At 35.2% G+C, this 127997-nt stretch overlaps 4 protein-coding genes, 1 long non-coding RNA gene and 1 other non-coding gene across 6 annotated transcripts; 3 read left to right on the forward strand and 3 right to left on the reverse strand.

The window, feature by feature from the left end:
- The first annotated feature begins 18419 nt into the window (after positions 1-18419).
- Positions 18420-18492, forward strand: TRNAR-ACG (transfer RNA arginine (anticodon ACG)). The gene has a single exon. It is a non-coding gene; the product is annotated as a tRNA-Arg (tRNA).
- A 438-nt stretch (positions 18493-18930) lies between these two features.
- LOC114297244 (alpha/beta-Hydrolases superfamily protein) lies at positions 18931-23796 on the reverse strand. The gene is made up of 2 exons (XM_028241639.2): positions 23381-23796; positions 18931-20201 (listed from the first exon to the last, which is right to left on the reverse strand). Exons 1-2 carry the CDS (start codon positions 23530-23532, stop codon positions 19178-19180), a joined length of 1176 nt encoding a protein of 391 aa, XP_028097440.2. The 5' UTR covers positions 23533-23796; the 3' UTR covers positions 18931-19177.
- A 2035-nt stretch (positions 23797-25831) lies between these two features.
- Positions 25832-27548, forward strand: LOC114297237 (myosin-G heavy chain-like protein). The gene is made up of 3 exons (XM_028241632.2): positions 25832-26601; positions 27029-27103; positions 27198-27548. The coding sequence occupies exons 1-3, from the start codon at positions 26430-26432 to the stop codon at positions 27491-27493; spliced, it is 543 nt and encodes a 180-aa protein (XP_028097433.2). The 5' UTR covers positions 25832-26429; the 3' UTR covers positions 27494-27548.
- Positions 27549-32929: 5381 nt separating this feature from the next.
- CALS7 (glucan synthase-like 7) lies at positions 32930-95265 on the reverse strand. The gene is made up of 42 exons (XM_028241615.2): positions 94664-95265; positions 90676-90776; positions 88947-89059; positions 88758-88845; positions 88538-88648; positions 88288-88410; positions 87006-87095; positions 86815-86906; positions 86557-86680; positions 81971-82105; positions 81804-81880; positions 81642-81729; positions 75149-75271; positions 74959-75070; positions 73937-74268; positions 73802-73854; positions 73656-73716; positions 72024-72105; positions 71881-71930; positions 71706-71792; positions 71504-71608; positions 71263-71357; positions 71085-71166; positions 70833-70996; positions 70594-70717; positions 70359-70507; positions 70176-70248; positions 69936-70087; positions 41742-41851; positions 41533-41649; positions 41382-41450; positions 41061-41238; positions 40865-40970; positions 40586-40708; positions 40402-40520; positions 40181-40264; positions 36844-36956; positions 36542-36771; positions 35119-35916; positions 34969-35019; positions 34122-34307; positions 32930-33357 (listed from the first exon to the last, which is right to left on the reverse strand). Exons 1-42 carry the CDS (start codon positions 94872-94874, stop codon positions 33109-33111), a joined length of 5730 nt encoding a protein of 1909 aa, XP_028097416.2. The 5' UTR covers positions 94875-95265; the 3' UTR covers positions 32930-33108.
- A 20301-nt stretch (positions 95266-115566) lies between these two features.
- On the reverse strand, positions 115567-122751 carry LOC114297204 (two-pore potassium channel 3). Its single transcript, XM_028241598.2, has 2 exons — positions 121712-122751; positions 115567-116228 (listed from the first exon to the last, which is right to left on the reverse strand). Exons 1-2 carry the CDS (start codon positions 122749-122751, stop codon positions 116075-116077), a joined length of 1194 nt encoding a protein of 397 aa, XP_028097399.2. The 3' UTR covers positions 115567-116074.
- On the forward strand, positions 122233-123100 carry LOC145797120 (uncharacterized). The gene is made up of 3 exons (XR_014338210.1): positions 122233-122364; positions 122448-122779; positions 122865-123100. It is a non-coding gene; the product is annotated as an uncharacterized LOC145797120 (long non-coding RNA).
- Positions 123101-127997: the final 4897 nt, after the last annotated feature.

Below are 127997 nucleotides of genomic sequence, written 5' to 3' on the forward strand. Positions count from 1 at the left end.
ACATCGATTGAACTCGAAACCAAATTATTATCTTGCACCTTTTTTATTCACCAATTTTATTACTCCATTTTAATTACATGTCAATTCTTAATCAATTACGTCTACAAGTGAATTTAAGTCCTCTAATAGAAAGATGGCTCAAACCAAGTGTTGCTTTGGGCATGAAAGAGACATCATACCGTTGGTAATGAACCCCAAAAGGGATTAAACCATTAAGAATGACACCCCAATCTCATGCTTAAACAAACAAATAATTGAAACCACTTTCAAAGAAAAGAAAAAGGCAAGAAATGAGGGAGGTTGCAGAGGTGATTAAAGGTGAGAACAAGTAAGAAAAGCACTAAATAAATGTAATCAACTTAAATAAGGTGGTGTCTATGGCCTAAAACACCAAACTTATGAGGACAATTACACTACAAGCATGCAATATAAGGCTCAAATGCAATGAACACTTAAAAAAAGTTCTAAAATAGTGCTAAATAAGTCCTAAAAAATGTTGGAATTAAAACAAAAATAGTTAGAATAATAAGCTAAAACATAGAGCTATGTAAGCTAGTGAACAAGACACAAGGAGGAGAGGCTAACCCCTCTAATTTTAGACTTCAAAAACTGTTTTTAGTCACTGAAATAACTCCGAAATTTAGTATTTAAAAGCTCAAAAAAAGGTGATAACAAGTTGGGAAACACAAGGGTAAAGGCCTTAAAAGCTAGGTAGAAAGAATGGTGAGCCACCCCTCCACCTTTATTGGTCTTAAACCACAAGTTTCAACCCAAAATTTCAGAGTTTAGACAGTCCAAAAACAGCCCAAAAATAGTACAAAAATATGCCGGAATGAAGACAAAAGTAGCTAAAATAATAAACTAAAACTTAAAAAAATTTAAGCTAGTAAACAAGCCAAAGGAGGGGTGGCTACCCCCTCCATTTTTGGGACTTCAAAATCACTTTTTTAGCCTCTGAAAACCTTTGAAAACCAGTGGTAAAAAGCTCAAAAAAAGTTGATGAAGAGATGGGAAACACAAGTGTAAAATCTTAGAGAACAAGGTTCAAAGAAGGGTGATTAACCCTTTTACTTTTAATAGCCTTAAACAACAAGCTTCAGCCCATAAAAATAGTTAAAAAATAGTTTAACATCAACAAGAAAAGATAGAAAAGAAGTAGTGCAAAGGAGCTAGTAGTTATATCACTTGAAGATGAACAACAATTTTGTACACAAACCAACAAGTTCTCATTCTCAGGGGCTGAAATTTGGACTCAATAATCTCAGCAAGGAGAGCTCCAATATTGGTTTAGGAAGTGTTTGGGTGAGGTGTGTGTGTTGCAAGATAGAGATGGAGAGAGAATTACAAGAATTGAAACTTTTGGAATTTTTTTCAACCTTAAAACTTGAAGGAATGCCTGGTATATATAGAAAAACAGCTCCTCAGGTCGAAAATATCATACCTGGAACAACTGGAGAATTTGGGGGATAGTTGGCCAAAAATATCTGTGTTTTTCACTAGTGGCCAGCAGGCCAGAAGTGTGAATTGTTGGCCACAAATGGTGGCCTGCCGGCCACAGAAAATCTACTTCCAGGCTCGACTTCAAATGGGCATATCTCCGTCATTCGAACTCGGTTTTAGGTCATTGTTGAGTCTAAATTGAAGCCCCAAAAGTGTAATTTCCAATGCTGGAAGCCTCACATCTAAATTCTAAGTTTTCAAAGAGATATGCCTATTTTAGTGAAGGTTGCTCATTTCTATGTTAACCGGATTGATGCCCAACTTCAAACGGCCATATCTCCCTCATCCGGGCTCGTCTTTAGGAGATTCTTGAGTCTAAATTGAAGGCCCGGAAGTTTAATTTCCAATGGTGGTGGCCTCATAACTAAAGTCTAGGTGTAAAAATATATAGGCCTAATGTAGTGAAGGCTGCTCAGTTCTCTCTTGACGGTTTGATACCCAACTTCTTCCCCAACTAGTTTTCTTTCCCCTCTTCCAATTTTCTTCAACTCCAAAACTATAAATAAGAGGTTTTAAAGATTTTTCAAAGAGTTCACATCTCTTTCATTTATTTCCACTTTGTCCTTACTCAGTTTACTGAAAAGTGCAACATTTAATGAAATGCGAGCCTCGGAACATCGTAGAAACATTCAAAAAAATATTTTGAAAGAGACGGTTTTAAGGTCTAAAATAGTTTTGGTAAAAAATGAGATGTAAGGTTGGGGTTTAGATGCTCTTCTTGCTAAAGAAATCAAACGTTTGTACAACGTATCTTTCCTCATTGAGTGATCAACCTGAGGTGTCCAAGTCTTAAGGGGGGTTAAAAATTGGGTGTCTACACTTGCCTTAAGGGGCCACCCAATTATGTCCGGATTCTAAACTCGACCCAATTTCCAACATCTCTCACTCAAACATGCGCTGGCATGACACCGCGCCTTTTGTATCTCAATCTACCCAATAAACGCAATCATATTAGCCAATGGACCGTGCGACCATTGAGAACACCTGCATGTGGGAGTTCTACATTAGAAACTAAAAAAGAGCCAGTATAGAGACATCAACCTGAAAATAAAAATAGTGTCTCATATTCCCCAGACCTATCTCATTACACCGGTCCAAAAAACATCTCTAATCCCTCAAAAGAGCATGTTTGACCCTTTTAATTCTTTCAATATATTCACACTCAATTTGCTTCTCATATAGAGCGATGTGAGTTACCGACAGTGAATATACAACAATGGTGTAATACTAGATGATCTTCCCTTCGCCTTTATGCCATTTAGTTTAGGATTGAATGTTTTCCCAATGATGTCCCTCACGACCAAATCATTCATGACAGTAGGAAACATACCAAAGTAGTAGAGCATTAACCCCTTATCTTACCTTATGACATAATCAAAGGTCACCGAAGGGTACATAAGTGAAAGTCATTTCAATAATGACACGTAAGACTCTCACATTGAGGAAACATGGATTCATTTTCTCACCTCTTTACTCGGTCACCAAGCACATGTAGTATGAATATATGCTATGGTGGAGTAACTCTTCCAACGAGTGACGTCATACTCAATACATTGTACATATATTTGTCTAGTCGCTTTCTAATGCCTAACCCAAATTCTCTATTTGCTCGCTTCTAAACACCTAATGAGATCTCGCATCTGGCTAATCATAACAGGTATAACATGGAAGGTGGGTACTAGCATCCATGTTTGGTCTTTAACACGACCTCATCTTGGTTGCAACCAAGGCAACGTACATAGTGGATAATTTAAGTTTCTCTTCGCTCCGAATAAAATAAACCACTAGTCTCATCCTTGCTTGCTTCCAAGCACCGAGGGCAATCGCTCATGTGAGTGAGCTAATCTTGGCTGCTAATATCATCATCTGCTAATCATTATGACACAAACCATAATAGAATCAATATCCCATAATCTCACAAAAATAAGTGATCAATCGAAAAAACACAACCATAGTTTACGCAATTCTAGATTCCAAACATAAGCCCTATCAGTACCTTTTAACCATATATAACAGAATCCACCATGTGCACCTCACATGAAGTGGTTCATGATCATTACCTCTTGCACAATTACTTCTCTAAAGATATTTTGGTGACCAATTTGCGTTCATTCAAGATGCGCCCAACTAGAGCATTGAATCTTATAGGGGGCAAATTTATGCACTACTAGTAGAACATCTTATCCACTGTCTAATAAGCAAGGTCAATGTCTAAACTACTTAGTTGACCATTTGCAAAAAATAACACTCATCATGTCGAATACACCCATATAGCGTACTTCAGGCTTCCATAACAAAAGATCAAAGAATATAGATCATCTATTTCTTCCGGTGACAATTTGAGGATTCACTTAATAGTTGAGGCTTTATCTTTTACCGATAGGTAAGTCAATGGGTTTGTAATTTCGCATCTAGAATCATTCTAGAATATTCCTTATCTAATTCATCAATGAAAAACCGAGAATTCTCCTTGAACAATCCCTAAGGATCGTACATCCGAGCATATAAATTACATCACCTATATCCATCATGTCTAAAATAGAGGACTGCCAACCCGAGGTGGCGACAACCTTATAAATTCCTGGCTCATAATGACAAGGACAAAATTCTTTTGGACCATTGATCATGCCTCAGTGGCCTTTATTGATCATTGTTGGCCCATCATGGCTTGACGAAATCTAATAACCACTATTTGGATAACTTATTTAGGCCGTAAAAGATTTATTGGAACTAGTAATCTTTTTGCACTCCTAACTTTTCGCCATAAAAGCAGAAGGTAAAATCCCTACGGATCTACTTATCCAATTCTCCAACGAGAAGTTGGGTCACAATGTCCACAAAGTAAAGTTCCGAACTCATGTCAATCATAGCCTAAGTCAAAGTAACCTCACTCTTCTGCAAGAAGTCTTCTCATGGTCTACACCTTCCTCAATGGTGCGATTTTTTGGTATCTAGCGAGTCTTATGTCTGAAAAATGACTATCCAAATTGCATATAACTTTAGAATAGTTTCGTGTCACAACAGAAAGTCAACCAAATTCTAGAAATGGTTAATCCTCAAAGACTGTCTTAAAATGCGCAATATTGATCCACTTTCTAAAAACAACGGACTAGAGAGCCTTTATCCTAGACTCTTTATCATCTTGCGAAGTAATCATGAATGTTTCTTTCTCAATCACCCAGTGATGACGTGGAAAATTTTCACATTCGCTACCACACAACTAAGAATGTGGAATATTTTTCTCTAATAGAGTAATCCATTAGTAGGCACATCGCTCTCACTGTCCCTAGGATATTGGAAATTTTTTTTCAATTCTCAACTAGGTTACGTAAAGTGCCATACTTAGAATTCTCTATCTTATAGAGTTTCTAAACTCTATTCACGTCACCTTTACTAAAAAAAACTTTATGTGACTTAGTTATACTCCTACAAAGCTGCTCATCTATAAGCACATGACGCGTAGGGTTTACATGACAGCATATAATAATGCGCCACATGACCTTAAGCGTTTACAAGAAAACATACAATAATGCGCTATAGAACTCTAGGTCTTAACTTTGTAACCTTATGAGAAGTAAAATAAAGATAAGCTCTTTGATCGTTACAGATTGCCCACAAATGGCTTTCCGCTAACCCATTACTCAAATGGAGTGTAAAATCTGATATGGAGGGTACTTAGTGAGGGACATAGGCAACAAACTAAAGTGCAATTCCCAATTGGAAAACATATTGCTCCATCATCCACCTAACATAAACGATACTTAATTCCTTATCTCTACTACACCATTGTGTTGCTGAGGACTAGGAATAATCAATTTTCTAAGCATTCCATTCTCTTCACAGAGCTTTCTAAAAAATAACTCAAATAGATACTCGCCACCTTGGTCAAAACTAAAAGTACAGAAGCTCTTATTTAATTGATCTCGACCTCGTATGTGCAATGTCAAAAATCATCTCAAAACTTTTGACTTATGAGAGATCAAATAGTCTTGACTAAGATGTGTATCGTAATCTATAAATGTGTCAAGATTGGGGCTAGTTATCATACCCTTACATATATCTAGTCGCAAATATCATAGTGGACTAAATGCGTCAATACAGAATGTCACGACCGAAACCCGTCCCTATAGGTTTAGCAATGTAACCGGCCAGTAATCCTAGGATTACCGAAGGCCTCTGAGACAGATTAACGTAATATTAGGGGCTAGCGGAAGCAAATAATAAATATATAACAACCATTGGGCTGTGAAAACTTATATAAGACAGAAAAATTTTAAACTTCTTATGTACATATCTACACATTATCCTTATGTCACCATATATATACAGATTAGAAAAAAAAAAAGACTTAGCCATATTTATAAAATAACAAAGACTTGTTTAATCAAACAAGAAAACAAAACTTGAACTTAATCACATAGCCATAATCACTTGACATATCCAGAACCTCTACGGGAGGCACATAGGTTGGCTGACAAAAACAGATTCCAGGCAGACGCCTCTAAGCCTAGTCACGCGCCTGATCATCTACATATATAATTAATACAGTGAGCTGAAACCCAATGAATAATAATAAAGTAAAGGGTTTCAATGAATGATATCCATCACAGAGTCAGAAATCAAAGTTTATATCAAAAACAGATTCTCATCAGAAACAGAGTCTTATGCATATTTAGATTTCAATCAGAAACAGAAACAAAAACAGATTCATATTTATATTCTTATTCAAATCATATACAGAAATCAGAGTTCATGCTTAATCTTACATAGTACATCCAATAGCGCTATAAATCACATACAAAGCATCAAAGGTCATACTTGTCAGTTCCATAAAGGAACCTCCGATCGGGAACAGATAACTTGTCAGTTCCATAAAGGGACCTCCGAACTGGGAACAGATAACTTGTCAGTTTCATAAAGGAACCTCTAGCCGGGTACAGATAACTTGTTAGTTCCATAAAGGAACCTCCGGACTGGGAACAAATAACTTGTTAATTCCATAAAGGAACCTCCAGCCGGGTACAGATAACTTGTCAGTTCCATAAAGGAACCTCCAGACTGGGAACAGATAACATACTTGTACCACAGAATTGTTGCTACGAATACTTGTCAAAATTGGACAATCATTCATAGTACAAACATAACATTTCATAGAACAGATCTTATTCCATATGCAGAAAATAAGTAAAGTTGAACATAGCTTTACTACGTTATTACTCACAGATAGTTGCAAAACAAATCAGATAGATTGGACAGATCAAATAAATCAAGCAGACAATAGCACGTAACCTAGAGCTTTAATTTGTTGAAATCCTTGAGCTTTTCTCTCTCTTTCTTTACTTCCCTTCTTGTATTCTTCTTTCCTTGACCCTTGGATTGAGTTCCAGCACAAAGTCTCTCTTTCCCTCTCTCTCTCTCTCTCTCTCTCTGCGTCCAGAATGGTTCTCCCACAAATGAATGGTTGAACAAAAGATAGGCTTAAAGGTTCTAGAATTTATTTCAATATACATTTAATTTTAATTAATTTGAGTAGGAGTAGATTAGTCACTAATGATCCATTAGTTTAATTAACCACCGCTTAATTTTAATTAATCTTGATTAATCAAAATTTAATTAATCATAACTAATTATAAGTCCCACATAATTGAATTAGTCCAATTGACTTCAATTAATGGCCAATTAATTATAATTAAATTTATCAATCTGAATCAAATTTTTAATCAAACTCCCAAAAGGCTCCAAATATCAAATCAAACTTATTGCCATCATCAATTTTGGTTTTCCAAATCTTTAAGGCCTTCAATTTCAGATCAAACTCAAAATCTCCACCAATAAATTGCATATTCAATTAAACACCTCTCCAATAAATTTAATTCAGAATGACCACAAATCTCAATCCTCATAATCAAATTAGCTTAATTAATTTCAACTCGAACCCAATTAGTCAAATCTCAATTTTACAAATCTGAATCGAATAGTTAATTAAACTCCTATACGATCTGATATTCGAAATTAAAATAATTCAATTCATTAATTATACTCTCTTGAGCCATTTAGGCTTTCTATTTCTAATACCAAAATGAATCCTCAATAGAATCACATACGAATCAGTCTCCACAATTTTCATAAATCCCAAATTAAATTTGAATAATGTGCAATTAAACTTCAAATCTCTTTAATTAATTAAATGCTAATTATTATACGTGGTGGGGTCGTCACACAAATGCCCTTCTGCAACTTTTGTACGTACTTGTGCACAACCATTGCAAACAAAGTTACACATTCACATAATTGCAAGATACCACAAGCGAATGGGCCCAAGAGGGCCTACTTAAACCATTCATGTCCACCTCTCTTCAATGTGATTAAGTACAATAAGCCGATGTTCATGACCAATGTCATAAACTAATTCCAATCATCCTAATGTGTGAGTTCTCAAAGACAAGTGTAAAGGTTTAGGCCCAACTAGGTAATGACTCATAACTAATTAATGTTCACTAGATCATAAAAGGATGCCATGGAGATATTAAGTGTGCCTAAGTCGCAAATTTAACAAATAAGTGCTAATCCCCTGCATCTTTAAGTCAATTTTATTCTCCATACACTTTACTGCATCTAGTTGAAACATAGCGATACTCCTCTTATCATCTCTGTTTCTCGCTTTATAGTTAGTTGCAATTAATTATACTATCCACAAGAAGGAAAGAATAGGCTATCAATCTATAACAGTTCCTGAAGCAACTTAAGCGCGAATTAGGCTAAAGAATCTAATTCAACACAATGCTCTCACGAGTGATACGCCAAATTCTTAGAGTCGTAACAACCTTGTCGACCTTGACCTTTTCATTACTATGCTGTAACTTTTGCGCTTAGTGGTAAACGTCATTCAAAAGTGTTAGCCTAGCTAAGGAATCGTACAAAGAAACACCTCCTCATGTCTTACACTCAAGTGTGGAGACAGTAAGTGTCTATACTTAGACAAGTTGGCAGTGCTAATAGATTTTGCAGCCACTAGGCGCTAATCTTCTCTCTTAGTGTTAATAGATTTTGCAGCTTCTAAGCACTAATCTTTTAACTCCAAATGATATTTCAACGCACACTATCATAGTGCGTGAAATTTTTCTCTATCCACTCCCATCAGTTGGGTAGAGAGCAAAATACTGCTCATACTAGCTACTCGTCTTACACTTAATGACTAACTCATTTAAGCTTGCATTTCTTGGATGATGTGACTCTTGGATATTGCTTCATCTAATGATGCAACATTATTAAAAGTCAAATTACAAAGTCGATCCACGTAGCTCAATTTTCAGGATCATATCTAGATCTATTGAGGACTTACAAATCCCATAACTCCAAACTTGCCAAAGAAAACTGCTTAGTATGCCGCTAATCATATTGCACACATCAATTTTTATTGCGCCAAACAAGGCAGCAAAACCACGATGACGTTAAGTCATGTTTCATTACTTTGGCTTAATTAAGGTCCGACCTAAAGTCTCTAAGACTTTTTTTGCTCATCTAAAGAATAGGATTACCTTGTTCACATTTGAACATCTCTACCAAGTCTAGGTCAACTAAATTAACTTCCATAAGCTAAGTCAATTAGAGAAAAAAAAAAATGCACATTGGGATTAATTTGATTAGCATATCACAATATAACTTTGCTGCAAAAATCTAAATTAAATAGTGACAACATTACACAAGTCGCAAGATCGAAAATTTTCTATGCTCATAATCATTTCTTGCGTCACAAGTGATAATTATCCAAATTTTAATTTAATTCATGCGCAAACTATTAGTTTTCGGGAGTAAATCTACAAAGATTTCTGTCAATCGAACAACCTCTCACTAACTATGGCATGTCTAAAGTATGATAAAATATTTAACTCCACATGATAACATCTCAATATAATTCATAAAAGAAAACATGCTAGAATATTTAATCATGGAATTAAAATTCACTAATATAAGTAAATCATGATATTTAAAATAACAACATACTACAAGTTCTTATCATTTAAAAGAACTTAACATACTGTATATAATATTTAAATAATGCCATAACATATTTCTATAATTTCTGCAATTTTTTGAAAATTTCTAGAATTACAAGTAATTAATAATTACATAGAAAATCAGAAATAAATATTACATAATTTGAAAAAATACAAAAATTGTACCAATTAATAAGATTACATAGCAGTTGTCTACTGTAACAATTTGAAGTCCAGAATCCAAGTCAATGCTTGCACAACACTTAAGTCAGCACAGAGTCACTGATGACATTAGCACGTATCAGCCGCACGTGTCACGATGATGTCAGCAATTTTGTCTTCTTTTCCGTTTGCTTCAACTTGCCCTTAAAATTGGAGTTTGAGTTTTCTCCTTAACCATAAGTCAGAATCAAACCTATAATATACCGTCGGAATCAGACCCATAATATATCGTTTTGAAGGTCTTAAAATAAGGATTCAAAATATATAATTTTTACAACATGAAAACAAAGCATGTAAAACCAGCATGCAGTCAAAGTTACGAAAATAAATTTGAATCTCCATTTTTCTCTGTTAGAAATGGTTTTGAAAAAATCTGGAAAAAAAAACAGAATTTTTTCTAAACTTTGGTCTAATTTTTAGGTGGGACCCGTGCGTCGAATTTTGCGGGTCGAAGTAGTAACGCGTTCTATGCCGCATTGTGATTCACGTGGTATATTTGGTTGCTCAAAACCATTATCGGGTGAATGGAAAATTGAAGCCAAAGTGAGCTCCATGGAAATGGAGTTTTGGTGGAAATTTCTTAAAGGTATGGTTTAAGGCTTGTCCCACATTGGTTTGGTGGGAAACATTGAGTGGGTTTATAAGGCTTGGAATTATAACTGGGGGAGGTCCCCAAGAGACGCCCCAAGTTTGTAGAAGTGAGAGGTTATGGACAAATTGAGCTAAACCCATTGGACCCAAAAATAACCACACACGCGGCCGCCATCCGCCCGTTCGTCCGGACGGGCTAGGCCTGGGCACGGGTGCGTGGTGTGAGGTTGGATTGGGCTTGTCTGGCCCAATACTAATCTTTTTTGGCCAAAAACATTTGAATTCAATTTTATTTTTCAAAAATGTCTAAGACCCCTTTTCTCCTCACCCCCTTTGATCCCCTCTCTTTTTTGATTGGCTACTTTTTCTTTTGTTTTTTTTTTCCTTCTCTTCCAATCATCACCCGCCACGTGTGTGTGGGGGTTGTGGGGGTGCTGATTGGAGGGGGTCTCTATCAATGCTCTATATTTTTTGATAAAATAAAATCTGTCCAATTTAAATTTTAATTTTTTGAATTCAAAATTGTTGCACCTCTTTAGAATTTTGTGTACAAGTTCACTGGCCAAACAGATCCGAATCTGTCCAGATTCAGACCTAAAACAGTTTTTTTTTGTTTGAAATTCAAACCAGATCTGTTGATCTGTCCGAACAAGTATTGCACTTGTTGAGTTCAAAATGAAAAGCCGCAATTTCATTTATAAATAAGACAAGTCCCTCATTTGTTTTACTACTGAATTTTCGTCCTTAAAATCTGCTCTACTATCTCTACATTTTGCTACATTATTTTTTTGTGTGAAAGAGTGTAAACACAAAGTGTGTTCATTGTGCGAATAATTTGTAGTACTGTAATTTTTCGTTGTTGATCATTTATCCTAGGAGATAGACGTCTGCGAATCTGAAAGCATCGTGGAGAGGATGAATCTATCTTAAGGACAAAGTGTCAAACACTAGACTTGATCAGAATATTGTTCAAGAAATTAATCAAGTAAGTTGTTAATTTATTTTCTGTTTTATTTATTTATATCAGATTTTGATTTTGTTTTTGTAACAAAATAAAATCTATAATTTATTTATTTATTGGTTTGATTTTTGTATTCAAACAATCTCTCTCATTTCCTCTATTTCTTTGTATTCCGTTTGTTGTTTAGTATACAAACAGAATTTATTTCTTTAAATACAGTGAAGATTGTCCAACATTCTCAAAATCCAATTGTTCGATTTTTTCAAAGCTTCGTAGATATGCTCTCCATTATATGGACTACAATATATAGAAAATTTAGGACGATCAGAGATAGTTCGAAAAACATTAAGTTTTATGCACAAATCATATATCTACATATATTCATGCACAAATAATACGAAAACACCCAATAATGGCTCTAATACCAATGTGGAAAAAATAAGAAATATTACACAGCGGAAATAAACGGATTTGGGCATACCTTTTGTTTTCAGACCGAATCTATGGATCATGTGAGTGAATCACGTGCCTCCATTGATGTCTTCAAACAATTCTCAACAGTGGAGTAAAACTACTAGAGAATTACCCACACTATTCACAGTATGAAGGCATAATAATTTATGAGAAGAGGGAATGTATATTTTTTGTTGTTAAATACATAACTCAAGTTCTATTTATATAGGAGAGTTAAGAGACTCATATGATAAATGTATTACCCTAGATAATATCTATCCTATATCAACAACATCTAATCAATAATTATCATCCAATATATTGACAATTATCTATATCAAAATTATCTCATATCAAGATTATCTCATATCTTGAAATATAATCTATTATTTTATTTGGATCTCTTCTAATTGGGTCATGCGGCAATCCAATTAAGTTTGGATTGTAAACCTAACCAAATTCCCAACACCTTTTAAAAATACAGATAACTGTTTTGCTCTGGGGTGGGCCTGACCTGTTTAGTCCCGTTCGGGCTCGGGCTGAGCCCGAGACCTTGGGCCAAGGCCTGGGTCATAATTTTGAAGTCTGGCCCGGCCCATGGCACGACCCATTGACCTGCTTAAGGCCCACTCAAGGTCTGGCCTGAGGCCCAATGCCTTTTTTAGTGGAAATAATAAAATTTTGATAGAAAAAATAAAAAAATAAATAAAAAAATTTGTCCAGACCTGCCCAAGTCCGAGCCTAGGCCCAGGCCCGTCAGCCCTACCCGAGACTCGACCCGTTGACCCGCCCAAGACCCGAATATCCCTATGTCTAATTTTCTGGCCTGTGGGTTGACTCGAACCCACCCAAATTTTGGTAGGAGCCAGCAGGGCCCAACATGGACCAGCCTGGCCCAGGCCGGGCCAAATTTACACCCCTACATAGCCAATGTCAAAAGCCAGAGAAAAAATTCATTATAATAGCAAGTGTTATTATATTATTATTAACATGTCAAATATATAATTAATCATAACGTATCATGTGATAATATATAGTGTTTTAATATTAAAAAATTATATTACACGTCATTATATCACGGTTTTACTCCAAAAGCCAGCGTAATTTCCCACCACTCAACTTTAATTTAAGATAAGAACAAAGAAATTACACCAAATTAATGATGTCTATCTTGCGTTGAATTCATTACCATTCATGATCTTTTTGATCATATCATCGACTCCATACCTTATTGCACCAATCATTCCGTACCCCTTCATTCCAAGTCATTTTACATTTTTTTTTTGTTTTGTTTCTTCTATTCTTTAATTTCACACAATCAATATTATTTTTTATTTCTTGATAAGTGATTTTATAATAAAAAAAAAATGTAAATATACCAAAATATATCTAACTTGAAATGAAGTACAGCAAAACCTATTTTCACACTTAACAACATGAGATTATGAGAAGTTAAGAACAGAGCAACAGAAAGCAGGGTAGTTTAAAGAGCATACAAAATATATTTTTTTTGAGTTAATTCTGATGCTAATCTTAATTTTTATTTTATTAATTTATTTTTTTTGTTCAGTGAAGATATTAAAAGCAACTGAATTACTGTACCATTTTTCGCTATTTTTTATTTATTTATAATGAAAATGACCCAATTTTCATATCCGCAGGACAATTACTGTATGATCAAATCATCCGCAGGACAGCTAGAGACAAAAATTTAGATTCTAATAATAATAATAAAATGCCAGCCAGGTTGATGTAATGTCCATCTAAATCATATCCTTTTCATACTACATATTAATTGGTGATTAACGTATACTTTTCATACTAATAAACAAAATACGTAGTTAACCATAGTATTAATAAACTATTCGAAAGGCTATCACCACCATAAACTCTCTTTTCAAATTATACATATTAACTACATTGATTTTGGTGTACTAGATTCATTTGAGAGATTAGATAGATTTGTTAGCTAGGAATTATATTCTCAAAAATCCTTAAAAAAAATGAATTTGCATTTGATTTTGCCCCGTTTGTTTGGGCTTATAGGGAGGGATTGAGATTACTAATCCCTTGGTATTACTAATGAGGTGTTTGTTTTGAGAGATGGGGAAGAGACTATTAATCTCTTGGTATTGGTAGTTCCCTTAGAATGAGGATTGGTTAGGAGGAGGTAGAGATGATATTAGAAAAATAGTGAGGGGATTAGAATTTTTTATATTTTTTATATATTGGGATTTTTTTTAAATATAATTTTATTTTTTTATATTTTTTTATTTGTTTTATTATTTTATATAAAAATAATTTAACAATTCCTCACTATTAATCCCCTCACTATGAATCCCCTCCATTCTATCTCTAAAAACAAACGGGATATATGTAATTGTTAGAGACAGAGTTAACGAGAGTGTAGAATGAAGTAAATTAATAATGTTGTGTTTGAGAGATAGTATAGAATTAATCCGTGCTTTAAATTTGGTTTTTGAGGCATATTACGTATTGTGTCGGCTTATACATGATAAGATTTTGATATTTTAACACAATTAATTCATTGATATATTGCAATAGTGATAGCGATATGTATCTTAATATTATTATTTAAAAGCGTGAGTTGAGATGAGGTTATCTATATTTAATTATACTAGTGTGTTTGGTATACGTACACAAATTTTTCTAATTTTGAAGCGGAGATCTTCTCAATTCAAATTTTGAGAAGAAGAAAATTTGAATTGAAATGGCTTTTATTTCGATGGAAAATTGATATACGTACACAAATTTTTCTTATACCATTAAATAAGACACAGGTATGGATTTCCAAAGTGTTGATTCCATATCTAGAAAAAAAAAAAAATATGTTGAAAACACAACAAATTTATTTATTTAAAATAGCAATATATGACATGTACAAATAAAATGCTTATAGATACTAAAATATTATGTGAAAACATGCAAGTCCATATTGATCTATATCAAGTTAGACTTCAGTGTAAATGTATCAGGGAAGAAAAGCTAGAAACAACAATTTCCCTTTCTTTTTTTTTCCCCTTCTAATTTTAAATTTCAAAGCTCTCCCTGTCTCCTAATATATACCTGTTTCCTAATGAATTACACTGATCACTTTTGAGGTTTGGAGAAAACACAAGAAGTTCCATAATTTTGATATAATTACAATGACCTTCTTTTTAATAAGATTAAAGAGACATAACGATATACAATATAAAATGTTCATTTCAATGTAAAAGAGATGATAATATCATTATAATATCATTTATATGACTAATGAATTTCTAATGAAAATGAACCAAGTGTTATATGAATTAAAACCTTAAAAGATCTTAGTATGATTATGCTAAACTTGTAGGGTTTACTGCATGTTCTTTAAATCTCAGAAAATGTCAATACAATTTACAAAAATGATATGGAGCTCTAATGAGAGTAGACCCTACTGTGATGTGATGTTTTGGTCTTGTTTTATTTTTCATTTATTTCTTATTTTTTGCTACATTATTAGAACTCAATTAAAGCTCTAAAAGTAAGAGAATATATCATTGTTCTATAATTTATCTTATATTCTATTATATAAAACGTATATCTTATTTAATGTGAACGCTAGGAACCCTTCACATCTAAGAATTGCCACTTTCAATAATTACTGAACTATTTTCCTCAATCATCAAATGTTCAAAATTGTTAAATGATTTTCCTCATTCATCAAACTGTCTCTCAATTCAATTCCTCCAAAATTGTACATATAAAAGGAAAAATTGTACTGCTAGTCCTTGTATTTTGACATTTGTATCATTTTGACCCTATAATTTGAATTGGATCGGTTTTGATCCTAAATTTTTTTATTTTATTTCAAATTCATCTAATTGATTCTAATTGTTAGCATATTTTTATGACAAATAAGTACATAAACAATATATGTCATACCTTTGGAAATAAAATTGTAAACTTGATCAATTCGGTGATTTAATTTAAAGCAATTCAATAAAAAAATTCTTTCAAAAACCTTAGCAGTGTTATCAAATTGACTATTGAATTAAAGTTAAGAATCAAAATTAAACTAATTAAAATTATTAAAGCTAAAATAATATAAATTATAAAATATAAAAATTATCAATATAATTTATTTAATATAAAATTACAAACGTTTTCCCGTTTCATAATAGATTGATGTAACAGGTGGGCAGGAAGCAAAAAGAAGACAAACCAGTGAATAGTGAGCTGCGTGCCCCAACTGTTCTTCTATATCATATTATTATAGACATCATAGGAAATTACTTGTCCTTACTCAACCCCATTTTCATGAATTCACCATCATCTTCATCTTAAACTACCCAATATTAATTAATCGTCACCATCCCCATATGAGTACAAATCTTGGAATTTCTTTGATGACTCAAACAGTGACCATGAGAGAGAGAGAGAGAGAGAAAACATTGGAAGGTGAGTTGGGTAAATTAAGAAAGACTCTTATTGACATAACATACGTTAATATAAAAATATTATGATAAATTAAGCTGACATATTCCGTGGTTTAAAAATAATATAATATATTCTATAATTTTAATATAATTATATTAATTTTTATTTTAGTAAAATTAAATAGATCAAAATTAATATAGATTGTATGAAAATACAAAAATAAACAATGTAAAGTATAAATTTTTGTATAAAAGAATAATAATTAATATTATTTTTTCATCTATATAACTAATAAATTATTGATGAAAAGGGAGCTAAGTGTTATATGAATTAAAATTTTAAGAGAATTCAATGTAATTATATTAAAATTATAAAATTTATTCAAATCTCAAGGGAGATTAGCCTAATTTACCCCAAAAAAAAAAAAAAAAAAAAACATCATTATCAGCATCTTAAGGTTATGTGTCGTCTTGTGTTTTCATTCCACACCTATGGGCTCTCTGCATGCACCCATATCAGCTCATCTAAACCAAACCCTTCATTAAATTCATTCATATTAATAGGCTTAGTATCCTCCGTTGAGAATTAAACAAGATCAAACTTTGGGGTCAATTCCAAGGCAAGAACAGTGTTTGAAGTTTGATAAACATGGGGAAGAAATCATTACTAGTATCATCATCAAAGAAAATATCCTCCTCCAAGGATGACAAGAAACAGCTAAGCAGCCTGTTAAAGGTTTTGCGGCCCAAAGTTTATATCACAGATTCTTCTAGCTTCAAAAACCTTGTTCAACACCTCACTGGCAATGGCAATGGCAATGGCAATGACCCTATCCCACTCCCTACACCATCATCATCATCATCGATCCAGCCCCCGCTCCTCCCCCTTCATCATGATCAAGATCATCATCAGATTTTTCAAGGAAGTAGTAGTACTAGTTTGGATTTGTCATCAGTTGATGATTCGCCACAACTAAACATGCCATTTGAGAGTTCACCGGAGGCAAGCATGCAAGCACCTCTCGTGGACTTTTCTCAGTTTAGGGATGTTGAGTCTTGGCTTTTGGAGATCGATCAGTTTCCTAATTACAACTATTATGATCATGGTTACGCTGCTGATCTGCCATCGGTTAATCAGGAGGTCTGTGTGTACGACTACGAATACAACTATGACTTGTCAGAACTTATATGATATGTATGCATGGTTAGCTGTCAGGTTTTCTCATATATATGTATTTGTATGTTATACCAAGGTTTAGGAGACTAGATATATATATTGATAGAGAATTGATAGTGTGGACTTGTCCAAATCCCATGTATATATTATTGTACAAAGAGAGGTGTGAGACATAATTGTTACATTTGCTTGTAAGTTATAAAGTCTTATAGATTGATCATTAATTAGGTTATGCTTGCTTCCATCAATAATATATCTATATGCACTTGATGTTGGATTTTGAGTTTTGATAAGGGCTAAGAGTTCAAATCATTTTCATACCAGATATGATCAAATTGTTCTTCTTGTTTGTTGGGTTGACTTTAAAATAAAATAAAAAAATTATAATGTATATATATATTTTTATCATTGTTTTTTTAATGGTAAAGAATCAAATAATTATCAATGAAAATTAATGGACTGAAGGATTGCATATGCAATCTCTGTGACGTCATAAGTAATGAGAAATTGTATATGAATAAGGAAGGAAAAGTATCCGTATTCTCTGTTACGGTGGTGCAGCAACCGGTTACTATAATTGACAAATTCAAATTTGCAACAATATTAATGTCAAGTGCAAAGAAACTATATTCTTAATTAAGGTCAAAACATACTTTAATACTGTGTTTGGTTGGGGGATTTTGGAAGGGATTTGAAAAGGGAAAGGGAAAAGGTGTGTGAAACTATGTGAAATGTAGGTATATTTTTTTCACATTTCACCTACCTTTTCCATTTCCCTTTCCAAATCCCTCCTCAAATCCCTCAACCAAACACAGCATAAGTAAGAATTTCCATCGGAACATGTGTATTTCATAATTTTAAGTCAAATTTATATTAATATTTTTTTAATTTTTATAAGTGAAAGGTAACTTTTAAACAATAAAGATGACAACGAAACAGATTTGGAGCCAATTTGTAGTCCTCCGACCCACCCCGTATCATAAGGAAAAATCGCGTGGGGCAGAGCGGGGCGATGAAATTACCATTCTGAGGGAAGAGCAGAACAATTGAAGTTATATTATTTATATATTAAAAAACTGAATTAGGAGCAATAGGACTCTGTGGCCCAATGGATAAGGCGCTGGTCTACGGAACCAGAGATTCTGGGTTCGATCCCCAGCAGAGTCGGATATTTTTAATTTTTTATGTAACTTAAATTTGAGTAAAAACTTTTTGATATTTGGTGGATAAATTTGAGTGAAAACGGAGTTGCAAATAATTGAATTACTTCGGTATCGTTTTTAGTGATTGAAAACGTTTATCTTTTAGTATTTGGATATCGAAAGTCATGCAATTAGATCATATTTATTTAAAAAAAATAAATGATACATAAAGCATTCATTTTTGTAAAAACAAATGTGATCCAATTATGTAGTTACCATATGAGCGTTTGGTAAAACTTTTGTGGTCCCTAGCATTGCGCATCCATCCAATTAGTATACTCAAGGAAGCTAGCTAGTCTCTAATTAATAAAATGTGGAGATTAATCTTAGCTAGGAATGATACTTTGATCTCTTCAGATCCACTGGCAGCAAACTCACAGAAATTCTATGTAATCAAGTGACATGGCAAACTCTTGGCACTTTCAAATATACATATAGCATAGCTTAGTACAAGAAAAGAAAGTAAGTACATATTAGATCAAGCAATTCATACGAACAAACAACTTTTGGTGGGACTGAAGAAAACAGATTGAAACTGAGTTTTTGGGAAAAACAAAATTTCCCCTTTTTTTTTTTTGTTTTTGTTTTTGTTTTTGGACAATTAAGTAGGAAAGAATGAGAAGCCGAGCCAGCAACATAACCTATTAGTGTTATTGAGGCTGCTTGCCCTTGCCTTGGGGTGTTTGTTTTGGAGGTGGTGGGAGGCTGTATAAGGACTTCAGCTGCCTACTTATAAGTTTGCTGCTCTGTAGAGCCATTTGGAGCTCCAAATCATCAGACCACCATTGTTCCAATCCATGTGCCTCAAGAAACTTTTGCTTCCCCTTTGACAACACAAAAAGCTTAGCCGCCGCATGCCCATTTGTGGGTCCCACATTCTCCTTGTTAGCCCCGTTGTTGTTCTCTCTTGCTCCCGCTTCTGCTTCTGCTTCCGATCCTGCTGGATTGGTATAATAGCAACAAATGTAGTCACTATTGTTCACATACAAATGAGGTACCCATTTATTCAATCCAACAATATTATTAGTCTCATCCACTTCATTTCCACTGGCTTGAGTTTCACTATTTGAAGGGAGCATCGACTTAAACCTCTTCCAAACAAACCCTACCTGTTCTCCTATATTTTTCAGACTCGTTGCTAGTGAAACCGAGGGTGGATTAAACAGATGAGCCTCCACAAATATCCCTTGTTTGGCTAATGCTTTTCCCACTTGGAGAGCAAAACCAGCCCCTAACGAATGGCCTGCAACGCTTACATTGCTGCTTCCATATCTATCAGCAATTGATTTCAATGCCTCCAACGTTGCGTTGAATCTGACTGAACCCTTTAAGCTTTCCCAGGCTAGAAAGCGGAGATCATCCTCTATATCCCTTCTAATCGTTGGGCTTTTGAGTAGTGTTCCTCTGAGCACTAGTACCGCTCTTGGTGCACCACTTGGCCTAATGATTATGAAGTCAGCCATGGCTGCAGATCGATCCCATTCAAGTACTGCACCGAATATTGACCCATCTCTTTCATCAATCAGAGTTTGGGCGAGCTTGTATTTAAAGGGTATCCACCATTTTGGAGCAAGAGCGTTTTCCTCTGTCCTGTTCTCTTGTCTGTCGAGTTCAAGCAAGTAAACCGCTTGTATGAAGCACGCAATTACTGTTCTTTTGTAATTTCCGTCTTTCCTGTAAATGTAGTTTAAAGAAAGCAATATCATTGAATGAAACACCACAAGCATTCAAGTAAAACTAATATGATCCATTTGCTGTTCTTGGCAACCAAACAGATGAATAAGCTGAGCATATATTATTACATATAGGTGAAGACTAGCTTAGAAATCTTCAAGAAGTGCAACTAGGATCATTCTTGATTGAAAAATTGAGCAAATATAATCCAATAAAGAACTAAACTACAGTGAGAGCACAAGATTTTAGTAGCTACGTTGACCAAAAAAGATCCAAAAGTCACCAAATGGATGATCACAAAAGAGAATTAAATTTTTTCTCCTCTTTTTTTCTTCCTTCTTGCAAGGAAAAAGCTCGAAAGCACATCCCTAGCTTTGTGGTCACCTTGGCTACTAAAAACCAATTTGGACACAGCATCGAAGTTTTGTTATGGTCCAAAAGATCAATTTGATAAGCATTTGGAACATCAATAACTAGTTAGTCAGAAACAGAGCTCTTCACAAAATAAGTAGCCATGTATATTAAATTACAAAGTCAAGGTCACTAGGCTCTCCTAAATCCAACTCACCAAGACATTAAAACTAGTAGTGTGTTTGTTTGTACAGACTCGATAGGGAGATTGTAATCTACCGGACTATTAGTCCTAAGATATATTGCTTCCGGACTATTTGGTTAGACTGGATTTGTATCCTATGTTTGTTTAGTCATAGGATTAGATACCTAGATTGGACTATTCTATTGAATTTTATGTTTGTTTGGGATATTGTGGAAAAGGATAAATGCTCAAAAGACTATTTTGCCCTTTTGAATTATTTACTAAATAATAGGAATATTAAATCTAAATTACAAATTTTATTTTATTTTTTTACTAGAACTTTTAAAAAATTAAATAAATAGAATATTAATAAAAATTACATAAGTTTATTTTAATTTGTAGTTGAGATTTTTAAATTTTATTTACTTTACCAAGTACAATTAATACCATATTATTAAAATAAATAATTTAATAAACAAATTTTATTTTTAAAAAGATATTAAATAGTAGAGGTCAAAAATGTAATTTCAATACCTAATCTCATAGGATGAGTTATCCATGATTCGTGTCCCACCCTCATGGGATACAATAGTCCAATAGATTTGGGATTAATAGTCCGGATAAACTATTAATCCTATCCCATGGGCCAATCCTTCTAAACCAACACCACCTATGAGATTATAGCTTTTAATCCAATAACATTTAAAATTGAAGTGAAATCTATGTAATTGAGCCATTGCTTTCCGGATCCTCTCCTTGAGCTCCTACGTGCGCAACAACGGTTGAGATCCAACTAACCAAATTCAACGGTCTTTAAAAATAAAAAAAGAATTAAAACAAATTGAAATCAGTAAATTGAACTAACCAAATTCACAGGTTATATACATTTCACCTCACTCACACTCACCCCTTCTGTGCCCAACCCAGCCGAATCGGCAACCCACTCCCGACAGTGACCCACTTTCGACGGCGACCACTCCCAATCGAGGTGGATTGATTCTGTCTGCTTCGCAAACCAGAGCCCTCACGCTCTTCTCCTCCACCTTAGTTTATATTTTTGAAGTTAAAACAATAGAAAATTAAATAAAAATACACGGAGGGGATTTGAATTTTTGGCATCAAAGTCGACAAAATAACTATATATTACCTTCCCAGAACAGCAAAAAGCAGAAGTGTTTATTTATTTATTTATTTTTGTGTGTTTGTGCTTCCTGTAAGTTACTTTTCAAGAAATTCTCACCAATAAATTTTTCTTTTGAAACCAGGCAAAAAAGCACAATAACTTTTACTAATGAAATGATGTTTTTTTTTGGAACACTGTAATCCACCTCGATCGGTTGGGTTTCAGGAGTGGGTCGCCAATGAGGCTGGGTTCGATGGAGGAGAAGGGGCGAGTGTGAGTGAGGTGAAATGTGTATAACTTGTGTATGTATAGCTTTGGACGGAAAATTTACTGATTTCAATAATATGTTTTAAATTTTTTTTTTTTTTTTATGCCAGATCTGGACCGTTGGATTTGGTTACGTGGATCTCAGCCGTTGCGCATAGGAGCTCAAGGAGAGGATCCGGACTTGATCTCTATATACTTTAAAAACTTTTCCCAGTTATTTTCTTTTGAAAAATGCGTGGTAGCTCAAAAGTATAATGGCTCGAACGGCTCGACAGCCCAAAACGACGTCGTTTTGGGCTCTTTTTTTTTTTTTTTTTCTTCTTCTTCTTCGTCGTGCTGGTCTAAAACCAGAGGGAGAGGAGAGGGAGAGGGAGAGAGAGAAAGAGAGAGAGAGAGAGAGGAGGCAGGTTGTCCGTCGTAGCCCTCCGCCGTCGTCTCTGCCCGATCGTCACAGCCCCGCATCGGCCGATCGTCGTCGCAGCCTCCGCGCCTCCGCCCCTCCTCCGCCTTCGCCCCCGCCTCTACCTCCACCCCGATATGTTGGCCCCCTCCAGTCCCTCCTCCTCCTCCTCCTCCTCCGCCCTCCTCCAGCCTCTCCCTCTCCCTCCTCCTCCTTCTCTCTCACTTTTTCGAGCCAATTTCGAGCCGAAACTTTCGACCTACCAATCGCTACCGTTTTCTTTTGGGTAAGTAAATTTTGTTGTCTGTTAAGATTCCCAAATTTTCCACAGAGCATTCGAAAATTTGTTACTGTGTCTTAAAGCCCTCAATTACCTACCTAATAGCCTCCTAAACAAGTAACACAGTGTTCAACACATTAACAAAAAATTGGCAAATCAAAAAAAATAAATATCTAAATATCATCTAAAAATCCACATCTTACTCAAGATTCTCACTATCAGTTTCTAGAACAAGTTAGAAATATTGTGATTAATTATTTATTTTTTGGGTCTAGAAATTGTGCATTCATTTAAACAATATTTCCAATGACCAAAAATATTTGCAAACCCTCCACAAATACTGAACTTCGTAAAATTTCTTGAATCATAGCAGCAAAAGATCAAAGACCCAGAAAATGCTCTTGAATCAGAACACGTTTTCTTTCATTAATTCAAACAACTCTCAGCCAATGAGTCCTCAAACAAACAAATTAACAATGAATTGTTCAGTAAAGAGCAAAAATTGAACAAACCCAATTCACACACACACATATAGAGAGAGATGAATACAGAGAGAGAGAGAGAGAGAACTGACCAGCTAGAGTTGATGAGGTCTCTCCAGTTAGGGGAAGCAACATTGCGAGGTCCGGAGACATGGAAAGCATAGGGGTGATGAGCTTTTTCTCTCTCTGCTTCCACGATCACCACCTCCCCTGTTCTCATCTCCTCTGCACTCCGCTTCCCCATCAATCCAACTGCTGCTTCTTACCTGATGATGCTTTCTGGAGAACAAGAGAGAGAGAAAGAGAGAATTTTGAGGAGAGAGAGAGAGAAGGAGATTAGTGGTCTGTATCAGAAGAAGCTTTTTTCCACTTCCTCAGATGGGTATTGGATTCGATGCATTACTACTATGGATGAGACGAGGAATTCAACTTTGATTGGATTCGAATAACATAAAGTTTTGAATAACGCCTGAATTTTGTAAAGGGCCTCTCTCTAACGGTCATATTTCTTTCAGGTTGTCCGTTTGATCTATTTTTACAATATTGACCTTCAATTTTAAACATTGCTGAGCTGAAACGGTTAATTCTTTTGCTAATTTAATAATAATAAGAAGAAGAAGAAGGAAGCATATTATCCTCTCCTTAAATCTTCTCTACTTGGCTCCTTATTTGGTAGGTAATTGGGCTCATTTTTGGGCTAAATTTCGATAATCTGAACTGTTCACATTTTAAGATTTGCCGAGTATATTATATTTGTAACAAATCAGGTCAATCGAATATCGAAAACTATGTGTTCGGATCATCGAACTAAAAATCATTTTATTAAAAAAATAAAACTATTTATTAATTTTTTTTAATAAATAATTTTTAATTCGATGATCCGAACACGTGGTTTTTGATATTCAATCAATTTGATTTTTTACAAGCATAATATACACGACAAATTCTAAAATGAGAGCGGTTTGAATTATCGAAATTAGGCCTAACAGTAGGCCCAATGGCCCACCAAATAAGGAGCTAAGTAAAGAAGATCAAGGAGAGGATCTAGACTCATTACCTTCAGGCTATAATTTGGACCGGCAAATGATGTTTGGGCTGTGAAATTCATCATGAGTTTTGCTTTAATAATTCGAATTGTTAATTTTGTTAGTCACTTCATATATTTTATTTATACAAAAAATTAGATCGATCCGATAATCGTTAGACTATTCAACTTATTACGTCTGTCACAACAAAAATAAATAATTTATTTATAAAAACACAATTATCATTTATTTTTCTTTATAACAAATATTATAGATTAAATAGATTAAAATTATTAAATAAACTTAATTTTTTTTGTATAAATAAAATAGACAAAGTCAATCATTTAACTTGAAAGCCATAAGAGAAGACAATCAAGCCACCAGTTACTAGTACTTCCACCCCATTATTCCAGCCATTATAATATTTTATTTCCTTATTTCCTTTCTTAACAAAATCATACCAATCTATAAAAGATATAGTAGAAGTATACAGATGAGATACATAACTCATGTACACACATAATACCACTATGCATATACTACTCAAAGACTCATACCACCAAAAGTTTACTAAAATTGAACCCTTTCGACAACAGAATTATGTGAAATAAATAAAGAGCTTATGTCTCCTTCGTGACACTCATGGCCTTTTTCATTGCGTTTGTAGTTTTTAAAATCACCTTCTTGAACCATGATAAATAACAATAAAAAATGTTATGAATTTTTCATAGATACAAGAGTGAAGGAGAAAGAAGTGATTACGCACTTCTTTTTGGCCTTAAAGACCTTGATTATGGTAATACCCAATGTCATTTCTTCGCTCATTTCTTTGTATATTTCTCTTTTTGGGTCCGTTTGGGAAGATGATTTGTGGCTAAAATAGTCACAAAAGACAAAATAAGTTATTTTAACCACAAAAGACAAAACATTGTATCCAACTCATAATTATTACACTCTTCTCTCACAAAAAAAAAACCAAAAAAGTCAAAAAGTCTTTCCCAAACTAAGCTTTTTAGTCCAGGCTAAAAAAATCAAAAAGTCAACCCACTTCCCAAATCAACCCTTTATCTACTATTTTAAGTTTGTAAAAATCTCACATTTTATACAATTTCATATATTGAATGGGTTGTGATCAAAATCAACAAATCAAATAAAGGGTTTCTAGTACTTTTACCATTTCATTAACGATGTTAATTGGTTGGGGATGTGAGAGATATTTTCAATAAATAAGAGAATAATAATATGAATTCTAATATTTTTCGGTTTATCTTTTTAAAATGACAAATTGCAACCACTCATTTCACGTTGAGATTTTATGATTTGTTGAAATCGATCCTTAATTTCCCGTATGAAACGCAAAGTCAAGCGTGCTTTTTGTTTTTGTTTTGTTTTTTTTTTCAAATAGAATCCTATTTTCTACAATATTATTTTGGTCTTTGACCAATCAAGTGAATGACACGTGGTCAGTCTACAGGGTCTTTGATCTATCTATTGACAACTCTCGCCCACTTGAATATATGTGGAGTGGAGGAGGAGGAGCTGTTTTCCACCACTTAAATTTGAGGTAGCTTTATACATAGAAACAAACATTATTTTAAAAACAAACATTATTTTAAATCATTGAGTTGTACAAAATGATTTGCAAAAGAATTATATAATTTTTTTTATACGAACAATGTGACATTAATATTTAGCAAATATTAATAAGTGTTTTGTGAATATTGTGTTAAAAATATTTTTAAAATGATGAAAATTTTAAAATATGTTTTAAAATAAAGTGAAAAGTATTATAAAAATAATAACAAAATATCCCGAGTTTTGAATTTTTTTGTCCTTTTCTTATACTTTTGGGATATTTGTTACTAGAATCCGTAATATTTTATTCAGAATGATATAATAGTAATATTTTCAAAATAATAAATCGCTTTGATTAGTACTATTTTAATTTGAAATAAATAGACATAAACAATTGATCGCATTATCATGTACAATTTTTTCAGTATAATATTTTGTTTGTTTGTGTGAATTATTATAGCCTCAAAAAGATAATATGGAATCAAGACATAGGACCTCTCAACTAGAATCATAGCTTGGAAGAAAAGGAAATTTTGAATCCATGGCCTTGAATTTCACTGCTGTTACTCCATTTCTGATACAAAAACACAAATTGAAGCTCTACCAATCTCCGTCTCCGTCTCCGTCTCCATCTCCTCTTAGAACAGTTGCAGCATATGATGGAAAAGAAGGTGGAGGAAGAGTTACAGAGGAGGACCCTCCTTCCTACTCTGGTATGTATAGTATACCAACCATATTTTTTGGTTTGTGTTTGATTGATTGATTGGTATATACAAGCCTATACATGATTATATAATATCTATTCAAGAAAGTCAATCATTTTATGTTCAAATTGGCTTCAAGAAATTATTATTTTTTAAATATAAAAAGTTGTATGAAGTAATTTTTATGTCATTGCTAATCTTGAAAGTAACAGACTTGCAAATGGCAATCATATCACTCAAATTAATTGAACACCTTTTCTCCAAGATTAATTTGATACCTACAACTTCAAAGCATAGCAAAACTACTGAAAGGGAACCTTGTAAATCTGCAACAATGATTCTTTTTGATGAGTGCACAAAAAACCTTCTAATGTAAAAATAGAGATAAATTTCAATTTTGATTCCTAACTTGATTTTTTCCTATATTTTCAAAAAGGGTCGTCGTCTTCCACTCGCACGCAGCTGGATCTCTTAGAACAACTCACTTCCATTAGCTCATCGGTCGATGATGGTATGTGAAATTTCTCAACATTAAAAGAAAAGAACTAAGACCATTTTAACATATTAATCAGTTTTTTTTTTTTTTTTTTTTCTTTAATGGCCAGGTTATGCAAGTGATGGTAGCTCGAGGAATCTTACGATTCGCGATCAGCTAGCTCGGTTGGTTGGGGACCAAGATGATGATTTCAGCATTCCATTGGGTAAAAAACTGAAAAATTTCAGTCCAAAGTTGCTAACAATCTCACAGAAGAGAAACATAAGAAGACAAGCTTACTTGGATGAAGTCTCTCAGAGGAATGATACAGTTTTCTTTACCACTATTGGAGCATTTGTAATTCTCCCTCCTCTTATTATTTTAGGAATTGCTATACTGACTGGTTATGTGCAGCTCTTTCCATGACAAAATATATTCATTAAAATTATTATTATTATTATTATAGAGAAATTATTGAAAATCTTTATGGTTTAACTAGATAGTGTTTTCACAAAATGGTTGTCATATGCCATGAGAAATATTAAAATTTTGTTTTCATTGAATGTGTTGACACCAACACCCACCCACATGTTACAATGTGCACAATTGAGAGAGTTTTGTAAATCAGATTGTAAAATCGTAAAATTTTACTTTCAATATAAATAATAACACAAAAAAATTATTAATAATGATAATGTACGTTAAATAATTTTAAAATCATTAAAGAGGGATGATAAATTTAATATAATATGTCTTCTATGCTAGCATAATTTGTTATAGTATTTACAAATAATGTTTATTAATGATAATTGAATAAATGTTAACTAATATTGTTTTTGAAAGGAAATCAAGTTTTCCATTTCCCCTTCCAAATTACTTTATTAAAAAAAAAAATTGAATTCATTAACTTTAATTTTAGAATGAATTTTTTTTTTTCAAATCTTTCTCCAACATTTTAATTCAAATAATTTGAAGAAATATATGATATATTAATGAAGAGATTCTTTCATATTCTCTTCTCAAATAAAATTTTTCACAAGAGGAATTCTAATAAAAAATTTGATGCATACATAATGAAAAATAAATAAATAAATAAGAAGAAAAAAAATAATTTAGCAGAATTGAGATCATAGTGTTGCTATACACAATTTTGAGACTATGATTAGAGTGACTTAAGATTTTACAAAATTTTAAATCTTAAAACGATCCAAATCATTTGGTCAAATTAAAATTGTCGAATTGTAAAAAAATCCTACTATCCGGATTGAGGTTATGACAACATAATAGGTAATGCTACATTAGCTGAAAACATGAAATTAACTATAGGGCTCTTTTTTAGAGAAATTTAGTCAAAATCTTTTCATTGGACCATTGTTTGGTAAAAAAGATAGCCCATATTATTTTTTTTCATAAATCCCCTTAGTAAAAAACACATAATTGAATAAGGACAAAATAAAATATCTTTTTCTTTTTTTTCCCGTCTTGGACAATATTGCCAGAGTAATATGTTACTGTTAAACAGAGTAACATATTACTGTTACTGTTTACATTAATTTCAACTGTAATAATTTTAAAAAAAAATTCATAGTCAATATGGATTTTATTTGATAGATCTTAATGAGAGAATTCTAAAAATATTAATTTTATTAAAAACCGGCATCTACATTAAAAGTTATATTATTTTAAAACTTAATATTTTGATAATAGTGATCCTTGTTGGACTTTTGAAGAATTTTTTTTTTGTACTTATCCTTAATGTTTTAAAATTTTATTCAATAATGCTTGGTAGTCCGAAGATTCATAACTCGAATGACTCGAATGTGTCAAAACGATGTCATTTTGGGGACAAAACGACGTCATTTTGATATATTCGAGCCATTTGAGCTACACAAATTCAGACCACCAAACATTGTTCAATTTTGTTATGAGAGGGTTTTGACCAAATCCGTTTGGGATGTTCTAAATAAGAGCATTTTTTGACTTTTTATAAAATATGGGTTGGGTATGGGTTGAGTTTGAAGTGATGAGATAGAGAGGTGATGTGACAGAGAGGTGATGTGACTTAAATAAGATGATGTGACTTAAATAGAATAATGACTTTTTAACTTTGTAGCTTTTTTTAATATATGCCAAACAAGGCCGAAATGACAAATGACAAATTTGATGTTCATGTTTATGTCTATTGTGCATGTCTAAAAAGACAAATGAGAAAGGCAAGGGGACAAACTTATTACAAACTTAGGTCTCGTTTGGCATACAAGTGTTTTAATTTAAAAGTCAAAAAGTTATTAAAAAAAATCAAAAAGTCTATAACATATACTAAAAAGTTAAAGATTTTATTTTCTCTCTACTTTTTGCACATCTTTTCAGAAAAAAAACAAAGAGTCATTCTAAACATACTAGTTGTTTTTTTTATGGAAGATTTGGTGATAAACCCCTCACTATCTAATTTGTCTTTCAAAAAGATAAAAATTATATAAGTATTTTCAAAACCCCTTAATATTTTAAAACTTGTTTCTTTTACTAAATTACGCTCATATCTATCAGCTCTCTTATTAAGCCATCTTCACAGTATATTTCAAAGTAAAATTTTACTCTGAATCAGAGTAATGTTTACTATGATTCAAAGTAAAATTTTATGTTGTTAAGCAAATCAACATGTTTTTAACGAAAGTAAAATTTCAGAATAAAGTTTTACTTTGAATCATAGTAAACTTTACTCTGATTCAAAGTAAAATTTTCCTCTGAATCAGAGTAAAGTTTACTATGATTCAAAGTAAAATTTTATATTTTTAAGTAAATCAACATGTTTTTAACCAGAGTAAAATTTTTGTGTGAAATTCTTATTAGAGAGATTCTTATTAGAGAGAGAGAAAGAGAGAGAAATTGAATAAATCATCTATTGAACAGGCTGAGTATGAACAGATCAATTCAAAAACCAGTAAAAACACAAATTTATATTACAAGGATATATAACCACAAAACATACAAATCAAAAACTAAACAAAAACATCCAAATATCAACATAATCATAATCTGACTGAGGTGGCCATTTCAGAGAACACATCCAAATATCTCTCTATCTTTTGATTTCAAAGAATACATGTGTTCAACAACATTCATACACACAAATATATATATATATATATATATAAAACTCAAATCTGTGTTTAAAAAAAAACATGTATAACCAAACAACTCAACCAAACATGCCTTTGTTGCCTCTTAGAAGGGAGAGAGGGATGAAAGAGATATATATATATAGAGAGAGAGAGAGAGAGAGAATTGATTTGTAACTTTGCAAGAGGTGATTTTGAGCAATCATTCAATGACTTTTCGATCGACGAGGCTATCATCAACGGCAAGAACATGAACTTCATGAGAATTGGAAGGCGATACGTCGTTGTTGTCGAAGCTTTCTCCGATCATCTCCGACGATCTCTTCCGCCGCGAAACAGCACCGGTTCTAATCATCTCTCTAATCCGAATCTCTTAACCTTTACCAAAAAAAAAAATTTGATTGCAAATTGATCAAAAATCTGACACTCCTTGATTATATATGCAGAAGCTGTCTGTGGATTTAGAAAGGAAGAGAGTGGGAAAGAGAGTGGGAAGAATTAGTTGAGGGTATAATAGTCATATAAAATATTTAAATAATAAATTTTGTCATTTATACAAGACCTTATAATTATGAGGGGGTTTAGAAAGTATAATTTTTTCTTAGCCCTTTTAACAATGAAAGGAAGGTAAAGGGGATTTATAGCTAAATTTTTTTTTTTATCTCATATTTTAACCAAAAAGTTACTAAAATACCATGTATCCAAACGAGGTCTTAATTCTCCATCATCACCTCACATATATAAAAGATTAGCATTGCGTATGCAACTTGAAAAAAATAATAGTACCACATTCATCAATTAGTATACTAACATATATTATGATATTATTACTTTAAAATAATAGATTCCACTGATTATACAAACCACAAGACCCAAAGCAAAACCTCTAAAATTATGTCATATTATTCGTTAGTACACTAATTAATATATCAATTGGTACATATAATTTTATTCTAAAAAAATAACATTATAAAAATAATGACAAAGAAATATGTCGTAAGAGTCTTCATTATTAAGCTACCCATGGTCATTGGTTTGACTCTTGCCCTCCTCTCTGTATAATGTTTATAAAAACTCCAAATGTGGGGGTATTTTGAAAAAATAAAAAATAGAATTAATAACTTAAAAGTGCTATTTACAAATGTTATAATAACTTAGATTTTATCTAAATTTTTTTGAACCAATAAATCAAATTTAATAAAACTGAGAATATTATCAATTTTTTCTAATTTTTAAAACTAAGAACATTATCAATTTTGCTTAGTAATAGGGGTGAGCAGCGGATATACCGATCTGTCAAAACCGACGGAACCGAACCGATCCGCAGCATTTTTGACGGATGCATGATGACGAGCAGACGGTTGCGGATTGATTTTCTTCAATCCGCCAATTTGGCAGACGGATGACGGATTTAAAGTTCCTTTGGCCGCAACCGAACCGCCAAACCACAAGCACCCTTAGTAATTTATAAGACTATGTGTTTTCAATTTGTTTAAATATTTTGTTTGTGTTTTCAATTAAAAAAGAGTTCAAATATTTTGTTGAAAAAAAGTTTTCAACTTGAATATATTTTTTGAATTAAAAAAAATAAACGTATTATTTATCTATATTTTTTGGTTTTTAAATCTAATTCTAAAAGTAATAAATAGAAAATATGATATATGTTGGTTGATTTTTGTTTTCAAAAACATATATAAATGTAACAATATAGAGACATACAATCTTTATTGCTCTGTTCATGGTTTTGGTGGTTTGAATTGTTTTTATATTTTAAAAACCATAGATTGTAATATTTTATGTGAATGATGCATGTTGTGATTATAATATGTGGATGATGCATGTAGTAATTGTGATAATTTAAAGTTTCAAACTTTCTTTCTTTGGATGAGGTATGCAGTAATTGTAATACTTTTTTAAGTTGTTAACTGTAATATTAATATATATATATATTTTTTTTAGGAAGTACACAAGTTGAACAGTGTTGACAATTTATAAAATTTCAAACCATCAAACCGATTCGCATCCATCCACCAAACCGCCAATCCGCTCAATCCGCACCCACTAGATTGACGGACGGATGCAGATTGATTTTCTCGAATCCGCCAATCTAGCGGACGGATGACGGATTGGAGGTTCTGTAGCCGCAACCGACCCGCGCCCACCCCTACTTAGTAATATTTCAGATAATTATTTCACTAACTGATGAAAAAAAAAAAACAAAACATGAGATTCAATATTTTTGTCTTTCTCCTTATTGATTTGGTTCAATTATCCAATAAAACAGAAAACACTAACAGTTTTTTCCAATTTTAAAACTGAAACCATTATCAATCTTTTCTATTTTTATTTTTATTTTTTGTTTTGTAATTTTACACATCAATGTTCCATCATCTTGCTCCTTTATAGACACACAATTCTTAATTTTACACAAAAAAATAATTCAGTTTTTTTTCAAATTTTCAAAAAAAAAACCTAGTTTTTTTTTTTCCACAACTTTTTTTTTTTATAGTTTTTTCAATTTGAAAGTTGATTTTTTAAGTTTTGAAAATCAAAATAAATATCTAATCATTATATTTCTCTATAGATAAATCATAATGATGTATATCATTGTTTAAAAGGCAATTCAGACTATTAAAAATTTAATAGGATTTGAAAGTCTAAAAAATCTTAATTAAGATTTAATGGAATATAAGTTCATAAAGTAAGACTTGTGTGTAAATATTAAAAAATATGAGACAGAAAGTGTCAACACCACCATGGGCTTTCCCTTTATATAATAGAATAGGTAGATAACCATATCTGATGGATCCTTTAAGTAATAACGAATCTGATGCTAATTATGGTTACAAAAACAATATGATAAAGAATTTTCCTTTCTTTGAAGAAAAAAAGAAGAAAAAAGGTGGTGAAATGTTAGAAGTTTCAACTAGGAGCGCTGGTCTTGTCTTTCTTTCCTGCAAGAATCATTGAAATCTGGAGACCTCTACTGAAAGCTTGATTGAAGAGCAGGCGTGTTTGGAATTCAGATACAAATGGGAACCATGATAGTATGACTACCGGCATGAATATTACCAATCCCATTATGTAATCGAATGCTCTTCCCAGCTCCATTACTGAATCCCATACTCCGAATCCCATCCCTTTCAAACATGGCCTACATGCTTGACCAAGCTTCCCAAGGACAACACGGAAAAAGCAAAAAGAAAAATAAAGTCATGTTATCATATAAATACATCAATGTTGTGTTTGGTTGGGGGATTAGAGGAAGGATTTGGAAAGAGAAATGGAAAAGGTAGGTGAAATGTGAACAAAACATATCTATATTTCACCTAATTTCACACACCTTTTTCCTTTCCCTTTCTCTTTCCAAATCCCTCCCCTTTTCCTTTTCCCTTTCCCTTTCCCTTTCCAAATCCCTCAACCAAACACAACATAAGAGAACTAAAAACAAAACAACAAAAGAATATTTCAACTTTGCTAGTGGGCTTTGATAGATTGGGAGAATTATCAATTGTCAAAGATTATTCAAAGCTTGAGAAAATATTTTATATATCATGAGGAATCAGTAAAGAAACATGAAGGAAACATTCCAAAAAGAGTTGTGATTATAAACTCCAAGAGGGAATGAATTTCAACTAATTGCACCAAAGAAGATAGTTTTAATTGGATCTTTCTCTAAGTCAGTCCTAAGTCAAAATAAATGAAATATGAACCACAAATATCTCCACTAAAAACTTCGGTTCCTCCATTTGTGTATCTCTTGTTATTGTCAAACCCCATAAAAATAATGGCATCATATGATGTGTGCGTTTGTATGTTGTCAGTTCTTGAATTACACAAAATAAAATTGGGTCGTGAATTACACATAATAAAATTGGCTCATGTATGCTAATTAGAATGGAACTTTTAGAAAATGCAGAGAAATTTGAACTTACTAGAAGAAGGGCCCACCCTGTGGGCATGAAAGCAAGGAGGGCAGCAAACAAGTCCGTTACAGTGAGGCCACATACTACAAATAAAACTGTCATGACTGATATGAAGCCAAGAAATAGAAGTGCTTTGAGAATCCTGAACATGAGCTGAAAATCGGTACCAAACCTTCTTCTGCCCATCGATACCAACTGAAAGCAACACATTACCCACACAAGCAATATCAGACCAAACGATGTTGATCAAGGTAATATTGAAGCAAGGTATATTGACGAAAGGCTCATATGTTCCTGTTGGTGTATTGTTTCATTAGCACAGAAATGGAAAGATTTTGAAACACAAGGGAAGCAAGCAGCGAAAAGAGTTTGGAAATACATGGAAATGTTTTAAAACATAAATTAAATCTATCCGTACTAATAAAAAGTGAATAATTGATTCATTGATTGTATTTGAGATTTATACACAAAAGAATGTATGATTGCAACAAAAAAATAATGTCATCCAAAGTCAATTAAGGTAAAAAAAAAATCAAAGTTATCCAATGCAATAAAAGGGTCCACAGACTTATTAAGATAATGATAATAACGGCAATAATAATAATATGAATTTTAATTTTTTTTTTAAAGAAATATCATTTATGAGAAATTCTAGATTCATGCCAACAAAACCTTTCAACTGTTTCAATAAAAAACAAAACAAAATTTTGCTTCTTGTACTGAAGGTGTACAAGCTCCATAGAAAATGCTAGCCTAATAGAAAAGAAAAAGAAAAAAAAAAAAAAAATTTGAAAGCGTGTGATCAACAAAAAATCTACTTAGAAACACATTCGATTAAAGTATTCAACAAGCATACCTTTAAGACTACTAGAACAATTACCATGACAACCCAAGAAAGTCCATAAACCTGCAAGAAACGACATTCAGTGGACTGTAAGATGGGAACTGACACATAAAAATACTACAAGAGAATAAATCTTGCTTTCTAGAGAAAATAAAATTGTACCAGAAAATCTTTACTCTCATGAGCTATATCAAGGTGATAGACAATTCCGTATTGGTAAATGAAGAAGCGACATGCAAGGATTATCTCAAGCACTCTTCCCCTTATATTTGTGTTTTTCAAGTGTGCCTGTTCTCCATCCCACCATGATTCCCAACTTTTATCCGGCGCGATACCAATACCACCACGATTTCCCATCCACTTCCTCCAATCTGTCCAGTCATCCACTGTTTTCTGCCAGTCGAATCCAGATGGGTTGAACACAAAAGGAGCAAACAACCAGGAAGCAACCAAGAACCACATGGAGAAAGTGATGAACAAATACAAACTTGAACTACGATATGATTTCCCATAGACTTCATAAATAATCAACAAGATAGCCATCTCTAACCCTTTCACAAAATGACTTCGTGAGTACATCCTGTAGTTATCAGCATACTTTGCATGGAAAACAACAAATCCACGGCCAGTAGCTCGGTATTTGGAACCCCCATGCAATATTGTTCTACCATAATAGTGCGCTTTTGTTCCAAGCTGGAATGTAAAGAATACAGAGGCCAGCTGCAGCTGCATAATAACAAAATCACCGAGGGCAGTGCGAAACCCTCTTTCCAGACCAATTTCCATAACCATTGGCAGCACCAGAAGCAATCCCAGCTGAAAGACAGACTGAGTTGCCAAAGCCTCTTCAAGGGCTTTGCTTTGACGAATGGCAGCATCCTCCAAGATTCGCTTTTCCATCCCACTCAATACCAAATATAAACGTCCATACAAGAATACATACACAGTAAGCACAGTAACCTGGATAAACAGGATCATTGTTTCAAACTTTAGACATATATTCATGTACTTAATGTAACCAGAATTCCTGGGTATGCACAAATATACAATGAAAACTATAAGAACTACCACCTCCCATAAGGGAAGTAGCAGTACAACCAGCTTCAAGGTATGGGCAGTAGCATTGCTCATGAACAAGTACAAAATTTGAATACCCAAGTACTACTACTGTTAGTAATAAATTAAATGTATTTGTTAATTTTTCTCCATGAACTGGTTAAACAGAGACCATCTCGAAACAATTGACGTCTATGAGCAAAATTGTCCAGAGTTTACCCCCCACCCCACAAAATCCCGGCACTCACATGCATGCACATTTAGTTTGTTCCTTTTTCTTTTCTTTTTTTTTCCCATTTTTTGTTTTTGTTTTTACTAGTCAATTTAAGAATCACTTCCCAACTGAGGGTTCAAATTCCCACTTATCATCACCTAGTCCCTCAAGAAGGACCGTCCTTACCATAACTAAGGCAACCTAGTCACATAATTTGCAACGGCAACATGATCATACTTATCTGTGAATATTTGGAAATTTTCATCTGACTAGAAGACATAACTTAATTCAAGAAGATTAACTTGATTAACATACCATGCTACTAAAGTAAAAACCAACTGTCGTAAAATAGAATGACAACATTCTATAGAAATCAAACCGGCGTCCAAGCCGATAAACATCACGGCTAAGTGTCTGCTCTCCATTTCCATTTGCAACTTTAGCCTCAAAAAGAGATATCTGATTCAATCCAACATCACGCCCCTTGCCTACTTGTATGTATTCATGATGCGTTACGTATCCTCCACGTAAAGTCGAATTATAACCTGAAAAGATTTACACAATTAACCATCAATTATATTAAAAGTTTGCCATCTTTTGAAGAACTAAAAGTTTACCTGAAAATATGTCCTCGCTTAAGTTAATAATTTTGGAAGCCTTGCTTATGCCACCTCTTGTTATGTGAAAGATTCTATCAAATATATCAGGATGACCATAATGGAACCGTACCCTGTAAATAATTGATCAACCTTTAATTAGAACTCACATGATAATATTGTAGAAATAGACCAGCTTAATTAGTCTAAGCCATAATATTTGAGCTTGAGCAATTCTTGACTAAGTTGACAGTTTGGCTGAGAAAACTGGATAAAGGATTCTCAACGAAAATTTTTTTTTGCTTGATAACAACAACAATATGATTCCATAAAGTAATCTGCACATGATCATTCATTTCAGACAGAATTTAACAATATGGAAAAAATTTCATATTAAGAAATTGAGACATTAGTAAGTTTAGTTACTATTATTTTAGTTTGACTAGTATCTAGATGTGTTTGTGAGTTCATTAGTTAATTTGTGACATCAATAATTTTACTATTTTCCAAAACATAACTCCCAAAAATGTGGTAGGTCAAATAAACATTTGAAAGAAACAACAAAAAAGCATGCCTATTCAAACTAAGGGTGGGAATTTTCGGCATGACATGATAACCCGACTCAAATTGTACACATAGTTAGCAGGTTAGGGTTGACTATTTTCTGACACAAACATGTATATGACACGACCTGATAACATGAATTTTAAATAGGTCGGATTAGGGTTGAACTTGAATATAACCTAAAGTAGACACGGAAAACCCATTTAATGAAGAATTAGTTACACATTATAATATTATGTCCCCTAATGGGTGCCATGATATTTTTTAATCTCTTATGTAACTCCATCCAGCTTATTAAAAAGTATGTAAAATATGACTTTAAGCCTAATATAGGTTTTGCTTTTGTTTTTAATTGAAGATAATAATTTTTTTGTCTACTATTTGAGTTAATCTAGTAAAAAAATATAATAATAGGAAATAGTTTTGTAAATTAAGAAAATAAAATTGAGTTGAAACCAAATAATTTTATGAACAATTTCATTCAATAGAGATTAATTTCATTAAATTTAACTTGAGGAGAAATTTTATAATTTTTTTCGCACTTGATAATTTTAGCTAATGGTGAAATTTTGACATGATATGTTAACACGACACGATAACACGAAATAATAAATGGGTTGGGTTAATGTTGTGGTAATTTTGACACGAACCCGAAATGACATGACCCAACACGACACGACACCACACCCAGCCAACCCTAATTCAAACTATGGTGATGGTAAATTTTCAAACATCCCACGCCATGCCAATTAGAGTTTATTTCTAACCTCAATTAAATTGACAACCTCATTTCTATTTTATAGGGGTAATGTTGATCCTACATGTTGGACTGGGATTTCTATTTATTATTTTAAACTTGAAAAGGACAGATTAACTAAGGTTTACCGAATTTAATTGTCATGAGAGCTGCAAACACATTGCCTTTATCGCCTATAGAGTCATATCCCATACTAATACAGACAAATCTGGAAAGCACATGGACCTTTAATCCATCCAGTTGTTTTGTGACTATTGTACTGCAAAAAGCAGTATGATCTTTTAACAAGAAATAATAAATCAAAAGGATTAGCCCGACTAGCTAGGCTTGAGTTATCTTATGTCTTTCATTTCTATTCTCTTTCTCTTTTCTATACTCTTCTCTTTCTTTTTTTGAGAATACTGACATGGTAACGGAGCAATCTGTCTAAGAAACCAAACTGCTTCCAGCACTTTCCTCTTCTACTTTCTTTTTGCCCCTCTTCATTACTTTATTGCTCTTTATTTGATTCAACTCATTCAAGTTAGAAGCTTCGATGGGTTAAAGAAAGGAGTTCTAAGAGCAGAATTGAACTGCAGACTGCTGGTAGAGACCAATTATATATTGGTTTTGAACTTATCATTAAACAGGTGGATTGCACACTTAAAAATACCTAAATCTCACTTTGTACTTTGTCACAATTGCAAAAGGAGAGAAAGCACATGGGCATGAATGCACAGGAAAACGATAGTGGAAAATATATACTATGAACGAGTAATCTGATATATTGGTAATTAGCCGTCATTTCAGTACTTGTAAGCCCATTTTGTGATGGAAATATTATTATTAATTTTTTAAATACAAAATTTGAACAATGTTAAATGCACAGTCAGCTTACTTGCCAAAATCTCTTGGTTGTCATACCAAAGACAGGAAAAAACCCTACCCTCATAAAAAAAAATTAAGCTAAATGTATACAAAATTGAAATGATATATGATGGATGATCTCGATAGCATCTTCGCTGATATACCAAAACATTATTCAAGAGTAGTTTGTGCAGCATAATTTGGAAACTTTCAGCTTTAAGTATATTTAATAGTACATTTCTATCATACTTGTGGCTTAATTTGCACAGGCTCACACCTTAAGCTGCACCTAGGGTCTTTAAGATCTTGATGCCTTAGTGTGCCTCCTTTAATAACTGTAGTTGTCTAAGTAAAAATTTCATGAAAGAGGGTAATTCTATTTGCACACCACAAAAAAATCTTAGTACACACCATTTATGCCATTTGGATATAAACTTTTGAGCAAAAGTCATATGTTCGGACATAAATTTATGAACAAAAATAGTTGTTCGGACATAAATAATTGAATGGAATATATGTCTGAACAATTCATTTTTGTTCAGAAGTTTTTGTCTAAATATTTGACTTTTGATCGAATTTTATATCCGAGCAATAAAAATGGTGTGTATTGAGATTTTTTGTGCTGTGCAGACAGAATTTCCCATGAAAAAAAATAAAATCTATTTACCAAAATACCCTTTTGTTATGGATAGACTAAATAGGGTGTAAACTATTAATGTAATCAGTAGATGAAACCATGGCAAAAGTAATAGTACCTGCTACCAAAAGAGAAGAAAACATTGTGATAGTGTTGAAAACTAATATTAAAAGGATAACGTGTGAATGCAATTGTTGCATCTACTGAGAGAAAGTCCTTTCAAAGATAAAAGTCATTTTGGGATAGAGGAAGCATTCAACTTAGGCATATATAACGGTTATAAAATATATGTCTTTAAGCTCCAAAAAAACATATTTTCTGCAAGATCCAAGTCCAGATTTTATAAGTTAAATACTAGCTTTCCGCATGAAATCTCCATAGCCTCTCTCAGAAGAACAACAACTAATATAAGAACAATAACGTATAGAAATAGCAACCGACCTGAAATTTAAAATTGAATTACTAATCGTCACATTAAACTAATTAGAGCATCATTTATAAATACACAGTGAAATTTTTTAGGTATGCAGGCAGGGAGGAGGAAGGGAACTTACCTTAGAGGGTTCGCCAAAATTCGTTGGCCAATGGTCACAAAACTTGTCTCCTGATTGGACATGAACCAGGCGAGTGATGAAACACTGTAAATCAGAACAACCAAATAAGAGTAGTATATACATTACCATTATTCTACACACTTTCTCTGCTTGCTGATTTGTTTAACCCTAGCAATCAATCATCAAGACAAGTTTTATATACATAAACATGATAGCCCAACCTTCCAGTAAAAATATGCTCCCTTAGACCCAATATTGTTGGTTTTCGCCGCCCATGATGAGTTTTCAGAAGTTCCTCCAATACATTTCTCATTTTGAAAGCTTCTTCAAGGTAGTTATCCTGAAGATAAACAGTAAGTCAGTTGGAAATGTATTTTCAAATTATGGGGACAAAATTAAACTTACCTGATTCATGTCTATGGTCTGCAGAGCCTCTCCACGAGTGAAAATAATAGCATGATTTTGATTTTCAGGTTTCCCTTCACCAATCTCTGTTGGCGGGCCTGGAAGCTTGATACGGTATATTTCCTACAAATGCAAGATGGAAAGACACTTACGCTATCACATATATTAAAATGATAAAAGAAAAAAGTTACTCTGGAACTACTGTAATTATTACAAAAATTGTAAGAAATACAAACATTTAGAAAACAAATTCACTTTATAAGTAGATATACTTCACACCTCATCTAACCTCTCCCCGCCCTTGACAAGAACAGAGTAATAATTTTTCCCAGGTTTTCCAGGTTCCTCCCTCTCATCGATATAAGCAACACGTAAAGATGGATACCTGGATAATTCACAAGGGGGTTCAAACTAAATAAATAATTTGTTCAATATCATCAACTACTATAAGTTAATTTTAGAAATAGTAACCTACGCTAACATGAGATTCAGAATGTTAGAGTAACAACTTCTGTCTCTGGCATCACTGGATTTTTTCTGAGCACCATAGCGCTGACAAGAAACAATATAGGTGAACTTCAAATCTGCCAAAGCTTGTGAACCTTCCCTGAGATCCTTATGGCTGTCACTGGTCCGGTAGCCGCTCAAAATATCTGCATAGGAAACAGAAGTTCATTATTAATTGGCTTCCATTCCACCAATGACAAGTCACATTAGTATGGGATAAATTGGGATTAACAAGTGAAGACATTGACTCAAAATACCAACACAAATATTCGTGGCAGAAACTACTAACCCCTGTCATCAGCATAGTCCAGAAAGCATTGTAATTCAAGAGCCTTCCTGTAGTACATCATCCCTCTGACTGGTAGAAATAAGTTAACAAAAGTAAAATTCAATAAACTTTGCTAAAGAAACAGAGACGTCACATTTCTAATGATCCAAACCTGTTCTAGAGAGTGTCTGCCCTCTGTAAGATACCCACTGACGTAATTCGGTTTTGTCTTTTTCAGAATTTTCATGTTTTGCAGCTTTTAGGCGCCTTTCAAAGTTTTCCCATTCCTCTAGTTGGTAGAAAAAGAAAAAAAGAAATCAATTATCTATACCTGTATCAAATGAAGAACATCATAATGCCTCAAACCAACTTAAAACTCACCAGGATAGATCTTCTGGAGGTAAAACAAAGTTGTAATTCCATCTTCATTTTCCTTCTTAAGTTCTTCCTCGGAATAAAGAACATCTTCGTTGTAATATGGAGTTAAGACACTAAATCATGGAGAAGAAATGAGACTAAGTGATAGACTAACACTAATACTAATAAGTTATTAGAAAAGGGGATACATTCATCCATATGATAGAAAAGCAAATAAGCATAAAAGATCTCTCCACCATTTAAAAGACACCACCACATAACTATCCTCAACCGAACACCCAATCTTATCCTCCTCACTGCAACTGCCCTGCTGAAGCCTCTGTTTATTTTAGGAGAAATCAAACTTAGGGAATGATGAAACCATCACTCCCTTATATATTAATAATATGAAACGTACAATAGAAGCCTCAAGGCTCAAAAGGAAACTACAACTGATGACAGCTAAGCAAAATAATAAATCACAATCACAAAGATATTATTCTAACACTTCCTCTCAAGCTGGTGCAAAAATATCTCTCATGCCCAGCTAGCTAATAATATCATGGAACGGTTTATGAGCAACTCCTTTGGTGAGAATATCTGCCAGCTGTTCTCTAGACTTCCCAAAAGGAGTACATATAATGCCACTAGTGAGTTTCTCCTAAGTGACGATCAATTTCAACTTGTCTTGTTCGGTCATGTTGAACTGGATAGTGAGCTATGTTAATAGCAGCCTTATTGTCATAGTATAGCCGCATGGAGTCTGTCTGCTCAGTCCCTAGATCACTCAAAAGTAACTTGATCAACAAAAGTTCACACACACCTTGTGCCACGGCTCTAACTCTGCCTTTGCACTAGATCTAGCCACCACATTTTGCTTTTTGCTTTTTGCTTTTTGCTTTTTGCTTTTTGCTTCTTACTTCTTTAAATAACCAAATTTCTCTCAACAAATGTACAATACCCTAATGTGGACCTTCTATTAGTTATCAATCATGCCCAATCAGCATCTGTATAAGCTTCCACACTAAGATGATTATGTTTGGAAAAATAGAAGCCCTTTCCAGGCAAAGATTTTAAGTATCCAAGAATCCACAAAACTGCAACCATGTGTGCCTCATGAGGAGCATGCATGAACTGACTAATTATACTAACCGCAACAGCAATGTCAAGACGTGAATAGGATAGGTAAGTAAGGTTACGTACTAGTCTCTGATAACTCCCCTGTCAACAAGAACTCCTCCACTATCATCACCAAGTTTCTGGTTTGGCTCTAGCGGTGTGTCACAAACTTTACTGCCAAACATCCTGATTTCTTTTAATAGATCAAGCATATATTTCCTCTGACAGATGAAGATTCTATCCTTGGACCGGGCAACCTCAATACCTAAGAAATACTTCAAGTTCCCCAAGTCTTTGATTTCAAACTCACTTGCCAAATATTCCTTCAACCGAAGAATTTCTTCAACATCATCTCCTGTAAATACTATGTCATTCACATATACAATGAGAGCTATAGTCTTATCAAATAAGAAATGTTTAACAAACAGAGTGTGAACAGGTTGACTTTGTTTGAATCCATAGCTAAGAATTCCCTAAGTAAATCTCTCAAACCAAGCCCTTAAGGACTATTTTTTCGGAAATCGCCAAATCTTTTAAGATCTTCAAAGCTAGGAGGAATGTCCATATACACCTCTTCTTCTAGATCACCACGTAAGAAAGCGTTCTTTAGGTCAAACTGGTGAAGTGGCCAATCCAGATTAGCTACCAGAGAGAGGAGTACCCCAATTGAATTCATCTTAGCAACTAGTGTAAATGTCTCTTGAAAGTCTACTCCATAAGTCTGAGTAAAGCCTTTTGCCACAAGCCAAGCCTTAGAGTGCTCAATTGAACCATCTGCCTTATGCTTCATAGTATACACCTACTTGCATCCCACAGTTCGTTTGCCCTTAGGTAACTATGTCAATTCCCAAGGGCCATTCTTATGAAATGCTTTCATCTCTTCAATCATGGCACGTTTCCACTCAGGGGTGGAAAGAGCATCCTGAAAATGATCAGGTATACTAATAGAGAAAATTTTTTATACAAAGGCTTTATATGAGGAAGACAAATTAGAATAGGATACAAAATTAGAGATAAGATGTTGAGTATAAGACCTCACATCCTTCCGATGGGCAATAGGAATATCAAGATCTGTGTATTTAAGGTTATCAGAGTTACCTTGACTCTCATTAGTTGAAGGAGACGGCAGTGGAAGATCGGGAGAAGTGGTCTCTTGAATCTAAGTAACCTTCTGTCTTTCTTCGTCCCTGACATAAACTTTTCCTTGCTCCTTGAGTGTATTAGCTTATGTATTCCCAATAGCTGGTTCACATTGTGGCTCACATGCTATATCCTCAACAACTGGTAAAGGTTTATAAACAAGTAATACTCCTATGCCAGAAATCTCTTCACACCAAGGCTCAGAATGTGACACAAATAGATACAAACCACTTACGTAAAGGAGGATGATAACACTTATACCCCTTTTGAGTAGGTGAGTACCTAAGAAAGACACATTTAAGAGAACGAGGATCGAGTTTACCACAAGTAGGGGAATGATTGTGTACAAACCAGACACACCCAAAAACTTTGAAGGGAATAGAAGACACGGGCTGAGAGCCAAAGAATACATGAAGAGGGGTTTCCTTGTGCAACACTTGAGTAGGAAGGCGATTGATAAGATAGGCAGTGATGAGGACAGTTTCACCCCAGTAAGACCAAGGTATATGCATAGAAAAGTCATGCAGCCAGCTATATCAAGAAGATGAGGATTCTTGTGTTCCGTAACCCCATTTTGCTGAGGGGTGTTGGTGCAAGAAGTCTGATGAATAATGCCATGAGTGTTGAAGTATTTCCCTAACTCCGAATCAATACACTCACTCCCATTATCAGAACACAGAATTTTTACAACCACCCCAAGTTGAGTGTGAATCATCTGATGAAAGGTTTAAAACATAAAGAAAACCCCACTCTTTTCTTTTAGTAAATACACCCAAATAGTGTGAGAAAAATCATCAATGAAGGTGCCAAACCACCTATGGCCTTTTAATGAAACAACATGAGAGGGATCCCAAACATCAAAATAAATCAATGAAAAGGAACGGAACTTTTATTAATACTTGGAAGCATTATTGTTCTTAAAAGAAAAAGAAAACAAATGCTTAAGTAATAAAAAAGATGGATGTCCCAGACGTCGGTGCCAAAGCCAAATGTCGTCTTTGGTGGTTGGAGACTGGATGGTACAATGAGCCATGTGATCTACCTGATCCAAGATGTAGAGACCATTCTCTACTCTACCATTGCCAATCGTCCTCCTCGTGATAAGGTCCTAAAAAAGACAATGATCAAGAAAAAAAGGTTACGCTACAATTCAAATCCTAAGTAAGACAACTTAATGAAAGAAGATTGACAGAGAAACTGGGAACATGTAAAACTGATGACAAAGGTAAAGAAGATGTGGCATGGATCAAACCTTTCACAGAAACAGAAGAAATAGTCCCATCAATAATCCTTACTTTGTCCTGACCTGAAGAGGGCTTATATTCCGAGAAAAGATCAGAAGAACCGATCATATGATCCAAGGCACTAGAATCAATAATCTAAGGCAAAGTTTTATGAGTTAGGAAAGCATTTGTAGAAGAGGCTAAGTTACCTAAATGAGCAAACGAAGAGGAAGATGCACTGGTAGGAGTTTTGTAAGTCTGGCGGTCTAGCAAGTAACATAGAGCATCCCCAAACTCAGAAGAAGACATACCAGATACAACATTAGTAGACGGGACAACTGGAGAAGAGTCATATGTATCAACTGCACTAGAATGATGGGAGCGTGAATTAGACCCACATCCTCTAGATTGTCCAAATCGACCCCCTCGACTACCAAAGCGGTCACCACAACCCCTAAATGGAGTACCATGAAGCTTCCAACATGTCTCACGAGTGTGTTTAGACTGTCAACAGTAGTCACAAAACAAAGGATTCTTCTCAGAAGGATTGCGTGTACCACAGGACAAATGATCTTCATCTCTAGGAGGAGTAGAGACTACGGCTGAGCGCCCTGTGGAAGCAAGAGGAAGCATAGTTGAGCGGCGACTCTCCTCATTCTGAACATAAGCAAACACTTCCTGAAGGGAAGGGATAACATCCATACCAAGAACACGACTTCGAACAAGATCAAACTCCAAATTAAGACCCTTCAGAAATTTGAAGACCCTCTCCTGCTCAATAAATTTGTGGTACCCCACAGAATCGGTCAGGCAGATTGGTTTGTGGTCCTAAAGATGATCCAGACGTTTCCAGCCATTACTAAGGAAAGTAAAGTACTGAAGGATGGTTATCTCGTCCTGTATTGAGTGCTCAATTGAGCGGCGCAACTCAAAGGCTTGTGAAAAATTCTCCTTCCGGGAATAGGAAGCAACCACAGCATCCCAAATGCCCTGAGCTGTATCCATAGATAAATAGCCCTCACCAATATCAGGAACCAATGAGTGAATGAGCCATCCCATAATCAGAGAATTTGTAATCTTTCATTGGTCATAACTAGGATCAGTAGTACTAGGTGCTTGGATTCTCCGATCAATATAACCCATTTTTCCTTGGCTTTTCAAGAAGAGTGTTAGACACTATGACCATGCAAGATAATTCTAACCATTAAACAACGAGGTGGTAATTTTCAAGCTAGGGTTGAGGTTTTCTGATGCAATAGTCATAATGGGACTCTCTCCTTCAGGTGGTTGGGAACTAGTGGTGGTTTCATTGGTAAGTTCAGTATGCTACTATCTAAACAACAACCTGCAACAATCATTACTATTGGAAGAGGAAAAAATGACTAGAATCAAGGCACATATAATCAACCACAAACTATGGAGAGATACAATTAGTCAAGGCTGAGGATTAGGGCCATATATTGACCCAAAAAATTAAACAAAAAATAGTGAGAAGGTACCGTCAATCAAAACAGGGACTGAAATACTCTCAGTAATAAAGTGAAGACTTGTAGTAAGGGAGAAACAAAGAACCACATGGGTCAATCAAAACATAGACTGGATGGAACAAAGAAAGGCTGCCAAAACCCTAATCAAGTATCAAAGGAGGTGCCGAAATTGTCCTATCCAAGTCGTGAGCCCTAGGCAAGGCTGCAGAAGGCCGAAATAGGCTCTAGTGGTGTCGCCTGGGCCTGGGTGGCTATCGTCTAGGCCTTCGGTGGCTGTTGACTGGTCCTGGTGGTGTGTAGTGGTTCAACGGTGTAGCGTGGTGCTACTATGGTGGTTGGGTAAGGGTGGATGATGAACATAGCTTTGATATCATGTTTATTTTAGGAGAAATCAAACTGAGGAAATGATGAGACCATCACTCCCTTATACATTAATAATATGAAACGTACAATAGAAGCCTCAAGGCACAAAAGGAAACTACAACTAATGACAACTAAGCAGAATAATAAATCACAATTACAAAAATATTATTCCAACAGCCTCACCCTCTTTTTAACCATCATAATTTTCAATAAATTGTTAAGTTCCCTTTCCTTCCTATGGCTCTGTTTGTTTCACTGAAGAATAGTGGACAAATTAAATAATTTTAGGAAAATAACAAATTGTGCATGATTGTTTTGCTAGAAAAATATGTTCAAGTAGAAAAATAATAGAAAGCAACGTCTTAGATTTTGAGCTGGAAGTTGTTTTCTGTAATCAAGATAATGGATAGACTTTGGACCAAATGTTTGGAAAAAAAAAAAGCTCAATCTCTTCCTCACTCTTGCCCTTATCTTATATGCCATAATGTCATGTTATGTAGAAATTGATAAATTTAGAAAATACCAAGATTAAGGAATGATTAGGATATCATCCCCTATTTATATTAATGAAGATCAATAATTACAAGGGAGCCTTATGGCATAGAATAATTACAAAATAATAGCCCAAATAATAATATATTATTCTAACACTCCCCCCTCAAACTGGTGCGAAAATTTCTCTCATGCCCAGCTTGCCTAAGATGCGGTGAAAGGACTTACTCCCAACTCCCTTGGTGAGGATGTTAGCAAGTTGTTTACCAGACTGCACAAAGTGAGTATATATTGTGTCACTAGTGAGTTTCTCATTAATGAAGTGGCGACCAATCTCAACATGCTTTGTCCTGTCATGTTGAACCGGATTGTGAGCAATGTTGATAGCAGCCTTATTATCACAATATAACCGCATGGAGCCTGTCTGATCAATACCTAGATCACTCAACAATAACTTAATCCATAAGAGCTCGCACACTCTTTGCACCATAGCTCTAAACTCAGCTTCTGCACTTGACCTGACAACCACATTATGTTTTTGCCTCAAACAAAGGTGTAATACCCTAAAGTCGATCTCCTATCAGTTACTGATCCAGCCCAGTCAGCATTTGTATAGGATTCCACACGAAGATGATCATACTTTGAAAAATAAAGACCCTTACTAGGAACAGACTTCAAGTACCTCAAAATTCTCATGACAACCTCGAAGTGAATCTGATGAGAAACATGTATAAACAGGCTAACCACAATGACAGCAACAGTAATATCAGGATGGGAGTGAGATAGGTAAATGAACTTACCCACTAATCGCTAATAGTTCCCTCTATCAACAGTTGCTCCTCCTTCATCATCTCCCAATTTCTGATTGGGTTCCAGTGGAGAGTCACAGGCCTTGTAGCCAAGCATCCCAGTTTCCTTCAACAGGTCAAGCACATACTTCCTATGTGAGATAAATATCCCATCCTTGGAGCGAGCAACTTTAATTCCTAGAAAATACTTCAAGCTCTCGAAGTCTTTGATTTCAAACTCATTGGCTAAATATTTCTTCAACAGATGTATTTCCTCACTATCATCGCCTGTAAGAACTATGTCATCTACATAAACAATGAGTGTTGCAGTCATACCACGTGAGGAATGTTTCACGTACAAGGTGTGATCTTCCTGACTCTATTTGAAGCCATATTTAAGCATAGCCTGAGTGAATCTATCAAACCAAGCCCTTGGAGACTGTTTGAGACCATAAAATGACTTCCGAAGCCTGCATACTTTGCTTTCTGTGTGATGATCCTCAAAATCAGAAGGAATGTCCATATATACATTTTCTTCGAGATCATCATGGAGAAAGGCATTCTTTACATCAAACTAATGAAATGGCCAGTCTAGATTAGCTGCTAAATAGAGAAGTACTCTTACCAAATTCATTTTAGCCATTAGTGCAAAGGTCTCCTGATAGTCAACGCTATATGTCTGAGTGAACCCTTTTGCCATAAGTCTAGCCTTGTAACGCTTAATAGACCCATCCACTTTGTGTTTCACAGTATACACCCATTTGCATCCCACAGGTCGTTTGCCCTTAAGTAACTCAGTCAATTCCCAAGTGCCATTCTTCCTAAGTGCTTTCATTTCCTCAATCATGGCAAGTTTCCACTCAAAGGTAGCAAGAGCATCTTGAAAATCGTTAGAAATGCTAACAGAAGAAATATTTGACACAAACGGTCTAAATGAGGACGACAAATGAGAGTAGGACACAATTTGAGATAGGATGTTGAGTACAGGATCTCACACCCTTTCTCTTGGCAATAGGAACATCAAGATCAACGGACTCAAGAGATTCAAAGTTACCTGGACTCTCATCAGAAGCAGGAGATGGCAGTAGAGGAGCAGAAGTGGTCTTTTGAATCTAATTAACTTTCTGTATGTCTTTGTCCTTGACATAAACTTACCCTTCCCTATGCTTGGTGACATTGGGTTCTGTAGTCCTAGTAGAAGGTGGTGGTGCAAGAACAACTGGTTCCACTATAAGAATCATAGGAATCATTTCACACTAAGGCTCTCCCTGAAAGGAGGACTATGACACCGGAGAGGACAAAAAATAGGATTGGGACTCAAAGAATATGACATCCATGAACACAAACCACTTAAGAGAAGGAGGGTGGTAACAGTTATACCCTTTTTGAGTAGGAGAGTACCCAAGGAAAACACATTTAAGGGAGCGAAGATCCAACTTACCAAGAGTAGGAGAGTGATTGTGGACAAAACAGATACAGCCAAATATTTTTGGAGGAATAGAAAACAAGGACTTAGAACCGAGAAGGACTTGAGGGGGAGCTTGTTTGTGCAAGGCCTGTGTCGGAAGACGATTAATAAGATGGGCAGTCGTGAGAATAGCGTCGCCCTAGTAGGACTGAGGCACACTTTTAGAAAAACACATGCACCGAGCTATATCAAGAAGATGACGATTCTTGCGTTCCACCACCCCATTTTGTTGAGGGGTATTGGTGCAAGAGATCTGATGGATAATGCCATGAGCAAAAAAATATTGCCCTAACCCAGAATCTATGTATTTTCCCCCATTATCAGAACGAAAGATTTTGATAGTGGCCCCAAATTGAGTACAAATCATCTTATGAAAATTGTGGAACACAGAGAAAACCTCACTCTTGTCTTTCATGAGATATACCCAAGCAGTACGAGAAAAATCATCAATAAATTTAACAAACCATCGATGACATTTCACAGACATAACACGAGATGGACACTAGACATTAGAATGTATTAATGAAAAAAGAACTAAACTTTTATTAAAACTGGGAGCAAAAGAAGCTCGGTGTTGTTTTCCAAGTTGACAAAACTCACAAAGAAACTCAGACACATTATTGTTAGCAAAACCAAATTGAAATAAATGTTAAGTAAATAAAAAGAAGGATGCCCAAGACGACGGTGCCACAGCCATAAACCATCTTAGGTAGTAGGAGTTGTGGTGGAAGAATGAGCAAGCTTGTCCGGTTGATCCAGGAAGTAGAGACCATTTTCTACACTACCACTGCCAATCGTCCTCCTCGTGACAAGGTCCTAAAAAAGATAATGATCAGGAAAAAACGTCACACTACAATTCAAATCCTGTGTAACACGACTTCAGGATAACAGGTTAACAGAAAAATTGGAAACATGAAGAACAGAAGATAGAGGTATGGTATAAGTTACATGGACTAAACCTTTCCCAGAAATGAAAGAAACAGTACCATTTGCAATCCTAACTTTGTCATGACCTGAAGAGAGCTTATAGGTAGAGAAAAGGTCAAAGGAGCCAGACATGTGATCTGAAGCACCAGAATCAATAATCCAAGGTAAAGACTTATGAGACAAGAAAACACAAGGAGAAGAGGTAAGTTACCTAAGCGGGCAAACGACGAGGAAGATGTACTGAGAGCAGTAGAAGACCAGCAGTCTAGCAAATGACGCAGAACATCCTCAAGCTCAGGAGTAGTCATGCCAAAGAGACCATCAGAAGGTTGGCCAACAGAAACGGAAGTAGAATCAAGTGTATCAATGGTACTAGACTGATGAGCCCCTGGATGAGAACCCCGTCCTCTAGACTAGCCTAACCGACCTCCTCTAAAACTAGACCGATCACCTCGACTCCCGGATGGAGTCCCATGAAGCTTCCAACATGTATCACAAGTATGCCACGATTTTTTACAGTAATCACAGAATACAGATTCCTTGGTGACAAATGGAGGAATGAGAGTCAGGCTAAGGCCATCTCTAGGAGTAGACAGTAATGCAGAGCAGTCAGTAGAGACAGGGGACATCATAGCAGACTGGCAACTCTCCTCATTCTGTATATAGGCAAATGCCTCCTGAAATGAAGGAAGAGTGTCCATACTCAGAACTCGACTCTGAACTGGATCATACTCCACATTGAGCCCTGTCAGAAACTTGAAGACCCTTTCCTGTGCAATGAACTTCCTGTACCTGACTGAATCAGCAGTGCAAACAGGCTTATAGTCCTGCAAGTGATCAAGGCGTTTCCAGCCGTTGGTGAAGAAAGTGAAGTACTGAAGAACCATCTGATCTCCATGAACAGAGCTCTTAATAGAGCGGCGTAACTCAAATGCCTGGGAGAAATTCCCTTTGCGGGAATAAGTAGCAGCCACAACATCCCAAACATCTTGGGCAATCTCCATAGACAAGTAGCTCTCGCCAATGTCTAGTACCATCGAATGAATAAGCTAACCCATAATCAAAGAGTTGGTAATCTCCCATTGGTCATAACTCGCGTCCGTGACGCTGGGTGCTTGTATCCTACTATCAACATACCCCATCTTCCATCTGCTCTTCAAAAACATAGTCAAACTCTGCAACCACGCTAGATAGTTCTAACCATTAAATGGAGAGGTGGTGATTTTAAGACTAGGGTTGGGATTCTCATATATAGTAATAGGTAAAATGGAACTCTCACTCTTAGGTGTCTGAGAAGTAGTGGACACACTGGGGGAATCTACCATGGAAACTATAAGACCGAACCCTCAACAAAACTAGTACCAATCACAAACCCGGAAGGTGGTGGTGGTGGAAGGAAAGACACAATGACCACTATGACAGCATAAAACAAATTAACAACTCAGAGAGGTTTTTTTTTTTTTTTGGTATGTAAAAAGAAAACTAGGGTGCCAGTATTAGGTTACAAGTCTACGAAGGAGCAGAGGACCTGGTCAAACAGAATGTTGATGAATACAAGAGACCAGGGTACCAGTGTGATAGAAGAACATCGACAGGGAAAAGAGAGAGGTTGTCACATGAGAAAGAGTGTCGCATGAGGCCAACGACGACATGGGGGCTGTCAGTTGAGCCAGAAAAGCTATTCGTGGCAGTCGACAAGGCAAGACAAGGCCACAAGGCCTATCGGCAAAGACCAACAAGGGACGTTGATGCTTGCGGTGAAGATGTTGACCAACCCAGGTCAGGTTCAAACCCTAGACAGACATCAACCCAGACCCGAAACCACCTGGGTCATTCTCAGTGTGAGCCAAAACCCCTCGGGGTGGAGTCGGTTGCTGAAGGGTAGTCACTGGTGGCGTAGGATGTCTTCAGCTGATGGTTGGTGGCTTCAGTGAGTGACAGGAACTATATGGATAGATAGGTTTAGGTTTTAGGGTTAGGCTCTGAAACCATGATAAATTTAGAAAATACCAAGATTAGGGAATGATTAGGATATCATCCCCTATTTATATTAATGAAGATCAATAATTACAATGGAGCCCTAAGGCATAGAATAATTACAAAATAATAACCCAAATAATAATATATTATTCTTACAGAAATTACTTTACATTTACATTTTATTCAAACAATTAAGCATAAAAAAGTTCTTTGCAAAAAAATTGCAATTCAATACCAAACAAATAAAAAATTAGGTGAAACAAGCAGAGAATAAAGGATGTTTTCCCCTTCCCTTTTTGTTCTTAACCTTATGAATCTCCTCCCTCACAAATTTTCTTAATTTCTTCATTTTAATTTTCTGAAGGTTAGTACATTCATTGGTCTTCTCTTCCAGCTTTTCGTCTTTTTCAGCCAACTTTTTCACCTTCCTAACTACTACTTCAAATTGTTCTAGACTCAGGTGACCTAATTTACTAGTGTTCTTGCCTACCTTCTTGAGATTAAAAAAGCCTTTGGCATCAATTTTGAATGAAATTTCAAATTGAAGTAAACCCCTTGAAGTTAAGCCCACCCTATACAAGACCCCATCTCAAACCCTTGACTCCACTCCACCTCGTGCGAATAGGAATTTTGTGCAGTACTCCTTCCTGAGATCACTTCTACCTCTTCTTCCCCCTACATCCTCCTGTGAATATATTGTGAATCTTAGAGTCCTATAAGAGGGGTGATTGTATTATTGTGAATCTTAGAGTCCTATTAGAGGAGTGATTAGTGAATGGTGCCCAATTTGGCCAAATACTCACAGAATTCAGTTTTAAAGTATTCTCCACCCAAGTCAGACCAGAGTATTTTAATTGTCGGCCCAAACTGTGTAGTGATCATAGACTGAAAGGTATAATATATCTGGTAGAAGTCAGATTTATGAGCCATAAAAAAAACCCAGGTATAGCGGGTACAATCATTAACAAATGACACATAATACGCAGAACCCCCTTTAGTGAGAACAAGAGAAGGTCCCCAGACAACAGTATGCACAAGAGAAAAAGGAGTAGCAGAAATAGAAGTACTGTTATTAAAGGATAAAGCTGTCATTTTAGCAAGTTTACACCCTCGGCACTCATTAATTTGACTAGGAGAAATTGTACCCAATAATCCTAACTGAGCTAAAGAGCGCAAGCGGTCAACAGACAAATGACCTAAGCGAGAATGCCATAAATAAAACTGACTCGACTGAGAATCTAACTGAAAAGATGAAAGTGCAACGGGGGAGGTAGACTGAGGAAGATGCAAGCTTTCCACCACATAGAGATCTCCAACTCTATGGCCAGTCCCAATCTTCTTGGATACTCGATCCTGAAGATGACCCAAGCAAACCTGAATGAGAAGAGGTGAGAGCAGAAGCAAAGGAAGATGACTGAGAGGTGGACCAGAGATGCTGAAGCTGAGCAATTTGAGCACTCAAGGAAGCCAAGTCAGGATCAGAAACCGGGACAGAGACAGTATAAGCAGCAGGAGGGCGAAAAGTACTTGGAGCAGGACCTCGGGACTGCGGTTGAGGCGACTGATAAGGCTGAGCAGACTAACGGCCCTTCTTGGGACAGTTGTACTTCTAATGGCCCTTTTGATGGCAAAAAGCACACTCATCAGAGGCTAGTGACCCTTTTTTGGATTTTGCATTGGCCTGAAGCTGATGAGATGGGGGGTTTGGTAGCAGAGGAGACGGAGTAGGAGCCAAGAAGACAGATGAAGACAGAGTCTGACTGGCCGTCTTAAGACGGGTTTCCTCGGAAAGGAGTTCACGAACAATAGCATCCATAGAGGGGAGAGGAGACCGATGAAGGATGCCACCACGGATAGCCTCATACTGAGGGGAGAGAGCCGTTAAAAATTGCACTAAACGACCTTGCTCCCGAAACTCAACATAAGCGTCAAGTGTCTTAAGACTAGATGGTTCCATGAGAGCCAGCTGATCCCAGAGGCCTGTCATCTCAATTTAAAAGTCTTGAATAGACAGATCTCGCTGACGAGCTCCCTGAATAGCTGTTTCCAACTCATATCGTTTGGCAAAGTTGGACTGTTGATAAACACTTTGTAAGTAATCCCACACCTCTTTGGCAGTGTTGTATTTAGAGAACATCATCCCGATCCAGTCATCTACAAAGTTATGGAACCAGGTCAAAACTTGAGCATTATTACAATCCCAAGTGTCACAGCAACTCAAATAGTCTTCTTTTTTGGAATCTGATGGACGAAGAACAGAACCAGAAACATATCCCCATTTTTTTGGGCCGAGAAGAAAATTTCTCATAACACTAGACCAATAAGCATAGTTGACACTTGTAAGCTTACATTTAATAGCTTGGATTTTATCTTCCGACATTGTAATGAACCAGAAGTAAAGAAAAGGACTGATGGGGCAAAATATAATAAATAAAAAAATGCTGGGTCAAACTGAAATAAGCCTAAAATAGGGTTTAATAACCCAAGTTGGTAACCAGAAGTACACCAATCTGTTAATCTGAGAACTCGAATCAGAGAAAGAGACGAGAGGAATCAAGAGAGAGAATCGGACAAGGCTCTGAGTCGTGATGAGGGCTAAGTGGAAGGAGAAGTGCCGAAGTCGAGGTTGAAGCCCTAATCGCGACTTGAACTCGCGAACAGATGAGTCACGCCAGAGAGGAAGACGACTTGGGCCAAAGCGAGAGATGACTTCACGACCACCAATCATGAAGCAATGAACCAGAATTCCGACAACAAGGGTTTTGGCAGACTGAATCAGAAACGGAGGTAGGGTTTCAGTAGCTCTGATACCATGTAAGATTTATAGATGAATTGTATATACAACTTGTATCTTTGATTACAACCAGACCTTAGATTTATATAGCCCTAACTCCTAAACTAAACAGGAGAATACAATCAAGCCTTTAATAGGACTCCAATACAATCACTCCTCTAATAGGACTCTAAGATTCACAATAATACAATCACTCCTCTAATAGGACTCTAAGATTCACAATATATTCACAAAAACCTTCCTAGGAAACCTCTTCCACCAACCCAGTAACCCAGTGTATGACTGACTACCTTTCCCCTCCACCGGCCCCTCAAAACACCATACGAATGATTCACTATTCATCAATTGCAGCGACCAGTCAGAAATTGTTGTGGAAATTAATTAACCAGTACAAATAAGAACAGCATTACAAGTCATTAAAACAATAGGATTCTTTCCATTCACAAACATATTCAACCATTTTTAAAGAAAAATTCCAGCCAACAAAGATGACATGTATTGTTCAGTTTCATGTTCTCATCATCATGACCAGCAAATAGATAACTACGACATATATGCAACTAAACATTTTTAAGTTGTAGAATGACTGACCTCTGCATCCATTTTCAACAAAAATAAAATACTATTGTCCCACATTCTCTTGTTTTTAAAATGATAAAAATAAACAAACAGTTGTATTTCAATTTTGTTACAAGAATATATCTAGATATAACACAACGAATTTCTTCATTCAAAACTATTTGTCAGTTTGCACTTCAGCCTGTGGTCATACGATTTACCTAACACTTCTCCCTTTCCATTATTTTCATTTAGCACACTTGTCGACAATATATTTATGCCAATGCTCTCTATTTACACCAAGACTTGTTTCCTAGTGCAAGTCTCACCAATGCAGGTTTCTGAGGGGGAGACAGGGTACAGACTTTTGCAGGGTGCTGGGAGGTCCAGAACAAGGTATTGATCTAACCTCTGGCAATATTCAAATGCAGTGGTTGTCTGATATTAAAACCCATGTCCCATACTATAAATCCTAAGATTGTACTATTGCACCAAGCAACAAAACCTAGTTTGAGTTCAAGATATATCTGTAAATTTGGTTTATGGGTTCTTGGTTTGTTCTAGACTAGGTGAGTCTAAATATGAACTTTTTGGATTTCCTGGTCTATGTTACATGGACCATTTCTAATGCATAAAGTATCCATCTCAGATGCAAAAATCTTACGTGACCGTATCAGATACTTAAACAGTGTGGATGGTGGAACATACAATATCCAGTAGTTCACATTTACTATATAGTTGTACAAAAATTTCCATGTAAGTTCCTTTTAATAAATTGTTGACTTAAAATGAGTAAGGTGACCACATTGGACCCAATATGTTAGATGAAGACACCATTTTACAATAAGAAATAAAAAAAATAATAATAAAATATATGAATTCAGCAATGCCTACATGTCTCTAGATATGGGGTCCTAGGGCTAGTTTGGTCCACAAAAATGAGGGGAGCGTAAAGTTCGGTTCGGTTAAAGGTTTGTTGTGTATAGTTCCGGTTCATAACCGATCCAAGTCAAATAAAAATATAATATATATAATTTATATTTTGATTGGGCACCACCATAACATAGATAATGAATGATAATCCCATAAATATAATATCATCTGCAACCCTAATCTCCCATTTCTCACTCTCTTTTGTCTCAACCCCTCTCACTCTCTTTTATCTCTCAATCATCTGATTCATCCCAACAAATGTCCCTTACCTCCCACTCTCTCCTACCTCTCAAACTCTAAACCTCCCTTACATGAGGATGTGATGCTGCAGTTGTGGCTGTAAGCCTGTGACCCGTGATCCTCTCTTTCTCAGACCTTGCCCCTCACTCCGTCTTAGTCAATCATCGCTGGTACAGTGTCTCATGAGTTCTGTAGAAGTTTTAATTTGATTGTGTTCCTTTGGCTGTTTTTGTTTCCTTCTTCTTTTGGCTTTTTTGTGTTGTTCGCTATATTTTCTTCAATTGTCGGTTCCTGGGTTGTTTAGTTCGATTTTGATCTAAATCTCTATTTTTTCCCCTGATGTCTCTTTTTTATTTATTTTTTAGTTCCCTCATATCTGTCTCCATACATAACCCTCACTCTCTTCGTTACTGTTAGTTGTTTATTTATTTTTTTTATCAGCAACAAAAAAAGAATTTTATTAAAATGGCGAAGAGAGAAAGAAAGACATACAAAGGAGGACAATAAGTCCTCAAAAGCGAAAACCAAAAAATCTAAGAGTCTCAGACGGAGTTCCAATCGCTAGAAATCAAAAAAATCGGAATCCCCCCAAACGGGGGAACCACCGAAGTCCAAAAAGATGCCAGGAATCTGATTTTCTCCCACATCGATAAGAAATCAACACTTTCGTCCTCAAAGATCCTCACATTTCTTTCCAAAGCCTGAATAAAGCAAAAATTGCACAAAGCCTGAACACCTTCGCTTTTTATTTAAGCCCAAAAAACGAAAATCAATTGAACTACTTGATTCGGTTGCCACCCAAGCAAGGTCACCCCATGAAAAAAACTGCTGCCACAAACTCCTTGCCCCTGGGCAGTGCAAAAAAAGATGATTCAGAGTCTGTCCCTCTCCCTTACACATAATGTACCATTGAGGAAAAAGAAAACAATTAGGCCTCCTGTTTTGAAGGACATCATTGGTCAAAATGCTTCCATGAACAAAAGGCCATATAAAAAAAACTTCACTTTGAGAGGCACAAAAGACTTCCATATTCTTTTGTAAAGAGGAAAAAACAGAACATTTGGCTTCTCAATGATTTTTTCGAAAAAGGATTTGCACAAAAAGACATCGGAAGTTTGGAAGAGCCAAACTAGTATATCAGTGGAGGAAGAATCCAATGACAAATTATTAATGCGAGACAACAAGGAAGCTAAATCACTAGCCTCCCTATCAGTGAGATTTCTAGTGAATCTAAGATTCCATGAAATTGAAGCCAAACCAGAACAAGCCAACGACGCAATGGAGGAACCATGAGAACTTGCAACCCTATAAAGACCCGGGAAATCCCTTGGAAAAAGAAGAATTTCCGACCCAAATATCCTCCCAAAACTGAATCAACTCCACATTTCCCACGCTTAGAGAAAGAAATCTAGAGAAAATAGGAAAAATATGAGATATCAACTTCCAAGGAGATCGACAATTACACCTCAAAACCACATGAACAAACCTACCATCATCATGAACCCCATACTTGCTTCTAATAATAGAATGCCATAATGAGTCACTTCCCAAAGGGAATCTCCATAGTCACTTTCCGAGAAGAGCAAGATTTCTTGCTACAATGTTCCCTAATGCAAGTCCCCCTTTATCCTTAGACAACGAAATAGTCTCCCATATAATCAAGTGCATCTTTTTGCTCTCATCCTTTCCTTCCCATAACAAATCCCTCATTAAACCCTCAATTGATTTTGCAATCTTAACCAACATCCAAAAGGATTCACTTCTAGGATTACCCCTAGAAGTGAATATTTCATGGGGAGCTTCTCTATGGAACACCCTAGAATTTTTGACAAGCTTTGGGCTCGACTCTATTGAAAATTAATGCCCACAATACTACTCTTGCTCAAATTAACGTTAAACCCAAAACAACCTCAAATACCCTTAATAGAGATTAAATGCATCTCACCTTACTCTCCTCCCCTAATGAAAAAAACATGATGTCATTTGCAAATTGAAGACGAGAAATACATACAGTATCTCCCCCAACCACGAAACCATCTACTAGATCTAACTCTCTCGCCCTATCAACCAACCTACCCAGCACATCAATTATCAGAATAAAAAGGAAAAAAAGATAACGAATCACCCTACCTTAAGCCCTTTTTGTGGCCTTCAAAGAATTTCTAGGTTTCCATTAACGATGATTGACATATTACATGTTGACAAACAACCCCAAACCCTTTCTAGACATTACAAAGTCCAAAAAATGCAAATCCACATGATCATAGACTTTCTCAAAATCAGCTTTGAAAATGACACCTTCCTTCTTCAAAACTCAATACATCTCCACCACTTCGTTTGCTACCAAAACTACATCCAAAATCTGATGGCTCTCAACAAAAGCTCCTTGAACCAAAGAAACGATGACCCCCAAAGTTGCTCTTAGCCTTTTTGACAACACCTTCCCCAAAATCTTATAGAGAGACGAGACTAAGCTAATGGGTCTGAAATCACTTATCTTCACTAAAAACTCCTTTTGGGGGATCAAACACATAAACGACGCATTTGTGCTCAAATTAACTATCCCCTTTTCATAGAATTCTACGAAGACTCTCACCAGATCACCTTTCACCACCTCCCAACAATCTTAAAAAACTGCCATATAAAAACCATCCGGCCTTAAAGCTTGGCTTGGCTTAAGTTATATTGTTCAACATTCTATGTTTTTTTTTTAAAAAATTTCGATTAATGCCTCTACAGTTTGCATTCTCTCTCTTTTTTTCCAATGGTTTTTTTTTTTTTCTTTTTCTTTTCTTTTTTTGTGCTCACTAAAAAGCTTCAAAGGCAGAATTTTTTTTATTTTTTTTTTTAGAGTTTTATATGAAATACCCAATTTGTTGTTTTTATTGGTATCGGTTTCATAAAGAACGAGTTGATTTGAACCTTTGTTATTTGTTGGTTTTGGTCTCTGTTATTTGTTGGTTTTGACCTATTGCTGGGCTATGTGGTGCCTCAATTTGTGCCCAAAAGTTATTTTTTTGATTGTTTGAACTACATTTTATGCAATTTTTAATGTTATGAAGGCATGTATTTTCCTTGTAGTTATTTTATATTTAGCTTAGGGTTAATTCTGCCGATAGTGTGTTGTGTCCACTCCTCTTTTCTCATTAGCGATCAATACTTTGATCATTGAGACCAGGTATAGACCCGACCCTTGTATGCTACTCGCTTTGACACAACACATCTATCTTATATCTACTTTTGTTACATAACAAACATATTGACCCGACCCAAGCCTACACTTTTGCAACATTATCCAAAAATTCGTTTGTTATATTTTTCATTTTTTCAAAGTTCTAATTTATTTTTATTTTATTTTTTTTCGCCATGGCTGAAGAAAAATTATAGGTAATTAAAAACCAGCTCAATGGTGATAACTATTAGAATAAGATATTATATTCACATATTTTATGCTGATTTATTTTTATTCCTTGATTGATGTAATGTGTTGTAATGAGCTGACCCATAATTCATGCCTTATGGCACTCCTGTAATTAAGCTTTATTATTAATATAAAAGGGGGCGAGGTCTCACTCATTCCCGAACTCTTTCTCTTCTCTAAACTTTCATGGTATCAGAGCCATGACCTAGCCATCTTCCTTCTCTGCCACCCATCTCTACCCATTGCTTTCTTTCTCTCTCCTCTTATACGAAATACTCTTCTAAGCCACCGACCGCCTTCTCCCAGCCACCACTAGCCTCTCTCCTTCTTCCTCTCACCCTGACAGCCTCTTCTAGCCCCACCCAGCGTCCTCTCCTCCCGACATCCATTACCCAGCCTCACCTCTCCCTCGGCAGGCCCCTCCAACCTTTGTCAAGGGTCCCCAGGTGGCCGACCAGCCTCTTTGCTGGTTTAGTCAAGGTCGGCAGCCCTTCTAGGGTAGCCTAGGCTCTTTATTCTCTTCAAAGCTACTCTAGTGATGTAAAGCAACCCAAAAAAAAAAAAAAAAAAAAAAATTTACTGGGTTCTTAATTCTTTATGCTTTCATAGTGACCGTTGTGCCTGTTCTTCCACTATCATCTTCTAAGTTTGTGATTGGCATTGTGTTTGAGGAGTAATTAGTAGATTTTTCATGGAGGAATTAACTAGTGAGTCTACTACTTCTCAGCCATCTAAGGGTGAGAATTCTATTATCTCTTCTACTATGACTAATAACCTCAACCTTGGCCTTAAAATCACTACCTCTCTATTCAATGGTAAGAATTATCTAGCGTGGTCGCAGAGTCTGACTATTTTCTTTAAGAGCAGATAGAAGATGGGATATGTTTATGGGAGAATACAGCCACCTAGTACTACAGACCCTCGTTATGATCAGTGGGAGATCACTAATTCTTCGATTATGGGTTGGTTGATACATTCTATGGTATCGGAGATTGGAGAGGGCAACTTATCTATAGACACTGCCCAATATATTTGCAAGGCCGTAGCTACTGCCTACTCCAGGAAAGGGAACTTCTCACAGGCTTTCGAGTTACGTCGCTCCATTAAAAGGTCAGTACAAGGTGAGATGACTATTCTTCAATATTTTACCTTCCTTAGCAATGGGTGGAAGCGACTTGATCATCTTCAGGATTATAAGCCTGCCTGTCCCATTGATTCTGCTGGTTACCGAAAGTTTATGGAGCAAGAGCAAGTCTTCAAATTCTTGGAAGGCCTGAATGTGGAGTATGATCCAGTTCGGAGTAGAGTACTTGGCATGGACGTACTTCCTTCTCTACAGGAAGCCTTTGCTTTCGTGCAAAATGAGGAGAGTCGTCGTTCTGCTATGTTTCCTTTTGCGACTACTGATCGCTCTGCCTTGGTTTCTGCACCACCTCAAGATGGAGAACGTGTGCCTCGTGGTTCTTGTCCTTCCTCTGAGAAGGATAATCTTTTCTATGACTACTGTTGTAGACCTCAACACACATGAGAAACTTGTTGGAAGCTGCATGGAACTCCTTCTGGTGGCCGCGGAGACCATCCTGGTACTGAGGGGGTAGGTCTTGTCAGTCTAAAGGCCGAGGGGCCAATGCTCGAGCGCATCTTTCAGACACAGTTGAGCCATCGCCTTTATCTCCTGTTGTCTCACCGGCTACTGATGTTTCGAGGTTATCTGCCTCAGATTTTGAGATTGCTCTTCGCCACTTGCTAGACCGTTGAGCCTCCACTTCTGCCACAGGTGCATACTCATCTTCTTTTGCCCGTTTAGGTAACTTGGCTTCTTCCACATGTGCATTGCTATCCCATACAATTGTGCCATGGATTATTGTTTCTGGTGCTTCCGACCATATGTTTGGTTCCTCTCATTTGTTCTCAGAATATAACCCCTCCTCAGGTCAGGAAAAAGTGCGTATTGCTGGTGGTACTATTTTGTCTATGTCAGGGAAATGTTTAATTCATGCCACATCTTCCCTTCCTTTATCCTCTATACTCCATTTTTCAAATTTTAGTGTTAATCTTTGAGTCGTATTACTCGTGATTTGAATTGTAGCGTGACGTTTTTTTCCTAATCATTGTCTTTTTCAGGACCTTATCACGAGGAAGAGGATTGGCAGTGGTAGAGAGTAACATAGTCTCTACATTCTGGATCAGACAGACAAGCTGGCTCATTCATCTATTCAATTACCATCCACCAAGGAAGACCTTTGGCTGTAGCACCGTCATTTAGAACATCCCTCATTTTTACTACTTGAGCATTTATTTCCTAATGTTTTTTAGACAAATAATGTGTCTAATTTTCACTGAGTCTTGTCAATTTGGAAAATAGCACAGAGCTTCTTTTGCTCCCTCTATTAATAAAAGTGTCGTTCCATTTTCTTTGATTCATTCTGATGTATGGGGTCCCTCACGTGTTGTCTTTAAAAGGTCAAAAATGGTTTGTTACTTTCATAGATGACTATTCTAGGGCCACTTGGGTTTATCTGATGAAAGATAAACGTGAAATGTTTTCTGTGTTTCAAAACTGTCATTAAATGGTTTGCACTTAGTTTGGGGCGGTTGTAAAAATTTTGCATTCTGATAATGGGGGGGAATATATTGACTCTGGTCTTGCTAGTTATTTCGCCACTCATGGCATTATTCATCAAACTTCATGCACTAATACCCCTCAACAAAATGGTGTTGCCGAAAGAAAAAAATTGCCATCTCCTTGATGTGGCCCTTTGTCTATCTTTTGAAATGCATGTTCCGCAATCCTATTGGGGGGAAGCAGTTCTCATTGCAGCTTATTTCATTAATCGTCTTCCTACCCAAGTCCTTTAAAAACAAACACCTCTTCAAGTTTTGTTCGGATCTCCCTCTTCTGGATTCTCCATTCCCTCTAAGACCTTTGGATGTGTTTGTTTTGTCCATAATCATTCACCCACTCTTGGTAAATTGGATCCTAGGTCTCTTAAGTGTGTTTTTCTGGGTTACTCTGCCACCCAAAAGGGCTATAAGTGCTATCATCCTCTAACTTGCAAATGTTTTGTCTCCATTTAAGTCTCAATCTTACTTTCTACCCTTCCCAGTGTCACAGTCATCCCTTCAGGAGGAGTCTTTGGTGTGAAGAGATTCCTGTTCCACTACCGCCAGTCGTTGAACAAATAAAGGATGATGAGCCCGCAATTGTTGTGGCAAAAGAAGCAAGAAAAGTTTATGTCAAGGACAAGGATAGACAGAAAGTCACCTGGATACAAGAGACTACTTTCGCTCCTTTACTGCCAGCTTCTTCTCCAGATGAGTGTCCAAAGTCATCCCCCTCTCCTGAGAGTCCAGGTAATTCTGATCCTAATGCTCCTATTCCTGAGTTTTCAGATCTTAATGTTCTCATTGCTAATAGGAAGGAGGTTAGGTCATGTACTCAGCATCCTATTACTAATCATGTTTCGTATTCTAATATGTCTCACTCATATAAAGCCTTTTTGTCTAAGATTTCTTTTGTGAGTCTGCCTAACAATTTTCAAGATACTCTTTCTATTCCTGAATGGAAATATGCTATGATGGAAGAGCTCTCAGCAAAAATGGCACTTGGGAGTTAGTGAAGTTACCTAGAGGCAAAAATCCAGTTGGGTGTAAGTGTGTGTACACTGTAAAACACAAAGCAAATGGTTCCATAAAACGAAACAAAGCAAGACTAGTTACTAAGGGCTTCACTCAGACTTATGGGATTGATTACCAGGAGACATTTGCACCGGTTGCTAAGATGAACTCTGTGAAAATACTACTCTCCCTTGTAGCAAATTTGGATTAGCCATTTCATCAGTTTGATGTGAAAAATGCATTCCTTCATGGAGACCTAGAAGAAGAGGTCTATATGGATATTCCCCCTGGTTTTGAGGATGCTAAGTCCAAAGCTAAAGTGTGCAGCTCCGGAAGTCACTTTATGGGCTAAAGCAGTCTCCTAGGGCTTGATTTGAAAGGTTTGCTCAAGCTATGCTGAGATATGGGTTCAAGCTGATCACACCTTATTTGTGAAACACTCCTCACATGGCAAGACCACAGCTCTTGTTGTTTATGTTGATATTGTTTTGACAGGGGATGATGTTAAGAAGATCCCTCGGTTGAAGGAATACTTAGCCAAGGAGTTTGAAATCAAAGACTTGGGTAATTTGAAATATTTCTTGGGCATTGAAGTAACTCAGTCCAAAAATGGCATCTTTATATGCAAGAAAAAGTATGTACTTGACTTGCTAAAGAAAACTGAGACGCTTAGAGGTAGACCTTGTGATACACCTCTAGAACCGGGCCAGAAACTAAGTGAGGATCAAAGGGGAGAGCCAGTGGATAGGGGGAGATACCAGAGGCTAGTGGGTAAGCCCATATACTTATTCCACTCGCGTCCAGACATTGCCATTGAAGTGAGTATGGTTAGCCAGTTTATGCATGCTCCTAGAACTTCCCATTTAGAGGCAATTATGAGAATCCTGAGGTACATGAAGTCTTCTCCTGGAAAGGGTCTCTATTTCTCGAAACATGGACATCTCAGTATGAAGACATTTATTGATGCGGATTAGGCTAGATCAGTCATTGACAGAAGATCCACTTCTGGATATTGCACATTTGTTGGGGGCAACCTTGTCACATAGCGCAGTAAGAAACAAAATGTGGTTGCCAGATCTAGGGCTGAGGCAGAATTCAGGGCTATGGCCCAGGGTATATGTGAATTGTTATGGATTAGACTATTGTTGGGAGACTTGGAGATCAATCAGATTGATTCCATGAGATTGTACTATGACAACAAGGTGGCGATCAACATAGCTCACAATCCAATTCAACATGACAGAACCAAGCATGTGAAGATTGATAGGCACTTCATCAAGGAAAAGCTCACTAGTGACACCATATGTACTCCATTTGTGAAGAATGGAGACCAACTAGCAGATGTTCTCACCAAAGGAATAGAGAGCAAACCATTTCATGACATTCTCAACAAACTGGGCATGAGAGATATCTTCGCACTAACTTGAGGGAGAGTGTCAGAATAGGAAATTATATTCACATATTTTATTCTGATTTGTTTTTATTCCTTGATTGATGAAATGGGCTGTAATGGGTTAGCCCGTAATTCATGCCTAATGGCACTCTTGTAATTAAGCTTTATTATTAATATTAAAGGGGGTGAGGTCTCACTCATTCCCAAACTCTTTCTCTTCTCCAAACTTTCAATAACTATTCTTAGTAGTCTAATGTTATGAAAACTTTCATCATGTAAGAGGGCAAGGAAAAGGAAAAATTGTAGGCTATTAGTATCCGGCACAATGGTGACGACAATTCTTATTATTGGTCTAATTTTTGTGAAAAACTTACTTCTTGGAAAAGGGCAATGGAGTTATGTGACAGGCACAACAGTAGGTCTGCTGATTCTAAGGTTGAGGGATATCAAAAAACTATTGATACATGGGATATAAAGAATGCACAGATTCTTTTGTGGTTACACAAATATGCGGAACCAAGTATTGGTATGAACTCAAATTATGACACAGCAAAAAAGGTTTGGGGTTATGTAGAGAGTATGTAAGAGTCAAATTTTGCCAAGCAATAAGTTAGATATGTCCATTTGGAGTGTAGCACAAAAGGATTAATACATTCAGGAGTTCTATAATGTGATGACAAATTATTGGGATCAGTTGGCACTTGTGGAATCACTAGATTTACAGATATTGGACGGTTATATGCATTATAGAGAGAAGCAGAAATGTGTAGTTTTTATTGCCTTTAGAGTGCCTCTCCTTCTCAGTCTGTGTTTGTAGCTTCTTCTGCTCAACCTCCATTATTACCTACTCCATCTACTCCTCTCCTTTAGGTCATAGCGAAAACAAAACCTAATGGTGCTTCAGATAAGTGCAGTTGTTGTCAAAAGGGCTATTGGAAGATTGTGGGCCCAAAACTTACACATCAGAAGAGACATATCTCTTCTCAATCTTACTCCCGATCATCCTTTTAGCCATCTTCTAATTCTACTAATAGCTCTTGGCCTCCAACAGCTGTCATCCCACCCATTCCCAGCAGCATCTCACCTGCCATAGTGCAGTTTACTCTTGTGCATTTAACAAAATTACGATTCATGCTTGCATCAACATCTTCTGTGACTCAGCCCATGCTTCTACTATGACTGCTCCACGCTCAAGTTTACATGGTTCTTATATCGCAAGTATTTTCTCCACCACTTGGAAATTTGTCCATTCTCAGCGATTGTTGTTCTCCCTCTTTTTTTCATTTTTCTTTTGATTGGTAATAAAAATAATTTTATTAAATAAGAATAAAATAAGTACACAGAGGACAATAGGTTCTCTTAAGATTACACATAAAACACAGAGATCAGCACCAACCCAAAACAAAGCATAAAACAAAATCTATGTTTAACACACTTTCCAATTATTGGATATCAAAAATAGCGGGACCCCTTTAAATGGGGACGACACTGAGGAAGATTCTCCTATGAATGTTGTCTCCATTGGCTTTGTTCTTCCATCTTCATCTTCATTTTTGTCTATCCCTATCATTTTCAGTGTACCCCAGTTGTCTATAATTTTAATATCTGTTAGTCCAAGCCTTTTGTAAAAGGAAAAGCCTCGAGTCTTCATCTTTGACGATGATGGAGAAAAAGGCGTAGCCTTGGATTGATGATTAAACTGAACTATCTATCTACTTAGAAGATGACCTAGGCTAAGATTGGGCCCCATGATCACAAGAAATGGGCTTGAACTAAATATTATTCTCTATTATCTGTTTAAATGATTAGTCGGACCTGGAATAGGTCTTATTGCTGCCTGGAAGAGAACCTTCCTCCAGTCATCTCATTGTTTTCAATAATCCATACTTGTAGCAATCAAATAGTATCGTTCCTCCCTCAAGTGATAAATGATTGATTAAGCTATAACTATCTTTAAATGCTATATAATGGGCCTAGACTGACCGGAACAACTACCATTAATAATATCCTCATAAAGGCCATAACTAGGCCAACCCAATTTCTTATCCTCCTCCTAGGACATCTCAACCACCCTCTGATCCGAACCCAGTTCAAAAACCCAACAATCTCGCTTCCCAAAGCTTCCACTATGTAATGCACTCTGGATCATAGAAGTACTCCCACAACCAACTGCATCAAACTGAGCATCTATAAAGCCATCATTTACACTCCCATGATCACACCTATCCACGTGCTTACTAGCTGTCACTCGCATCATCTCCATCTCCGATACCCTTTCTCTGTTAATTGGCTCTATAGGGCTATCTTCACCACCATTTGAGCACAAAGTAACAATCTGATCAATCCAATCCATCACTTCAGTGGCCTTTTCACAGAAGCCTCCAACTCCCTCAGTCAGCCCATCAAAACCCACCCTAGAAACTTCATCCCTTTTTCACAAAAATAAAAATCCCACCCCTTTCTCTGTTAATTGGCTCTATAGGGCTATCTTCACCACCATTGGACCACAAAGTAACAATCTGATCAATCCAATCCATCACTTCAGTGGCCTTCTTCACCGAAGCCTCCAACTCCCTCAGAAAGCCCATCAAAACCCACCCTAGAAACTTCATCCCTTTTTTGCAAAAATAAAAAATCCCATCACCATCTCCATCGCATCCACCCCTGTTAATAGTCAGTCTAACCGCCAATCATGTAATTTTGATGCCATACCGAGAGACACTAGCCCAATCTCCTTTAACTTCAGACCCCATTTCGAACCACCATCTAATCCATAATCCATCAATATCGCCGCCACCCCAAAACAAATACACCCATAACCAACTCAAGACAACACACATTATCTCTCCTTCGCAGATGACTAACCCTAATGTCCATGAACCTCTCCTCTCCATTATGGAAATTCCAGCACATCGCCCCCGACAAAGCCCTCATTAGCAATTCACTGAACCATTTAACCTCAAACCACAAAAGAGTTACAGACCTCTGCAATCTCCTCTCATATTCCACCACCTACAGTCGTCCCCCATCCTTGCCAACACAAATAAAATTAAATGTCCAACCTATCTTAATAGATCTTCTCATTGTCTTCCCCTTATGAATAAAAATCCATTATGCGTGCCAAATATCAACCTCAACAAGTTGAAAATGAAATTGAAGTAGATGAAAGACAAAGGAAACCTCTTAGCAAGTCAGAAAAAATAAGAAAATTCGAGAACAAAATTGAAGAAGACGACACAAAAACAAAAATCTGATGAAACGACACAGCAGAGAAAGAACTAAACCTAACCCTAAATCAAAACAAAAAACAAACAAACAAAAAAATGCGACAAGGAAACGCAAGGATCATAACAAAAAAGAAGAAAAGGGAACATAAATCACAAAGAAATAATCCAGCAATCGAAAATAAAAGCCCAAGAGGGCTGATCAAAGCCCTAAACTGGCCCCAGAGAGAAAGAGAGAAATCATTTCCAATACAATAATTGGCAGAAAGGACTCTCTTACATATAGCTAATCAATCAAAAACTTCTATTCTTGTTTTACATAATGAGGCTATATATTGGCTCCAAATCTCAAGTAATAACCTTCTAAAAGAATGTCCCAAGCAACATAGTAACCTCTAGAACCTAATTTTGACTACATTTGTTATAAGAGTCTTATATGCAAATATTACTGTGTTCCTGCATTATTATGAATTTGTCAGCCTCTGTTATCCATGATAAATATATATATATATATATATTTTTTCTATCCCTATATATCAATGATTATATCGATGTTGTAATGGAAATTACAATTACATTATATCAGTCAACAGAAATCATGAACAAAAAAAAAAAAAAAAGAAATTAAAACATTCCTCGGGTCCAATTATGGGCAAAAGACACAATGGTTGCCTAATTATTCAAAGTACACTATCGCTTAGTTTTGTCAATAAATGACAGATTTGAATACAAGGGAGAATATAGAAAAGGTTCCATACTCATATGAAGTCAAAGTCTACATAAAAAGATGTGACCAGTAGACAGTGGTTTATATCAAACAGTTAACAAATAAATATTAGTCCTCAATTTTAGAATATCCTCAGCTGGGATTTAATTTTTCACACATTTCAAAGATATCTCTCAATGCTTGAATTAGTACAAAAGAGCATCATATTTTGATCGTCATTAATCATAACTTCACCATAGACCAAAATACCAAGAATCTTAAGTGGACTTTTCAATTTGCCTAGAAAAGAATCTAGGATTCTAATTGCTGTGAAAGAAACTGACCTAAAAGAGAGCATGTCACGTACTTTTGGAGCTTTTGGCATATTCATAAATAAGGAGTTCGTAAAGAAAGTCATACGGCGACGAGCTTCCAGATTCATTGGCACATTTATGGCAGATTCCTTTTCAGTCAAAAGCAACTGAAGCCTACGAACCTACACCACAAAATAAAAAGAGAAGGGAAAAGATGATTCAACAAATTTTAACATTTTATTCCAAACAAAAATTTGAGGACAAAAGTACCTTATCCTTCCAACTTCTGCTTTTTGTGAGGTCAATATCTATCTTTTCAAAAAACTGCTCTTTTTTCAGGATACTACAAGGAAAGGAAACCCAGATAATATGCAATATGCATGTTCATCCTGTAATAGAAGTCCTTCAAGCAATTTTAAATACATCCAAAATAGACTTTTTTCCCATACTTACTCATGCGCATCAATCATAATATCCTTAAGGATAATCTCCACAATGTCCTGGAGTACATTGATGATTTGGGATTTGTGTATCTCTTCTAGGTCGATATTTTCATCTTCCAAAATTCTTTTTTGAACAGCTTTCTTTTCATCTTCGTCTAGCTGTCAAAGCTCCAAATTATGCTCTCAGAATCCTGAATTCAGAGCTAGCAGTCCAACTACTAAAGAAACAAAAGAAAATCAATTACCAAATTTTTTAGAAACTTCTCCAATTTATCACTGAGCAATGACATCCCACTCATCCGGAATCGACGGAGAAACTTTGTCTGTCGGATACTATCTTCTACTTCATCACATATCAGGTCAATGACCCTGCACAGGACAGAACAAAACCCAAACTGTCACAAGGCTTCAAAGAAAGATATAGTGGAAGAAAAATGTTCACTAAGGTTCTGCAGCATCAGAAGTGAGATTGGATTAGCCTTACATCTTATCCCCTTCCTCCTGCAGAAGACTGCTTAATATCTCCTTCAATGTCTCATAGCACTCAATTACTGCTGCATACATATACTCATCATTCTTAATCTTCTTAATCAACTCAGTGTCCTCCTTTTCCTTGAAGTCTTTTGCCATGTCTAATGCTATAGGAATCTTATGTGAATAAACAACAAAATAAGAGAGTTAATACAGGAAGTGCAATAAATTTATATGAACAGTATATAACTGTCAAAGCACCCACCTTGCTAGCAAGCAAGAAAGGAGGCCACTGGACAACAGTGACTTCACTTGATGAATCTGGTACAAGCAGCAGATCTCTTTCTCTGGAAAATTAGAAGCCAAAACAGAAAGAACATATGAATTTCAATTTGATGCCTGCAATATGTAGCATACAGGTTTAAGAAGTAAGCATCCTCAACCTATCGCTGATCAAGTCCTCCATCCGCATAGAAAATATGAATTCATTCCACATCTGAGAAAATTGTGCAATGTTCTTTCTTTCTGATGAACCAGCCTGCTATAGCAATTGTTCACTTTAGCCAAAGCAGTAGATAATGATATGAAAGCCTCCAAGTCATATTTTAATCTCTTGCATGTATACTTGGATTAACATCTGAAGAGAATTAGAGATTTAAGAGAATGCAAACAAAGATAATCTACCATGCGATGCCTTTTGCTTTTCCCTTCTGTTGATGGCACAAGACAGTCACTGAAAGCTAAATGGACAGAATCAAATCTGGACCGTAACATTCCAAGTGTCCGTATCTAAGAAAAAGCAAATAGGTATACTACAAAAGTCAAGAACAAGCATATCAATTCTATATTGCAATCCCGTGATTTGACAACAAAATTTGCCACCAACCTCACCCAGGTGGCTGAAGGCTCCATAAATGCCACCGACAATTGTAGAGAATATAGCATACCATATTTGTGTATCCATGAAATAAACCTATGCACCAACAGATTTTTAATATTTTTCATAATAAAGAAAAGGGAAATAAAATTGTCATTCTATTGCATGTTCTCCAATCACATACCAGGACAATTGGAGCCCATATAGCAATAACAACACCAATATTTCGAGTTGCTGCATCAGTTTTAGAATGTAACTTAATTCAGGCCATAGTGTAACAGAAACAAAAAAAATCAGGAGATAATTAGCCAGCAATTGAAATGTTACCATTCGGAAAAAACTCGTGCCAATCATAGTTAGTGACTTTGACCCCCATGATTACCTTTGTCGGTTTAACTAACGGCAATATCTATTTCACACACACACACAAAAAAAAAAAAACAGGATTAAAACTTAAAAACTAGGCAAAATAAATCTTAAGAAAACAATTGTGCACATTTCATCGGAAATCACAAAAATATTATATTAATAAAAAAAGAAGTGCAAAAGGAGTTCAGAGAACTAGGGGAATACAATGTCCACCGAAAAAACAAAGGAAAATAGAAGAAGTAAAACTATCTAAATACAGATCTCCAATCCTGTAGAAACATTTTATATTATTTAAAAAAAAAAAACCCTTAAAAGGAGATGCCGAAACCAAATAACAAATTTTATCCCACAATCCCCTAAATCTTCACTTTTATCTTTAAAAAACTCCTACCTAACCAAACAACCAAAAGAACAGTGAATACCACACAACTCCAAAAAGCCCTTGCCTTATCATTCAACCCAAAGCCTCTAAAATCAATTGCAAAATGTTTGAACACAAGGAGATACCACCCAATCTGACTCTGCTATCCAAAACACCATCCAGCATAATGACGAAGTAATAGGGTAATGCAAAAACAAATGGTCAGTGTTTTCCAAAAGAAACTAACTAAAAATAAATCAGCAAAAGACTAGATCTATGTTGTGTTAGGCTCCAGGGATCATTAGACATCAGTCTCTCAACTTCACAACTGTGGTTATATATGTGTTACATTGATTTGATATGAGTTCCATATATCTTATAAACCCAACTCTCATGTTTCCAAAAATATTATAATATGACCCCCAAAATTAGCTTCGAAAAATAAAATAAGACCCCGTCATGTCCTGGAGTGTGTCCACCATGTCTCATAAAAGAAATATTAAAAAAAATGGACAACCCACGTGGTGTGTCCCATCGTGTTCAACACAGCGATGACACCTATTTTGAAGTGTCAGTGCCTCATAGCTAGTCAATGATGAACCATTTTTATGGCCAACTCTTGAGCTGAATGCCACGTGTTAAATTACTTAATTTTCCTATATCTAAACTCATGATTTTTCAGGTCATATTATCAATGTTTTGTATAGTGGCAACATTGTCTATGTCCTTGTTACCTTGCCTTCATGAAATTATTGAATCGCATGCACACTCACACGCATGTGCATAATTCTATTACCTTCATATTTATTGAAGATCACAAAATCTTCCAAGTCTTTCTAGATACACACACGTGTGTGTGTGTGTGTACATATGTAAGCATATATGAGTCTGCAATGAGACCAACAGATCTAAGCCTAATGCCTCTCGGTTTATGTCGTCCATAAATTAACAGGTTCTACCCTTTATGGCATATGCTGGGCTATATAATTGAAACAGATAGAATGCAGTATTTTGTAAGAAAATGATGAAACTAAATTTAGAAATCCTAAGTTACAGTTTAAAGTCGATATTGTAATAAGAATAAATATATGCATGCACACGTGAGTGCATATATCACATATTCATATATTTATTTATACATGTATATCATATTGGTCGCAATTCTTACTTCTTTGAATCCACAAAACTAGAAAACTCACATAATTAATATTAATGGAGAACAAGATTACCTCCACATAGTAACTGAAAGCTAACTTGCTTATTAGCAGCATGATCCAAAACAGTGTATACCTGAGCATATGAAATTTATTTTGTTAATAGGACCCAAAAAAAATACAAAAAAGTAAAGAAAAAAAAACCGAATTTGCTTTCTTACTTCAGAAGTGCAAACATGCCTTCATGCATTCCTCTTCCAACATACAGCTTCGGCTGCAGTACAATAAACAAGAGATAGGATCATACAAAGTGACAATAGCTTCTATAGAAAGTGACAAATGCTAGATGTGCTTGCCTGAGCCCACCACATCATAAGAACAACAATATGCCAGTTTGAACGCTCCAAAAATCTCCGAAAAAATGGAAGTAAAAATAGCAAGGCAGCCAATATATTCGGTATCAAATATATAGCAACACAATAGTTATAAAATGACTGGGCCCGCCAATCTCCCGTCCATTGACTGAAGAATTTCACTAGTCCTGTTGGATTCTGCACAGATTTGGAATAAGCTATTGGCAGGACTACAAGCCAAAAAGCTGCAACTACAAATTTCAGGAGGTAGCGAAGTATCTGACTAAATCCCAAGCTTCTCCAGGCATACCAACTAAGGATTATATCCAGAGTAGCTGCATAACAGATGGTAGAGAATATTAAATATTACAGAAAAGTCATGCAAACTCAAACAGAATACAGAAGGTGCAAAAGTTATGTTGCATGAACTCGGGTACAAGTATGGGGTGCGGGTACATGCCCAAGTGTTAGATCTTCGTAAACCTAAATCTTAGGATATTGGGATAAGCATCCAAAAGTTGGTTATAGGTATGGCGACACATCTTAAACTCTCGTATATATTGCATACTATATAATATTCTTCGATAAAAAAGGTGTTGTAACCAATTTAGAAATGTACATCCAATTAATGGGATTTAGGAAAAACATGGAATTTATATCTCCCATTCATGTGAGATAAGCTAAAAAAGTTTCTTCACTAGCAAATGTGGGTGTCTTCTTCAAATATCATATGAAATTAGAGGATTCAAGCACCTAAATTACGTACGGGATGCTGGACACATATCCCGCTCCCTTTTCCTAGTCATACCGGTGGACATGAGTATATTGGAGAAGTAGAAGAATCTATTAACACCACTAACTGCTACATTTTGAGTAGGTGAATAGATTTACAATCCCAAAAGCAATAAAATCAAGAAACTATCTCCCAGTCAGCCGAAATTTTGACATAGTACAAGAACTACAGTTGCTACAGTCAATGAAATTTTACATGCTACAAGAACATAAACTGAGAATACAACAACTACCTTGCAAAAAATTCAGAAAAGCAGAAGTAATGAAAATGCTCAACACATTTTTGGAGACATCCTCATTAAAAAGATTACTAAGAGATCCACTCCATGCAACAATTAACATAGCCTGAAACCAACAAATCACTATTGATGTTAATTCATTACAGTGAAAAAGACCAAGCAAGTTTGCAGACATTAATGGTACCTGGAAAGCCAATATATAGAATATCCACAATCGGTCAAAACTTCTATAAAGGTGACAAAACGTGCGGGCTTCAACAAAATTCGTCTTAGGATTCCTCTTCCCTGTAGTCCTCTGATTTTGTCCCTGCAAATACATGCTGACATTACTGCAAACTTTTCAGAGATTGCATTGAGAATTGATGGTGCCACTACAAATCTTACCATGATTGAAAGATCTTTTATTGTTTTTTTATTAAGTACAATGACCAAAATATCACAATCCAAGCGAGGGGAATGAACATGGTATATAATTATTACCAGAAACTCTAGATTATGCATGTGATTTCATTCACGGGCAAATAGTTCCAGCAATTTTTGTCAGATTTCTTACATTTCTTCACACTTGGAAATCTTAATTTCGCTTTCAGGGGGAGCTTATATGTTTTCTGACCTACACAAGCAGTAATTTTTGTTTTCTACTTTCAAAAAGCAATGGTTATCATGGATCATATATTACACAGGTATAAATTATATTTTTCTCTAGACTCTAGAGGTTTCATAGAATACACAAATTCAAAATCGGGCATTTCCGGACACAAATCATTTACATGATTTAATATGAGCAATTTTACCAAAGAAAATTCAAAGAGGAGCTTACATTGAACTTAAAATAGAAGCAAGTAAAATGTATTGAAGTGGAAAGAATTCGAGGTCCACAAATATGAATATATCAATTGAGATATTAACAAAAAATTTGATTGAGAGAGAGAGAGAGAGAGAGCTAATCTGAACATTTAAATAAAGAAAAAAAAAAGTAAAAATAAAAAATAAACTGAATTAAACTGATTCTATTCTCAATTTTCTCTTGTCATACTATGCTCATATATCCTTTGAACATTTGTAGTAACAATTTTCTGCATGGAAGAAACTTATAATATCAGGGAACTAAATAGTAACTCCTTAAACGACAACCAGATGGCTTATATGTTAAATACTGAAAACAAGACAAATCAACTAAGGCCCAGATCATCATGAGAGAGCTCTCTAGAATTTTCAGGACAGTTAAATAATCACAGAAGTATAAACACCAAGAAATACAAAGAAATCAGGCAAAGAGTTAACTTCTCTTTAAGCATGCTGAATAGCTAAAACACACTCTCTCTCCCACATTCAAAATCAATCAAGTCAATCGAGAACAGATCATGAAGTATTCACATTCGCAAAACCAAAAACACAACTCACAACTATCTCACACACTGCACCTCTAATGAACAAATACAGTTAGAAAGATAAAAGGAGTCCTTCCCCAAGAGCTCTACGCTCAACGAGATTATTTGTTAGAATTTCCCATCTTTACCTTCACCTACTCCACTACACACTCCACTTCACCTACCTCTACTCCACTACACACTCCACTTCACCTAACCCACTATCACCTCCACTACACCTACTACCACATTACCTTCACCTACTCCACTACACACTCCACTTCACCTACCTCTACTCCACTACACACTCCACTTCACCTAACCCACTATCACCTCCACTACACCTACTACCACATTTTCTTCTATATATAGATTGTATAGGAATTGTAATTAATGAATCTTGTAATCTATCAATCAAGACATCAATCAATAATACATAAATTCTTACATGGTATCAGAGCAAGGTTAAGAATTTAATATTTTTTCGCTTCACCGGCGGGCGGCAACCTCGCCTTGGCCGCCCGCCGGACCTCAACCTAGTCCGCTAGAATTGTCTACTACATACCTACCTCCTCATCATATCTTCATAACATCTCATTCTCTCTCGGCATCATAGTAGCCGTGATACTGCTCATACTTCTGGACAGCGGAGAGAACATCGTCTTTCTCGATCTTTCCGCCGACGCCGGTGGCGAGATCCAAGGCTCCGGCTTTCGACATCACTCTCCCCAAATAGTCCATAGCAGCTTCTCCACCGGAAAGATACTCCTAACAGCAGCGGAAAAAAGGTGTTTCCCTCAGCCAAACAAGGCTCAATAGCTGTGGTCCTCATCAAAATACGTGTAATTGCTACTCCTGAACTTGGTTTCCCTATCCTTGCTAACAAGCTTCTCAAATGCTTCCGGGCCATGTTCTTCTATGTACTTCTCAGCAGCAGTTAGAATGTCATCTGGCTTACTGAAGATGTCCTTCTTCCTTGGGACATACTAGACGTTAACAGTCTGCTGTGGGTTAAGAAAGAAAGGCCTCAAATAATGCTCATAAACATATGCAGCACCTTGAAATTTATTTTATTTTATTTTCTTATCTCTCTTTCTGACCATTACAACACAGCACCAGCACACTTGTTCCCACCTTTCATCATGGTCTCCACTTTCTTTTTCTTTTTTTATATTTATTTTAATCCATCTTTTTGAAAACAAAACCAATATCACTTTTTTTAATTCCTTAATTTATTTTAATAACATGAGTGGCCTCTCTTTTCCACCATCTCCCTCTTTTTCTACACAATATTTTTGTACCACCGCCCACTCCATGATTTCCATATTAATATTATTATTATTATTATTATTATTATTATTATTATTTTCACAAAAAAAAAAAAAAAAAAAAAAAAAAAGTCATTCCAGTTGATTTTTCTGCCTTACCACACCTACCATTCGAGTTTGCCAAACACACTTATTTTATTCATGTCAGGATCAACCCCGATCATAATTTTACACGAGAAAAAAAAAAAAAAAAAAAAAAAAAAAAAAAAAAAAACCACCATAACACACCCAACACCCACAGTGGGATTTTTCTTCTCTACTCTGCTGCAGATCTCTTCTTCTTTCCTCCGTCCTGGGCGGCCCTTGACGGTGCTGCCTCCGTGTTTCCTACGCCGCCGAGCACGTTCACTCCTCCATACTCCTCCACTGCAGCATACGGCGGACCTCCAAATCGGAACATCACAGTGGCCTTCCGCTTCAGCTCCTTATTTTCTGCTTTCAGCACACTTATCTCTGCTCGCGCATCCTTATACATGCGTTGGAGCAGAGCCAGCTGGGAATTTAAATGCTGCACCTCATTTGTCCTACTCTGCAGCCGGTTCGACAAATTTGTGACCGCCGTCATGGTTTCCACGCATGACTTCAGAGTATACTGATTAGCCTCAATATCAGTTTGCACCGCCATTTTTTGCTCCACCGACCGCATCGGAAAGTTCAATGGAGCAAAACCAGAGGTGTTTGGTTGAGGTTCACTGGCCACCGCACCAGTTATTTCTCTTGTGGGCTCGTTCAGTTCTGGAAAGAGCGTGAGCAGGTTCTGGGTAGCTGGACGGGAAGAAGAGGCCATGTTTTTGGGTTGCTAAGTGTTTCAGCGAAATAGCAATTTCAGACTGGTAATGTTCGGAAGGGTTGGTGACAGAATGGCAACAAAGTGTTCCACAGTTTCTCTCTCCGCAGAGGCAGAGTTTTTTCAGCGAAGGGTTGGTTTCAGAGGTTTCAGAATGGTATGCCTCAGCCTCAGCCTTCGTCTTGGTTAAATAGCCGAGGCAGCCACGCGTATCGCGCGCCTCTTGCCGCCCGACAAACTGGCACGCCTTTTCATGGCACATCTTTTGACAAAGTGGACACGCCTTTTGATGGCACGCCTTTTGATGGCACGCCTTTTGATGAATTGGGCACGCCTTTTGATGGCACGCCTTTTGACAAAATTGGGCACACCTTTTGAGGGTGCAACTTTTTAAGAGTCCGACAAGACTCTGTAAACTGTCCCGACATTGATTCCGGTTAGTTTTTACAAGTGTCCGACAAGACTCTGTAAACTGTCCCGACATTGATTCCGGTTAGCTCCTTTATGGGTCCGACAAGACTCTGTAAACTGTCCCGACATTGATTCCGGTTAGCTCCTTTATGGGTCCGACAAGACTCTGTAAACTGTCCCGACATTGATTCCGGTTAGTTTCTACAAGGGTCCAGCAAGACTCCGTAAACTGTCACAACATTGTCTTCTACAACGGTCCGACATGACCCCATAAACTGTCTTCTACATCGGTCTGACACCACCATACAGTGTCCTCTACAACGTTATGACACCCCATACAGTGTCTTCACCAACGGTCTGACACGACCATACAGTGTCTCCTATCCTTTTTTATTTTTATGTATTTTCTTGTTTTGTTACTCTCTCCAAACTCAAGTTGGTTAGTTTCTCTCCTCCTTGAGTTTGCGGGGGGCTGTTAGAATTTCCCATCTTTACCTTCACCTACTCCACTACACACTCCACTTCACCTACCTCTACTCCACTACACACTCCACTTCACCTAACCCACTATCACCTCCACTACACCTACTACCACATTACCTTCACCTACTCCACTACACACTCCACTTCACCTACCTCTACTCCACTACACACTCCACTTCACCTAACCCACTATCACCTCCACTACACCTACTACCACATTTTCTTCTATATATAGATTGTATAGGAATTGTAATTAATGAATCTTGTAATCTATCAATCAAGACATCAATCAATAATACATAAATTCTTACATTATTGAAAAGGACTTTAATAGAAATGAGAATCAAGAGGCAAAACAACTCCCATAAAATTATGACCACAGCATCGCTTGGATTCAACTAAGATATACCACCAACATCAAGTTTTAAGGCAACCTACCATATGCAGATTCAAACTCCCAACCGATTTCATTAGGCTAACAACATCAACATAATGTCATCAAAATCATTTACAAGATGACTTCTACATAAGAAATTACAATTACCAATCCTAATTGAAGATTTTAGAGTAAGGTTAAAATGCCAAAGTATTGATGCTATATTATTGACATCAAAATATTTTATTCCATGCGAATACTATTCAAATTTTACTGTCATGTCCAAAGTAAAAGGCATTTAGTAAATAAACATCAAAGTTTACTATATGTTGCAAAGAAGCGAGACATTATCAAGTCCTCAGAATTTGATCCCACCCCTAAAAAAAACCCTCCAAATTTGGAAGTTCTTTTAAAGGATACATTCTGATTTCGCAAAGCAACTTGGCAAAGAGAAAAGGTCAATGACATTGGTAAGTGTTTTGGAACATTAAGAAAATAGCATTAATATTGTTAGCATAACAACAAATGGTCAAATTAGTGTATGAGTACTGGGTACGAGAATAAGAGTCTGTGTCTTGAGCCGTCAATTTATCCAAATAATGCTACAGATTAACTATGTACACAAACAATCCCTCCCAGCTTCCTCATTTAAAGGGAATGCACACCAGTGATTTCCTTTGACATTGAGCATAGCGAATTTGTTTCGAGAATTATTTCAAAACTTTCATATGAATGTTAACAATCATATCCTTTATCTGAGATAAGGAATAAGCTATTGATGAAAAGGATAAAAAAACAATCACAATATTGAAAATAAAGATGTACCAATGGGCATGTCATAAAGATAAATTGAGATTATTTATAAATAACAAAAAAAAAAAAAAGATAAAATGAGGTTTTAAGAACTGTTAATAGAGATATCAATGCTGATTTCGAATTAAATATTGCAAATAAATTACATTTAGGAAATTCATAGTGCATGGGGTACACAACGGGTGTATATCACCAAGTACATAAAGAAGAAAACAATTACTCCAGTTGCACCAATACTTAACAAGGTTCATATATAACAATAAAAGGCCTTCAAGACGTATACAAAATTAAAACATTTTGTTGTGAAGGACGTGACTGTGATATCTTGCAATCTCTTTGATATATTACTTAATATATCATATGTTTCATAAATGTGAAGACCTTTTTATAAAAAAATGATGTGATATGTTATTTATCAATTATCATGATAATTGTAATATCCACACTAAGTTGTGATTTTAAAACTCATCGACGTAGTTTATTGCATCTCTCTGATAATCCATAGAGATCAATATAGGACGATAAATTAAGATATCTTAAATCCATGCTCCTACATATTTGAGATACTAAGGGAGAAATTGATGTATTAAAATAATTCATGATTAGAGGTCTGCATTAAAATGGTTATTCACATCCTGTTCTATATTATTTTATTTATTCTTTTTCGCTATTTCATCTACCAGTCATAGTACTAGAAAATCTTAATTTCAATTCACATCTAGGTGTATTCATCCAAATATCCAATATCTAGTAGGACTATCAATTAATAGTTATTAAGAGCTGTCTTTAGGTAAATTATGGACTAGCATCCACATTAAGATCTTCATCATTTTCATTCTGTTTAAGTTCACTGGTATTAAATTTCAGCATCAATTCTGTTCCTTCCTGACATAAAGAAAACTTAATCCCTTCAGATTTGCTCTCTTCTTTTTTTTTCTTCTCTGTACTTGCATTATAAACAAGACTGTAAGCTAAATAAACATATCTGCATACAGCTCAGCAAAATATTTTCCCTGTTAAATACAATAACCACATTGAAAACATTGATTGAAACAAAACTACGAGGACTAAATCAGAATTCCAGATTCTGTGTGGATGAATTTAAATACCACATTTGAAGGTTGTTTCTCATCGGAATTCACAAAAAAATCTGCTTTGCGGTTCATCGGCCAACCCAATTTAAAACATTTCTTGGACCTGGAAAAAGGACAGATGCCTCAGCAACTAATAATCCTTTTCAGCATTAAAAAAATTACATTCAAAAAAATTACCAGAAATATTCATTTAAATCATCATAATTCCTCCATGATGAATGACTTGCTTTGCCCTCTTTGTTTCTCCCAGCTTCCTTTTTCACCAAACAAAGATCAATTAAGAGACCAATTTGCATAAAGATACAAACATGAATAGAGCAGCAATCAAGAAATACATTAGCTACCTTGAGCATGACCTCATAAATAGGGGTTATAACATCCCGCAAAAATGACTCTTCACCATGTGGTGCTGTTTGATATGTGCCTCCAGTGACAAGATGGCCATTGCTAAATAAAATCTCATGAATCTCGTTTGCCATCTTATGTATTTGAAGGGAAAAAAAAAAGAGGTTATTTTCATACAAAAAGAAAACCATAAAACAAAATTATTTGTCCAGCTATGAAAATTTGTAAGAGTGAGGAAGATTCATAAACAAATCCTGAGCATAAGATTTTGGCATTACTATGGTTACTATCAACTGTCGCTCCCTCCACAAACATTATTGCAGGTCCAAAATGAAAACAAAATAACCTAGTTTACCCATGCAACAAGACTACTCCGTACAGTCAAAACAATGACAAAAATCACAGTTTAAAATTCATCTCTGCTGTAGCTGAATGAAAGTTTGCAAACATAAGAAGTGTTAAGCCACGAATGATGTTATCATATCTAAATGTGATGGGCTTAGAAGAATTAGGTTGACCCCATCCAGTAAGAACTTCCTTTATAGAAATTTTTTCTAATGAAGAAGTCAGATCATGTTAAAATCCACCTACTCTCCACCTACTTCACCCACTTAAACCTACTCCACTAAACCTAACCCACTACACCACTACCACCTCACCTACTCCACTAAACCTAACCCACTACACCACTACCACCTCCACTTCACCTACTCCTTACCTACTACACACTCACCCTCTTCTATATATAGGAATCATGAATCATTGTAATACAGATCAATATATCAATATATCAATCAATAAACAGCAATCAATAATACATAAATTTTTACATGGTATCAGAGCAAGGTTAAGACCTTAGTATTTCTCGCTTCACCGGCGGGCGGCAACCTCGCCTTGGCCGCCCGCCGGACCTCAACCTATTCCGCTTATTTTCTACACATACCTTGACTTCTTCAACATTTTCTTACACCCCTCCTCCGCTATGTCGGCGGCGGCACCCGCATCATTGTCTAGCCTCTATCGCCGTTCACCTCGCCTCTCACATATCCGTGGTTGTACTCTTACTCGTCGTCGTCGTTGGCGTTTCTGGCGCTGCTTTTCTGCTTGTCACTGCTGTTTTTTTTCCCGATTTGCTCTCTCTCTCGTAGCCATGGATTTGGGTGTGGGGTGTAGAGCTGTGGCTCTGTTGTTGGTAGCCATGTTTGCTGGCTTGAAGGTTTCAATGGCAGCAGTGTACAAGGTTGGGGACTCCGCTGGTTGAACCATCATTGGGAATATTGATTACAAGGCCTGGGCTGCTTCCAAGACGTTTCATGTTGGAGATGTCATCATTTTCGATTACAATTTTCAAGTGCCCCACAAAGAATACCAAGCCTGCAGAAGTGTAAGACAGTAACATGCATCTTCACATACAGCTTGGGTAATGTGTAACTATCAAAAGCACAAGCTTCTTGGACATCCCTCTCTCTCTCTCTCTCTCCATGGACCCAACATCATCATCATGCACCCACTCTATCTCCCTCTCTCTCATCTTTTCCCACTTTCAAACCCACTTTAATCATATCTCTCCTTTCTCTTAATTTATTTCATCAACAAATATTTTTCTCTATTTTCTTTATCCATTATTTTCTTTTATTTTATTTTTCTTATTAAACAAAACAACACCACAAAATAACACCAACAACATTCCACAACCTTGTCATTTTATTCATATCAGGGGATCAACCCCGATCACACTTTTACATCAAAAAAAAAAAAAAAAAAAAAAAAAAAAAAAAAAACCCACACAAACAAAAACAAAACTACCACACCCACAGAGGGATTTTTCTTCTCGCCTATTCCGCCGGTCTTTTCTTCTTGCCTCCGTCCTGGGCGGTCCTTGACGGTGTTGCCTCCGTGTTTCCCACTCCACTGGGCACGATCACTACTCCCTGCTCCTCCACTGCAGCATATGGCGGCCCTCCAAATCGGAACATCACGGTGGCCTTCCGCTTCAGCTCCTTATTTTCTGCTTTCAGCACACTTATCTCTGCTCGCGCATCCTTATACATGCGTTGGAGCAGAGCCAGCTGGGAGTTTAACTGCTGCACCTCATTTGCCCTACTCTGCAGCCGGTTCGACAAGTTTGTAACCGCAGTCATGGTTTCCACACATGACTTCAATGTATACTGATTGGCTTCCACATCCGACTGCACTGCCATTCTTTGCTCCACAGACCGCATCGGAAAGTTCAACGGAGCAAACTCCGGGGCGCTTGGTTGAGGTTCCAGTGCCACCGCACCAGTTCTCTCCCTTGTTGACTCGTTGAGGTCGGGAAAGAGGGTGAGCAGACTCCGGGAAGACGAGGCCATTTTCTAGGCAACAGAGTGTTACAAAATATCTCTCGCAACAGAGTGTTACAGACTCTCTCTCTCAGCACAACGAAGAGTTTTTCAGAGGATTTTCAGAAGTTTTTTGTCTGCCTCAGCCCCAGCTTCGTCTTGGTTAAATAGCCGAGGCAGCCACGCGCATCGCGCGCCTCTTGACGCCAGCCGACCAACGGGCGCGCAAGCCAAGGCGCCCACGTGCCTCGCCATCATCATGTCCGGCACACCTTTTTATGGATTGGGCACGCCTTTTGATGGCACGCCTTTTTGAAAAATTGGGCACACCTTTTGAGGGTGCATTTTTTAAGGGTCCGACAAGACTCTGTAAACTGTCCCGACATTAATTTCGGTTAGTTCCTTTATGGGTCCGACAAGACTCTGTAAACTGTCCCGACATTGATTCCGGTTAGCTCCTTTATGGGTCCGACAAGACTCTGTAAACTGTCCCGACATTGATTCCGGTTAGTTTCTACAAGGGTCCGACAAGACTCTGTAAACTGTCCCGACATTGATTCCGGTTAGTTTCTACAAGGGTCCAGCAAGACTCCGTAAACTGTCACAACAACTGTCACAGCATTGTCTGCTACAACGGTCCGACATGACCCCATAAACTGTCTTCTACATCGGTCTGACACCGCCATCCAGTGTCCTCTACACCGTTATGACACCACCATACAGTGTCCTCTACAACGTTATGACACCCCCATACAGTGTCCTCTACAACATTATGACACCACCATCCAGTGTCTTCACCAATGGTCTGACACGACCATACAGTGTCACCTATCCTCTTTTATTTTTATGTATTTTTCTTGTTTTGTTACTCTCTCCAAACTCAAGTTGGTTAGTTCCTATCCCCCTTGAGTTTGCGGGGGGCTGTTAAAATCCACCTACTCTCCACCTACTTCACCCACTTAAACCTACTCCACTAAACCTAACCCACTACACCACTACCACCTCACCTACTCCACTAAACCTAACCCACTACACCACTACCACCTCCACTTCACCTACTCCTTACCTACTACACACTCACCCTCTTCTATATATAGGAATCATGAATCATTGTAATACAGATCAATATATCAATATATCAATCAATAAACAGCAATCAATAATACATAAATTTTTACAGATCAAGTGTATATTTAAACAACGGCTGTCTTTTGTGTGTGACTAAAGACATTACTCTTTATTGGTCCAAGTCAATCACACGAACTTGGTGCATAACAGATACGCGATAACCTTTTATAGATGAATTAATCAATTTTCAACCATCACAAGGCTTGTAAAAACTTCTGTACGTAAATTTCTTCTTTAAATTACTTGCTTTGTGGGATAACTAGTCTCATGGACCATTCATGATTAATAATCACAGAATAAGATAAGTTTTCCATTCTTCTGTAGTGACTGTCCAGCTTAATTGTGATAGTATTCTGAAATTTCTTGTCCATGTAATACATCTTGTTCTTCCCATAAAAATTTCTTCTTAATACACATCAAGAACCCACTCAGATAGACTTCATCTTGGCAACAGTCAAAAATGTACAGAAGATAGTCTCATGGCCCATTCATGATTAATAATCACAGAATAAGATAAGTTTTCCATTCTTCTGTAGTGACTGTCCAGTTTAATTGTGATAGTATTCTGAAATTTCTTGTCCATGTAATACATCTTGTTCTTCCCATAAAAATTTCTTCTTAACACACATCAAGACCCCACTCAGATAGACTTCATCTTGGCAACAGTCAAAAATGTATCCAATGCCACAGTCTATGATGAAATGTTATGCGAATAATCTTACTTGGAACCACACGACAGCTCATATGCTTTGCTTCAAAGCCCCCTTTTAAAAAAATAAAGTTCTCTTACATTTTTTTTTTCCTTGTTTTATTTCTCCTAAAGCATACATTTATTGCATTTTTTTGCAGGGATATTAATGCTTCTATAATACAAGCCACAATATTTAGCAGCTCCTCCAATGCCATAACATTCTTGTGGCCAATTGAAAGGCCATAACCAAAAAGGCTACCCATCAAGAAAAATTGTTGACTAAGTAGCCTGTTAAGGCCTGACAACTAAGAAGAAGAACAGACACAGACACAGACACAGACACATGACATGACACAACACAGACACGCAAATTTTCAAAAAATGCAAGATACAACAGGCAACAAGATCCATTATATTGCTTAACTTAAAGCATCAGGAAACATACATTGTGGAAAATATAACAAAGGCACTCAGGCATAAATCGAACATTTGAAGCTTCACCCCAGATAAGAAGATAAAGTCCAATGTAGATAAGCTCTAGTTGTTGACTATCATAACCCTGTGGAATCCTGCAACAGAAGCATAAAGATAAATAACAACTGAATAGAAAATTTTAGGTGTTTAAGTTGTAAAATATAGTATCTTATGAATCCAATTGAAATATACTTCAAAGGATTTAATAACTAGCAACAAGTTAATTTACCGAATATGTGATTTACAGTGCAAATAGTCACACCATGAACGATAGTTCTTGAAAAATTTATCCATCAGTTGTTGTACAGTGGCACCATCCAACTGCAATAAGTTTATTACCAATCTTCAAATTTTAAGATGTATGTTTTTTCTTACATATATAACCATATAAACATTACCCAGCCAAATAGTGAGATTTACCTGGACATAACTTTCATTATGCTTGTTTCTTACATCAATATTAGCAAGTAGCAATATTAAGTGCTCCCTCTGGTTTGCCACATTTCCTCTCTTCATTACCAAAAGATAAGAGATTAGTATATGGTCTGAAGGAATGATTTTTCTTATCAGTAGTTTGTATAATCTAAAACAAGATAAAACTGATGGTGATCAAAATCAAGGTAATAACATAATCCCTGTTAGTACCAAAAGTAGAGTTTCCATTTTTGTTTATGATTGTCCAATTATGTATAGGATATATCTTTGTCTCGGACCTATACATGTCTCAGCATAAGTCATAAAAAAAAACTGTATTTTGGGAATATATAGGATATATATATATTGTTTTATTTCATTATGTTAAGTATATTTGGGGAATACAGTTGAGTCTACAATTTAGTTAAGGTTATGGCATCCAATGTAAGGGGACTTATTTCTACATTATATCTTAGACCTACTTGTTTTAGATTAAAGTCTATGCAGTAAATTTCAACAGTTAGTCCTCCCCAGCAAAGTTGCTAGGAGAAAAGATATTTATAAATTTCGCATTATTATTAAATAAAGAGTTTGGGAGAGATGATGGAGACAAGATATCATATCTAACATTTTCCCCTTAGATGTACGAACCAGAAGCGAAGGCGGGGGAGGGAACAGGAACAGGAACAGGAACAGGAACAGGAGTTGGGCCCGAGGAGCGAGGCAACATAGAAGAATCTAAGGTTGAGAACATTATATATTTTATATTATATAAATAATTTTTTTTTTTTTGTAATATATATGTTAATATGAATAAATATTGGAGATTTGTGTCAACTGGAAATTGTTCTTATGTATATATTATGTAAAAACGAAGTAATAGAATAAATTTGTGAATTTTCCTACAGTCTGATGGTTGTTACATATTCTCTAGCTTTTCTTTTGTTTCTTTTGAGACACATATATTTGAGAGGTTCCATTCTAGTTGGGAACATGGTTATTTCTCAATGGTATATAGTTCTAACTAGATTCTTGCTCTGAATTGCAAAATTGCAGTTCTAGAGTGGATGCATATTCGACTAAGATTTTCCTTATTTCTCATTTTTCTTCATTGGATTTCACTTAAAGCCCCATGCCTGACGCAATAATAGGAAATAAGATTTCATTGTATTCTATGTGATTCGCCTAATATTTAATGGAAGATAAAAAGAAAAGAAAAGGAAAAATAACACAAAACTTATGATGCAGAAATGGAATAAAAATAATGGCATTTAGACTACAAATTTACCTGAAACCCAAAAACAGAAGAAACCCAATCAAGAATATCAAAGGCAGATTTATCCTTGTCCTCAGGCATTGTTGGCATAGGAAGATTGTCCACATTACGCAGAGCATGAATAGCTGCTATGATCTAATTTTTCAACAAATTTTGGGATGGAAAAAAATAACAAGCACATTAGAATTCATTTCTTAGAAGAACTATCAACTAACAGTTGGAAGCCAACAAACTAAGATTACATATGCAGCTTGTATACAACCTCAGGAAGTTTCATAATTGCCGGTTTGACCCCAACAGCATATAAAGGAAGAATATTGTAGTGTTCACCCTGTTTTTTTTTCTCCTCGACTTCTTTGGCATACCTTGCTGTCTGCATTTACAATATTGATTGAGCTTCCAAATTTAAAGTAAAATAACTTTCATTTGCATCATATGTTCTAAAAGATGGTATGAGGCTAGCAAAAGTATATAAATCAAACCTCATCATCAACTTTTTCAGCAGGTACAACTGTCAACAGCACATCATACAAAACCGTTGCAATCTGATAAATCTTAGCCATCTCCTCCCTTCAAGAGGTATGGAAGGCAACGAACAAGTTAAACATAATAGTAATAGACCATTTCCAAACAACATTTGGACAGATTAACAATTTAGATTTAAGCCTTACGGAGTTTTTGTATAATGGCTATCCTTGATGTTTTTCTCATAGAAATTTTGATAATATTTCTGGATTTCTCTTGGATCATTTCTTGTAAGCTTATGTTTTGTCTCCTCTTCTTCCTGCAACCAACACAGTTTGAGATGTATTAAAACAGTACATATTCATGGTTTTGTACGATTCTAACATCAATGGAGGTCGAATCATCCAAAAAGTTAATACAAAACCTTTCTGCCACACAGCACACTTGGATACCACATCATTTGGAGATTCCATACCTAAAAACATCTGCATAACCTTTCAATTCAAAGACAAGTTACGAGAACTTGAGATCATGTGAGTTATGATGCACCCAAACTTCAGGGTGTCCACAAATTTAAGGTGATTTAGAAAAAATAGAAGAGTTTACTGTTCACTAGTTACTACTATTCACCACCTGTGAGAGCATCTCCAACCACATCCTCTTCTTAAGAGGATGAAAATAATATTTTTTATTCAAAAAGTAAATATAAAGGAGGTCACTATTCATTCAAACTCCAACCACAAACCTTCATTTTCTTCATTCAAACTCCAATCAAAAAGTAATTTTTGTTCATTAATAAATATTTAATTTTAAAATTTTTGTAAAATATGTTTAATATTATACTCATTTTAAAGGTATGATTTTATATTTTTTATTGATGTCAATTTTATAAAAATTAAATTTACATATTAAAAGTTATTTTGAATATAATAAGAAATGTAGAGTGAATAGTGTTTTAGAGGCTCCTTCATTTTGTTCATCCTCCCTTCATATTTGAAGGATCAATCCATCTTCCTTCATTTGGGAGGAAGAAATGAAGGATGGGTTGGAGCTCAAAATTAAAAAGGATCCTTCATATTTAAAGTTTTGAAGGATGGGTTGGAGATGCTCTGAAGAGTTCTTATTTTAGCCCCAAGGCTAACCCCAACAAGCCTTAATCAACCTTAAATCATTTTAGCTACCATTCACCTACAGTTAAACTCACAGATACCAGATTCAGTTGTTGCAAAATTTTTAGCAACACGATTCTGGAATCTAGAAATACGTCATCATTAAGAGCAAGTAAGTTCCAATCCTTCCCATTATCATAGTGCAACACCCGAAAAACCGTTAATTACCCACCACAAAATCAACCATAGACAGCATTTTTCTAAATTTCGTAGTGCACTCCTGCATCAGGATCCTGTGTTTTAAATCCTGACACGTCCTCAATAAAGTACATTACGTTCTAGAATAATCAGTTGTTAATGTTTGCAACACAAAAACATGATTATGCCCATATATTGTTTAATGAAGTAAAATAATATAAAGTACGAAGAACAAAACCTAAGCATTAATTTGATGGTTTCTTGACTTTTTTCACAATAAAGATGAGAATCAAACCCCCCATCCACTCCTTTATGTCAACTTAAACCACTGTATGTCAACGATTTCAGCATGGTTCCTTGACTATTGATAGTAGAATAGAGACAGAAAAAGACCGAGCCAACTCAGGTGTATCTTACATAAAATACACACTCTCTAATACATCGATTTGTGAAAGATACAAATTATATCATGAATATTAGGAACAAAAAATATATAGAAGTCAAACATATGAACAATAAGAAAAAGTAAAAAAGCCAAAAAGGGAGGGGAGGGGGGAGGGGGGAGGGGGAAAAGCAGAAAGCAAAACAAAAACAAAATGACACAAATTTCAATTATTATCAGGTCTACCTTTTCAAGTCTATGTAACAGGTAGGTCTTAAATTGGCGAACCCCCCGTCCAACCGATTTTGGATCCATCTTATGAGCTTTCTCAAATGCATGGAAGCGACCTAATCCAAAAAATAAATAAATTTCCAACATAACAAGAAGAAAATATCAGTTAGTGATATCCACAAAACACCTAGTTCAGTCTAATGTTCATGCTAAATACCAATATTCAACCTAGCAACATATAAATGCATAGAATGTTATGAAAATAAAAAGTCTCTACATTTAAAGAAAAAAAAGGGTAAAAAAATGATTAGTCAACATTTTTTGTCAATTTAACTGAAAGGAAAATTACGTCTATAAAGTTATGACTCTAACCAACATAGTGATGGGAATCTCGTAAACCATTATACCTATTTTAGATAGATTTCTTGTTTCTTTTTTTATTGGCGAAAGTCAGTAGTTAGTTGTTAGATTAGCACCTATGGAAGTTGAACTCACACCCTCTCCTTGCAAGCACTTAGAGCATGTTTGGTATGATGGAATGAGATGGAATGGAATGTCCATTCTAACTTTGCATTCCCTTGCCCTTGTTTGTTTGGTACGCCTTATCTCAATGGGAATAACCATTCCATTGGAATGGCTATTCCAACAAAATGTGGGAATGCCTATTCCTTCCTCCAACCTAAGGAATGGCCATTCCATTCTATCATGGAATCACCATAAAATTTTGTTTTATTTTATTTTATTTTATATTTGTTGGCACTTAAAAAAAATATTATCATTTAGCTGGCACCACCATTTCCTTCACCTACAACCCATTCCACCACCACCACCACCCTATTGCCACCACAACCACCACAGCATCGTACTACCGATGTCACCATGACTAACACCACCACTACCGCCACAACCGCTACCACCACCACCACTATCACCATCGTTAGAACCATGGTTGTTGAAATCGCGATCCGGATCATAGGATCGTACGATCTACAATTCTACTTTGCCAAAACGATCCAGATCGTTGTAGGATCAATGTTATAACAGGATCGCAAGTAGAATCGTGTAGAATCGCATGGGATCGTATGGGATCGTATAGGATCGTAGATTTTATGATTTTTCACCTTATTTTTAATATGTATCATTTTAATTTTTATTTTTATCTTTTTTTTTAATAGAAAGTAGGATTTTACCATCCTCGATCCGATCTTACGATCCGATCCACCAGACCCTCTCACCGATCCTACTTAGGATTCCGATTTTAACAACTTTGGTTAGAACCACTGCCTTACTACCACCACTGCCTCTACTGCCACAACCACTACCTTACCACCTTCATAAACATCACACCACCATCATCACCATCGCAACCACACCACCACCACCACCACCAACGCTACAACAACCTACCACCACCACTAGCACCATCCTACTATCATTGCTATCACCACCACCGATGCCTCCACTGCCACCACCACCACCACTACCACTACTATGACTCCCACCATCACTTCTACAACTATCAACAATATCATGATCTATATAAATTTTTAATTTATTTGTTATTAGCTTGTTTAAAAAAAAATAATAAAAACGTATTCTATTCCATGAGTTTAATAGGCATAACCAAATATGAGAATGAGAACTATCATCCTATTCCCATGTCATTCCATGTTGACAACGAAACAATGAAATGGGAATGGATATTCAATTCCATTCAACCTTGTGTTCCATTCTCATTCTCATTTTATTCCCACCTCATTTCATTCCATCGTACCAAACATACTCGTTTCTACTCGTAAGAGTGGAACCCATAACCTCCCTTAGGAGAGGCTTGGTGGCAAAGGGCTAGCTACACAAGCTACAATCCCTTGGTTATATATATATACACACATAAAGTGGAGCACTGTAACCAAGTTCCCATGTATCAATTTCTCATATAAAAAAAAAAAAATTAAAAATCTCTCCCCCATATATCTTCTATCCCTCCTTCGTAAATGTTTGCACTCTCATTATTATCCAAAAAACTTTATTAATAACCCTTCTTTCTCTCCCCATAAGAGCATCCCCAATGGTATGCTATATCACTAGAAATTGCCAAAATTTGGTAGGAGAACAACATAAAAGGGTTTTTCAACAGCAAATATGGCATTTGGTCACCACAGCAAATATGGCATATGGCATTAGTTATATCACTTGAAAGAGCAAGTTTGGTCACCACAGCATTTCTCTTGCCAAATTATGGCATTTCGGGTACTATGGTGCACCCAAATATGGGTTTTTCAACATAAGCAAATATTTCTAGAATTTCAACAAACATAAAACAATATTCAATATTCCAAAAACCATAAAAAAACATTCAGCATTCCGAAAACTTCTCAAAATTAACATTCAACCTTATTTTACCCAATACTATCGCTTGCTTAGTTAGGTTTTTCAAAAAACACTTTTCAGAAAATTCTACTTTCTTGTTTTCCGTGTTTTTTTGTTTTTACTGAATTTTTTTTAATATTTTAAGCAATTTTTTTTGCTTTTTAGACATAGCTAACATAAATATACCTAAAAAGTAAAAAAATTGTGAAAAAACCTTTTAAAAATTCACTAAATACCAAAAATACAAAAAAAATAAGAAAATTCAGTACATTTTTTGTATTTTTATGTATTTTTTAATTTTTTAAAATATTTTTTTCCAAATTTTTTACTTTCTAGATACATCTAAGTAAGGTGCATCTTAAAAAGTAAAAAAAATGTTTAAAATTTTAAAAATATTCAATAAAAACAAAAAAAATATGAAAACCAAAAAACTCAGTTTTCAAAAAACTTAAACCAAAAAACTCAAACCAAACACACTGATTTGTTTTCCTTCATCAATTTATTGACGCGATTCACTCGCACCATATAGTCCTACCTTAGTGGTTTTGATTTTAAAATGGGACCAAATTACTTGATAACTTCAATCATTGATCGGAAACTGTCATAATTCACTACATTGAAAGGAATCCCAAAGTAATATATCCATCTTATAATCCCAAAGCTTTTGCTCGATGCCTAAGGCTTTTCTTATATGAAAATTAGGGCTAAAAGCATGTGTCTACATTTTATATTAAAGGGGGTAGTGATTCCCTGTGGCTACACACACAAAGAATAAGGATGGTGCAAAATTTTAAATGAAATGCATGAGGCATGCACCTCACACTTGAGCCTAAGGGGCATCCCACAACGCCTCGCCTCAAGCTATCCGAGGTGCATCAGGTGCGCCTCACACTTGAGCGCATGCTTGGGCAGGCCTTTTAAAACACTGCCTAGAACTCCACTGCCAAATTTTGGATTAGCACACCTCACAAAGTGACTATCGACCTCGCAAGGGAACGTGTTGCTTGCGTGCTCGGGTTTAGCTCTATACAATTTGTCAACAACTTGAATTGAGTGAGTCAACCAACTCAATGACTTTTGGTCCCATTTTGTTTTAGTCCAAAGGCGATTGGATTGGACTATCAATCCGGTGGGTTCCGCATAAATCATGTTTGTTTTGGAACAATGCCTGGGACTAACAGCCCATCCTGTCTAAGGGGAATTAGCAATCCCGTCTAAGGGGGGAAATACCATTATATCCGGCTTTACAAAAATAGCGAAACAAACTAATATCACCGTACTACTGCACAAATAAACACAATTTCTCTTACATCTCCAATCTAATACCACCACACTAATAATCCCCTCGATCACCCAACAATACCAATCTCACTCAATACCAATGTACTAATAATAATTCCATCTAATCTAACCCAGAAAACAGACAGACATGATCCGAATTGGTTAAATAAAAATGAAACAATTCAATTTGCTCAACCAAATACAGTTAACTAAACTTTCCAAAGCATCATAAATATCACTGGAATCACCAGCATGTACATTTGATATGATTAACAACAACATTCACTTAAAAAAGCAAAATCAAAATCAAGACAGAGAGACAGAGTGTAAAAGAGGGCTTGGGCTTTCTCACAGATATAAGCAACCCTAGGGTTGTCCTTCTCGACCTCATTAGCAACACGGAGGATGGGTGCGATGGCCGCAAGCGAGGACGGCACAAGCTCACTGTCAATGGCGCTGCTGTCGTCGGCGTTGGGGTCAGCCATTGTCTGAGCCATCGTCACCCGCCTCGACAACGATTTCTTTGGACCAACATCGCTCTTGCTTCCGCTCGAACTTGCCATTTTCGCTTCGAAGCCAAAACAGCAATCTCTGCTTCTCTCTTTCACTCTCAAAGTCCTTGTAAACAACAATCATTATCAAATTTATTATACACATATATATATAAAGACACACACACACACACACAGATTCTTTGTTGCTAAGGTGGGGCAAGAGGTGGAAGCTTTCGCTTTGGCTTTTGCTTTGGCTTTTGGTTTCTCCCATGGCAAGTAAAGAATGAGAAGAGATTTGGCAACTTTCTCTGTGGGAGTGCGAAAACACTGTGTTGGTTTTTGTGCTTTTGCTTTGCTGCGAAGAAAGGCAGTAGTGCAATGCTTGCTTGCCTTCTTTACTTTTTCTTATTTATAAACACAAGTGAAAGAAAGGCACCGCTTTTTCTAGTCCAGTCTCGGTGCCGGACGCTTTTTCTCATTATGCATGCATCTTTTATAATTAAAATAAAATAAAATTTTTAAAAATAGTTAAATTACACTGACCACCCTCCCTCAAGTTAGACAAAACACAATCACTCTGGGTGTGTTTGATAACGTTTACGTTTTCAGTTTATATTTACAAAAATTTTATAAACTGGTTTTTGTTTATTTTTTGTTTATTTTTAGAAAAACATAAACTACAAACGTGTTTGGTAATTTACAAAATGTTTAAAAAAATTTAAAAATATAAAAAAAGTGAGAAATTGCAATGGTGGCAAGTGGCAGCGGAAGACAGTGGTGGAAAGTGGTAACGGTGGGTGGTGGGTAGCTGGTGGCGGGTGAGTGGGTGGTGGTGGGTGGGTGGGTGACGGTAGCGGGTGGTGGGTGGTAGCGAGTGGGTGGTGGCGGGTGGTGGGTGGTGGTGGCGGCAGGTGGGTGGTGGGTGGTGGGTGGTGGTGAGTGGTAGCGGGTAGGTGACGGGTGGTGGTGGTACGTGGGTGGGTGACGGTGGCGGGTGGTCGGTGGTAGCGAGTGAGTGGTGGTGGTGGTGGTGGTGGCAGGTGGGTGATGGGTGACGGTGACGGGTGGGTGGGTGACGGTGGCGGCTGGTGGGTGGTAGCGAGTCAGTGGTGGTGGTAGTGGTGGCAGCGGGTGGTGGATGGTGGTGGCAGGTGGGTGGCGGATGGCGGATAGCAGTGGGTGGTGGCGAGTAGGTAGCGGGTGGTGGTGGTGGGTGGGTGGGTGGGTGGGTGACGATGGCGGGTGGTAGGTGGTAGCGAGTGGGTGGTGGTGGTAGGTGGTGCGTGGTGGTGGCAGGTGGGTGGTGGGTGGGTGGCGGGTGATGGTGGTGGTGGGTGGTTGGTGGTGGCAGGTGGTGGATGGTGGTGGCAGGTGGATGGTGAGTGATTGCGGCAAGTAGATGGCTGGTAGTGGTGGTGGTGGTGGCGGCGGCGGCTGCGAGGGGTGAGTAGTGGTGGTGAGTGGGTGGTAGGTAGGTGGTGGGTGGTAGCGGGTGGTGGGTGGTGGTGGCGGAAGATGGTAGTGGAAAATGGTGGTGGGTGGTGGCTAGTGTTGGGTGGTAAAAAAAAAAAAAAACTGAAAACTTAAAAAGGAAACACATTTTTTGTGTTTTCATTTTTTGGCCAAATTTATAAACTAAGACCACTGATTTATAAATCAAAAATTTTACCAAACAAGTTTTTATTTGAGTTTTTAAAATTTTTGTAAATATAAACAGAAAACTGAAAACGTAAGTGTTACCAAACGACACCTCTCTGTTTGGTTTTCATATTTTAAAAATTATTTTTTTATTTCTTTATTCTTAATAAATTTTTTGATATTTTTATTCAATTTTACTTTTTAGACCCAACACTTACAGAATAAATTTTTTACCAAAAAAAAAAAAAAATTAATAATTTTGATAAATACAAAAGGTACTGGCTATGTTTGGTTCTATTTTTCTAAAAACAGTTTTCAGAAAATTCTACTTTCTTATTTTTTCTATTTTTTTGTTTTTACTGAATTTTTTTAATATTTTATGCAAATTTTTTACTTTTTAGACACACCTAACATAAATACACCTAAAAAGTAAAAAAATTGTAAAAAAAATCTTTTAAAAATTTACTAAATACCAAAAATACAAAAAAAAAAACAAGAATTCAGTACATTTTTTATATTTTTATGTATTTCTTAATTTTTTAAAAGATTTTTTCACATTTTTTTTACTTTTTAGATACATCTAAGTAAGGTACATCTAAAAAAGTAAAAAAAAATGTTTAAAATTTTAAAAATATTTACTAAAAACAAAAAAACACGAAAACTAAAAAACTCAGTTTCTAAAAAACTTAATCCAGGAAACTCAAACCAAACAATTTTTATTTTTTTTTTTGTATTTAGTGATTTTGTTAAAGATTTTATTCATAAAACTTGTACTTTTTAAATGTATTTAAATTAAGTAAATCTAAAATGTAAAAAATTAAGAATTAAGAATTTGATTAGAATATTAAAAACGTTGACTAAAAACAAAAGAATATATATTGAAAACTCAAAAAAATATTTTTGAAAACTCACAACTAAACAGAATGAATAATCCCAAAAATTTCACATATTATATTGAATTTCCTTCAAATTTTAAATATTGACAGATGATTTTTTTTGGCATAAATTTTAATCAAGTTTTTGAACCTCCTCCGGCTGAATGTTATGCAATAACTAATTCTTCTTAATAGCTCTTGATGGTAACAATAAGAGCTTCAGTGGTTGGTGCTAAGAACAAATAAGGTAGCATTTGGTTAAAAATTAGAATTATGATTTAGATCAAAAAAATTTAAAATTCATTACTAAATAAAGTTTTCATAACTCTTTTTAAAACTCATAATCAAACTCTTTTCAAAACTTAATTTTAAAAAAAATATATAAAAATATTTTTTATTTTTTTCTTTAAAAAAAATCCAAATTTTTTTTTTATTTTTGAAGAAGAATAAAAAAAATATTTAAAATAAAAATTATATATTTAAAATAAAATAATAATTTTAAAATATTTGAAAAAAATAGCGCACAAATGTAGTAATACAGCACACATTAAAAAAATAAATATTTACATATTTTTTTCAAATATTTACTATAAAAAAATAAAAATAAGAAAATTTTTTAAAAAATTAATTTAAAATAATTTCAAAATACAACTCTTTTCAAAATTCATAATCAAACAATTTTTTTCTTTTTAAAGCTCATTTAAAAAACTCAAAACTTCAAATCATGATTCAAAAACTAAACCAAACGGAGGCTAAATTATTGTAGTTAATATTTACGGGAAAGTTGAATTCTAAAGCATAACGTGAGAACCCAATAAATAATGATAATAATAATAATTTTAAAATCTCAAATATTTTGCTTGTAAATCTTAAAGTGCAAATTAAATATTATTAGATGGTCTTTTAATTAATTTAAACCTAAAATAATTTTTTGGTAAAAGTCTTTAATTTATAGGCAAGATTTATTATTTTTTAAAAAAAGACAAATTAGTATATTTTGATCTAATAAGAGTTTATTTTATTTGAATTAATGGAGAGAGAAAAAATAAAATAAAATTAGAGTAAATTGGTGATAAATTCAATCTAAAGAGGGTATAAGGCATTAAGTTCAATGGATATTTTTTGTTGGTGATAGGTCCATCATTTGTGAAATGGTTTGGTAAGAAACCCTTTTGTTGATTTTGAAGGATATTTTATTTCTAATTTTACTCCTTAATTTGTCTGTCAACTTTTTTTATCCGTTGGTTTTTTTTTTTACTATCTGTTCAAATTATTTTCTATCTATTAAAAAAAATTAATTATTTGTTCAAATTTATATATATCTATTGAAATTTTTTTCATATCTGTTCAAAATCTGTGAGGTTCTCTCTATTTGTTTAAAAAATACAACGATTTGACCTATCTATTCAATTTTTTTATTTGTTTAATTTTTTTTATTTGTTGCATTTTTTCTCTGTTCAAATTTTTATCCCAAAATATTTTATCTGTTCAATTGGTCTATCCTACCCTCTACCCAGAAACATGTTTTTGAACTGATCTTGGCCAACGCTGTTGATTGTAAAAAAAAATTGTGAAAACATTGGATCCATGATAGGTTGAGACAAGATTAATATTAATAAATAATACACAACTCTTAAGTCGGCAATGGCTTCCTCGTATGAACCTGTCTCTCTTAAATCTATGAATGCTATCTATTCAAAATCCTGGAAGACGTTCATCATCATCAACAAGAAGACTTTCAAGATATGAGCCTTGAATACATATGTAAGCCTTCAACAATAGCAACAGAGATAAAAAAGAAAATTTTGACGTCAATACTAGGGCTGAACAAGGAATTCGTGAAATCCGTAATCCGATCAAGTCTAGTCCAATCCAGTAGGTTTGGATTAGTTTTTTGAATCCGTGGTTCGGTTCTGGATTGAAAAATTAAAAATCTGTAGTTCATGGATTGATTTCGGATTGAACCCCACGGTTTCGAATTGGAACCGATCTGGACCATATACAAATAGTCTATATTTTTATTATACACCTTCTGCATAGTATCTTCTCTTATTTCATATAAAACTTAAATCCAAACCTAAACTTGCATAGTATCTTCTTTTATTACTTTTGTTTGCTAGTTTTTAGTGTTAATTTGTAATGGTCTAAATACTTATGGTGGAACTAGTTTTCTTATGGTTGTTTAAATTCTAAAACAGCTTATCGTTATTACGAAAAGACATGTTGCTATTGTGAAACTAATATGGTGCTATATTTATATTTTTATGAAATTAAAGTGTTATATATATATATATATATATTTTTTTTGTTATTTAATTATGTAAATCCGTGGTCCTAAACCGATCCAATCCGTGTTTAAATGGATTGGTTCGGATTGGTTCCACGATTTAAATGGATTGGATTGGTTCCAATTTTTCAAGATTTGTAAATAACGGATTGGTCCTGCTTTTACTCCAATCCGGTCTAATCCGGACTATGCTCACCCCTAGTCAATACATATTCAGATCTTTACATATCTACGTCTATACACACACATATATATAACACATGTAAAACCCTATATCTGAGATATAAACACATGTCTATACAAACACACACACACACACATATATTAGATCTGACATTTAGCACAAGCTTTGTCGCCAAAGTTCATGGGAGGGAGATAGAGGATCGCGAGGATCTAAGATTTAACACACTAACATGTTATATAAAATTCAGCTTTGAAAAAACCCTAACTCTCTTTCTCATTCCGCCACCGCAACCTCGCCTGAGACGATGACCATCGCCTTGCTGACCTCCTCTTTGACCTCGCCGCCCACCACCTCGCCTGAAAAGAGATCCACAGATGTAGATTTGTCACCGTCCCTCTTATCCCAGCACAAGTAGAACTCGTTAGGTCACGACGGATCACCGCCGTGCTTGGCGGCAATACATGATGAGTCGTTTTACACACCAAAACTAATACTAAACTGTACCAAATTTGTCACACCCCAACATTTTAATTAATTGAAAACATTACCAAAGCCATTAATTTAGGTTCTTTTTTTTTTTTAATGTATACCTATTGCCCTTGGGTCATAAAAACATAATAATACATCTTCTCTCTCTCATTGAAAACAATAATGTAATAATACATGCCAAGCTTCTGCTGCAAAACTACAAATAAATAATTACAAACCACAAGATACATTTTTCATTCCTTTAACATCTATGATAAAATTATACATAAAAGGTACATGGAATCCATACTATTCAACTAATGAATTCGAAATTCTCTTCCTGAAAAAGAATAAAACAACGAGGGGTGAGCACTAATGCCCAGTAGGAATCTCATAGTTCTACAACAATAGCTAACACATAGATAGAAATGATCATGTATGCAGAGGGATACCATATAGTAAGGTCTCATTTTGTAAGTTCAAAATATTATACAAAAAGTATCTTTTCTTAAAATTTCACTTGAACCTTTAAGAAAACTCCCTTCCATAAATGTAGTCTCTCATCATTAGAAAGCCATAAATTCTCTTTGAAAACAAGTACACTTAAAGAAGAACATCATCTTAAATTTATTAACTCGATTTCAAATTATTCCTCATTTCATTTCCATTTTAATATTTCACATTTCATTTCCATTCTAATATTACACATTTCATTTCCATTTCCAATTACCATACTCCATAACATCAAAATCCAAAGGATTAGAGTTCAAACATAACATAAGAATCACAAACCCTTTTTAATTCAAATTCCCAATTACTTACAAAACAAAGCTCATAATCTTCCCTTTTGTCACAAGCAATCCATTGAGTTCATCATCACTAGTCCCTAATCCAATTACCCACATGATGGCAATTTCAATCCTTGATCCATTTTCCTTCAGTTAATTTATTCTTCTCAATTCATGAGTCAATTTCATTATCTTTCAACAACTAAACTGAGACTACAACTCAGTGGTTTTCCAATCATACAAAACACACATAAACACTTCAAACTTCCATTTCACGGATATTTCGTCCGCAAGCAACCATCAAACGGGACCTATGTAAACGTAGGTTATACAAGCACTACAATTGTCATTTTACAGATATTTCATCCGCGAGCTAGGCACCCATGTATAATTTCAGAATTTTCACCCTGGACTCTCCGGCCAACTTAATTATAGTGGAGTCCAACCCCTTTCTCCTCCCAAACAATGCCCATACATATGCAATGTATTTAAAAGATAATCAACTATGAAGCACATCCCCTTTCCACTTCCAAACAAACATACATATACAATGTCTACAACTACGGTCATATTCAATGACAATCATCAAAGATTTAGTTTCAATTTGCCTAATCTACATGCAATTTCTACAACAATCAAAGCTATCCTCCACCGATAGCCCAATACAGTTGTCTCTAATCAGATATTCAATCTCAACATATAATTTATTTGAAACTTCCAAAAGAATAAGTTAACACATAACAAATTCTACCATTCATATCAATACCCCCCTCAATTTCACATTTCCAATGCCAATTCCAATTTTTGTACAAAATAGTAGTTTGATCCAATAAGGGAAATCCCCCATTTTTCCCAAATATTACTCAAGTGACAAAATCATCAAATTAGACATAGTTCATCATCATTTTCAAACCCCACAAACATCAATTTCATCTACACCTAAAACCCCTCTTTGTACTATATGCTCCAAACCCTAGGTTTGTTTAAAATATTTCCAAATCTCACCATTGTTACACAAAGGACAATAACTATGCTAAATATCATATAAAAGTGTAGAAAGATCCCTACCATTAACAAGTCATTTACCCAAATTTAGTTTCATATAATAACATAATTAAAAGATTAACAATAAGAGTTCAATCGCAACTTTTACATAAATTTCCAACCACTTCCAAAATGCAATTAAACTTGTATATGTACAATTTAACAACCCAATTTCATAATACCACTTTCAATTTAACCAAAACTTGCATCTATCTTCATGATCCAAACTAGGGTTTTAAGAGAAATTAAGCTTTTCACCCAAACACTTTTTATTCCAACTCTTTTATTAATTATACACCCAATTTCATAAGCTCATAATCATAACCCAACAATTTAAACCCCAATATTTCAAACCCTAAACCCCCAAATCTCATAATTTTCCACAATATGCTCAAAAATATAAATTTTGTGTTTATATAAAGAGAATATCACAAATCTATTTATAAATGAGTGTATTGAAGAAGAACTAGAAATCTATACCTCAAGGACCAAGCAAAGAAGCTAGATCAAGAGCATCCTTTCGAAAATCCAAAATCCAATCGGTTGAAAATGTTGAGCTTCATGTATCCTTCATTTTTTGGTAAGAGATCTTGGCCAAATCTTTGAGAAATAGAAGGTATTTGGGTCAAAAATCTAGGGTTTTTCGGACTTGGGATGAGAGGAAAGAAGAGAGCAAAGAAAAGTAGAGAGAATGATCTAGAAAATCACTTTTTAAGTTGTTGAATTCACGCAATCCGCTCGAGCATCACTTTTCCCGCTCGAGCGTACTTGCTTCCAACACAAATACTAAAACTTCAAACGGGTAAAACTCTCCCATCAAGACTCCGTTTTAGGTCATTCTTGTGTCCAAATCGAAGCCCCGGAAACAACCTTTCCAATGGTTCTAGCCTCAGACCCAAATTCAAAGCGTGGAAAAAGAAAAGTCAAAAGAGTGACGGCTATTTGTAGAAAGATTATCCGAATTAAAGTTTTTGGTCCAATCTTACTTTACCATCATGTTACCACTTCGATCAATGTCCTAAAATAAAACAAGGAGACTCCAAATACACTAATAAAAATGTCAAGGGCAATCTCACTTTTTACGCTCGAGCGACACTTGCTACGCTCGAGCGGTCCGCCTGCAAACACGCGAGATACTGGGAGCAACAATTCTACGCTTGAGCGCCACTTCTTGCACTCGAGCGGTCACCTGGATAGACTACCACAAAATTCCTTAGAATAATGGTAAGTCTAGGTATTGATCCATAGAGACAAATGTGAAATTAAACTAATTTAATTGTTAAATTCTTAATTTAATTTGGATTAAAAAGATGATGATTCATAAACTAATAATAATTAAAATACACTAAGAATTTAACCTAGCAAGTGAAATTGGGATCGTTGATTTTTGAAAAAAACCTAGGGTGATGAATTCACCACTAGTTACATAAATAAGATCTCAATTTGAAAATTGATTATGTTACGGTTTGAACTAAATAATACTTTACAACTACAAGTTTGAAGCATTGATCAAGAGAATTATCACGTTCAATGTATAGGTACGAACCATCTCCAGTAACACAAGTCGTTCGCTCTAAATTAGGGTAGCAACATGACTTGTCCCTCGTAGTATGGCTCATCCCATACCTTAAATATGAAATAATAGAAAATCTTTGCATGGAAAACATTCAACAATCACAGAAAGAAGAATACTTGAAGAAATAATGAAAAATATATTAAAAAACTTCTTGAATACCATACAACTTGTTTAAACCATTATATAATCAAAAATAAAAAAGAAAACCCTATTTACTTGGCCAGGGTTTCATCAAAACCATAGAAATAAAAGCCTAGCCACTCATGGAGAAATGGAAAGAGGTAGAGGAAAAAGGCACCACCATGGAAGATTTTCTTGAAGCTTGCAATCCTTTCTTTCAAAGCCTAGCCCCTCCTACCCTTTGGAAAATTTCAGAACCCTAATCCAGTCTTTTTTTTGTCTTTTTATACCTCTAGCTTTTTCAAACAATTCCAAATAACGGGTACGTTTTTTGAGGTATGGCCACACGTGTAGGAATGGGCCTCCATACATGTAATTTTCTTGGGCCCTCTTTGGCTGCGATAGAAGAGCCGCAAGTGTGGGAATGGTCCTTCACACGTGCGGGAAGCATTTTCTACTGAAAATACCGATTTTTGCTCATTTTATGCTCCTACTGTATCCAACTTGATTGACATTAAACAAACATAAAATATACAATTTGACTGGCAAGTAAGGTTAAAAGATCTTAGTTACCGGCCTCAATGCTGTACAATTCGGCTTCAATCAGTACGCTAAGGTAGTCTTGCAAAGCTCGGAACCACCGTAATGAAACCATTGGAACAGCAGTGTCGGAAACAAAAGGGGACCAAACTGTCGTAGTGGTCCTGATAGATTAGAGAGAAGAGAGAGAAAGAAGGAAGAGAGAGAGAGAGAGAAAGGAGAAGGAGGAAAGAGAGAGTCGATTTAGGGTTTAAAGAGGTTAACAGAGAGTGTGTGATGGAAATCATCCGTGTGTAATGATACATGTATGTAGGGGTATTTTGGTTTTTTCGCACAACCTTGTTCTTATGGACATGAGAAATTAACACTTGGACTGTTGGGTAATGAAAATAATAAATTGGAGTGTTCACCCGAACACCTATAAAATAAAGGATAATTATTTGGAATCTTTTATGTTATGTATAACAAACAAACAAACAAAAAAAAACCTAGCTCTTCTAACAATTTCCTAGCAATAACAACTGTGAGAAAGAGAAGAGAAACAAAAGGTTGCAACTAAGGAAGGATTTTGGTGTGTTATGTTGTGTGTGATCATCAAAGAATAGCCCTTCTAGGTTTTTTTCTCTTCTTCCTTTGTTTTTTGTCCTTATTTGTGACGCCCTGACCTTACATACAAGCTTACACCACAACAAGCATAACCTTCTATCAAAAATCATCTTTCTCATTGAACTAAGATCCACAAGTTTACAATCATGATGGTTTACATATTCAAAATTCTGTAATATCATCCCCAAGTTCAATAAATTAGATGACTTTACAACAGAAGGAGCCTCAAGGGCATACAAAATAAAAACGACAAAAACATAAAAGTCCTTACACAAAATCCCAATTCATGGCAATCAAAACGTTCTCTGACCTACTTTCCCTAAAACGAGCACTTGTTTTCTTTTTGTCCTCACTGAGGTGGAACATTGTCATTTCCTGAAAAATAATTAGGGTTGAGCAATTGCCCAGTAGGAATACATTTAACCAAGTATTAAATTATTTGAATAAGCTCATGGCACCATTGTAGAAACAGTACAAGTAATTCAGTTGCATGGGAAGGGCCAAATAGGCAAACAAATTAATCATTAAATAATTCACATCTCCACATTATACCTAAACACCATTACACAAGGAAGATGGTACCATGAGTTCTTTACAAAGGTCCGAGTCAAAACATAAATCATTTTTCTTTAAAACGATCTCTCACATTTATCGACTATTATATGGCAGGACGTGGGCACCCAAAATCTTCTATTTCTCCATTTTTACTGACTACAATATGGCAGGATCAGTGGATACCCAAAAACACTTTTCCCCACATTTGTCTGGCGAGAAGCCTAAGACAATAGGGTATCTTGACTTTCCCCGCACGAGTATCAACACAACTCACCCTTAAAACCGACTCTTGTCTAGGACTCATGCCAAAAACAAACACCAATTCACCAACCATCATTCAGTTAACAAACATTCAATACTCCATGAGATAATACACAACATTGCATTTAACAAGAACCAATGTCCAATCCACAATCCCCTCACAACAACCATATCATATATTTTCTTTATTTATTTTTCACACTTTTCACACATTTAAGAAAATCCCAAGTTAAATACCATTCTCTACTTGAGTTGAAATTAGGGTTTTGATTAAATTTGGGGTTTTTGCCCCTTCTTCAAATGAATGAGTTTACTTGTCATTAATATGCCCACTTGTGAAAATAATTTAGGAAATTCACAATAAAAGTTGAGTAAAACACTTTATTGGTGTGAAACAGTAATTTACTCCAATTAAATCATCAAATTGGGTCATAATCCACAACAATACCATAAAATACCTCTTCAAAACAAGCAAATACTAGGTTAAAAGTAACCCTACCTCAAGCTAAGAGCATAAGAACCAAGCCTCTAGAAAATCCTTCGCAAAAATCAACAATACAATCGGTGAAAATGGTGATCTTCAAATGTTCTTCACTCCTTGCAAGAGTGAATGAGAAGTATTTTGGGAAGGAAACTTAGGGTTTCTTGAAGAGAGGAAGAGGAGAAAGAAAAAAAAAAAAAGGGTAAAGAAATGATCAAGAATCGTCTTTTTAAATTGCTGATATTGCGCAACTCACTCGAGCGCAACTTCCTACGCTCGAGCGTAAGACACAAACTCGGAAGGCTCGCTCGAGCAACAAATCCTTCGCACAAGCGTAAAATGACAAGTCCCATAAGTTTTGCAAAGCTACAGTGAAACAACTGAGAGCCAACATTCTCTGCTCGAGTGCAACTTCCTGCGCTTGAGCGACCCGCCTGCAAACTCGAGAGATTCTAAGAGCTGCAATTCTCCGCTCGAGCGTAACTTCCTTCGCTTGAGCGAGCACTTGGACAAAATGTCATATTATTCCTTTACTATTTAATTCATTCATGAGGAGGTTGTAGTTGTACATATTTTGTATATATATATACGTTGTCAAGAAATCTAAAGAGCTAATTTGAATATAAAGAATGGGTGTAATTCTTAGTTCAAAAATTCTGTATGTGTGGGTGATTTTCCGACCACACTGCCCGCTTAGTAACCAGCTGGAGAGCACTGGCAGAATAGATGGCACCTAACTGACCTGTAACAGAAATATAAGAATCCCGCGGTGGTTTCAACCACCCGGGGGCACTCCGACGATCAAGTCAGTATATCTTTTAAAGATAATCAATCAACTATTCAACTCACAAGCTTGAGTATAAAAAACGTACTTTAGACCCATGGGGGTGCCTCTCTTTTATAACCAATACAATCCTAGTCCCAATAGGAGCCTGGCCCTAATGGACTTAGGATTACTGCTAATCTGGGACTCCCAGTGAGTTTAGGATAAACTCTCTAAGAGTCTTATCTTTACCCAAACTGAAGTCTTCTCCCAATCTAGGACTCTTGTCCATATCCAAGTTGAGTTCCCTCTTCATTCTAGGACTATTGTCCTTTATCCGCTTATCTCGGATTCCGATATTTTCGGAGGCAACCTCGGCCTAGCCGAGATGACCTCGGTACAACGACCAAGACACGTGGCATCTCATCTGACACGTCAGCGTCACCTTGCCACGTGTTGGTACTCAGAAAATATATCCTCACACTGTACAAGACCATAAACTTCAAAAATTAAGAAACCATAGCAAACAAATGAATTTTGAAGTGAAATTTTTACAGTAGATTAGTTACATATTGAATTTCATACCAAAATTTTCTTATAATTCTTAGGAGTCAAAATACATATAAATTGATGTGTTCAAATATGTCTAGGAAACTAGTACAAAACAGTAACTTCGGAAGTGCTGTTCTCTTTGGGTATAAATCTGAAAATTATCAAATCAGCGTCATTAGAACCGGTTACATTTTTATTTATTTCATTTTAGCTAGCTATGTCAATTTTGTGCATACTTCTTGGTTGAGACTCGTTTAGGATTTTTTTTATTTTTATTTTTTTTCTTCCGTTATGTGGGTTGTTTGTGTCCCACTAGATATATGGATGACATTGATTTGGGTTGGTTTTGCTCGCGTTACGCTTGTGACGTGTGATTAGATCATGTTTTGATTTATTTATGTCGTAGGTCTATTATTCAGTGTGTTTGGTTTCAAATTTTTGAATTTAATTTTTTAAAAATTGAATTTTTTGTTTTTTGTATTTTTTTGTTTCTAGTGAATATTTTTAAAATTTTAAATAATTTTTTTACTTTTTTAGATTCACTTTACTTAGATGTATTTAAAAATTAAAATATTTATAAAAAAAATATTTTAAAAAATAATAAATACACAAGAATACGAAAAATGTACTGAATTCTCTTTTTTTTTTTTTTGTATTTTTGGTATTTAGTGAATTTCCTAAAGTTTTTTTTTTTCATAAATCTTATACTTTTTAAGTATATTTATGTTAGCTGTATCTAAAAAATTTTAAAAAAATCTTTAGAATATTAAAAAAATTCAGTAAAAACAAAAAAAAATACAAAAAACAAAAAAATTCCATTTTTTTGAAAAATGAATTTTGAGAATCCAAACCAAACAAGCTGATTGTTTTGATTATATATGGTTATGATTTCATGTTTAGACTTATGTGTGCCTTAGGCTAAAACTCTGTGGGTTACGGCCGGTCATGCCCAGAGTTGGGCTGTGGCACATACTATGCTTTCAAAACCTTAGTTGACATACGAATTGTGGAATAATAATTTAAAGGAAAAATATCACATTAGCGTTAGTCTTGAAAAATAATTACAAATTAATGATAAAGTTTATAAATATTAATTAATAATCAATATCTTAAATTTTTCATTGAGCTTCAATTATTTTTTAAAAGTTATACTGTTATATAATTTTCCCTAATTTAAATAGAGTTTTCTAAAAAATAAACTCACATAATTATATAAGAAGTAATACGAGCTAAGGCGCAACCCTCACCTTGCGCAAGCCACGCTGCTAAAGCCGCACACATGCCAGGTTGCTATTCTGCCAAGGCCGTGCACATACTAGGTTGCCATACTGCCTAGGCCGCAACTCTGGCTGTGTGCATGCCAGGCTGTCATGTCACCCAAGCTGAACTTGCCGATCCACAGTAAGGGCCATCGATGTTGGTATTTTTTCATAATAATATAAGAAAAATATATAAAATAAATTAAATAGAAATGACAAAACAATTTTATTTATTTATTTATTTAAAGAATGAAATACAGAATAAAATACAGAAATGAATTAGATTACATTACTAATAGAATAAATTATTGACATGGATAATTAAAGATTAGAATTTATCTTTGTAAACTAAGGTAGCGTTTGGTAGAGTTTTGTAAATGTGATTTGAGAGTATGAGTTGTATTTTGAGTTTGTGTGTTGTGGAGTTATGATTTGAGTGTAGAAAATTTGTTTGGTAAAGAGTTTTGAAAATAGTTTTGGAAAAGAGGTTTGATTTGAGTGGGGAATTATTGATGTGACATTTGATATGTGATACAAAAATTTACAACTCATAACTAAACATACAATTCAAAATTATTTTAAAGCACATAAAAAATTAAAAAAATTTCAGAAAATATTTTTTCCGATTATATAAATCAATTGCAAAAAAAAAAAAAAAAATACTGTTCCGGACAGCCGGCCGGTCAACCGGCCGGACGACCGGCCAGACGTCCCCTTAGCAAAAATTTTGAAAAAAAAAACAGAGCAAAAGAGCGGCTGAGACAGATTTGGTACAGAGCTCTCAGCAGAGCTTTTGAAACGTGATTACAAAATCCTAAACAAACATCATACTGAAACACAGGTGTAGAATCACGTTTCAAAAGCACAACCAAACACAGCCTAAATTTTTGAAAAAATAAGAACAAATGCTAAGAAAAGAAGCAAACCGAAACATGTGCTAGACAGTTTCCTTAAAACATATTCACCACCTCCCAATGGATGCTGGAAGTATGCCAGCGTCTATCTCCCAAGATACGACAGTCGAAACTAATTAATGCAGAAGCACCTTCTAAATAATTTCAGTGAACTTGACAATGGTTGCACTCTCTCTAACCAGAACCAAAGAAGAGGCTAGCAAAAGAAGATAATTTTTTTTTTCTTTGGTGGGAAAAAAACATCTCCAACTTTTTATCTCAAAACACCATCTCCATTTTCCATAAAAAACTTCTCCAAAATTATCTTTCCAAGTTAGAGGGGAAATACCTCTATTTATACAAGTATGTAAATCCCTAACCATGACGGCTATACATCAATAGAGTCATCAAATATCATTAACTAAGGCCATCAACTGTAGTCATTAGGACTAGAGTTACAAAGGTTGAAACCTATGGCCACTAATATGGTCATTAATCACATCATAAAAAAATGAGAGTTACAAAACCTTATATTTCTCATGTGCTTAATATATACAAATAAATATATATATAATGATACTTGAATAAACCAATTAGATAGGTCACAAAATGGATACTAATGTTGGATTACAACCCGATCTAAGCCCAATTCTCAAGCACATGCACAAGCTAAACCCAACACAATATAATTTAACCCAAGCTCAAGATTAAGTCTAAGTCTAAGTCCAAGTCCAAGACCAAGACCAAACCCAGCACATCCACAAGCACAAGCCCAGTCTAAACCAAGATTAAGTCTAAATTTAAGCCCAACTTTATTAATATACCTAACTTTATGAGACAATTCTCATTCACAACTCAATGATTTCAGTTTATTATTTTTCTATTGCAGCCTTCTCACTTAAGAGAATATAAAATCACTCAGACTCATCTCAACCGACGATTGAATCCTACTTTAATTTCGAATTAAAGTTGACAAAAATCCATTATTTTCCAACCGTCGACCGTCAAAAACATATGTTATTGATGGAGCCCGTGCGGCGGATTAACTGCGCGAGCTACCTTATGAGCATCTTTCTCACTTTTTTGTTATTGAGGGCTTGCCAAAAACCCTTCACATGTATTTTAAAATTGATTGATGGAACAAGAGGTGATCACACCGTAACAATGGTACAGTCTCGTGCATCATACCTAAACACATGGGTGAGAAACTTTTTTCCCGCACAAAGAGATTTGCATAAAGGAGTATACGAATTCTAAACCCACTGCTCACAACATTTCAATGGATGTGTTGATTCATGAATACTGGCAACCCATGAAGAAAATTTGTGACTGTGAGGAAGAGCCACCAACAATGTATATAAATAGGTGTGGTGGAATTCCATTTATTCACTCGCAATTCATTTTCAGTTCTTCTCTCTTCTGATGATTCGGCAAACTCCTTGTGTGTGATAAACACCCTCATGGAAACATCGATCCTTTGCTATTGTTTGTTCATCCTACAAAAATGGGCAGAAAAAATAAAATAAAATTTGTTATTATAAGTTTTTTTTTTTTTCTTAGGCAACTTATATAAGTGTTCTTTTTGACAGTTTGAATATCAAAATTATAATTAAAAGCATGTCAACTATAATTGAATAACTTTTACAAATTAAGTTAAAATACTTGTCAGATGAATGTTCAGGAAAAATTAAAACAACGGAACAACCTAAGTACTTTGTTCTAGCGCACTTTTGACCACTCTAGTGATTACTGAAGCAACTTCTTTAGCGTTTGTCATTGTACACTTCCAATACATTTGTTTTTTTTTTTTTTTTTGAACTATTTAATATACGTTTGTTGGTTTATAAAAATCGATCACAAAATTAGAAGAACACATAATTAGTAACCAGTTAAAATCTTATACGAAATCAATTTTACATAAGAATTGTGTCTAATTCTGAAATTGATTTATTTTTACATTCCTATTTGATATAAAAATAGCAAATTACATCAGTAATATCTATATTTTGGTCTTTATATCATTTTGGTCTCAATAATCTCAATTAACTCGGTTTTGACTCTAAATTTATAATTTTTTTCATAATTTGATTTAATTGATTACAATTGTTAATATATATATATATATATATTTTATAGAAAATATGAACATAAACGATATGTGTCATACTTTTATAGTTCAAAGTTATAAATTTATTCAACTCAATGAGTTAATATTAACCAAATTATTAACAATTTTATTTCAAAAGTTACAATCATGATCATCAATTGAATCAAATTGAAACAATCATAAATATAATGTCAAAATCGAGTCAATGAAAATCACAAAAACTAAAATAGGATAAATAAAATACAGAGACTATCGATATAATTTAGGGGAGTTTTTTTTTTAAGGTCCCTGGTATTAAGATTTTATAGTATAAAGGACACCAAATATTTTCATAATGTTTAAGGTCCCTCAATTTGATCCAGAGAAATTTCATCCAGAGAATTTCTTTGGACTTCCCAGAGAAATTTCTCTCCAGAGAAATTCCCATCGAGAGAAATTTCTCCCTGAAATTTCTCTAGACCTCTGAATGTGAACATGGTAAGAATGCAAGCATCAAACAACACTGATTTGCTTCTATTTCCCTTAACAGCAACATGTTTAACTATTGTATCAACATCAAGAATACTTCTGCAGGCATGTTTGTGCACTTCATCCCATCATGTTTTCTCTTTTCAACATCATTTCTTGAAGCAAAGTATATCCATACATGATTTGCAGCTGGAGAAATATTTTTCAACAGGGAACAATAATATTGTTTTGTGGAAGTTTGAGACCACCAAATACTACTGCATTGTCATTGATGCTCCTGGCCATCATGATTTCATCAACTCCACTACTGGCAGTTTTGAAGCCGGTATTTCCAAGGATAGTCAGACGCACGGAGCAGCATGCTTTGCTTGCCTTCACTCTTGATGTCAAGCAAATTATGAGAATTTCTCTAGCCTTTTCCAGAGAAATTCCCGAATTTCTCTGGAGAGAATAAGAGATGAAATCGAACTACTTGAAGATTAGTGAGATAGTGTAGAGATCAAGTAGCGAAAGAGAGAGAGAGATGAACTTGAGCTGTGAGGAACTCATATTCATCTTTTCTGTATATTGGATGAGTCACATTATCTAAAAAACCAGAGAAAATTACACATGACAGAGAAAATTAAACATGGTAGAGAATTTCTGTCCAGAGAAATTCTAGGAAGGTCAGAGAAATTTTGGATTCCAATCTAGAGATTTTCTCTGAATTTTCTTTGGATTTCAAGTGAACTATAAAGCATAAAGTTTGTTTGGTTGCCAAGAAAAATAAGTGAAAAATAATTTTCATCCACAGAATATTTTGCTAATTGATGATAAGTACCAAGTTAAACCACATCTTTTCCCATTTTCAAGCACAGTATTGTATCTTCATCATCTCAGAGAAATTCCCAGACAAACATTTCCAGAGATTCTCTCACCCAAAGAAAATTCCCAAACAAATATTTCTAGAGAAATTCTCTCAACCCAAAGAATTTCTCTGGACTCCACAACCCAGAGAAAATCCCAGACAAACCTTCCCATATTGCCAGCACTTGTATTTGAACCCACAGTTGGAAGGCCATGGGAAAAAGATCAAGAAGATTTGCATTGCGTATCCACTGGAAGCAGGCCCCCCCTGAGAGCAGGCCAAAAAAGCATGCGCCTTGGGCCCCCAGATTTGGACTGAAAATAGGGCCCCAAAATATGATTTTATGTTTTAGATATATAAAAAAAAAATTCAAATAATATAAGTCCAATTGTATATGGGGCCTAAAAAAAATAAAATATATTATGACAGATTAGAGGCCCAACTGATATGGGCCCAAAAACAAGAAACACATTATAATTTATAATATCCACCGAGGCTAAGAACTAGGGGTGGGCAACGGTTTATCCGAACCGCTCAAACCGCCCAATCCGCCCAACCCGCATATAAATGGGCGGTTTCGCAAACATAATGCGGGCGGATGCGGTTTGAAATATGACAAATTTGCGGGTTGCGGGCGGGTCGCGGTTTAAACCCGCAACCCGCAAAAACCGCCTGCACTTTAATTATTATTATTATTATTTTTTTTATATACCAACTTTGTAACTTTTACAGGAGTACCATTATATTCTCTATGACACTAGGATCCTTATTTTTAAGTATTTCTCAACTTTCTTAATGCCGTAGAATTATCAAGTCCTAAACTTGGTTTCTTATATGATTTTCATTGGTGATTCATCCACTTTTTCCTAATAAAATTTTCCTTCTAATGGTCGATAGAACTTATAGTTTGATTATAAATTACTGAACTGACAATTCTAATTGAGTACAACCTTTAATGCATTGATATACATTTTTTTCATAGCAAAAATGTTAGTGTAGGGTCTCTTTGTTTTAGGTACTTTCATTTAATGCATTGATATTCAATTTTTATTTGTAAACTCATTAAAAAATTGTTATCGCAAATATATAAAATGAATTTGATGTCTAAATTCGCTGGGGAAAAAAAACTCGAAAATTAATTTTTAAAGAAAAAAGTGTAAACCGCAAACCGCCCGCAAATTTGCAAACCCTATCCGCACAAACCGCAAACCGCACTGCGGGCGGTTGCGGGTTGACTTTTTCCCAAACCGCATAGATGCGGGCGGGTCAAAACCGAACCGCAAACCGCACAAAACCGATCCGCGAACACCCCTACTAAGAACGTGGGTCACTGAAAGAAAATTAAAAAATTTCTGGAAGTATATTAGAAAATTTCTAGAAATAAAAACATTAGAAAATTTCTAAAAATTAGAAAAATAGAAATTTTGTGAATTTGTGATTATGGAGTAGTCATGCCTCCTAGGAAGTATATTTTTGGATATGAAAAAAGAGAAAAGAAGCAAAAATTAGAAAATTTTACTCAATCTCAATCGGGAATGCTTAATAAATTTTTTGGTGGCAAGAAACAAAGAGAAAGTTCATGTTTGGTTGATGAAGAAGTTGTTGTAAGTAATTTTTTTTGTAACTACAAATAAATAAAAAAGTTGTTGCAACTTATTGTTTTATCCATCAATTTTTTTTTTTTAATATAAGAAAGGCTTCATTTCTGAAGATCGCCTTGGGCCCCCTAAATCTCAGGGCCAGCCTTGACTGGAAGGCACTGTTGGTTGTGGAGAAAAGCAAAACCCTTCACCCTTTGCTGAGCCTGATCCATCTTATCGATCACCACTTCATCTTCACATATTCATCATATATACACAATTATATATATACATAAAGACTATTTTTGTGAAATTGATTCAATTTTCAGTGTTATGCTCCAACTTTGCTCCGAAATTTTCGCGAATTTCGTCCAGGTGAGGGACAATTTCTATACTTATATACATACACATATGTATATATGTTGGAAGGTCGGCGAAGACGGTGTTGATTGGCGAGCTGGTATGGTGTTAGTGTGAGCCAACAGCGACTTAGGTCGCGGTGTCGGTGTGTTCGGAGTTGCTGCGATGGGTGGTGTGCAAATGATGGTGATCCTCGACAGCGGTGGGAGATAGACGAAGTACTGGTTTGATGTAGGGGAGAGAGAGAGAGAGTGAGAAGAGACAGAGAGTCAAATTTCTCTGATATATGTTTAGGGACCTTAGATATCAAAAAATAATTTTATGAATCTCTTCCATTACTAAAAATGGGATAAGAAACTTAGACTAATTTTTCCTATAAGTTATCATATAAGACCAAACTTCGAAACCAATTTTAATATGAGATAACATAATCTTACAATAAAAAACAAATTATCAATGTAAACATTAAACAAGAATAACACTGCTACATCCACCAAATTAACAAGTCATTTTCTGAGAAGAGTTTTCTTTCCCGATAAGAAATTCATTCAAAAGAATTCGGATTAAATAAATTCAGTCGACGATGAATCATTAATCAAATACGAATTCGCTCCTACCTCCTATCATATATGTAAGTGTAGAGGTGAGCAGCTCAGTTGATTTCCTAACTTCATTAGACTTGAATTTTGTAAAATAATCATAACATATTGATAGACAAATACAAATTAAATAAATAGAATTCTAATCTAACAATTATAATTATGAACATGCAATGCACATTCTCCGTTAGTAGATGAATGGGAATGGAAAGCTTATCTTTTCTCCCTAAGATTACTCGATGAGTGTCCTTTCATGATCTGTCTTCTGTTCTGCACAGAGAAAAATGGAACGCAATGCTTGATCTTCTCGCTCTGTTTGGATTCTAGGAAAATTTGCTCCAAAGGCGAATGATCCGGAAAATGATGTTGCTGTTGCTGTATTTCCATTAAAATAGGGAAATTTAGCAGTGGATCTGAATCAATCAGCGTCACTCTCCTCCATGAGATCGGCAATGGTAAGTCTGCCGCAGTTGGTGTTGTCTAATGTATCAAACTGGGTGCAGATTTGCATGATGTCTTTCTCTGCTATTTTCCCCATTTCCCTCAGCTTGTAGATGATGTACTCTGATTTGCTGCACCCATTTGAATCATCAATTAAGAAGAAATTAGAGATGATGACACTGCTGAATGATTAGGAGGAGTATGACACAACTTTCACCTTTTTTATTTTATTTTATTTTATTATTATAGGCCCTCCTTCATATGCAGAATCTGTAACACCTAATTTGGATCGGTAAAACATAAAACATATAAATGTACAAGAAAGATAAATCATATGCGCACACAAAGAACACAAGATTTACGTGGTTAATCCCGAAACGAAGGATAACTGTTGCGATTTTTACTATGATCAGGAAGGTTACAAGAGATTACATTGGATAGATGGCTCTCCTTAACTATAAATACATACAAATTATGGCTACATGTTACAAGTGCAAAAAATACAATAAACACCCTTACTCCAAAATTCGAAATCGAGTTGTTATTGTTCAGTACTTATGAGGATCACACTACTCCAACATCTTAAAGCTTTGATTATGGTTCAGTCGAATTTTGCAATAGGTTTCCGAATTCTCTCTCAATCATTTCCCCACATCACATTCTGAATGTTCATTTTGGTTATGGTGTTTTTTGCTTTTGTGTCCAATTCCTACACCAGGTTCCCATATTCAAATCAATTTATCAGCAAATTTGATCTAGATGGTTACTCTTTCATAGGATGAACTCTTGAGCTATCAACACGTTGAATAGCTTAAAATCCTTTCTCCACAAGGAGATTCAGTTCAAACATCACAGGTTCACAACAAAAAAGGACGCTCCATGAAAAGCCAAGTACTAGAAATCAAAAGCTAGGACTCATGTAAATTGGGTTTTCCACCATTTCTGAACAGCAATATTTTATTCCCGTGACCCAAGAGCCACTCAAAATCTTTATAAAAAAAAAAACTCAGTTGGTCTTATGATGCCTTGTTCTTTGCCGCCTGCGGCGCACTTTAGTATCCCATCCCATGTATGAATTGATCACATCCGTTATTTGCTCAAGTCACAACCTGTTTTTCTTGTTTCCATCATCAACTGTGACACTCTACATTTCACCTGTCATTGTCATTCATCTCTAATTGATAGTGAAATCCTTAACTTGTATAATGGCTCCCGTCTACAAACCACCACACCTCATTGAGTGAACCAAATATTGATTTCCACATCAGTAGCTTATAATTTTTATGAATTGGTTGATAGATTTCTTCCTTTCCTGTCAATATTTTATTGTAAAGGTCAACATTTTATCTCCGTATTTTTCTTCTTTTACTTCTCTTATGTACATCTTCATGTTTCTCAGTGCTTTCATCTAATTTTTAAGTTTTCTTCTATTAGGACCTAGAGTCCCTCTGCTGTAGTTTGGAAATCCCTTATGATGAACATTTATTTATGTTGTAATCCAAATTCATTTGATTTGTAAGTTCTTGTATGTTTACATGTGTGAATCCCATCCATGGAATTAAGTTGTAAGCAAGCCAGGGCATAATCTATTGAGGTTGAAGCAGTCATTGACAAGTTGACGTAGTTCAGCAGTCCAGAAGCCACCCTGTGTGGATCCTAGAGCATGTTGTCAAAATACAAAGAACGTGAAATTCGCTACTCAAGCGGTGAAGAAACCGCTTATTGTTAGGATTAGTCCACCCATGTGATCAAAGGTGGGTCCCATACAGTTATTAGGGTGGTTTATACATGTATTTGGGTTAGGATAGTAGAGTCTGAAATCTACAAGGAAACCTTATATATGTAGGATTTGGTTACCTAATTATATGGGGTTAGGATCTTCATGGGTAGACTATTATAAATAGTCATGTGGACTATAGGGTTTTTTCTAAGAGAGATTGAGAGATTGAGGTGAGGGAAAAATAGAGATCAACTACCCTTAAGCATGAGGTTTGGATAATGGTGTGGGTTTTGAGTATTTTGGCCATCTCACAAGTATTTTTTATTTTATTCATAGTGAAAACTCTCTCTCCCGTGGATGTAGCCAATTTGGGCCGAATCATGTAAATTTGTGTGTGATTATTTTTCTCTTTGGTATGTGCGTTGATGTGCTTCCGTTCGCATTGGCAGTATATGGAATAAATCCCAACACTTGAGTGGTCTATATTGGTTAGATTCAGTTATAAAAGTATGGAAACTGTTCATTTTCATGTTGTATTTGGATGACTCGCATTCTCTATCTACTGGTGTGAAACAGTTACAAAGTGATCTAGAGACAGATTTATTCAACCCATGGAGATCAATTATGAGATCTATGGATAAACAAGCTTGTATCGATTATCTCCAAGTCCATAGTTCTCTTCTCCTATACTTGGTTGAATTTCTTTGGTGGATTCTAAAGGAAATTGAAGATGTTTGGTGAATTCCAAAGGTAATTTTGGTGGATTTCAGAGGTGGTGTCCTCGGTGCATTGGAGATCGATCCAGAGAGAGCAATGAACGTTGAGTCTCTCTCATGATGTTTCATTCGATCTAGTGGATTGATTTGGTGACGTTGGGCCTATGGTTTTTGATCTTATTGGAGGTTCCCAAATTGAGGTTTGTCCATGTAAAAAATCTTGTCTTTCAGGTAGATTTTAATTTTCATAGCTTCATTAGGAACTGATTATATTGTTGAAATTATTTTGGAATTCAGTTGTTGATGCAGTGGAATACAATAGGCACTAGATATCGTTCTAGTAGCCGAATTCTGAATCCACTGAAAGAAAACCTTGAATCCACAGGAATAAGTATAATTCTCGAAGAGAAATTGAAATATTATTGATAAAAGTTGTCTTTGCCGTAAGGTTGACATTAGTATTTATAATAATCTAAACCTTAGAGACCAAGTATTCTTGGACACCAAGAAATCTAAAGTTAAGGAACAATCCAACTAGTCTAATTCTTGGAAAACAACTAATCTACATATTAGGAAAGCAAAATAAATCTAAATGAAGAAACCTGATTCTAGAATATTTATGCAAAATGACAAGAATCCAATCAAATAAATATATCAAAAATATTAAAACTAAAAATATAGAAATTCTTAAAATCTTGTGCTACATCAGTTGCTCACATAGTGTTTGTTGATTTCACTTTGAGATTCATGATTCTAAGTCAATCATCGCAAAGGGAATTTCAATTAATATTAGAACGGGTCGCTTTAAACCTTGTTTTCCAAAAAACTCTACGAGCAAGATTTGGTTGATTTATTGATGTGGATTCAATTGGAAAAGGCAATTCAACCATTATTGTACTCTTTGATGGTTGCAACTATTCATAATTAAATAATAAAAAAAAACTATTCATAATAGAAAGCCCAAATGAGAATATGAAAGTCAATTGCTAAAAAAGTTAGGCTATCAACATGGTTAGAAGGAGCCAATTGTTACAAAGGATGGTATGACTACTCCTAGACCATTTAACAATTAGACAAGGTTGATTTTGAGAATTGTGTAAGGAATAGCAAGGTTATCAATGCCCTTTCTTGTAATGTTACATCAAAAGAATTTCGACGTATTTGTATTTGTGAAATTGCAAAAGAGGTATGGGATATCTTGCAAGACACTCAAAAGGGACCAAAACAGTCGAGCATTTAAAACTTCAAAAGCTCACTAGTTTTGAAACTTTGAGAATGGAAGAGAATGAGTCCTTTGATGAGTTTTACACTAAATTGAGTGACATTGTCAAATCTAGCCTCAACTTTTGTGAGAAAATTTGGAATCCAAACTAGTTAATCTTTTTTTTTTTGAGATCATTGCCAGAAAGATTTCAATAAAAGGATACCACAGTTGAAGAGATTCAAGACGTAGATAAGCTAAATGTGGAGCAATTGATTGGTAATCTTCAAACTTATGAGGTTAATTTGTGCCGAACAATAAATTGAAAAGTGTTGCTTTTAATAGCTCTCATGTTGATGAGGAATTTGATGATGAAATTGAATTTGATCTTGAGTTGATGGAAATCTTCACTAAGAAATTCAAAAAAAAAAAAAAAAAAAAAAAAGGAAAAATAAGAGGCCTAATCTCAAGGAGTCAACTCAATTGAACAAAGTCAACTCAATTGTCAATATAAATATCATGTTATTTGTTTAGTGCTTCCCAAGGTATTGTTTCTTGCTGAGAAGCTTCTTGGAGCTAGCTCATCAACTTGGCTCATACAAGTTTGTTTATTCTTTGGGGTTGGGATTAGGATATGATTTGTCTAGAAGTATTTTGTCACAGAATTGCCAAAATGGGAGATTATTAAGACCTAGAGTCCCTCTATGGTAAACACTTATGGTGTAGTTCAAATTCATTTGATTTGTAAGTCGTTATAAGTACATGTGTGAATCACATCCATGGACTTAGGTTGCAAGGAAGTTTGGGCATTATCTACAAAGGTCCGAGTAGTCGTTCCAAAATCCAGAGTCTAAGGATCCACCACCTGAGCGGTGGTCCCATGGTTTCCTCCTCTTTGGATCTCAAAGCCTGCTATGAAATGCAGAGAATGTGAATTCATTGCTCAAATGGCCAGCTTATCAAATTCCACCTATGTAGTGGTCCCATGGTTTCATCCTCTTTGTTACGTTACTAGAGTTAGATTCAGTTATGAAAGCATGAAACTACTAATTTTCAGATTGGATCTCTCCCATTCCCTCTCTATTTGTGTTAAATAGTTACGGAGTTATTTGGATTTGGAGAGAGGTTTCTTCAACCCGTGGAGATCAACTATGAAATCTATCAATCAACAAGCTTGAATCGATCTTCTCCAAGTCTACAATTCTCTTTTCTACACTTGGTTGAAGTCCTTTGGTGGGTTCCAAAGGCAATTTTGAATACATCTGGTGGATTCTAGAGGTTTTCGTGCCGTAGACTTGGTGCATTGGAGATCAATCCCAAGAGAGCAATGAGTGTGGATTCAGAAAGAGGAGCTTAAGTCTATTGGGTGTAGATTCACAGGTGATTGTAAGACTCTTGTAATTGCTCATTTGATCTAATGGATTGATTGGTGGCCTAGTGCCCATGGTCTTTTATCCCAATTTTATGTTCCTCAATTATGGTTTTTCCATGTTAAAAATATCATCTCTCTATTGTGTTTGCTAGATTTTACTTAGATTCATTAGGAGTTGAATATATTGTTGAAATTGAGTTGGTCGCAGTGTTTGTTGAATTGACTTTTGAGGTTCATAATCATCACAATTATGACATTCATCTATTGTATGCTAGTAATTGTTGAGACTTTTGGGGGAGTCATTTCTCTCTCTCTGAAATGCTAAGGTGGATCTGGGATATGAAAGTGGTCAATCATATTTGTGCCTGTCTAATGTGTTTTTTTTCATATGTAGTTCTCCATATACTTTCTGCATGGTTCTAGATATTCTAATTTTATGCCAACAGGTTTCACTCTGTTTGTAGAAAATCTAGCGCAGAGAACATCTTTAAATTTCTTCATGTTAAAAGGAGTCTCAGCCTAATGTGCGTGCTAGAATTCTTCTGAACTTGTATGTTAATTCAACAACACTTACATATAGAGAAACAATTTTCTTTCAAAATTACCTGATCGATCCATCGTGGTCTAGATCTGCAGCCACTAAATCCCCAAGAGTCATCTTCTTCTGAAGAACCCACTTGGCAATTCTACGATTCCTCTTGTCAATCCTGAGCTCAGTGAGATACAAAAATGCCCTGGCAACAGCCAATGTGCTGACTAAAAGCCAAATTATAGCAAAACACCTGCCTGCTAATGTCGTGAAGGCATAATCCCCGTAACCAACTGTCGTAACAGATGTTACAGACAGATAAAAACTATCAACCCAACTCATATCCTCCAATAAATGCACTGTAACTGTCCCTATGGCAATACAACCTACAACAACTGCCAAAGCCAATCCCACTTTCATCCTTATTCTCATCCTCCCCTTTGCTGGATCAATCACATATGCTCGAACCATCGTATTGAATTGATTCTCGTCCACTGTGCTCAACAAAACAGCCTCTTGCCTATCTAGAATATAAGTGACCAACCCATTAAGCAATATATCTACCAAACCAAAACCAACTAAGATGAAAGCACAAGTAAATAGCTTTGTGAATGTTGTGTCCGGAACAATGTCACCGTAGCCAATGGTGCAAAGAGTGACGACAGTGAAGTACAAGGCGTCCACTGGCTTCAATGTGGCGTCCCCCTTAAAACCTTCGCTTTTCAATAGGTATACTGACATGCCAATTATTGCATATATAACTACTCCAATGAAGGCTTGCCTGACGATCGATGGTGTTGATTTTCTTGCAGGTCTTGGATCTATGGAATTGTGGAAAGCTTCCCTCACATCAGTTATGACACAAGGAGCGGAGTTGGAGCGCCGGGTGAGCCTTCTCTTTCTGTTCAAATTGGCTAGGAGGTTCATCAACGACGAAGAATGTGGCGTTGTGATGATTGGAATTGCAGATTCATTGTTGATAAGTTGGTTATTTGATTGTTGCCAAGACGGAGTGATGTCGATGAAAGCCGGTGAGAATTCTCTCTTTGGTGTTGATTTGTTTGATGCTTCTTCTCCTCCTGTTGTCTTGCAGAGAAGAGGCTCATCATCATCCATGGTGATAAATCTGCATTACATGAAATAGGTACTGTATATAGTTATTATTATTATTGTTATTTTAAAATTTTTGTTGTGTGTGAAAATGATATATTTTTTACTGTTTTTGTTAGGATATAAAATAAAAAATAAAGGAAATATTAAGTGAAGTGCAACTAGAAGTCCATGAATACAATGAAGAACGATAGCTTTCTTTTGGTTAGATGATCTGTCCATCTACCAGTCAAATAGGGGGCAAGTGGTGCATGTCCTCTTTTTGAAAACTGTTTAACCATCGCATATCAATGCATGCTGGTAGTTGTGAATTGTGACTTCACATTTTTAACAAAAATCATCACAGGTTTTCTTACTTTCTTTTTGGGTTTGCTGTTTTTGACCTCTTTTGTTTTCACAAGGGTCAACCTCTGTCACATTAATTAACCCCTTTTTTGGGGTACTGCGGATTTTATTTAGTACACACCACTCAAATTTTAGAGTAAGGATATTTATGGTATTTCGCATTTATAACATGTCTTAATTTGTATGTATTTATAGTCTAGCGAAAGCATATATCTTTTCTAATCTCTTGTAACTTTTTTTTTTGTAACTTTTTTTTTTATTAAAGTGAAAAATCACAATAGTTATAGATGTAACCCAAGTTTGGGTTGAACCAAGTTAACCTTGTGCTCTTCTTGTGTGTGTGTGTGATTTGTTTTTTTTTTTTTTGTGCATTTGTTTGTTTATGTGTTACGTGTTTCTTTGACCTTGATTAGGTATTACAAAATTTGAAAATGGGTCATGCATTTAAAACAACCCAATTCAACCAAACCCAACCCATTTAATATATAGGGTTAAACGGGCTAGGTTGAATTAGATAGGGGTTGGACATATAAATTTGACCAATTTGTTTGCTTTATTAATTTTTCTCTGTAACAAATGGTGGTGGAATGGCTGTGGTGGTGGCAGTGGTGGAATTTATTTAAACGTCTAAATAGATGCTTATGTTTGATCCATTTTAATTGAATTTGCAAGATATAAGCTATTTAAATCTATTTATGGATTTAGATTGCTTTAATTACTATTATTTTTTTAGATGGCTTTAAGTTGATTTCAAATTAGTGTATTTAGACTAGCTTATGATTTTGGATTAAGGCTTGGTGTGGCATAACTTAAAAAAGTCAAAAAGTCAAAAAGTCACTATCCTATTTAAGTCACATCATCTTATTTAAATCACATCACCTCTCTAACACATCATATCAAACCCAATCCAAACCCAACCTATATAAACCAATAAGTCAAAAAGTGCACTTTTTTAGAACATCCCAAACCAACCCTAAGTTTGTCACTTAAAAGTAAAATGTAACACATGTTTGTAGAGGGGGTGAAGTATAATTTGTTAAACAAACGACACCGTTTGGGGGACATAGCAGGCTGCTGTGAGCTCATTGGAGGCGTGTTCCGAATCTTTTTCGATGATTCTAACTATTCATATTGTAAGGTTCGTCGAATAGATCATTCATGCAAAAAATCAAGTAAATTGGACATTTGTAATCTCAAAAAAAGAGCACATTAGTTTTTCAAAAAATAAACGGTTAATATGATTTTAATAATTTTTTTAAAACAATTAGGACCTGATCATGGGGTTACAGATATCCGATTAACTTGAATTTTTACATGAATGATATGCTCGACAAACCTTACAATATAAACGATTCAGATCATCAAAATAAAGTCAAAAAATGAGGACAATGGATAATGCCATTACTCAATTTTAGCTAATGTTAAATAATTAAGGGGCAAATTACATTAAAACCAATTGAGTGTCAAATAATTTTAGGGTAAATGACATTAATGGTCTCTATAGTTTGAGATTTGTATAATTTTAGTTTTTGACTTTTCAATTGTGACATGTTTGATTCAGAATTTTAAATTTTGTTCTAAATAAAGATAATTGAAGATACCATTACTCAATTTTAAGGGCAAGTCGTCGATATGATAAAATATAAATTAATTTGACAAAAATAAATGTCAAAAAAATATTTTTGAATTTTTAAAAATTATTTCTACCCACCAAAGATAAAATTATGTAAAAGTGATAAATCTTTTACACATTTGGGAAGACTAAATAAGTGCACTTTTTGACTTTTTATGAAATATGGGTTGGATTTGGGTTGTGTTTGAAGTGATGTGTTAGAGAGGTGATGTGACTTAAATGAGATGATATGACTTAAATAGGATAGTGACTTTTTGACTTTTTGGATTTTTTGGAAGATGCTAAACTTGGCAATTAATTTTTTTTAACAAATTAATTTTTATTATGTGTTTGGATGGGATCATGTCATGGATGGTTATTTTTATTTTTATTAAACTAGTTTATATTTTTTCAAAACTCAAATATGACGACAATTTTGATATCATTATTAAATCAAAAAATTCAAAACTAAAAACATTTCATATATTAAATATATTAATTACACGTTAAAAATCTAACAATCACACATTATATGATCATCATCCAAATACATAATAAAAATTAATTTAGTAAAATAAATAAATGCATAAATGATTTATCAATTTTACAAAAGTTTATCTTTGGTAGGTAGAAATAATTTTTTAAAATTCAAAAATATTTTTTTGACAATTATTTTTATCAAATTAATTTATATTTTATCAAATTTTTACCCTTGAAATTGAGCAATAGTATCATCAATTGTTCTTATTTGAAATAAGATTCAAAATTCATGATCAAATGTGTTACAATTGAAAAATCAGAGATCAAAGTGACATGAATCCCAAATTAAAAGGACTGTTATTGTAATTCGCTCATAATTATGGACCGCTTCGTAATTGGAGTAAAAAGCGACATCGACTACGTATTATATAGAATTTTTAGTAATTTTTATTTTAAGTCGTTTAATTGGGTTTGGTTTGAGAATTTGTCGAGTATCGTGTTTAGTCGGAGAATTTGACAAGTGAAATTAAAAAAGTGGGATTGCATTTTCTTTTTTTGTTTGATTTACCTTATCAAATTCTTTAACCAAACACAATTTAACATTACTTTTATATAATTAGGTAGTCTTGGAATACTATTTTACACCACTAATTACGTACAATCCTAACAAAAAAATACTAGATCCCAAACCTTTAACCGATCAACAAGAAGTTGGGCACCATGTAAATTTGCCAAAGATCACCATATAATTTTTTTGTATCCTTGAGTAATTTTTAGCACCCTGCTTTTCATTAAATTTTATGCAAATATATCATTAAATTTTATGCAAATTTTATTCAGCATATAAGAATAATCTTATAATAATTCATATATTATAGTTTATTATTGTGTGATGTATTATTATTGTACTCATCTTACGGGTCTCAACACTTAATATTTATTAATGTTCTTATATTTTCTTAAAATAAATAAATAAAATAATAAGATTATCATGGTATGATATCATTGGAGAGAAAAAGAGCCCAACTGATGACTGGAGAGAAAAAAAAAGGAGCCTGGTGTGACTCAAGTTTACAATTCATTCTTGTCCATGTGCTTTCTAACTTGTAAGTAAGCCTCATTTGAAAATTAACTATTTTAATTAATTTTTTAATCTTTTTTTATAAAAGGACATGTTAAAAACAGTAAAGAAAGTAATGGGACAATTAGTAATATTTTTTGGCTAAAAATCATTCCCTACAAACAAGGCCTAAGTTATGTTTAAACTACTCTGATTATTTGGTAATTTTAAAATATTATCATATGAATTTAACCAGGACTATCTCATAAATTTTCCAGTTACATGAGCAATGGTTGTGATGGACTTAAATTGCGTTCGGTAGAGTTTTGTAATTATGATTTGAGAGTATGAGTTGTATTTTGAGTTTATGAGGTTTGAAATTATGATTTGAGTGTGAAAAATTTGTTTGGTAAAGAGTTTTGAAAAGAGTGGAGAATTGTTGATGTGACATTTGATATTTGATACAAAAATTTACAACTCATAACCAAACATATAACTCAAAATTATTTTAAAGCACATAAAAAATTTAAAAAAATTCAAAAAATGTTTTTTTCGATTATATAAAAATTAACATATCAATTGCAAAAAAAAAAAAAAAAAAATTCACTATTCTGGTCGACCGGCCGGACGACCGGTTAGGCAAAATTTGCAAAAAAAAACAATTTTGAAAAGCACGCCTGAGACAGAGTTCTCTACAGAGTTTTGAAAAACTGATTCTAAAACTCTTACCAAACATGATATTCAAATTTAGGTGTAGAATTATGTTTTCAAAACACAACCAAATGGATACATTTTACATAACTATGTGGGTGGAGTCCACATGTGTAGGTTACGCACGTGAGTAGTGGATTTTTGAATTTTTAAAAATTATTATGTGTTTGGATGTGATCATGTAATGGATGGTAAATTTTATTTTCATTAAATTAGTTTATATTTTTTCAAAACTCAAATATAGCGATAATTTTGATAGCATTATTAAATCAATCTATTAAATCAAAAAATCCAAAAATAAAAACATTTCATATATTAAATATATTAATTACATATTAAAAATCTAACAACCACACATTACATGATCATCATCTAAACACATAATAAAAATTAATTTGATAAAATAAATAAATGCGTAAATGATTTATCAATTTTACATAATTTTATCTTTGGTCAGTAGAAATAATTTTTTAAAATTCAAAAATATTTTTTTGACAATTATTTTTATCAAATTAATTTATATTTTATCAAATTGACGACTTTACTCTTGAAATTGAACAATGGTTTCATCAATTGTTCTTATTTGGAATAAGATTTAAAATTTAAGATCAAATGTGTCACAATTGAAAAACTAAAGACCAAAGTGACACGAATTCCAAACTATAAGTATTGTTAGTGTAATTCATTCATAATTATGCACCGCTCTGTAATTGGAATAAAAAGCGACATCGACTACATATTATATAGAATTTTTAGTAATTTTTATTGAGTTTTTAAGTCGGGTTTGGTTTGAGAATTTGTTGAGTGTGGTGTTTGGTTAGAGAATTTGACAAGTAAAATTAAAAAAAGTGGGATTGCATTTTTTTTTTTCTTTCTGTTTCATTTACCTTATCAAATTCTTCAACCAAACATTGTTTAACATTGCTTTTATATGATTAGGTAGTCTAATTACTTACAATCCTAACAAAAAATACTAGATCCCAAACCTTTAACCAATCAACAAGAAGTTGGGCACCATATAAATTTGCCAAAGATCACCATATA

Source organism: Camellia sinensis, chromosome 8 (genome assembly GCF_055761805.1).
Source record: "Camellia sinensis isolate YWXY chromosome 8, ASM5576180v1, whole genome shotgun sequence".
Lineage (NCBI taxonomy): Eukaryota > Viridiplantae > Streptophyta > Magnoliopsida > Ericales > Theaceae > Camellia > Camellia sinensis.

What these genes read in the sequence shown, in the direction of transcription:
- LOC114297244 (XM_028241639.2), bottom strand. Translation starts at nt 23,532, where the DNA reads ATGGGGAAGCGGAGTGCAGAGGAGATGAGAACAGGGGAGGTGGTGATC. An exon ending in GACCTCATCAACTCTAGCTG is followed by an intron (nt 20,202 to 23,380) that starts GTCAGTTCTCTC and finishes CTACATTTACAG; the next exon opens with GAAAGACGGAAATTACAAAA.
- LOC114297237 (XM_028241632.2), top strand. Translation starts at nt 26,430, where the DNA reads ATGGCCTTGAATTTCACTGCTGTTACTCCATTTCTGATACAAAAACAC. An exon ending in GGACCCTCCTTCCTACTCTG is followed by an intron (nt 26,602 to 27,028) that starts GTATGTATAGTA and finishes ATTTTCAAAAAG; the next exon opens with GGTCGTCGTCTTCCACTCGC. An exon ending in TAGCTCATCGGTCGATGATG is followed by an intron (nt 27,104 to 27,197) that starts GTATGTGAAATT and finishes TTTAATGGCCAG; the next exon opens with GTTATGCAAGTGATGGTAGC.
- CALS7 (XM_028241615.2), bottom strand. Translation starts at nt 94,874, where the DNA reads ATGGCAAGTTCGAGCGGAAGCAAGAGCGATGTTGGTCCAAAGAAATCG. An exon ending in TTGTTCTAGTAGTCTTAAAG is followed by an intron (nt 34,308 to 34,968) that starts GTATGCTTGTTG and finishes TGTTGCTTTCAG; the next exon opens with TTGGTATCGATGGGCAGAAG. An exon ending in CAGGGTGGGCCCTTCTTCTA is followed by an intron (nt 33,358 to 34,121) that starts GTAAGTTCAAAT and finishes GTCCTTGGGAAG; the next exon opens with CTTGGTCAAGCATGTAGGCC.
- LOC114297204 (XM_028241598.2), bottom strand. Translation starts at nt 122,751, where the DNA reads ATGGATGATGATGAGCCTCTTCTCTGCAAGACAACAGGAGGAGAAGAA. An exon ending in GACCACGATGGATCGATCAG is followed by an intron (nt 116,229 to 121,711) that starts GTAATTTTGAAA and finishes AAATGGGTGCAG; the next exon opens with CAAATCAGAGTACATCATCT.